We start from the raw sequence: 144179 nt of genomic DNA, 5'->3' as shown, positions 1-144179 counted from the left end.
TGAACGTATTTGTCTAGAGTTTTGCCACGTATGGAAGAGAAACATGAGCAATAAACATTTTAGTCGAAAAGAGAAAAGACTCTTTCCAAATGTGGTGCTTCAGAAGAATGCTGGAGATTAGATGGGTAGATCCCATTGCTAATGCGGAGGTACTGAATAGAACTGAGAAGAAAAGCAATTCATGGCACAATCCGACTAGAAGAAGGATCGGTTGATAGGCCGGATTCTGATACATCAAGGGATTTCCAATTTAGTGAGCAGGTTCAGAAGGACGTACGCTGCAGTAGCTATTTAGAGACGACGAAGCTTGCAGAGGATGGAGTAGTATGGAGAGCTGCATCAAACAAGTCTTCATACTGAAGACCACAACAACAACAACCACATTATGACAGCATTTAAAAATTTAAAGTTCGGTTAATAATTATATGAAGTATTGAAAATCAAATTTTTGTTTCTCTTGGAAGCCATTAAATAGACAACCTGCAACTGGAAGTGGCTGTCTGGGTCACTGTTTTAGCTGTGTAGTAATATAGATGATCGGGATCAATAATGTTTAGTGTAAGGAACTGCATTACAACTAACAAGGTGAGACAAGGCCTTCAAAAGGCACAATGTGCTCTGATGAGACTGCAAAAGAGATAGTCATATTACCGTTTTTGTACCATGCAGAGCACCATTTTTAAGTTCATTGATCATGTTCATTTTGACACAACGGCACAAATTACCACAAATGCAGTGAAACATGATAACGACATTGAAATAAACCAGACGTCTTGTTTATACATTTATTCATTCCTTTAATTTCATCTTGTATGTCTTGAATCAGCCGGCCGGGGTGGCCGAGCGGTTCTAGGCGCTACAGTCTGGAACCGCGCGACCGCTACGGTCACAGGTTCGAATCCTGCCTCGGGCATGGACGAGTGTGATGTCCTTAGGTTAGTTAGTTTTAAGTAGTTCTAAGTTCTAGGGGATTGATCACCTCAGAAGTTAAGTCCCGTAGTGCTCAGAGCCATTTGAAGCATATTGTCTTGACTCAAAAGGAACACAAAACATTTTTACTGTCTTCGTATAATAGCTGACAAAAGATGGTAACTACTTACATAGTAGAATACCAGTGTCAAACTCAAATGTAATCGAAGTTATTAATTTATTTTTACAAATTTTAAATACAATAAAATTATATGAAAACATTTTTACCGTCTTTGTATGATATATGACAAAATGTGGTAACTACGTACCCAGTAGAATAATGTCAGTGTCAAATTTAGTACAAATAACTTCAAAAATGGTACGTAGTTTATTATGGTACTCAATTATGAGGCCCGCCTCCGACTGCAAATTTTTTTAAAACTCGTTTTTCGGCGAGGTTTTTCAATTTTGTTAATGAAATAGAAATACTCATTGCCAAATAGTTATAATCTGAGAGATTAAAATGATTTCATTTTAGAGTACAAGTACTGTAGTAAATGGTATTCCATAATGCCCGAACTTCAATTGTACGCATTCCAATAATTCACTTATCTTAAAAACGCATGTATTTCCATTAGAAATACTTAGACATAGAAACAGTAATTCAGCGTGTAACGTAAATGTACAGAAACTTACAGAAGTCTTTCTTATGTTCCGATGTCATTGAGATACTAATTCTGAATCAATGCAAATTCGCGACTTGGTAGTAACGTACAGTGAAGAGTACAACAACATTCTCTCCCTTTATTACGGTTGTGAAATAGTTTTATTTGTTTCGCAGGTGCTCATAATTAGAAGAAACGTGTGTCTGCAGTTGTCTCCCGGACAGGATTGTGACTTTGAAGAGCTCTTTTTACGTGATTTGGCTTCATGTCTTTGTCAGTACCGTACCGTGTGAGGGTGTAGTCGAAATGAGTGTTACTCAAAGTAACGAGCTGGCTGGAACGCGGTGGCGGAATGTGGGACTTTTCTGCTGCTTTGTTTCAGAGCTTTGAAGAGACTGTATAGGGTCGAGGAGCGCGTAGCAAGACAAAAAGGTTCCTCTGTCCACCACATCACAACGCCGCGCGTTCCACAGGGGGGCGAGAGGCGAATATTTCGCAGTTCGCTCCTACGTAATCAAGAGGCAACTTGTTCATTAGGGAGGCGCTGGTAGTTTGAGTGTTCCAGAAATGCCAAGAATACACTTGCGATGCATCAAGGTTGAAACTTTTCTCTCAGTGTACTGCGAGGAAGTTTTAAGTGTACACAAAATGCCTCTGTGTCCTTACCGTGAATGTTTTCTATCCAAACGGGATACGGCACCAAACAAATTGACACAAATAGAAGTATGAAGCTGAAAGGTGCGTCGGGCTAATTTTATTTATATTCAAAACCTCAGAGGAACAAATTACAGTGTACAGCGACTCACTATTGTGGAGTTATGTTCGTTTAATTACAGTATGTTAATTCGTGTTTTAGATCGAACGAGCTTTTTAATTCACATAAAAACCATCTCTGTCACCAAATAAGTTTTAATAACTCAGTTATATACTAGATGCTAGAAGGTATCAGATAGATTATATAATGGTAAGACAGAGATTTAGGTTCAAATGGCTCTGAGCACTTTGGGACTTTACTTCTGAGGTCATCAGTCCCCTAGAACCTAGAACTACTTACACCTAACTAACCTAACACATACATGCCCGAGGCAGGATTCGAATCTGCGACCGTAGCGGTCGCGCGGTTCCAGACTGTTGCGCCTAGAACCACTAGGCCAGAGATTTAGGAACCAGCTTTTAAATTGTAAGACATTTCCAGGGGCAGATGTGGGCTCTGACCACAATCTATTGGTTATGAACTGTATATTAAAACTGAAGACACTGCAAAAAGGTGGGAATTTGAGGAGATGGGACCTAGACAAACTGACTAAACCAGAGGTTATTCAGAGTTTCGGGGAGAGCATAAGGGATCGGGGAATGGGGGAAAGAAATACAGTAGAAGAAGAATGGGTAGCTCTGAGGGATGAAGTAGGGAAGGCAGCAGTGGATCAAGTAGGTAAAAAGACGATGGCTAGTAGAAATCCTTGGGTAACAGAAGAAATATTGAATTTAATTGATGAAAGGAAAAAATATAAAAATTCAGTAAATGAAGGAGGCAAAAGGGAATACAAACGTCTCAAAAATGAGACCGACAGGAAGTGCAAGATGGCTAAGCACGGATGGCTGGAGGGCAAATGTAAGGATATAGAGGCTTATCTCACTAGGAGTGAGATAGATACTACCTACAGGAAAATTAAAGCGACCTTTGGAGAAAAGAGAGCCACTTGTATGAATATCAAGAGCTCAGATGGAAACCCAGTTCTAAGCAAAGAAGGGAAAGCAGAAAGGTGGAAGGAGTATATAGAGGGTCTATAAAAGGGCGATGTACTTGAGGACAATATTAAGGAAATGGAAGAGGATGTAGGTGAAGATGAAATGGGAGATACGATACTGCGTGAAGAGTTTGACAGAGCACTGAAAGACCTGAGTCTAAACAAGGCCCCAGGAGTAGACAACATTCCATTAGAACTACTGACGGCCTTGGAAGTGCCAGTCCTGACAAAACTCTATCATCTGGTGAGCAAGATGTATGAGACAGGCGAAACACCCTCAGACTTCAAGAAGAATATAATAATTCCAATCCCAAAGAAAGCAGGTGTTGACAGATGTGAAAATTACCGAACTGTCAGTTTAATAAGTCACAGCTGCAAAATACTAACGCGAATTCTTAATTCTTTACAGAGGAATGGAAAAAGTGATAGAAGCCGACCTCGGGGAAGATCATCTTGGATTCCGTAGAAATGTTGGAACACGTGAGACAATACTTACCTTACGACTTATCTTAGAAGAAAGATTAAGGTAAGGCAAACCTACTTTTCTAGCATTTGTAGACTTAGAGAAAGCTTTTGACGATGTTGACTGGAATACTCATTTTCAAATTCTAAAGCAGACAGGGGTAGGGAGCGTAAGCCTATTTACAATTAGTACAGAAACCAGATGGCCGTAATAAGAGTCGAGGGATATGAGTGAAGCAGTGGTTGGGAAGGGAGTGAGACAGGGTTTTAGCCTCCCCCCGATGTTATTCAGTCCGTATATTGAGCAAGCACTAAAGGATACATAAGAAAAATTCGGAGTAGGTATTAAAATGCATGGAGAGGAAATAAAAACTTAGACGTTCGAAGATGACATTGTAATTCTGTCAGAGACAGCAAAGGACTTAGAAGAGCAGCTGAACGGAATGGACAGTGTCTTGAAAGGAGGATATAAGATGAACGTCAACAAAAGCAAAACGAGGATAATGGAATGTAGTCGAATTAAGTCGGGTGATGCTGAGGGGAGTAGATTAGAAAATGAGACACTTAAAGTAGTAAATGAAGTTTGCTATTTGGGGAGCAAAATAACTGATGATGTTGGAAGTAGAGAGGATATAAAATGTAGACTGGCAATGACAAGGAAAGCGTTTCTGAAGAAGACAAATTTGTTAACATCGAGCATAGATTTAAGCGTCAGGAAGTCGTTTCTGAAAGTATTTGTATGGAGTGTAGCCATGTATGGAAGTGAAACATGGACGATAACCAGTTAGGACAAGAAGAGAATAGAAGCTTTCGAAATGTGGTGCTACAGAATAATGCTGAAGATTAGATGGGTAGATCATATAACTAATGAGGTGGTTGTTGTTGTTGTGGTCTTCAGTCCTGAGACTGGTTTGATGCAGCTCTCCATGCTACTCATGAGGTGGTTGTTGTTGTTGTGGTCTTCAGTCCTGAGACTGGTTTGATGCAGCTCTCCATGCTACTCAATCCTGTGCAAGCTTTTTCATCTCCCAGTACCTACTGCAACCTACATCCTTCTGAATCTGCTTAGTGTATTCATCTCTTGGTCTCCCTCTACGATTTTTACCCTCCACGCTGCCCTCCAATACTAAATTGGTGATCCCTTGATGCCTCAGAACATGTCCTACCAACCTATCCCTTCTTCTGGTCAAGTTGTGCCACAAACTTCTCTCCTCCCCAATCCTGTTCAATACTTCATCATTAGTTATGTGATCTACCCATCTAATCTTCGGCATTCTTCTGTAGCACCTCATTTCGAAAGCTTCTATTCTCTTCAACTATTTATCGTCCATGTTTCACTTCCATACATGGCTACACTCCATAGAAATACTTCCAGAAATGACTTCCTGACACTTAAATCTATACTCGATGTTAACAAATTTCTCTTCTTCAGAAACGCTTTCCTTGCCATTGCCAGTCTACATTTTATATCCTCTCTACTTCGACCATCATCAGTTATTTTGTTCCCCAAATAGCAAAACTCCCTTACTACTTTAAGTGTCTCATTTCCTAATCTAATTCCCTCAGCATCACCCGACTTAATTCGACTACATTCCATTATCCTCGTTTTGCTTTTGTTGATGTTCATCTTATATCCTCCTTTCAAGACACTGTCCATTCCATTCAACTGCTCTTCCAAGTCCTTTGCTGTTTCTGACAGAATTACAATGTCATCGGCGAACCTCAAAGTTTTTATTTCTTCTCCATGAATTTTAATACCTACTCCGAATTTTTCTTTTGTTTCCTTTACTGCTTGCTCAATATACAGATTCAGCAACATCGGGGAGAGGCTACAACCCTGTCTTACTCCCTTCCCAACCACTGCTTCCCTTTCATGTCCCTCGACTCTTATAACTGCCATCTGGTTTCTGTACAAATTGTAAATAGCCTTTCGCTCCCTGTATTTTACCCCTGCCACCTTTAGAATTTGAAAGAGAGTATTCCAGTCAACATTGTCAAAAGCTTTCTACAAGTCTACAAATGCTATAAACGTAGGTTTGCCTTTCCTTAATCTTTCTTCTAAGATATGTCGTAAGGTCTGTATTGCCTCACGTGTTCCAGTGTTTCTACGGAATCCAAACTGATCTTCCCCGAGGTTGGCTTCTACTAGTTTTTCCATTCGTCTGTAAAGAATTCGTGTTAGTATTTTGCAGCTGTGACTTATTAAACTGATAGTTCGGTAATTTTCACATCCGCCAACAACTGCTTTCTTTGGGATTGGAATTATTATATTCTTCCTGAAGTCGGAGTGTATTTCGCCTGTTTCATATATCTTGCTCACCAGATGGTAGAGTTTTGTCAGGACTGGCCTTCTCAAGGCCGTCAGTAGTTCCAATGGAATGTTGTCTACTCCGGGGCCTTGTTTCGACTCAGGTCTTTCAGTGCTCTCTCAAACTCTTCACGCAGTATCATATCTCCCATTTCAGCTTCATCTACATCCTCTTCCATTTCCATAATATTGTCCTCAAGTACATCGCCCTTGTATAGGTGGTATTGAATAGAATTGGGGAGAAGAGGAGTTTGTGGCACAAGAAGAAGGGACCGGTTGGTAGGACATGTTCTGAAACATCAAGGGATCACAAATTTAGCATTGGAGGGCAGCGTGGAGGGTAAAAATCGTAGAGGGAGACCAAAAGATGAACACACTAAGCAGATTCAGAAGGATGTAGGTTGCAGTAAGTACTGGGAGATGAAGAAGCTTGCACAGGATAGAGTAGCATGGAGAGCTGCATCAAACCAGTCTCAGGACTGAAGACCACAGCAACAACATATGACATGGAGCTATAATAAGCTGAGAAGGCGTTACACAGCTACGCTACACGTTGCTTTCAAGCAGGCGACGCCATATTGGGTGCCCCAAAACAGTAGCAGACTACTATTTACAACTGCTTCTTATTCTTGCTGTCATGTGGACGCAACATTTATTTTAAATAGTAAATGTTAAAGTGCTTTCGTTAATAATATGGTATCAGGGAGGCGTTTATGGCACTTTTCTCGTCTTAAATTCATATTTGATCGCGTAATACGGTACATTTAGCCTTGTTAAAGTAATTTTATTTATGTTATATCTGGAATAAACAAGAAAGGAAGTATGTGACGTAACTAGGCTGCTTTCGTGATCCAGCATTTTCATAATTACGAAGTGACGAATCTAAAGGTCATTCTCTTCTATAGCAACACGAAATATACGACGTTGGCAGAAAATTATCAGGGATAAATACAGTGATCAATTTCCTCAATTTGTGGTGATATCAAATAAGTGAAAAACACAAATTCGAAAGAGAATATAAAAGTCTAGGAAGTAAGCGTAAAGATAATTGTTCCCTGTAAAGTTACTTAAACTCTTCCAAAAATTTTCCTTTTATAATATTCTGTAACTATTTTCTTTGCCTTCCCAGTTCAAAAAATAAAATATATTGCGTGATAACAATTCTATTCGTCATTCTAATAAATCATTCCACTACTCTCAGATATTATAAAGGGCAGCCAAATGGAAACGAGACAGATCGAAAAAAGTAAATCAGCTGTTTATCATTTCAGAAGGTATCGCCGTAACTTGCATGGGGGCTTAATTAAATAAATGAAAATAATTTTTTAGTTTTTCGTAACTGTAAGTCCGATTACGAAGTCTCGTAAACGGATGGCCCTGACTAGTTTTAGTACGCAATCTGACTGCATAGAATAGCAACAAAGAATGAAAGAAAATTTCCGTTAACACAATTAATTAATTAAGTCCCCAGCAACTATGAAAGCTACGAAACAACAAGCCACAAGTGTCGCTGTTCTGTGTGTGGAAGTGTGATTCGATGTACACATCTGGCACGGTTCTTCTTCAATCAGACAATAAATTTTAAATACCATTTATACTGAAGTAATTAAAAAAATGGAAATACTATAATTGCGTAAGGAAACCAGAATTACACTCTAATACAAGAACACAAGCCAGATGCTTTGTTGACTGAACCTGTAATGACGCATTATTTAAGACATTGAAATAATAAAAAGAAAAGGGAATTTTTTTACCTTCATATATATTGACGAAAAGCACTCTGATCATTACAATATCTCCATTCGAACAACATATGCTGTCTAGCCCATCAAACAACTGCATAAAACATGGAACAAGAACTCCCTACTACAACATCTCAACACCGACTCACTACTACCACATCTCGATAAGCACTGACTACTGCCACATCTCGACAAGCACTCTCCACCACGACTTCTCGACAAGAACTGCCAGTGGAGGCGGCTGAATAATACTCTTTGGCGCAATCTCTGGCGCTGTGGCTCAGTGTAGCCACCTTTCATATGCCCTTCCTCCACAGGCCAGAATTTGATGGTATTTTTGCCAGCATTGGTGGTGAAAATACCACCAAATTCGTCCACAAAAATACAGACAAAAATAAAAGCGTAAATATCACATAATTAGATAAAATTTTGGCTTTGCACTGACCTTTCAAAAACCTAATATATAAAATACAGTAAGCAATACAAATTCTTTCATACATGTGACTGTGCATAATAGTTTACACAATACACAAAAAATCAGTTTATACAAATGTTCACATAAAATGCTTTCAATGATTCCAAAAAACATGTAGTTGATAGTTCCAGCAGTAGCACCCAGCAATGGTCCACAGGTGCAAACAGCAAGAAGTAACATCATTTCAGTAGAGACAGTTCCAACAGTGGCACCCAGCAATGTTGAGTAGGTGCAGACACCGACAAGTGACATCATTTCAATAGAAGCAGTTCCATCAGTGGCACCCAGTAATGTTGAGCAGGTGCAGACAGCAACAAGTGACATTATTTCAGTGGAAGCAGTCCATCAGTGGCACACAGCATTGTTGAACAGGTGCAGAGACCAACAAATGACATTTCAGTAGAAGCAGTTCCATCAGTAGCACCCAGCAATGTTGAACAGGTGCAGACACCAACAAGTGACATTATCTCAGTAGAAGCAGTACATCAGTGGCACCCAGCAATGTTGACCAGGTGCAGACAGCAACAAGTGACATCATTTCAGTATAAGCAGTTCCACTAGTGACACCCAGTAATGTTGAACAGGTGCAGACAGCAGTCCATAATATTCACTATCACTAATCACACTGTTCATCAGAGTTTATCAGCAGAAATTAAACATGTCCTAGTGGCACCAATCATGTAGAAAAAGTGCAAGTAACAGTCCATAATATTCACTATCACTAGTCACACAGTTCATCAGCAGAAATTAAACATCTCTAAGTGTCACACATCAATGTTGAACAGGTGCAGGTGTGAACAACAGTTTGAATGCACACACAATTGCTTTTACAAAATTATTATCAATGCTCTTACACTAAACATACAAATTATAAGAAACACACAGATGATATCAGATAATTGTCTTATTAACTATTACAATACACAAATATCAGTAAACCTATAATATTTATGGGTGTCAGTGCAAGCCACAACAAACAAGTAAAATAATATTTAGGAGATAGGTCGGTACCAATTATCTGGGATTAGGAAGGGAAAACACACAAAACACACTCACTCATCTTTCGTCCACATTAGTGCTACTGTGTAATTGAATAGTGTTAACTGTGTAAATGCAATTCTGTCAAAATTTGATGTTCATCATGTGTATCAAGTAGTAGTGGCAGCAATGTATAACAGTCAATAATAGTTAGTCAACGTCATAGCCATCATGTCAAGACCAATGTTTGCCAAGCCAGATCAAAATGTACGGTTGCTGAACATCTGTCAGTGTGCCAAGATATGCAATTACTTCCTCTCTCCAAAAAAAAGTATGTACTGCTTATTGATTTAACAAAGTGTGTGTAGACAATCTTCCTTCCACTTTAGTGTGCTAGTCTGCCATCTTCATCTTCCTTGTTCCATATTAACCAACAAAAAAAATATGCTCCTCACTTACTTTACCTCTTATCCACCAAAACTCCAATAATCATCAGCATCACATAATCTTAATACTTCAATAATACCTCTTACATCGATACATATAAATCTTATCATCAATATCATTTATCTTACCTCTTGTCCACCAAAACTCCAATAATCATCAACTTCACACAATCTCAATACCTCAATAATATCTCTTCAATACGCCGACACATATAAACCTTATTATCAATAGCATTTACCTTACCTCTTGTCCACAAAAACTCCAATAATCATCAACTTCTCACAATCTCAATACCTCAATAATATCTCTTCAATACATCGACACATATAAACCTTATCACCAATATCATTTCACTTCCATAACAACTCTTTCCTCTAGTCAGTCTCCTCGAACAAGTACAGATAAAATCCTAAAGCAAACTTCATCATCCCATACAATCCGAAGAAACAACGTCAACACACAACCTCTGTGTAATCCATCTGAGCCAAATCTTCTACTCATTATGAATTATAAAGTACATTTTGGTTACCTTGTCCATCATTAAATAAAAGAAATGCGTACATGACCTCTAACAGACTTTAGTTTGAATAACTTTCAGTAAGTAAGTACGAATACGTAGTGTTAATGATTGTAATATTTCACAGTGTGTACACCACTTCAAAAATTATGGCAAAACAGAAGCAAACATGTGGAGTATTTCTTGTGTCAAGTGTCACTTACTATTTCAATTGCTCACGAAGAATGCAGTGTAATAACTGTTAATGGTCTAACCCTAGTGTTGGTATGTCATGTCGTTAGCTTCCTTCCTATTAGCATAAACTTGTACAGCTTCCATAAAACCTCCAGCTCATGTGACTTCTATGAAGTTTCTTGTACCAACGTCGTTCGTAGAATTATAGCAGTTCAGTTTCTTATCTTAAAATATAAAGCACTGAGCGTAAGCAAAACATGCAACAGCGAGTAAATGTACCAGTGGAGAACAGAATGTCAACCAGTGGATGCAGCACAATTCCTACAACGAGGCTCTGCCAAGCAAACAATCTATAATTAATACCATAGTGTGACCTAAACTCTATGTTTGTACACAGTATATCAGCCTTTATATATACCAAATTAAAGAGTAGTTATGACAACAAAACAGAAATGTGTAAATATGCAATCCATACGCAAAGCAGCAAATATATATCTTACATAATAAACAGGTCATTAGCATCACATCACCATAAGCAAATAAATGTTCATATGAAATCTTAATAAGTAAACATGAAGGCGCCAGCAGATAAATCACAAAGTATAACTTACATACATAACCATATCAGCACATTTAATCAGGTGACAATTATAATTTAAATAAATAAGCACAGCAGGCACATAATTAAAAAAAATATGATATCAGTGAAAAAGCAGTGCAGCCAAGCGATGCATAATATACACAAGTAACAACCCTGTTCATTAATCAATCATTGTCAAAACCAGTTAACGTACGCAAGCACGTCGCTTCACAAGTAAATTCATAGAACATGAAATTTAGCACAAAGTATGAATCACATAATCGCGAGCAGCAAATTACGTCTAAAGTACGTACGTAAGTGGAAATCTGTAACCTGAAAAATGAACTCAATTAATAGTTACCTTTTTAGTTTATTACTTTCTTCTTCGAAATGACATTCTCCCTGAAAATTTCTCGATAGCAAGTCCTCTTAACGTCGGACACACACAGAATTTACCTGAAGTTTTTAAATATTTTACACAACCGTATCCTGAAAAATACTGAACGTTAATAACATAATTCATCAAGTCACTATAGCTTTATACTGAATTTAATTGGAGAAATTAGACTGTGTATTTGTTTACGGCTGTCAGTGCAATGCACTGATCGCTCGATCAGTTGTAGGCGCGTGACGTAGGAAGTAATTGTTTGTGGTCAACGACTGCCTTGTGCTGCGCGCAGACTTGACTGTTGCTTTGAGTATATGCCGCCGCCAGAACACGGCGCGGTATCCTTGCATTCTCCGTGTGTTTACGTATAACTGTTGATGTCTCAAAAGTATGTCATTCCACAAAAATTTTAACGTTTGATATATGATGTATTCCCTTAGAGCGTCGAGATTTAAGAGTTTCTACTTCGACAGTGTTATCACGAATAATTTTGGGAATTCTATATGGACCGTTATAAAGCAGAAAATGTTTGCGACACAAGCCTTTTCCTTTGTGAGACGAACGATGAGACTTAATTAACACCTTCTGACCAACTGACAAGATTTTTAAACGACCAGGATGTTTAGCTGATTTCTCTCTTCTAGCAGCCGCAGATGCAATATTTTGTAGAGCCAGATTCACAACTTCAGAATGCCGCAGTTTCCGTGTAGGCGGAAAAGAAACGATTTCAGAAATGCGATTTGTCGGTACTTTATTTTTTAATATCAGTATAGGCGGTAAAGAAGTTGAATTGTTAGGGAGTTCATTCAGAATGTTTTGAAAAATATGAAGATACTGATCCCACGTTCTGTGATTCTGATGACAATAAAGTCGACACAATTTATTGATTTCCTTCATCCATCTCTCTGAAGCGTTAGAATGAGGGTGGAAAAGTGAAATGAAAATTGGTTTAATCTTACGACGCCTTAGAGTACGAAGCCAAATTTCAGAGCGAAACTGTGATCCATTATCTGATATAACCTTATCAACATGACCCACTTCTTTAAGAAAATGTTTGATGAAAGCGTTAGATACTGAACGAGCTGTTGCTTTGCGTAAAGGTGTAAAACACACATATTTTGATGTCAATTCCACTGCTACGAAAATGTACGCAAAACCATTAGTAGAACGAACCACTGGACCGAACAAATCGACTGCAGCCATGTCCTTTAATTTCGCTGGAATGACAGGAAACAACGGTGCTCTGTGAGAAATAGTTGGCGGCTTAGCCTTTTGACATAATTTGCATTTGTCAAGAACAGATCGGCAATAGTTTTCTGCACTACAACGCCGTTTTCTTCTATCTCTTGAAATAAATGTGCACCTAGGCCTTTGTATGATGAGTCCGTCGCCAAACAAAAATCTTTAGATAAATACGGATGTGAAAGAAGTGGAGCAGCAACTAAACCATCACGAAGTTGTTCAAATTCTGACTGAGCTTCCTCATCCCAACACCAATTAGAATTCTTTCCAGATAGTTCACATAAACGAGGTGTGGCCAAATCGTCCAATCTAACAAAGCGTCTAAGAAAATTACAGACACCAAGGAAACTACAAACATCACGTTTTGTGGTAGGAACAGCATAATTACGAATAGCGTCTAGTTTCTCTGGATCAGGAAGAATACCTTCTGTACAAATAATGTGACCAAGAAATTTCACCTGAGAACGACCAAATTCAGATTTTTTCAAGTTCACTGTAATGCCAACTCTTGCAAAAATACGTAATAATGAATCCAAAATTTTGTTATGCTCACTCCAAGAACGTTTAGCAATAAGAATATCATCAACATATGAAGTAATATTATCATGAAGATAAACAGGTAAGATTTCGTTTAAACTATGAATGAATGCTGCTGAAGGTACAGTAAGTCCAAACGGTAATTTCCGAAATCACTTTTGGGTAAAATAGTCATATCCGGTTATTCTTTACCTACTCTCTAAATAGATTGAAAGTTGAAGAGTTGTTTTGACAGATGCAAAGAATAGTAAAATAGTAGGCAGCGGTGCAGAAAACTAAAAAGGAAATAGCACCACTACAGCTCGGGGCCCTATGCACGCTACGGCACATATCCACTTAGTGTAGTGAATCCCCTGAGGACGTTAACAGCCGCACATAATTTCCAGTTTGTGACTTAGTGGCCAGTTTCGTGGAAGTGCGTACATAAATTGATCTATCCATGAACATGGATGTATGTCATTCTTAGACTTGCAAAAGATCTTAAATTTCCGAACAGTCAAAAAGTGTTTATAGTCAAAGTTTTCGCCTAGTGGCGACAAAGACCTACCGCATCTGTCCCAGTCCGAATGTCGATTATTGTCAAGTTCGCGCGCCTGGCGCTCTCTTGTTGCATCCCGTAAATGAAATAAATTATTTTCTTCAAAGCCCTCTGCTATCTGTGATTCTAAACTGCTTCTGCTGTCTTTTCCTACGATTTCGCCTTCAATTTGTTTGACTTGCTTTCGTAATGCCTCAACTTCCCTTTTAACGCGTTCATTAAATTTTCCCTGATTGTCAACATGTTTATTTATGTTCTGATACTCTTCAGTTTCTGCAAATGGTAATGGAGCTGTATCATCCGAATCTCTGTCCCCATTTAAGCTAAGACTTGTCAATTTATCTGAAATCTCCTCAACTCTTTCCAATAAGTCACCTAATTGTTCTTTCTGTTTATTTACGTCTTCCGTAAGTGTCACGACTTGGGTTTCAGTATTAACACATTTAGTAGTTCATACTGTTGTGTTAGGTTATTTAATCTATCATTTGGTACGGATTCCTCGATTCTCTCAAATATTTCTTCCTTATCGTGTGCACGTTGTAAATTTAACTCTGAAAATTTTTGTACTATCACGCGATCTCTTTCTTCCTGTTCTCTATCCTGTTCCTTTTGTCTGATTTCTATTGAAATTAATCTATTATTGTGAGCATTCAAAATCGGTTGTACTTCTTCTCTAATTTCTTTCTTTAATTCATCTTTCATGTTTTTGAAACATGTCCCTATTCGTGAATCTAACCGTGTTTCCATTGTTTCCATCTCTGTTTTAATTATTCCTATTTGTGAGTCTAACCGTGTTGCCAAAGTGCTCATCTCTGTTTTTAATTCAGATCCTAACTGTGATCCCAGTGAGTCTAACCGTGTTTCAATTGTTCCCATATCAATTTTAATTGTTCCTATCTCTGTTTTAATTTCAGATCGTAAATGTGATCCCACTGTTTTTAATTCAGATCCCAGTGAGTCTAACCGTGATCCCAAATTTAATATTGCACCCATCAACTGCTCCATATGAACTGGTTCAAAATTCCTTTCGCCCCTAACATTTCCCACAAAACCAGCTTCCTTCGTCATAGCTGTAAAGCTATCTGTGTTCGATACTATTCCAAAATCTTCTGTCGTTAATCTCGAATTCTGAAAATTTTCTAATTGTGAAAAGTTTTGAATTGGTTCCGGACTATTTTCCCGACTTATTAAATTGTTTTCAACTTCATTATTCATCACACTGTTCTCCTGTGTTGGCGAGTTCGCCATGCTAACAAATTCGTCATTCTCACTATCCATCATTTTTGCCTTTTTCATCGATCGCGTAATCATTTACAAATCATACAAAACTCGTCACTATACAAAAATTTCACACAATGACACTTTATCACCAACAATATCATTCACACGAAATGCTTCCCTCAAACACGATTAACGAACAATTGAAATAATTGCACTAAATTGTCAAACCCGTAGACAAGACAACAAAAATTAAATTCTGCAAAAAAAATACCATTAGAAGAATGACAATTACCAAATCTACACATGCAATATAGACTGCAATTACTAAACTACGAATAACTACAACAATACTACTGTCTGCTATTTATACAATCAGAAGAATTCCAAGGGACGATCCGAAGCAGCGGTCGCCACGTGCATGGGGGCTTAATTAAATAAATGAAAATAATTTTTCAGTTTTTCGTAGCTGTAAGTCCGATTACGAAGTCTCGTAAACGGTTGGCCCTGACTAGTTTTAGTACGCAATCTGACTGCGTAGAATAGCAACAAAGAATGAAAGAAAACTTCCGTTAACACAATTAATTAATTAAGTCCCCAGCCACAAGTGTCGCTGTTCTGCGTGTGGAAGTGTGATTCAATGTACACATCTGGCACGGTTCTTCTTCAATCAGACAATAAATTTTAAATACCATTTATACTGAAGTAATTAAAAAATTGGAAATACTATAATTGCGTAAGGAAACCAGAATTACACTCTAATACAAGAACACAAGCCAGGTGCTTTGTTGACTGAACCTGTATTGACGCATTATTTAAGACATTGAAATAATAAAAAGAAAAGGGAATTTTTTTACCTTCATATATATTGACGAAAAGCACTCTGATCATTACAATATCTCCATTCGAAAAACATCTGCTGTCTAGCCCATCAAACAACTGCATAAAACATGGATCAAGCACTCCCTACTACAACATCTCAACACCGACTCACTACTACCACATCTCGATAAGCACTGACTACTGCCACATCTCGACAAGCACTCTCCACCACGACTTCTCGACAAGAACTGCCAGTGGAGGCGGCTGAATAATACTCTTTGGGGCAATCTCTGGCGCTGTGGCTCAGTGTAGCCACCTTTCAAACTGTTAACACATTTGTCCCACTACGAGACAAGACAGAAAAATGTCCATAGGAAAATGTTTCCGGTTGTCTACCTAAGGGTGCACATCTTCAAATCAGCGGCCATGAATATCTTTCTGCCGGCCGATGTGGCCGAGCGGTTCTAGGCGCTGCAGTCTGGAACCCCGCGACCGCTAAGTTTGCAGGTTCGAATCCTGCCTCGGGCATGGATGTGTGTGATGTCCTTAGGTTAGTTAGGTTTAAGTAGTTCTAAGTTCTGGGGGACTGATGACCTCGGTAGTTATGTCCCATAGTGCTCAGAGCCATTTGAACCCAATATATTTCTTCAGGACTAAAAAGTTACGGAAATCATTTGGAGAGAGATCAGGATCGAATGTGGATGTGTAAGGGCTTCCCATGGAAATTTCTGCAGCGTAAGCGAAACAACCATGGCAACATATGGTATTGTCCCCATTCGCGACCGTCGATTCTTTTTCGGACGTTCAGGTGCACGCCTAAGTACAATCATGGTTCCGTAAGCAACAGCAAACATTTCTCCACGATGGCAGTGACAGTCTTGTCTCACAATGGAATAAATGTATTGACAATTACGACGATTATCTTCAAAATAATTCCAAGACAAAAGAAAACAATGACGCGGCACGAACAAATTACCCGAATGAAACGGAAATCAGTACACGCGATGCTCGTGCACAGACAAACAAATGATCACAGTTTCAGAAAAATTGGATGGTTTATTTAGGAGAAAAATATTTACGAACTGAGCAAGTCAGTAACGCGTTGGTTCACCTCTGGTGCTTATGCAAGCAGATATTCGGCTTGGCATTGATTGACGGAATTGTTGGATGTCGTGAGGGTATCGTGCCAAATTCTGTCCAGCTGGCGCGTTAGATATCGTCAAAATCCCGAGGAGTTTGGACTGATCTGCCCGTAATGTTCCAAACATTCTCATTTGGGGAAAGATCCGGCGAACTTGCTGGCCAAGGTAGGGTTTGGCAAGCACGTAGACAACCAGTACAAAGTCTCGATGTGTGCGGGCGGGCATTATCTTGCTGAAAAGTAATCCTAGGATGGTTGCCATGAAGGAAAACTCAACGGAGCGTAGAATATCGTCGACGTACCGCAGTGACGTAAGAGTGCCTGTGAACTCGTTGACTGGAGTAAAACTGTCCTATGTGGTCACTCCCGCTTGCAACTAAGTCCCTATGACCAGGTAAGACGAGTGCAGAGATTCCCAAGACAGTGGTGGGACAGCAACCTGACCGTCGCAGTGGCCGCGCGGTTTGAGGAGTCATGTGACCGACTACGAAGCTCCTCCCGCCAGAGGTTCGAGTCCTCCCTCGGACATGGGTGTATGTGTCGCTCTTAGCATAATTTAGTTTAAGTAGTGTGTAGACTACGGACAGATGACCTCAGCAGTTTGGTCCCTTAGGAATTCACACATATTTGAACATTTTTGACCGTCGTCCGCTATACGGCCGACAACAGGGAGGGATGGTCTGTGGTTCCATTCATAGCAGGAGCCCCTTTGGTTGTCATCAGCGGCACCCTTACAGCGCAGCATGCTTCGACGTTACTCTACGCCGAACTTTGTTGCCCTTTTTGGCAAGCCGTCCTAGACTTATAGGTCAGTGTGATAAATCGCGTCCGCACACGTGATTGTCTTCGTGCTTGTCAAACCCTACCTTGGCCAGCAAGGTCGCCGAATCTCTCTCCAGCTGACAACGTTTGGAGCATTATGGGTAGGGCGCTCCAACCATCTCAGTATTTTGACGGTCTAATGCTCCAGTTCGACATAAATTGGCATGAATCTCTCAGGAGGACATGCAGCAATTATATCAATAAATCCCAAGCCGAATAACAGCTCGCACAAAGGTCAGAGGTGGTCAAAAGCGTTATCAGGTAGCTCAATTTGTGAAGCACTTTCTCTTGAATAAACCTCCAATTGTTTTGAAATTGTAGTCATTTGTTCGTCTGTACACGCACACTCTACATCACATCTACCGATTTCCGTCCATTTCTGATAATGCCTTCATGGTGCGTCGCTCTTTTTATCTTAGAGTAAAGTGCACTGTTTATTTTCGTTTTTCCATCAGCCTCCTTTTCACTTGACTGACCCTTATATTTAAGCGCACGTAAATGAGCATCTGCAACTTGTCGTTAGACTATCTTTTATTCACCTGGACGTAAATATGATCATAGCCGCAGATCATCCCAATGATACGCACACATGTAATCTCAAAACACAATAAAACTTGAATAAAACGTGTCGTATATGCATTAGGTTAGCTATTTTGAGAAATGAGTGTCCTAACGTACGAACTACCACTAAGTATGATGACAAATGCTTGCTGTAAATTATGCTGCATTCTCCTGTGTCCAAATTACTATTATGTAATCAAAACAGCTATTTCTTGTTTTTCGTAAAGCGATCCATACTTATAAACTCTACACTGTTCTATTTATTCGAATTTCAGTTACCGTATTGGGGATTATACAGGTGTCATTGGCCTACTGATCGAGATGTCCCTGTGCTAATAGTTTATAAATCTTGCATGGGGCGGAATTGAATATGCAGAAGGATGAACAACGTAAGTGCCGCACGGATTTGGGACAGTTTTATACAACTATTCGTATGTAGCATAGAAATGCTCGGAAATAAAACGTGGAAAGAAGGGAAGGAAAAATCCTAATATAACTCTACTACCGGTTTTACGTTGCTTGTACAATCAAATACCAAATTTGGTCTATTACGTACTATGCCCCAACAGAACAACTAGTCCTGTCACGGAAAAGCCACGTATAACACTGCCGTCTGCTCCTGCTGTACCATAACCTTAAAGTTGGAGGCAGGTCGTGAAATAAAACTATCTTGTTAAAGCAATTATGCTATAAAGCAACAGAGCAGTGTTACTCTCTCAGAGGAATTTGGTTATGTTGACCGTGTTGTACCTAACGGAGGTGGCTTATCGGAAGTGAAAGTCAGAATTACGTGAATATCTGAACAGTAACAAACAATATTTTACCTGTCTACACTGTTCAAAGAATAAAGAAAACGGTCGCCAGCCTAATTAGGCGTGGGAATGATTAACGTTCTTGTTCAAGAAAACAGTTATTAGTAACTTTAACGGACAAATACAACCTATACTTTGCCACACGCGAGTGCAATGAACTCTGACACCTGCATATGTTAACATTAAGTTTGGAGACAGAACAAACTATTTGCATAAATATAACAGATAACAATACACACTACTACCTTCAGGGCTTAGTCAAACTGAATGGTCTTTATAACATTACTATTAAAATTCACTGTAGAGTCATAAATTGGACATAGGTTCAATATTACTTTTCAAACATTTTCTTAGCTAACATAAAATTGTAAATGTAGTCCACTGCAAAATTATGAACTGGTCACAGCTTAAGTCTCTCTCAGCTAAATGCTTTTCTATTTAGAATGAAAGTTAAATGGACTTCACTAACAGGTTACTTCTCACTGTCTTTTGAATAAAAGAAGTTACTGTTTTCATCGGTAGTGGTCTTTCTATTAATTGTTATTGATCAAAAGGATAAACTATGGATCCTATTACACTGTTAATATGCACTTTCAATACACAAGAGAAACAAGTGCTTAGCAATCATGAGTATATAACTTTTCACAATTGCAGTTTTCAACTTTTACTGCAGTGAGACACAAAACTGACATATTTGTAAGATCCTGATTCACCTTCTGCAATTTACAACAGGCAGCAATGTGATCATTTATTAAGCAAAACTTTATAAGCCTCAGTTTTAAGAACTTTTAATTTTGAAGTTGGCAACAACATATTAATAAGCAGTTTTAATAGGAAAATTATTTTCAGCAAGCATCATTTACTTTAACTCACTCTCTTGCCACTTTAACTTTCTTTTTACTATGTTCAGAAGCATTAATTGGTAAAACGCTGGGCTTTAATGTTCTTTCAGTAAGGACACTCGATAATCACTTTAGTTCAAACAGAGAGGAACCTGAGAGGTGTTATGATAAGAAAAAAAATCGAGGTAGGTACATAAATTCAGTTATAAATTACCTTATATTTGAGCACACTAACACATCCAATAAGCTGATCCTTCACTGTACATTACTATAGTGTTCCATTACAGTGATTGCGCAATGTGGTGGCGATTGCATGTTGGTAGGTAGATTTGCAGGTAGAATTGCTAGACTGTCATATCTTGGTGGCGATGATAGACAACAAATTTCAGAACAATTCCAGCTCTTTATCCATCCATCCGAGGCATTGGAAAGCGTCAGGAAAAGCCTTTCTCGGAACCAGCACAATATACAACTTTTACATGAGCAGTTGACAGTTTGGTAGCTCGTCCCCGACTGACTCTTAATTCCACCTTTTCTACCTAGGCCAACCACAATTTGCGCGCTCTACACAGTCCCATTCCCGAGGGGAACCACAACCCCTTTTACATACAAAATAACTAAGAACCCTAAGTGGGGATCAGCAATTACGTAACAACAGCCAACCATATTAATTAAAACAGAACATTTGCTCATATTGGTATTTCTACAAAAATTATTTAAACAAAATTATTCAATCTCAAAGATAACCAAAGACATAAGAAAGACAAACATATCATTTGCTCATATCGTACATATTACATAGGTCAAACTTCCCACATTCCAGAAGACATCAAGTTTATTACAGAAAAAAGAATAAACAATCTCATGGTATGGATTCAGTCCAGCAACATTTACAGAAACTCAATGATGTAATATTAAATAAAACAAAAGGCAAAATAAATCAGTAGAGCAGTAGAGGTATGGTGTTACAAATTCCCCATGTTTCATTGAGGTTTCCTGTAAGGGCTACTTCAAGGAAATGTCTATAACACGTAACTGGTGATTGCTACAAAAAAAAATTTATACCATCCAACTTCAGTTGGGAGAAAAAAAATACACATATTACAGATATACAGTATGTATACTGAGAAATTTCGTTCATTTCTTCCAAAACATTTTCAAAATAAGACGTTTATAGTAATTTTCATTATCACACTGGTTTAAGGAAACTAATTTTCTTCATTACACAAGATATCTTTAAAAATGTTCATTTCATACACATACATTTCAAATTACAGGCAAATAGTACCCAAAATAGTCTGCATATTAGTAAATAAAATAACATAAAATAAAATAAATAATACACATATACAACATCACAGAACATTTTAACATAGCAAAACATAAATTTCTCTTTCTATATTTTCAAAGAAAGTAAATATTCAGAGACACACAAGCATACTCATGATCACAGTACATTTTACAATGTTCAGCAATTAATGAAATGTTTAAAAAAATCAGTTTTCATCCACATATGTACAAATATTTACACAAAACAGCTATGAGAACCTTTTCCAACTGAGTCTTTAAATACAAAAGTAACTTTTCAAGGTTTTTTTTTTTTTTTAGAATTATTAACTTTAAAGCTGCTCTACGTTAATAGCAGCCCAAAATGTTCGTTGTACATAAACACACTAACATATTCGAAACCTAACTTTAATTATCACTGCTGTGTTTTAAAACAAGACAGTCCAAAACTTTAGGTTGCTCCAGAAAACCTAGTCTCGAAGCATCTACAACTGTTTGAATGAGATTCCTCAGATATTTTATAACTTTCCACTGACTTCAGTAAGAACAGTCAGTTCATAACACATTGATCAAAAAACTTAACTCACTTCACTGCATGCCTCACCACTAGCGCTCCATGTTACACATTCTGCACATTATTGGTTTGGCAGTCTTTGCATGTAACCATTTAGACATATAAACACATTTTAGAGTAAAAAAACTTTTTTGGTAGATACGCTGCCCAATACTAATCTTGGCAGTTCGTGCATATCCATCAATCACTTGCCCCATAATGGCAAGTCCTTCACTGCCTGCTATGGTTGGCAGTACTTACTTCATTATCTATATACCTGGCCTATATGAGCAAGTCGTTTGGCTATTGATCACATAGCATTTTAGGTAGTTCTCTTCTTCAGAACTAATTAGTATTTTGTTGGTTTGGTTTGCTGCCCAGTAACACATTTTTGAGCAGTTTATTGCTATCCTGTCCAGGTTTTTTCATCATTTTGTCACATCTTTGGTACAAATTACATTAATGGTGTAAAACATAAAAACTGCAACTTTGAAACAGTAATTAGACGCTGGTAATAATAAACCTTTATTTACACGATGAAAACATCAGGTAACATACACGTCAATAATCAGGAAAAATGTAAATGACGTTTTAGTATAATGACAATGTTAAGGAGTTATTTGAGAGTCCCGGTTTTCTCCACCCTTTCTTACTCAGTAATATTTCTTTTGTAGTCAATATTCAATTTAATTATTTTTACACGCATTTAGTTCATCACATATGTCAAGATCAGGACAATAATTTGACATCCTATTGCAAGTGTTTTCTGCCAACCCTTTGTGGCACTAGACACATACATCCGATATCTACGTCATATTAGTCAGATTTCTCTCCTCCATTTTGAACACACATACAGTTTTTCAACATCATATTTATCCCTATTTTCAAAAAAAAATATTTTAGACACTAATCACATTAGATTATTCATTTTAAACATTACCTTTATTTATTCTTGCATCTTTCTGGATAGAACCATTTATTCATTTACTTTCACTGCATGTCCCTATTCCTTTTTACTGTACCCACTTACTTATAAAATACTTGATCATTTTCGAGTGTACCCAATTTAATTATTCGTTTACTTATCCACAAACAATAGTATTCTACGTTATTTCCACATTATTCAATTCACTGCGATAGAGAAGAAGGAAAGAAGATAGTAAACGTTCTGAATGCTAGAAGAGAAAGGTTGACAACACGAAAAGAAACAGAAGTAGTGTTGGCAACGACTGGGGTTACCTGGTGGTCGACAGACACCTGACAATGCAAAGAGTGCATGTCCCCTGAGGATTAACAAGCCTCATCTGAGGACATGTACCTTTAAATACACAACATGGTGCAAACATAAGCCCTTTCTGGTCTTTAAGTATATTAGAAATTAATTATTATCTTGTGGAGTTCTTTGCACTTCTCAAGGTTACCATAAGCATCATAATTCATAAAGTTTTCAGGTTTCTCACACTACGTGGCCCTATCTTCATAATTAGACTGGCAACAGTAAGTATTCATTTGAACATAAACAGTTACCAAGGAAAGCTAATAATAAAATAAACAACAACGTGCCCCAGGTCTCAAGATAAAAAAAACAATAATTCACTTTGAGCCAACACTCAGATTTTGGTATTCAGAATGAATCATCTTTGACTGTACGAGTTTCTCCACTATGATAATGTTACATCCGACAATACCATAAGGTGACGTTTTCTTTCAGCTGATCAACTTCTATGAATGTATCTATTTGCTTGTTGTGGAAGAGGAAGGAGTTCATTTATGATACTGGCTTCAAAATAAGAGATTTAAATAAGGTTTAAACTAGTGTTCATTTTCCTGCGTTTTCATTTCAGACTGACTGAAGAAGAGTAAGTAAATATACAAAAATATTTTTTACGATTGAGGCCAATAATACACCAAATTAGCATCCATGGCATAAAACATATAGACAAATGTGAGTTGAGTTCCTACATTTTTTTCACATGTCATATTTTTCCGCTTATGGTGTGCAAAATGTGGATAGGACAGTTTGGACATTGAAAACGCTTTAACCACTCTCATAACAAGTGATGAGAATACCCTGACAGATAACCTAGCGATACGCAAGATGAAATATGTAATGGCCATGTGAAAGCTTCTGATGCTGTTTGACTCGAATAAATGCCTCCGAAGTAGCTACACAACAGACGCTTTCACACAACTGGGTGCAACGGAAGAGAGAAGATTCTGTACATCTCGAATAAGACAAATACCTAAGTAAATCACTTCCTGAAAGTAACCTATAGTGTTAAAATGTGTGAGTGGCTTGCTCACAGCAATCGGCTGTACTGTGGGGCTATTCCCCCAAACGTATATTTATCAGTTCAGAGTGAATGCTATAGTTAACTATCTGAAAAGTCATTTAATAGTGCTCAATATCTCTCGTAGGTGAAATCATAATACATAAATGACTCAGTGTTACCAGCGACCAGCGGGCAAGTTTGGAAGGTGGGAGACGAGATACTGGCAGAAGTAAAGCTGTGAGGACCGGCCGTGAGTCGTGCTTCGGTAGCTCAGATGGTACACTTGCCCGCAAAAGGCAAATGTCCCGAGTTCGAGTCTCGGTCGGGCACACAGTTTTAATCTGCCAGGAAGTTTCATATAAGCGCACACTCTGCTGCAGAGTGAAAATCTCATTCTGGAAACATCCCCCAGGCTGTGGCTAAGCCATGTCTCCGCAGTATCCATTCTCTCAGGAGTGCTAGTTCTGCAAGGTTCGCAGGAGAGCTTCTGTAAAGTTTCGAAGGTAGGGGACTAGATACTGGCAGAAGTAAAGCTGTGAGGACCGGGCGTGAGTCGTGCTTCGGTAGCTCAGATGGTAGAGCACTTGCCCGCGAAAGGCAAATGTTCCGAGTTCGAGTCTCGGTCGGGCACACAGTTTTAATCTGCCAGGAAGTTTCATATCAGCGCACACTCCGCTGCAGAGTGAAAATCTCATTCTGGAATGTACATGTGCGAAGTTGCAACAATGAGAAGCAACTGCTCTGCGCTACTGTTCACTATTACCACTGTATTGTTGGATAATTTAATTATATTCAGAAGAGAAATTACAGCTGGGTCAAATTGACCCCTTCCGCCATTCTAGTGTTAAAAAGGAACTAAAGATGTTCAACAGTTTTCGCAAATAAGATATTAATGAATACAGAAACTGTATTCATGCATGTATTCATGAAACTGCATTTGACGCTCTGCAGCATGTTACAAACTAATATTTGAAACAGATACTTATAAATCTGCGGCGTAGTGTCAAAATGACGAGGTATATCGGCGGTTTGTTATTAGTATTTCTTTTCTCACGTTTCGTGCTTATATGTGAGACTATATTTTGACGTTGTCGACATCAGTGGTTTTAGATGCTGACCACTTACTCAGCTGAGCGAGGAAGGAAGGGAACAGGACTGTCTATATACCTCCGTACAATCCCTAATTTCTCTCGTCTACGCGGTCCTTACGCTAAATGTACGATTGCGACACTAGAAACGTTCAGCAGTCAGCTGTAAACGCTGGTTCTCTAAAATTTCTCAACAGTGTTTCGCAAATTGAACGTCGTTTTCCCTCCAGGGATTACCATTTTAGTTCACGAAGCATCTACTTATTACTGGCATATTGATCGAAGCGCTGGCAACAAATCTAGGAGCAAGTCTCTTAATTGCCGTCTTTATTGTGTCGATGTCTTCCTTTAACCCGACCGTGTGGGGATCCCACATTCAAGAAGAGATCACAATAGTCTTCTGTACTGGATCTCGTTTTTTGATGAGCTATACTTTTCTAGGATTCCTCCAATTAACCGAAGTCGACCATTGAACATTCCAGCTACCGATCTTACCTGCGTATTTCATTTCACACCGCTTTGCGACGTTACTGCTAGTTATGGAGTCAACGTAACTAAGTCAAGGAACACACAACTAATACCGTATTCGAACATATGTTCATTGTCCGTACTTATCTGCATAACTTACATTTTTCTACATTTAGAGTAATCTTTGTTTATCACACGGAATAGAAATTTTGTCTACGTCATCCTGTATCCTCCCACACTCAACGACGATATTTTCCCGTGTATTGAAGTGCTGTTAGCAAAGATTCACGGGTCGCTGCTCACATTGTCCGTCTGCTCTTTTCTGTTTCCAGAGAACAAAAGAGGTCCTGTCACTCTTCCATGGAATACTGATGACGATACCCTTGCATCTGATAAACATTCATCGTCCAAGACAACGTACTGAGTTCTATTATTTAAGAGTTCTTCGTGCCACTCACATAGCTGAGAACCATGGCATCTGCTCGGACCTTCCTTTACAGTCTTTAGCGGGACTCTGGGTCAAACGCTTTCCAGAAATCTAGGAACATGGAGTCTTCCTGTTGTTCTTCATCCATGGTTCACAGGATATCATACGAGAAAAGGACAAGATGAGTATCGCACTAGCGGTACTTTCTAAATCCGTTCTGATTTATAAACAAAAGCTTTTCTGTCTGAAGGAAAATTATTATATTGAACTCATAACATGCTCAAGAATTCTGCAACAAATTTACGTTAACGACAGACGTAGAGAAAAATGCATTCTTGTACTTCCAAAAATATAACAGCTAAAATAGTATAACTTGAGAACATTGTGTACCACATAATGCTCGATATTCTGTGCATTTTTTGTTTGAAACTGCGCATCGACATACATTTTGTAAGGATTTGAATTTTTAGTTACCATTGTTTCTATATCGTATCTTTCCTCGTAAACTAATCAAACAATAAAACTGGAATTTCACAGTTTACGTCTAAATAAGAGGGTAATACAACATGTGGAACAGATTTTTGTTGAAGGTCGTAGTTGCTTTGAAATTAATTTTTCAGTTTTGAGTTATCCAGGATTGTGCTTTTTTGTCAAATTTTAAAGAAGACCTTTTCTCAGAGAAAAGATAACGGAAAAGTCCTGCTCAGGATTATTCAGTATGTAATTCTTAAGAACTGTGGCCAATATTGGGATATTAGTTTTTATAGTTCTTGAGAAGATGTACATTATAGCTCCAAAAATCAGTTTACGGCAATTTACCCATAAAGTTTTTATTTCAGTTTCTGACAATTTTGTTATACCTCTAGTAACTAATGCTGACCATACTCATAATCTTTATTCTTTTCCTAGTCTTCTTGAAGAAAGTTTTTCTAACTGAGAAGTGAAATACCAATTTTCACTAATCCCAGCTTTAAAAGTACTTTATTAGTTCCTTAATAAAGATTTATTTTCAAAAAATCTTTCAGTCAATATTTTACACCTCCCTCCAAAAGGGTCAAATTTCAAAAAACACTGAAACACGTATTACTTTATTTCTGACGGAGAAACAAATACCGATTTTTGTAGGTCTTGTTTCAAAGCTGCCTTGAGAGCGATTTATTTTCAAAAAACCTTTCATTCCCTCTTTCACCCTCTAAGGAGAATTTCGAAAAATTTTGTCTTTAACGACGGCTACACTGTAAGGTTAACACTTCTGCACATTTCAAGTTTCTATCCTTAGGGATTTGGGCTGGGTGATAATGAGTCAGTGACTCAATCAGTCAGTCTGGATACTGCCTTTTATATGAAATTTATCGTAACTAATATATTCCCTCTCAAACCAACGCTTCAATTCATGGAACAAATACCAGGAGTAAAAATAATCTTTGCAAACGGATGAAGTCACGTACTTTGTTTCATAAAAACATTCACTACTCAGGAGTAGATATTTTCGACAGACTGACAGTAACCATAAAGAAATTAGTGAGTACTAATGTACATTTTAAGAGGCAACTACAGGGGTTTATTGGTGGCCAACTTCTACTCTATTGAAACATGTCTTAGTAGAACAATTATTATTAAATGTACTACGTGACCTCAGCCCTGGTAATATCTGACTTCAACCTGAATTCAGTGCAGTAATGTGGTCTGTGGAAGCAAGTCTTGTAAGCTGCAATAGCATAGAAATTACCTAATGGGTTTGGTATGCATTATTCTCTGTGGGTAGTTGTTTATTTATTCTGAATATGAAGAGAATATATAAAATATATTTCTGTATATTCTTAATATCTGTGGACGTAATATTATCGTAACAGTTGTTTTATAAGTATACATTATGCATTTTTGTTATTCTGACATGTCCTATATCCTCGAAGATTACCTCACTATGGGTCTGTGAGACGAGTGGTGTATGCCATCGAACCTAACAGAGAGAAAGAGAAGGTTGGAGCCGATGGTCCGCTACTTGGTTATAGCACTGATGCGGCTGGCGAATTTGAAGTCCCAAACCCAGATGGACGAATCACAGATAATGTTTCCACATGACCTCACTCCATGAGCTATTGCAGAGCTCTGTGATTGGAGATACATTGTTTGCTCCTGGTATGAGGCAGCTTTTATCACTCTCTCTGCATGTCTCTGGTAAATACCGATGATGAAAAGTTCTTCAACCCCAGGGAATTGAACTAAGTAGCATTAAGTGGAGTGCCGTTCACTACGCTTTAGCCATTACCGGCCCCAGTCGTTTTACTGCCATAAAACTTTATCGCCTGTTATAAATAAAGTTTTTGAGTGACCCATGGGGGGTAGCTAGGCCACCTAATATCGTAAAACTTTTTATTGTTCTGCACACAGTGATCATTCCATGAGGAGCAGGTAGCGTTGGTCGGAAGAGGTAATTGTTTAGTTTAGGTAAACGGAAATAGCAATTGCACAGAGCATTGTTTATGTTGTTGACGGCAGTCAGGGTACCAATATAGGTACTACTGAGCTTAACGCCCTCTTTAACGCTAGCAATAACAACGCATTTTCTATAACGCGCATTACCAAAGGGGGAAGGAGGTACTTTATGTCCATTCTAAAAGAAACTGGAAAAAAACTTAGGTTGTTGCTGTTGACTTACATGAACAACGCACTTTTTAAGAGATACTTACAAGTAGGTAGGGTACAGAAACTGAAAATGTGTTCCATCAGACTCTTTGCAGTATAAAAGTACTTTCAATAACTTGTGCTACCGACTTGGCGGGGAGGGGGTACTTTACGTCCATCGTAAAAAAAATTAAAATGGCGAAATTGGTTGACTTTTACTCACAACATACTTTTTAAAGAGATACTGATGTATATATAAAGTCCTGGACCTATAATGATTGATTACAACATTCATTGGCGAAAGTGGTATCTACTAGTAAGACCTAAATTTTACGGTTAAGTTTAACTGAAAACATGTATGCCATCTGATAAAAAATTAATTAAAAACATTTTTTTAATTTTGGGACATAAGGTAACTGGCTAGATTACAATAAATTCCTAATGGTGGGCATTGTTGTGACTCTCTTGCACACGTTGGAGTTTTGTAGTAGATACAACAGCGAGGAACAGATGCCGTTCATGAACAGAGAATTCAGATATTAATTTAGTCTACTTCTACCATCAAACAGTAAAAATAATACATCAGTTTGCTGCGGTATTTGTAGCGTCAGTTGCTAACAGTAGATTTGAACGTAGAAATATACAGGCTGTAAATTTTAAGTTGATAAACCAGAATAACTCGAAAAATAAGCTTCATACGAAAAAATATGTAGAATCCGAAGTTGATTATTTTCGAGGGGGACATCTGCTGGTGCTAACATTAGCCCGCCACCCCAACCCCTTGGGTTCAAAATGGTTCAAATGGCTCTGAGCACTATGGGACTCAACTGCTGTGGTCATAAGTCCCCTAGAACTTAGAACTACTTAATCCTAACTAACCTAAGGACAGCACACAACACCCAGCCATTACGAGGCAGAGAAAATCCCTGACCCCGCCGGGAATCGAACCCGGGAACCCGGGCGTGGGAAGCGAGAACGCTACCGCACGACCACGAGATGTGGGCCAACCCCTTGGGGGTGGGGCGGTAGGAAACTTCAAAATTTCAAGTGCGAACCCCCATTTTTTTATTGCAGAATCAGTTTCTACACAAGGAATTACGTACATTTTGTCTTAAACATTTGTTTTGATTCTTGGTTGTTGGAGCTGTAATTCAAGAAAATCCATGTTCTCATTTTTGCGTGGAAAATGGTTACGGATAAATAAAAAATACTTATTTAGTTCGTAAATTCTGATTCGCTAAAACTGAAACTCTCCCTCTCTCCCCATAGGGTGGGGTTTGAGAGAGAGGAATTAGAGTTTTACAAATGTTTACTCAAATGTTAATTTAATATATTAATTTAATATTTAATTTTGAGAGAGAGGAATTAGAGATTTAGAAGTGTTGACCCAAATATTAATTTAATATTTGGATCAACATTTGTAAAACTCTAACTCCTCTCTTTGAAAACCCACCCCATGGGGAGAGAGGGAGAGTTTTAATTTTAGTGAATCAAAATTTACAAAGTAAATAAGTATTTTTTATTTATTTTTGTTTTTTAATTATTTATCTGTAACCATTTTGAACGCAAAAATGAGAATTTTCTTAAATTACAGTGCGAACTATCAAGAATCAAAACAAATGTTCAAGTAAAAATGTACGTAGTTTTTTTTATGTAGAATCTGATTCTGCAAGTCTTTTGATTTGACGCCACTTCGGCGACTTGCGCGTCGTTGGGGATGAAAGAAGAAAGGGAAAAGGACTGTCTTTATGCCTCCATACAACCCCTAATTTCTCTCATCTTGTCTATGCGGTCCTTATGCTAAATGTACTTTGGCGACAGTAGAAACGTTCAGCAGTCAGCTGTAAACGCTGGTACTCTAAATTTTCTCAACATTGGTTCGCAAACAGAACGTCGTTTTCCCTCCAGGGTTTAGCATTTTAGTTCACGAAGCATCCGCTTATTACTGGCATATTGATCGAAGCGGTGGTAACAAATCTAGGAGCAAGTCTCTTAACTGTCGTCTTTATTGTTTATATGTCTTCCTTTAATCTGACTGTGTGGGGATCCGACACTGAATAACAGATCACAATAGTGTTTGTACGGTATCTCGTTTATTGATGAGCTATACTTTTCTAGAATTCCCCCAATAAGCCGAAGTCGACCATTGGCCATTCCAGCTACCGACCTTACCTGCGGGTTTCATTTTACACCGCCAACTACCCAGAATCAAAACAAATATTTAAGTTAAAATGTACGTAGTTTTTTATGTAGAATCTGATTCTGCAATAAAAAAATGGGGGTTCCCATTTGAAATTTTAAAGTTGCCTCCCGCCCCACCCCCAGGGGGCTGGCGTGGCGGGCTAATTTTAGCACCAGCAGATGTCCCCTTCGAAAATAATCAACTTCGGATTCTACACATTTTTTTGTGTGAAGGTTATTTTTCGAGTTATTCTGATTTGTCAACTCTGAGATTTGCACCCTGTATACAGATACAAAGTCTGTCACTCTTCAGTACAATGTCTATTCAGAAGACGTCGAGTCCTGGCCTGTATGTACATCTGTGGACCGGCAAACACACAAAATGGGGCCAATCCATGCATTACAATGAAATGAACACCCTTAGCTGCTTACAGGCGTTGACATACGCAACGGGGACAGCTGAAAACGTGTGCCCCGACCGGGACTCGAACCCGGGATCTCCTGCTTACATGGCAGACGCTCTAGCCATTTTTTTTAAATCTCATTTTGTTCTATGTTGTTCGTTGACTTTGTTCGTAGCGGACGTCCGATGACACTCGGTCAGGTAGTCCGTTGATTCGTTCACTCGGTTTTTTATTAGAGAGGGTAGCTAAACCCTTTGACCGAACACGCCGAGCTGCCGTGCCGGCGTCCATCTGAGACACCGAGGACACAGAGAATAGCGCGACTGCAGGGGTTTATCTCTAGCACGCCTCCCGTGAAACCCACATTCTCAACGTATTGTTCCGCACTACATTTGTAGTGCCCCCGCCCATTATACTCATTACTCACGGCGCGTTGCCGATTCCCGTAAGAGTTCGGGCAGTGTTTGTGCATTCGCACAGAAGAAGAAGATGGTCAAGTGGCCGGTGAGCCTTAACTATATATATACTAACAAGGGAACCTCCCCATCGCACCCCCCTCAGATTTAGTTATAAGTTGGCGCAGTGGATAGGCCTTGAAAAACTGAACACAGATCAATCGAGAAAACAGGAAGAAGTTGTGTGGAACTATGAAAAAAATAAGCAAAACATACAAACTGAGTAGTTTATGTGCAATATAAGCAACATAAAGGACATCACAACCCCAGGAGCGCTGTGGTCCCGTGATTAGCGTGATCAGCTGCGGAACGAAAGGTCCTTCGTTGAAGTGTACCCTCGAGCGAGAACTTTAGTTTTTTATTTTCAGACAATTATCCAAGTTCAGGCACTCACACATAATCAACTTCGCTCTCCAAAATTCCAGGACATGTTCAGATTTGCTTGGACATATGCAGGATCTAACGGTCTACACACGGAAAAATTTGAAAACATTAAAAACATATGTTTTGACAGAGCACAGGGAAAACTGTGCGACTGTGAAACTGTTGCATTCATTTGTTGCAGTTTATGTGACAAAATCTTATGTTTTCATCACTTTTATGGGAGTAATTATCACATCTACAAGAAAACCTAAATCGGGTGAAGTAATCTTTTTACCCATTCGCCAAGTGTGCAAGTTAGGTGGGTTGACAACATATTCCTGTCATGTGACGCACATGCCGTCACCAGTGTCGTATAGAATATATCAGACGTGTATTCCTGTGGAGGAATCGGTTGACCTATGAGCTTGCGATCAAATGTCGGTTCCCATTGGAGCGGCACGTCCTTTCGTCTACTAATCGCACGATTTTGCGGTGAGGTCGCAAAACACAGACACTAAACTTATTACAGTGAACAGAGACAGAAATCGTTTCACTCGAGGGAAGACTTGAAACAAGGACCTCTCATTCCGCAGCTGCTCACGCTAACCACGGGACCACGACGCTCCTGAGCTCACACTCTCCTTGATGTTGCCTGTCTTGCGCATGGACTACTCAGTTTGTATATTTTGCTTAGTTTTTTCATAGTTCCACATAACTTCTTCCTGTTTTCTCGATTGCTCTGTGTTCAGTTTTTCAAGGCCTATACACTGTGCCAACTTATAACTAAATCTGAGGGGGCTGTGACGGGGAGGTTCCCTTGTAAGAAGGTATCTGTTCTTTCGGACATGTCCGAAAGAACCGATACCATCTCAGTATACAGAGTGTTACAAAAAGGTACGACCAAACTTTCAAGAAACACAAAGAAAGAAAATATGTTATGTGGACATGTGTCCGGAAACGCTTACTTACCATGTTAGAGCTCATTTTATTACTTCTCTTCAAATCACAGCAACAGAACGTACCAGCGTGACTTCAAACACTTTGTTACAGGAAATGTTCAAAATATCCTCTGTTAGCGAGGATACATGCATCCACCCTCCGTCGCATGGAATCCCTGATGCGCTGATGCAGCCCTGGAGAATGGCGTATTGTATCACAGCCGTCCACAATACAAGCACGAAGAGTGTCTACATTTGGTACCGGGGTTGCGTAGACAAGAGCTTTCAAATGCCCCCATAAATGAAAGTCAAGAGGGTTGAGGTCAGGAGGGCGTGGAGGCCATGGAGTTGGTCCGCCTCTACCAATCCATCGGTCACCGAATCTGTTGTTGAGAAGCGTACGAACACTTCGACTGGAATGTGCAGGAGCTCCATCGTGCATGAACCACATGTTGAGTCGTACTTGTAAAGGCACATGATCCCGTATGAAATCATGATAACGGGCTGCATTGAGCGCAGGTGGACGAAACTGAAATGAGCTCTAACATGGAAATTGAGCGTTTCCGGACACATGTCCACATAACATCTTTTCTTTATTTGTGTGTGATGAATGTTTCCTGAAAGTTTGGCCGTACCTTTTTGTAACACCCTGTATATACAATCCATGCATGTTCGAACTTGCAGTGCACCCGCCGCAGAAGCTCCGGAGAGGGGACGCTTGCCTCTCATTGGCAGCGGCGAAATCGTTGGTGGCAGCGCTCTCGCGCCGCGGTGGCGGCTGTAGGAAACACGGCGCCTAACTGGTCGCGCGCGTATTTCAAAGTGCGGCCCACAGTGGCCGATACTGTAGGCATAAGGTACCCCCCCCCCCCCAATTCCCTCCTCTGAAATCCGAGGGTTAAATAACCGAGGGAGGTGCCTCAGTGATAAGGCACTTGAATTGCGTTCTGGGGGAAGGCAGTTCAAATGTCGAGCGAAGCAGCCATGGTAGTTTTCGTATATCGCTTAAGGGAAATGCTGTGTTGTTTTCTCCGAAAAGCACACGGCCATTTTCCTGTTTCATTCTTCCCTGCTGCTTTTGTTGTAGCCTCGTCGCCGATGGGACACAAAAGCCCTAAATTCTTTTCCCTCCATCCTTCACTTTGCCACTCTCCACTTTCAGCTCGTCAGCTCTCGGCCTGCAGAGCCGCCTGCCGTATCGCGTATGAAATCATGATAACGTGCTCCATTGAGCGTAGGTGGAAGAGCATGGGGCCCAATCGAGACATCACCAACAATGCATGCCCAAACGTTCACAGAAAATCTGTGTTGATGACGTGATTGCACAATTGCGTGCGGATTCTCGTCAGCCCACACATGTTGATTGTGAAAATTTAAAATTTGATCACGTTGGAATGAAGCCATACTGATGAAACTAAAATGAGCTCTAACATGGAAATTAAGCGTTTCCAGACACATGTCCACATATCTTTTCTTTATTTGTGTGTGACTAATGTTTCCTGAAAGTTTAGCCGTACCTTTTTGTAACACCCTGTATACACTAAGAAGGTATCTGTTCTTTCGGACATGTCCGAAAGAACAGATACGATCTTAGTATATATACAATCCATGCATGTTCGGACTTGCAGTGCACCTGCCGCAGAAGCTCCGGAGAGGGGACGCTTGCCTCTCATTGGCAGCGGCGAAATCGTTGGTGGCAGCGCTGTCGTGCCGCGGTGGCAGCTGTAGGAAACACGGCGCCTAACTGGTCGCGCGCGTATTTGAAAGTACGGCCCACAGTGGCCGATACTGTAGGCATAAGGTACACCCATCCCCCCCATTCCCACCCCTGCAATCCGAGGGTTAAATGACCGAGGGAGGTGCCTCAGTGATAAGGCACTTGAACTGCGTTCTGGGGGAAGGCAGTTCAAATGTCGAGCGAAGCAGCCATGGTAGTTATCGTATATCGCTTAAGGGAAATGCTGGGTTGTTTTCTCCGAAAAGCACACGGTCATTTTCGTGTTTCATTCTTCCCTGCTCGTCGTCGATGAATCGCTAAAGCCCTGAATTCCTTCCCCTCCATCCTTAACCTCGTCACTTTCCACTTTCAGCTGGTCAGTTCTCGGCCTGCAGCGGCCGCCCGCCGCCGCCTCGGCCAGCGGGCTGCCGCTGTGGCTGTCGGCGTCCCGGGCAGACACACTGCAGAAGGCGCTGCGCCGCGCCACGGCAGCCCTCCGCGCCACGCCGCACTAGCGCCAGCCGGCGGCGCTTATTGATCCGTCTGGCGCCAGCGCTGCAGCCTCCTGTCCCGCCACACTGCCGGCGATCGCCGGACACTGCGCCGCCCTCGCCGGAGCCGCCTCGCCCAGCCACAACTGAGATTAAGAAATAGCTTCGACAGGGGATCTCAAGTTGGTTCCGTATTTCTAGATTTCCGGAAAGCTTTTGACACCGTTACTCACAAGCGACTTCCAATCAAGCTGCGGGTATCGTCTCAGTTGTACGACTCGATTCGTGATTTCCTGTCAGGAACGTCGCAGTTCGTAGTAATAGACGGCAAATCATCGAGTAAAACTGCAGGTGTTCCCCAGGGAAGCGTCCTGGGACCTCTGCTGTTCCTGATCTATATGAATGACCTGTGTGACAATCTGAGCAGTTCTCTTAGGTTGTTAGCAGATGATGCTGTAATTTACCGTCTAGTAAGGTCATCCGAAGACCAGTATCAGTTGCAAAGCGATTTAGAAAAGATAGCTGTATGGTGTGGCAGGTGGTAGTTGACGCTAAATAACGAAAAGTGTGAGGTGCTCCACATGAGTTTCAAAAGAAATCCGTTGGAATTCGATTACTCGATAAATAGTACAATTCTCAAGGCTGTCAATTCAACTAAGTACTCGGGTGTTAAAATTACGAACAACTTCGGTTGGAAAGACCACATAGGTAATATTGTGGGGAAGGCGAGCCAAAGGTTGCGTTTCGTTGGCAGGACACTTAGAAGATGCAACAAGTCCACTAAAGAGACAGCTTACACTACACTCGTTCGTACTCTGTTAGAATATTGCTGCGCGGTGTGGGATCCTTACCAGGTGGGATTGACGGAGGACATCGAGAGGATGCAAAAAAGGGCAGCTCGTTTTGTATTACCACGTAATAGGGGAGAGAGTGTGGCAGATATGCTACCCGAGTTGGGATGGAAGTCATTAAAGCAAAGACGTTTTTCGTCGCGGCGAGATCTATTTAAGAAATTTCAGTCACCAACTTTCTCTTCCGAATGCGAAAATATTTTGTTGAGCCCAAACTACATAGGTAGGAATGATCATCAAAATAAAATAAGAGAAATCAGAGCTCCAACAGAAAGGTTTAGGTGTTCGTTTTTCCCGCGCGCTGTTCGGGAGTGGAATGGTAGAGAGATAGTATGATTGTGGTTCGATGAACCCACTGCCAAGCACTTAAATGGGAATTGCAGAGTAATCATGTAGATGTAGATGTAGATGAACAAACTATTACTCATAACATTACTAGCAGAGCACACTGTTAGTTTTGGAGTGTTGTACACGGCGTGGAACTCGTACTAGGCCGTCACGTTCCCCTCCTCCGTGACAGACCGTGGCAGAGAAGGTTAATGTGTCAGACCAGTGATTCTCAAACTGTGTGGCGTGACCCACAAGGGGCAGGTGAATGGCTCCCAAAAGAGCTTGCGGTATGTTGACATATTCAGTGTTAAAAAAAAAGTATCGAATACTTTGAGATGTGGTAGTACTCATCGAAACAAGAAAAATAATCACGATATACATGGGTTCGAAAACGCATACTTTCTGCGACAAACATGTGTTTGATACTAAAATGTAGACTTTCACGGTCGGAAATGTCATGTTCATTATACTTATCCGGGCTGTTGTAAGTAGGCTGTTTAGGTTTTTATGTTGGTAACGTCACCTAGCGCTCTGTATGAAAATCACTGGCTGTGCTGTGTGCAGTCTGTGGCTGGTTGGCATTGTTGGAATATTCGCCATTTTAGTGTTGGGCTGTTGGATGTGAACAGCGCGTAGCGTTGCGCAGTTGGAGGTGAGCCGCCAGCAGTGGTGGATGTGGGGAGAGAAATGGCAGAATTTTGAGAGCGGACGATCTGGACGTGTGTCCACCAGAAAGAGTAAATTTGTAATATTGGATATCATGAATGATATATATATTATGACTTTTGAACACTATTAAGGTAAATACATTGTTTGCTCTCTATCAAAATCTTTCATTTGCTTAGTATGCCTATCAGTAGTTAGTGCCTTCAGTAGCTACAATCTTTAATTAGCTGGCAGTATTGGCGCTCGCTGTATTGCAGTAGTTCGAGTAACGAAAATTTTTGTGAGGTAAGTGATTCATGAAAGGTATAGGTTATTGTTAGTCAGGTCCATTCTTTTGTAGGGATTTTTGAAAGTCAGATTGCGTTGCGCTAAAAATATTGTGTGTCAGTTTAGTGTTGATCAGAATAGGTAAAGAGCGAAATGTCTGAGTACGTTCAGTTCTGCTCAGCTGTTTGAAAATCAAATAATGTGAGAGGTTTATCAGCACAGTCATTCATTAATTTTTCTAAGGGGACGTTTAACTGTTATGCCGTGGCCGGTTGATGAATTCTGTGTCAATTCCCAACGTTTCGTCCCCGTCTGCGGAGGACATCTTCAGGGGGGACTGAAGCTCGATGGAAGGTCCAACACACCCACTGGCTTGCTACTGACTGCCGCTAAATTCCGTGTCCGCGCGCTCCCGCGCCGAGGCGTAACGTCACGTGTTTTGAAAACGTCAGTGCAATTGGCCGCTGTCCGCTAACGCCGATCGCCGTTGCCATCACCCAGTAGTGGACGGGTGGTACACATCTTATTCAACACCGGCATCCATATACCGTTTAATTTCACGCCCTCCTCCTTTCGATTGAAATTATTAGGGTGTTTGGCGATTTCGATTGCCTCCCTGTAGAGCCTTTCGAAACAAATATGGTGGCTACCTGGCTGGAAAGCATGCTCCGCAACAGCTGATCGTTCCGTTTCTCCTCTTCTACAACTGTCGTTGTGCTCTTCCAAACGTTTTGAAACAGTTCTTTTAGTAGTACCCACATTAACATCTCGACAGCTGCATGGGATCCTATACAATCCAGCTTTTTCCAATGGTTTGCGAGCGTCCTTGGCAGGTTTAAGGTATTCCTGCATCTTCCTGGTGGGCTTGTAAATTACGGTAATATTTCGCTTCGTCAAGATCCTCCATATTCTTTCCGTTACATTTTTAACAAACGGCAGGAAAACCTTAGATTTTGCAGTAGCCTGTACGTCATTATGGTTTCTGCGTGGCTGTCTCAACGCACGTTTTATTTCGGCGGACGAATATCCGTTCTTCATTAGTGCATTGTGGAGATGTTCCATCTCAGCGTCGAGCAACTCAGGTTCACAAATATTTCTAGCTCTGTCCGCTAACGTCTTTATAACATCCTGCTCGAAGATGTCCTCCGCAGACGGGGACGAAACGTTGGGAATTGACACAGAATTCATCAACCGACCACGGCATAACAACCCGGATAATGATAATGGACAAAACATGTGTTTACAGGAGGTGTTCAACTTGGCGTCCATTCACAACAGTGCACACCGCTACCCTCCGGCGTAAATGACGCATGCTTTGAAGGTACCTGCTGGCACGCATTGAAGATGCGACCTTATAATATACGAACGTCGTTGATTGAGGTGGAGTAGACCAATTCCTTCAAGTTGTAAGTAGGCTGTTTAGGTTTTCTTATTGGTAACGCCACCTCTGTATGAAAATCACTGGCTGTGCTGTGTGCAGTCTGTGGCTGCTTTGCATTGTTGTAATACTCGCCATTGTAGTGTTAGGCAGCTGGATGTTAACAGCGCGTAGCGTTGCGCAGTTGGAGGTGATCCGCCAGCAGTGGTGGATGTGGGGAGAGAGATGGCGGAGTTTTGTAATTTGTCATGAACTGCTGTATATATTATGACTATTAAGGTAAATACATTGTTTGTTCTCTATTAATATCTTTCATTTGCTATCTATCCCTATCAGTAGTTAGTGCCTTCCGTAGTTTGAATCTTTTATTTAGCTGGCAGTAGTGGCGCTCGCTGTTTTGCAGTAGTTCGAGTAATGAAGATTTTTGTGAGGTAAGTGATTTCTGAAACGTACAGGTTAATGTTAGTCAGGGCCATTCTTTTGTAGGAATACTGAAAGTCAGATTGCGTTGCGCTAAAAATATTGTGTGTCAGTTTAAGCACAGTCATGTATAAATTTTTCTAAGGGGACGTTTCAAAGTGTCCTCATAACCAAAAGTATAGGCGATCGAGGTCTGGGGAACGAGCAGGCAAGAGTGTGACTCCCCCTCCCCCCCCCCCCCATTTCCTCCCCGACCTATCCAGCGGAGCGGTCCTGAAATGTCTTCGTCAGATGTTCGCGCACATTGTGACGAAAGTGTGCCAGTACAAAATCATGCGTGAACCACACTTCTGCGGCACACTCCTGCAACAACCACTGACGGAACCGCCGTCTGCAATGATACTGCTGCAATGGCACATCCTCCAGCAAGACAGGCAATACATTAATGAGAAAGTCAAGATAATGCACCCCAGTTAACCTTTCTGGTAGCAAGTATGGTGCTACTGATCTACTGCCAAGTACGTTTGCCCATAGGTCGATTGATAATTGGTGTTGATGCCCCCTTTCCTGAATTTCTTGGGGATTTACATCTATCCTTACATGTTGGTTATGGAAATTCACAACCCTATCACTTGTGAACCCTTCCTCATCGATAAATAAAATCTTGGATGCGAAAAGTGGATCTGCGGCGTATTTCTGCAACAACCACTGACAGAACAGCCGTCTGCCACGATCATCCTGTGGCCTTAGGACCTGAAAGTGATGCAATCATCGCACAATGGTCCCAGGGGTTTCTTCGACCGAACGTAACAGACGCTCCTCCGTGTTCAAAAAAATGATTCAAATGGCTCTGAGCGCTATGGGACTTAACTTCTGTGGTCATCAGTCCTCTAGAACTTAGAACTACTTAAACCTAACTAACCTAAGGACATCACACACATCCATGCCCGAGGCAGGATTGGAACCTGCGACCGTAGCAGTCACGCGGTTCCAGACTGTAGCGCATAGAACCGCTCGGCCACCACGGCCAGCGCTCCTCCATGACAGGCGTGCCGACTGTGCGGGGCCTTCCATCGTTCGTCTTCAGAGGTGCAAGGGAACCTGTGTCCTTCAGACGCTGGGAATGTCTGCTGAATAGCTTATCAGAGGACGCCCTGCGCTGTGGATATTTTTCAGGTTAGACGGCACGGGCTGTCAGGCTACGTCCATTTGCTAAACCGTAAGAGAATATCACATGCACCATTTCACATGTCGACCAGTAGGCTTCGATTGCCAATAAGAGGTTGAAGAGAGAAAATGTAAATGTACTACACCATCTGTACGTACAAACAGCGCAGTAACAGTAAACATTTAAGTGAATACACATTTAGAAGAAGGTAAAACACCATGGTACGTACTCAGGGTTGACAGTACTGTACAATAAGACTTACGAACACGATGGAAACTAACCCAGCCTACAATCCAACTCGAACCATATAGCTGACTGCACAACAGGTAATGGTAGGTAGAGAACTGTGAGTAAGGCATCATAACACCCTGCCGACACACCGGATGGAGCGCCAACCTAATGACACATTTTTAAAGTTGTGGTATTCTTTTTGAATCACCCTGTATATCTTTAAGTCATTAACATTGCAAGATTGTGCGATATAAGCCACTGTAAATGTGAAATACTGGGACATAAACAACTGTGTAACCGCCATTATGTTGAATGGAAGCAAGCAAGCAAACGTTCATGCATTGTGCTGTACAGGTGCCCAATGTCAGTTTGTGGGATGGATTTCCATGTTTGTTGCATTTGGTCGGTCAACATAGCGACTGTTAATGCTGTTTGTGGATGACGCTGGAGTTGTCATCCGATGGTCCTATAGGTGTGCTCGACTGTGGACAGATGTGGTGATCGAGGAGATGTAGACACTCCGCAGAGCATCTTGGGTTACAACCGATGTATGTGGCCGAGCATTATCCTGTTGGAAAACACCCCCGTGAATGTTGTTCATGAATGGCAGCACAACAGGTCGAATCCCCTGACTGACGTAGAAATTTGCAGTCAAGGTGCGTGAGATAACCACTAGACTGCTCATTCTGTCATTCGTAATCTACGTCTACATCTGCAGAGCTATTCCGCAAGCCACCGTACAGTGCATGGCGGAGGGTACCCTGTACCACTCATAGTGAGTTCCTTCCGTCTTCAATTGGCAAATAGAGCCCTAATTCCTTGCATATTATCTTCGCTGTCCTTACGCGCAATGCACGTTGGCAGCAGTAGAATCTTTCGTCAGTCAGCTTCAAATATCAGTCCTCTAAACTCTCTCGGTAGTGTTTTTGGAAAAGAATGTCGCCTTCCCTCCAGGGATTTCCATTTCAGTTCTCAAAGCATCTCTGTAACACTTATGTGTTGTTCGAACGTATCGGTAACAAATACAGCAGCCCGGCTCTGAATTGCTTCGATATCTTCCTTCAATCCAACCAAGCATGGATCCCAAGCTCTCGAACATAACTCAGGAATACGGGGCACCAGCGTTCTAATGCGGTCCCCTTTACAGGTTGGCCGCGTGGGGCAGCCGCGCGGTCTAATTGCATCTTGCCACGGTCCGGGCGGCTGCACCCGTCGTAGGTTCGAGTCCTCCCTCGGGCTTGGATGTGTGTGTTGTCTTCAGCGAAAGTTAGTTTAAGTTAGGTTAAGTAGCGTGCAGGCTTATGGACCGATGACCTCAGCAGTCTGGTCACTTAAGAAAAAAATAATAAAAAAATTTACAGTTTGATCCACTCTTTCCTAAAATTCTCCCAAAAAATCGAAGTCGACCATTCGATTTCTGTATTACAGTTCTCTCATTTCACATCGCTTTGGAACGTTACGCGCAGTCATTTAAACGAGTTGTCTGTGTCAAGCAGGCCACTAGTAATACTGCAACCCAACGTTACAGATTTCTCTTTCCACTCATCCTCATTAATTTACATTTTTCCACATTTAGAGCTAGCTACTTTTCATCACATCATTTAGAAATTCTGTGTAAGTTGTCTTGTGTCTTTGTACTCACTCAATGTCGACACCTTACCGTACACCCCACCATCACCAGAAAACAACCGCAGATTGCTACCCAGCCTGTCCACCAAATGTTTTATGTATGTAGCAGACTCCCTGGGGACATACGACACCCCTGTCTCTGATGAACATTCACCGTCGAGGACAACACACTGGGTTCTATTATTTAAGAAGTCTTCGAGCCACTCAAATATCTGTGAACTTATTCAATATGCTCGTACCTTCGTTAACAGTAGGTAATGGGGCAGGGTGTCAAATTCTTTCCGGAAATATTCTAGAAATATGGCATCCGTCTATTGCCCTTCAGCGGTAGCTCAGTGTACCATGTGAGAAAAGGGTAAGCCGTGTTTCGGACGACCGATGCTTTCTAAAACCATACTGATTTGTGGACATAAGCCGGATGCTGTGGCCGAGCGATTCTAGGCTCTTCAGTCTACATCTATCTACATCATATTCCGCAAGCCACCCGACGGTGTGTGGCGGAGGGTACCTTGGGTACCTCTATTGGCTCTCCCCTCTATTCCAGTCTCGTATTGTTCGTGGAATGAAGGATTGTCGTTATGCCTCTGTGTGGGCTCTAATCTCTCTGATTTTATCATCATGGTCTCTTCGCGAGATATGCGTAGGAGGGAGCAATATACTGCTTGACTCCTCGGTGAAGGTATGTTCTCGAAACTTCAACAAAAGCCCGTACCGAGCTACTGAGCGTCTCTCCTGCAGAGTCTTCCACTGGAGTTTATCTATCACTCCGTAACGCTTTCGCGATTACTGAATGATCCTGTAACGAAGCGCGCTGCTCTCCGTTGGATCTTCTCTATCTCTTCTATCAACCCTATCTGGTACGGATCCCACACTGCTGAGCAGTATTCAAGCAGTGGGCGAACAAGTGTACTGTAACCTACTTCCTTTGTTTTCGGATTGCATTTCCTTAGGATTCTTCCAATGAATCTTCGTCTGGCATCTGCTTTAGCAACGATCAACTTTATATGATCATTCCATTTTAAATCACTCCTAATGCATACTCCCAGGTAATTTATGGAATTAACTGCTTCCAGTTGCTGACCGGCTATATTGTAGCTAAATGATAAGGGATCAATCTTTCTATGTATTCGCAGCACATTACACTTGTCTACATTGAGATTCAATTGCCATTCCCTGCATCATGGCGTCAATTCGCTGCAGATCCTCCTGCATTTCAGTACAATTTTCCATTGTTACAACCTCTCGATATGCCACAGCATCATACGCAAAAAGCCTCAGTGAACTTCCGATGTCATCCACAAGGTCATTTATGTATATTTTGAATAGCAACGGTCCTACGACACTCCCCTGCGGCACACCTGAAATCACTCTTACTTCGGAAGACTTCTCTCCGTTGAGGACGACATGCTGCGTTCTGTTATCTAGGAACTCTTCAATCCAATCACACAATTGGTCTGGTAGTCCATATGCTCTTACTTTGTTCTTTGAACGACTGTCGGGAACTGTATCGAACGCATTGCGGAAGTCAAGAAACACGGCATCTACCTGGGAACCCGTGTCTATGGCCCTCTGAGTATCGTGGACGAATAGCGCGAGATGGGTTTCACACGATCGTCTTTTTCGAAACCCATGCTGATTCCTACAGAGCAGATTTCTAGTCTCCAGAAAAGTCATTATACTCGAACATAATACGTGTTCCAAAATTCTACAACTGATAGACGTTAGAGATATAGGTCTATAGTTCTGCACATCTGTTCGGCGTCCCTTCTTGAAAACGGGGATGACCTGTGCCCTTTTCCAATCCTTTGGAACGCTTCGCTCTTCTAGAGACCTACGGTACACCGCTGCAAGAAGGGGGACAAGTTCCTTCGCGTACTCGCGTCTGGAACAGCACTGCTGCTACGGTCGCAGGTTCGAATCCTGCCTCGGGCACGGATGTGTGTGATGTCCTTAGGTTAGTTAGGTTTAAGTGGTTCTACGTCTAGGGGACTGATGACATCAGATGTTAAGTCCCATAATGCTTAGAGATATTGGTCTGCAATTTTGTAGGTGCGTTGTTTTATCGTTCTCATCTACTGGAGTCACCTGCGCTTTTTTCCAGCCGCTTAGGACTTTGGTCTGGGCGATAGATTCACGATAAATGCAAGATAGGTAAGGGGCCAATGGCGTGGAGTACACTTTGTAAAATCGAATTAGGGTTCCATACGGACTTCGTGATTTATTTTCTTTCAAACCTTTCAGTAGTTTCTCTACGCCCGGAATGCTTATTACTATGTTGTTAATACGGGAGTCAATCCGACTGTATGTTAGTATGATTCTCCTGTGTGAACAATTTCTTGGCCGTGAAATTTAAAACCTCGGCTTTCGTTTTGCTATCTGCCACTGTCGCACCATACTGGTTAACAAGGGACTGATGGGCGCTTTAGACCTGCTTAGCGATTTTATATAGGATCAGAATTTTCTCGGGTTCCTTGCCATATCTTTTGCTAAGATATGAAGGTGGTAGTAGTTGTATGCTTTGAGCATAGATCTTTTCACAGACGCAGGGATGTCTACTGACGTTTGTTTGTCGTCATTTGTACGTTCTCTTTTGACCCGAGAGTGCAACAGCCTCTGTTTCCTCAGCATCTTTTGAATTTCGTTATTAACCATGGTGGATCTTTTCCATCCTTTATCCACTTACTAGGCACATAACTCTCCTGTCCACGATTGCAATCTGCTTAAACGTTGCCTATAATTCCTCTACGTCCATCTTACTTACTCACAAAAAGCTGCTCATCTGCGCTATCTAACAGAAACATTCGCCTATCCTTTTTCGTTAATTTTGTTAATTTTCGTAAGCATAGTTCTTATAATGACTTCATGATCGCTAGTCCCCGTTTCTCAATTAACACTGTCGGTAAGCTCCGGCCTATTTGTAGCTACTAGATCTGTTTCCGTGACGTGTGGTCTGCCAAGCTAGCTGCTCAACACAGGTTTCAGAAAACGTGTTCAAAAGTGTTTTGCATGACTGTCTGTTTGTAAGCCCCACAATGAATTCGTAGACATCTTAGTCTATAGTCAGTGGCTTAAAGCCACCTCTAACTAATATTACGTGACCGGGGTGCTTCCGAGCTACTGACCGTAGATTTCCTTTAAATGACTCTAGAACTGTCGCAGCGGAGTGGGTGGCCGGTAAAAACATACAATAGTTAACTTGGTTTCACCTACACCTGTTATCGCGATCAGATAACTTCACACTCAACATCAGTCTCAATAGAGACAATATTTTTGTCAAATTTAATGAATACTACCCCTCCTATGGCCTCTAACCTGTCTTTCTGAAATACGTTCCGCGCTAAATATGTAAGAGTTTTCCACTTCAGGTTTCAGCCACCTCTCGGTCCCAATAATAATTTAAGCGCGAGAACTTTCTCGGAGGGCAATAAATTCAGGAACTTTAATTTGAATATTTCGAGAGTTTACAGATAAGTTTTTGACCGTCGAAGTATCTTTACTCTAAAGCCGTCTGACTTCCCTCGTTGCATGCCTCCTGGCGAGTGTTCATCACGCAAACTACTGTCTTGCCTATAAAACCCTTATGTGCACTCCAGAAGTTCTTTGGTACCCCAGTAGCTGGTTCCTCTGTGTAGTGCTCCCATGACTTACCAAGGGGAGCCCTACAAATCCCCACTTGATAACGCAGGTCCAAAAATCTGCAGCCAACACCGTCATAGAGTCAACGAATCCTTTGGCTGAGACCCTCCACTCGGCTCCAAACCAAAAGATGAACAATGCTGCAAGCTGCGAGCTATGCTTACACTCCACGTGTGAGGCCAGCAGTCTTCACTACCTCCACCGGCCACGTAATGACAACAGAGCCCATACGACAGGCTTCGTTAGTGCCGACGTGAGCCACAACTTGCAGACCACTGCATCTTGCAAGCTCGACAGCCGCAGGCAAGGCCGCCTCCAAATCTCGGATGAGGCTCCACGGCAGACATACCGAGTGCACATTGGGTTTCTTTCCAGGCTTGAACGCCATCTGCCTAAGGGGATCGATAACGCACCTAGCATGGAGCTCCCAGCAACTAGTAAACCACTCGCCCCGTGCGCCTCCTCGGACCCTGCTGAAAGAGCAGCCATCCTCTCACAGGGTGAATGGGTGAGGCCAGGGGCCAGACTCCACGTTGGTCTTCCGTCTCGAACAACATGAACGCGTTGACACCAGCCACGCACCCTGGTGTGAGGGCGGATCTACCGCATCGTGTGCACTAGGAGGTGCCTCGAAGGCAGCGCCAGTGAGCGACACAAGCAACACCTGAGGTGTCCCATGTAACACGCCATAATCTCCTCCACCGTTACACCTCAAAGCAGCAAGCTAAAGGTGATTGATCCAAAAGAGCATTCAGCTCTTCACGAACTGCGTTCAGCTTGTAAGTAGGCTGTTTAGGTTTTTATGTTGGTTACGCCACGTAGCGCTCTATATGAAAATCACTGACTGTGCTCTGTGAAGTGCGTGGCTGGTTTTCACTGTTGGAATATTTGCTATTGTAGTGTTGGGCAGTTGGATGTGAACAGCGCGTAGCGTTGCGCAGTTGGAGGTGAGCCGCCAGCAGTGGTGGATGTGAGCAGAGAGACGGCGGAGTTTTGAGAGCGGATGATCTGGACGTGTGCCCATCAGAAAGAGCAAATTTGTAATACTGGATATCATGAAGTGATATATATATATATATATATATATATATATATATATATATATATATATATATATATATGATGACTTTTGAACATTATTAAGAACATTGTTTGTTCTCTATCAAAATCTTTCATTTGCTAACTACGCCCATCAGTAGTTAGTGCCTTCAGTAATTTGAATACTTTATTTAGCTGGAAGTATTGGCGCACGCTGTATTGCAGTAGTTCGAGTAACGAAGATTTTTGTGAGGTAAGTGTTTCATGAAAGGTATAGGTTATTGTTTGTCAGGGCCATTGTTTTGTAGGGATTATTGAAAGTCAGATTGCGTTGCGCTAAAAATATTGTGTCAGTTTAGCGTTGATCAGAATAAGAAAAGAGAGAAATGTCTGAGTACGTCCAGTTCTGCTCAGCTGTCTGAAAATCAAATAACGTAAGAGGTTTATAAGCACAGGAATTCACAAAATTTTTCTAAGGGGATGTTACAAGCACCTCCTGCATCCACACTCAGCATGCACACATCCTAACCTTCCTATCAAGACTAACTGAAGAAGTAAAAGAGAACAGGAGACAGAAGGCTAGATAGACAACTTTCTACCCTCCTGATCTGTCACCAATGGACGCTGATGCGTTAATAAGCTATGTAGCTGGCTGTTCAGCGAGCAACTATTGCGCCTCAGACTGAATGAATTCACCCTTAAATAGAAGCGAGAGTGAACCTTTTAAATAGAGAAGCACGCACAAAATTTAATAAACGTACCACGAGGAAAACACAGAAAAAAATAAACACTTAATATGCGGCTCTTCGATGTACGTTAGCCCAGATCATAACTTCAGGCGTAGCTCCAGAGTGTCTAGTACGCTGACAGTTTGGCTGCAAGCCCTCAATTGGCCTTCTTCTAACCATCACAAGGTTATCACTGGCATCGAGGCAGAACGAGCTTTCTTCAGAAAACAAGGAAGATCTTCACGCAGCCCTCCTGTGACCTCTTGCTTGACACAACTGAGGTCGTAAATGGCGGTGGTTGGGATCAGTGGAAGGCGTGCAACAGGGCTTGTGGCTCTAAGCTGTCCTTGAAGTAACCGATTTGTATCAGTTCGTTGGATCACTGTGGTGCCATCTACTGCTCTCGTTGCTGCAGTAGATGCAGTACGACGTGCCAAAGCCACACGCCAAACACGATGGTCTTCCCTTTCCTCTCGGTGGGGGCCGGTCTTCTTGCGTCTGGACATTCTCGTGACCACCACTGCCAGCAGACACATACAATGGCCGCATTCCGCCAAGCCTTTCTGCAGTATCGCAGAAGGAACATCTAGCTTCTCATAGCCCTACTACCCGATTCATTCAAATGACATTCTTGACTGACATCAACTCACTACGTCCAGTCCCAAAGGTAACTAACGGTCACGACCATTACAGCGTCTATATAAAGGAAACCTGATTTTGCATTCTCACAGAGACGCGACTAGCACATCTCTTATGCGACTGGAGTGAAATCTGAATAGACATAATTTTCCAGAAACACACCTACCAACTTTCTTTTATGTTTCATTACTCCCTCTTGGTGTAATGTATCCCGAAGCCTGACGTGGCACAAACTTTGCAAAAACAGACATAATGTCAGATGTGATAGCAGCAATCAGTGATTGTATAATGTTGCTTATAATCAAGACGAATTAAAAGTAAGCGGAGATGAAACCTTCGCTGCTAAAATGTCTGAGAGAGAGTCACTTTTCTCCTTTAAGAAACAGAATACCTCATCCCTCAGTTCAGACGTGATTTGTAGTACTTTACCGCTTGAAAGGCATTGAGCATTATTTAAAAAAGAAGCAACTGAGTGTGTTCAGCACTCATCTCGTCACACAGCCCTTCAAAAAGTCTTGAGTTTATAGATGTTGCCTTAAAAACATTAACTATTTCTTTACCCGTTTCTAGCACTTCATGAGGCCAGAGACTCCAGATGTATCATGAAGTCAGTTCATACTGTATCAGGAGCAACAACTTTAACTTTCGCTTGCAATCCACTATGAACTACAGACAATAAGCGAGCTCCATCTGTGTCTACTCCAATGAACTTCATGATACTGTATATGAGATATATGCTGGGCTCAATGAAGGACAACTTGGGTCTAAGAGCACCAGGTGTCTACAGTTATTTCCTGTGAATGTGGGAAACAATATATTGGACAGACGCAGCGTTGCATAACACAACGCGTCTCTGAACATGCGAGAAGCGTCCGCCTCGGACAAAAAGAAAAATCCGCGGTAGCGGAGCACAGCCTCAGTGAATAACACACGTTTCAATTTGAAGAAACCAAGAGACTGTGTAGAGCGAAAGGTTTCTAAGGTTTCTAAGACTCTGTTATTAAAGTGGCAGTGGAGATAGGGGTCAGTGATAACCTGGTCAATCGGAATAGTGGCTTCCAACTCAGCAGCGCGTGGAACACAACATTATCAAGAATGAGACGAGAGCGCAGCGATGGAGGCAGGTCGGTGGCGGCGGATGGAATAAACAGATCGCACCGAGACGAGACGCCAGGACCCGGCGCCCGTGGCTCCCCCCACCTCGCGCGGCCGCGCCGATTCCGCTCGCGCCTGATTGGCCTGACCGGTGCCGAGGGTGCAGAGAAGCCCGCAGGCTATAAAGATCCGGACGAGAAGTGAACCCGACACTTCGCCTGAAAATGGCAAATGAGAAACTTGCTGAAACGTTGCTGGAGAACAACACATTGACTCAGCTGTCAACTCAAGAAGATTTTATCGTCCTCCATGATTGTTTTCATTAAAGAAAGGTATCGACCATGTCAAAAAGGCTTTTATCTGTAGCTGTTATCTCGACTCGGAGAAAATCAATTCCTCTCCACCGTTAAATCCATCAAAGAAATGAAGATAACCAATAAAACGAACATCATTATGAATATCAGTCTCTTCGTCCAAACGAAATGCAAAACATTGTTACGCAGTTTAGGGATTAACTGCTACACTAAATCGTCAAATGCGTCTATAATTCTTTTCTGCGCTGTGTCATTAGTGATAGGAATATTTTTCAACTGTCTGAGTCGCCAAGTATTGTTGATACTCCATCGCTGCTGGTAAAACCAGAGTTTTTGCAGCCCTTGGTGGTATTTTACGTTTAGGAATCGTATGAGAAATCTGGTTGGAGGCTAAAAGGCCCTAGAAGTCACTTTCGTCGTTTTCGTACGGGTGGGCAATAATGCATTTAGTTTCGCGACAAAAAATTGTTTTGGCTTTCCGGCTAATTCGGAATGCTTGGTTTCAACATGCCTGTTTAACATGTTAAACTTCATGCCATCTGCAGCTAAAATGCTTAAAACAGCTGAGGACGTTTTTCACCATTCATTCTTCAAACCTAACAATAAATAGTTCTCATCATACCTTCTCGTGTTCGACTTTGCAGTCTCTCCATGATCTCGAGCAGTTGATGGACAACTGGTGTCTGCCTGTCTGTCACTATCCCGGAACAGCTCCATACTGCAGTAAAGCACTCCTCGCGATATCTGAAAGACTGTAAGACGACGTCGAGATACACGAGCCGAAGCTCGCACTGCGTGTGATAGTTAAGGGCTGGCAGACACAGCGCAGCCGACACGGGCGATTCCGCCAAAGGCCGACGTCGCCCCGCTCGCCCGATCATTTCAGACAATGCTAAAAATATGACCGCGGTTTCACTATCGTCGACTGCATCTGGCATAGCACTGGCGTCGGGCGAAATTCGGCCCAGATCTTCTTTGTTGGAAGAAAAAGATAGACTTGTCTGTTTGTTACTAAGGATTATTATATGGAAACACTGATACAAAAAATTAGGACAAAGATAATGAAAGAAAAATTTAACAAAACATGCTTAGACGCAGCGATTACTCCTAATTACGTAAAAGTGAAAATCAGGAATACGTCGAACATAGCATAAATAGTAAAACGTAGTATCATTATCGTTACAGATCTGAAGATGGTTCTGGATGAACCGAAACCGATCATATGAATAAAAACATTTTGCAATCAAGACGGATTAAAAGTAACATTATACATTTAATTTACACTGATACCAGTAACAAGCCCCGGTTTATTCGAAAATACGTTTTTACTCGCATTTCTCATAATTATGTTGTACAAGTCTTGTTTCTGTTCAGGTGTAGCATTTGGCACACTGTCCACAATACTCTCTGACTCGTCTTCCAAGCTATTGTCAACATTTAGATTCCACATACTGTAGTATTCCATATTTCTCTCTAACCAAATCTCATCAGGCCAAGTAACAACGTGAAAAGGTTTGTACTGACTACTCACATCACCACGTATTCCATTAAAACTCACACTAATTTTGGTCTTATCTATCGAAATGGAACATCACTGTTTTATTGTTGCAATCAGTTATTGTCTGGTATTTCAATAACCACCCTAAGCTCACTATTATCTCGGTGCTCAAATCTGGCATGACGATAAATTCATGTTCAAATTGTTTCCCCCGAATTTCGAAACAGGAAAATACTTGATCGGATGTAGGTTTGCTTCTCTTTCCGGTAGCATCGATTATTTTAACTCCCATTACGGATATTACTACTAGTCCTGATATTTCCTTGAACAAATCGAAGATTTTAGCTCTGCCTATTAAACCGTGCATTTGTATACTGTGCATATCGACGGGCGACATTATTTGTCTACACTTATCTGTGTCTAGTTCTTGGTTTTCCCATAGCAAGTCGTCATCTACATCAAGGTCACTTCAGAAACAACCCGTCTGTCTCTGACACCAATAGCGGTTTATCTGGTGGTTTTTTAAATTTGTGTTCTCGGACATTCATAAATACTTGTCCTGCGGTTGTTAAAGCCGTTTTGCCCCAACACAAACCTTTTTATGTATTTCTTCGATTAACGAACCTTGTATTATCAACAATTCGCCAACAGCCGTCACGCCAATTTTCTTCGGAAAGATGGCTATCATCTTCCAATTTTCTTAGAGAAATGTGCTCTGTTTCCGCTTCTAATTCTTCTCCCGAGCTCACACAACCCATACCACTCTCGTCTGATTGTATGACGTCACCCTTAACCTCGTAGGTGTAGTAATCTACGTGTCTGTCAATTAGTCGTAGCCGGCCGGAGTGGCCGAGCGGCTCTAGTCGCTACAGTCTGGAACCGCGCGACCGCTACGGTCGCAGGTTCGAATCCTGCCTCGGACATGGATGTGTGTGATGTCCATAGGTTAGTTAGGTTTAAGTGGTTCTAAGTTCTAGGGGACTGATGACCTCAGAAGTTCAGTCCCATAGTGCTCAGAGCCATTTGAACCAATTAGTCGTACCCGGTCTTCATCCGCAAACTCGTCTTGACCCTCTTCAGAAATTTCTCCTCGGCTTCTTTTAGGACCAACATTATTGGGGTTGGCTACTTCAATTGCTACAACATTCTGATAGAGCTTTCCGTTTCTTCATAGACGCTAATTTCATGCGGCCTAAGAATCGTTAAATATTGTCCGTTCTCCTCTTTAGCACACCCCCATGTAATCCTCTGTAATTCTTCATTACGTCGTATATCCGACCGTTCTGCGTTGCCCTGCGCGATGACAGAGGTTTTATTCGATATCGGGATCATTAATTCCGCCGGCGAATCACACTGTACTGGAGCCTGCAGCACCATTGTTTTCGTAACAGCGGCCGCCTCTTCCTCGTTGACCGGTACTTTATTTTCATCGTTATTACAGACAATGATCGGACTGACGACTGCCTTTTCATCTTCAATTATTGTTACTGCGGGTCTTCTCGCATATTCTCCCATCGCTGATTTATCCATCTAGATCTGCCGTAGGAAAGTTGCCTAGGCCTTCTTCTGGGCCACCAAGGTCTTCCCACACCCAATGGACACCAAAGTGGCGCTGTTGATGGTTTACCTGATTAAATACGACAGGCCTGTTTCTACCTGGTTGTCGCAATTACAGATTTTGCTCCTGCCTACAATCATTCTGTTGAAAATCATGTACTATATTCACATGAATCTGGCCTCTGGCCTCTGTCATTCCTACTTCTTCGCAATTACAGATTTTGCTCCTGCCTACAATCATTCTGTTGAGAATCATGTACTATATTCACATGAATCTGGCCTCTGGCCTCTGTCATTCCTACTATTGTTATTCCCACAATGACTGTTATTATTATAATGGTGTGAGTTATTATTACCATGGTGGTGGTTACCATTGTTGCCATGGTTACTGTTATTATACTTGTTGATGTTATGATAATTGTTGCTGTTACGGTAATTGTTGCTATTACAACGACTCTTAAAATTTTCGCTGTTATTCCGCCATTTGTCTTCATCTTTGAACTTTCCTAACAATGTAGTAATTGTTCAATAACTACTGCCTATGTATCTCTTGGAATCATGTGGAAGCTTCTTACACAACTGCCAGAGAATCTCTGATTCAGTCGGTCGATCACGCCAATTGTTTTAGTTTGCGGATCGAACTTCCACAAAATTCTTTCATCGAGAAGTGAGAGTTCGCTTCGTAGTATTTTGACACTGCGAAATCGCGCCATTCACTGCCTGGTTCTGCTCTCACCAATTTCCTTTCAAGAAAGCATTCTTAGTTCTTGAAAGCTCCAGTTCGCAATATCGAGGTTTAAGTCCCATCGCTTAGCCTCGCCCGCTAGCGCGTCGATTGCAGCGTTAATTTTTCTCTTATCCTTCCACGATTCAGGCAATACTCTTCCACAAATTTTAATGAATTCGTTGGCATGCAATCTACCCAGTTTTTTGAGGGGATAGAAACACTGCTTCTTCGCAAAGGTTTCAGTGTTATGAGAATGACATGACACACAATGCAGCTTTTCGTCTAGTCTCTTTTCTAGTTTACTTTCTTTAGTAACTACATGGCAAGTGGTTGTCGCTAACGTTTTCACTGCCCTCTTTTTCACATCACACGTAGTCAACTGTTTGTTCACTCTGTTATTTATGTCTGATACTAAAGTTTGGAAATTTGTAACCTTTTCTCTGTCATCTCTTCGCACTAATTCTACTTGTTCAATTATTTTTTTTCAATAATGGGATCAACAATCTGTTCCAGTTTCTGTTCAATCCTCTCTACTTTCGTCTCAAAACGACTATTTATACTTCCTATTTTTGACTGTACCTCTGTCACGTCCTGCTTAAGATTACCGATTTCGGTATTCACTACTATTATTTTTTCTTGATTTCATCTAATTTCGTGTTAAAAACTGTAATATTATTGTTCACAATCTTGATTGCTTTGGATTGAGCATTAATTGTTACAGATTGACCTTTATTGATTCGGAATGAGCATTAATTTTAGCAGTAATTTATTGGGACTGAGCATAAATTTCACTGATCAAGACGCTCAGCAAATCTTTTATATTTCCAGCTATTATTGGTTTTGACTCTTAACTCTGATTCTTTCTTAATTCCTCGTATTCACCGTCAATGGACTGGGTTTTGATTCTTTTTCCGATTTACATAGCATCTGTCAATCCCAGGAAGTCAATTTTCTTTTATTCCTGTGTTTCAGCGGTAGTATCTGTGATGCTAGCCGCCTGTTCATCGACAAAGGGTTCCGCTGCCAGCGTTACTGTTTGTTGTACCGGTGTTCCCCGTTAAGTACAATCACATGATCAGTTTAATTTGTGTCCATCATATAGCCTGTTTTACTGATTAATGCAAATTTAGAGATTTTGTGGTCTATTTCCACAACTTACTACTGCGATGGATGAGCGACTTTATTCGCAGCGAAAGGGTTTAATTCACTACGAATCTGCACAATGCAAAATTCGTGCCAAGAACAATGCCAGATTGATGCTGTCCTGTCACTAGCGTCGCTACGTGTAACCTCCTCCTTCCTAATCGGCCTACTGGACTGCAAAATAACTGACCGTGATCGCATATGCCTAATGAAATATTATAGTATGTAAGGCTATCTTTGCCGAAGGAAAATAACACCGGTTAGTCGGAGGAAAATGTACAAAAGACCCTTCTGAAGGAAAAATCTATTCTAAACCTATTCTAGATACTGATGATCATTTTGAAATGAGTGGAATGTAGTGCAGTCTCTCACGAACCACTCAGGAGGGAAAAGGTACCACGTAATATTTACTCCACAAATTACTGATAATGCAAAGAAGACATTGATTAAATAAAAGGGGCTAATTAAAGCGGTCGCCAGCCCGCTGGGGCAATGAATCTCCAGAATCTTAAGAAAGGTAACGGCAAAGAAATTTAAACAAATAATCACTGGGGTGGCAACAGACAGTTGTCACGCTTTTCCACAGTACAACAGTTCAAGAGAAAATAAATGAATCAGAAAGCACCGAGTTTACAGTTACTTATTCCGAAATACTAAATTTTGAAAGTAAAGTTAAATGGAGTTACTGGTTAAGTAAATGTAACTAAAAAGAAAAGAAAAAAATTACTTTTAGTAACCTCAAGGCAACGTAATGTTAAATTTAGGAAAGGGCAATCAATTTACTTTTGATTATTGAAAGATTGAATTGAATCCCCTTTAAGGGAAGCTGGAAAGCCTTATCCTGACAATGTTGAATTTAGTAACTTGGTTTCCCTGTATTTTAGTAACCACTGTAGCCATTGACATGAAACTTTTACGGTACATTAAACTGTTTGTTTTGAGTCTACTGAACTACAATAACTGTATTTCAGCCACTGCTTTGCGAAATATAATTTTTTAACTACTCGGTTAAATTTTGTGTACTTTTTTGTACGTTATCCTAAATAATTTTAATTATACATAACATAATGTTCTTCTGACTGACATACCAGTAGCTTTTGATTGCACTTGGCAGAAGCGTGGCTATAGTTCTAAGAATTCTGTTGCTAAGGAGACCAGCGTGGATACTGGAAAGGTAACAGTTTTCCTGATTTTAACCAAACATCGTTAATAGTGTAAATCAGGGAATGAAGAAGGGGCAAATCTGTGACAGAAATTATGAACTAACAAGTGGTTCAGCTACTGAAATTTGTGATCGATCTGTGAACGATAGGGGAGTGTGTTACACAAAGTTCTTAGAGACTCAAAAGCATATAACAGTACACTAGTCGCTCAGCCTTACGCTGAGAAGATTATCACAAAACTGGAATGTGTTGGTCAGGTCCAGAAGAGGATGGGCACTAGCTTTAGGAAGTTGAAACAAAGTTTCAGAGGCAAGAAACTTTCTGATGGTAAACCCATAAGAGACAGGCTGACAGACAAAATTATTGATGAATTACAGCAACATTATAGCATGGCCGTTAGAAATAACACTGAGGATTTGTTGAAAATAAAGCAGGCAGTAAGAACTACCTTCTTCCACAGACTGTCAACTGATGAAAAACCAGTACACCACCTTTGCCCTCCTGGGCCTGATTCATGGTGCAATTACCGCAGTGCCCAGTACTCATACTGTTCATACAGCCATAAACTTTCCACCCCAGCAGCAGTCATGGGTATCATAAAACTTATTTACAGAGACCTGGCAAATCCTGAATTACTGACGAAGTGTCTGCATGGTCAGACTCAAAATCCCAGTGAGTAGTTCAATAATCTTATATGGATTCGCTTTCCAAAAAATGTTTTTGTTGGAATGAAGACACTAAATTAGGTGGGCGGGAGTCAGCGATGCTGTTATTGGTTTTAAAGATGGCAACATTGGTAGGGTGGAAGTGCTACAGCATATGGGAATTAATCCTGGAGCAAACTGCATCAGAGAACTTAAATGGATGAACAAGGCTCGCATTGATAAAGCGGAGTATGCAGCACAGCTGGCCACTAAGGAGTCCAGAAAGAAGAAAAGAAGAAAAAACTTGGAAAAAGATCAAGAGGATGATCTACTGTATGATGCAGGGTGCTTCTGAGTGACTAAAAATAAAAAATTAAGCATATATGAAGTGAGGTACAGTCTTTTGAATCTTAAGAAGCTGTTCAGGAAAATTTACATTTTCTATTGTATTTTTCCCTAAATCTCAGAAACCACTTCGAGTAGAGTATTCAAATTTTCAGGGAGTAACAACATACATATCCTGAGTCTACTGAACTGAAAGAAGAACATAATGTTATGTATAATTAAAATTATTTGGGATAACGTACAGAAAGGTACAAAAAATGTTTACAGTGTAATCAAAAAATTGTATTTGAGAAAGCAGTGGCTGAAATGCAACTATTGTCGTTCAGTAGACTCAGAACATACAGTTTAGTGTCCTGTAAAAGTTTCATGACAATGGCTACAGTGGTTCTTGAAATACAGGAAGCCAAGTCACTAAATTCAACATTATCGGGATAGGGCGTTCCAACTCCCTTAAGCAGATCACCAACTGATTTTGCTTTTAATATAACAACAGTATAACACATACCAAGGCAACAGAAGTCGCTAGCTGAGCTGAACACAGAATAAATGAATTTTAGACTGAAGTTAGTCATTAGCAAACATACAAAACTGTCAATAAATAATTAATCAAGTTTCGTGATTTTAAGGCACCTGGTGATTGCCTGGAAAGGGAAGGGACCCTGCCTGGTAATAATGTCTGAGGACAAAGACAACCCAGGTGCCCTACATGTTTCAAATGTTGCAAGTTATTGCTCAAGATAGTCATATTTTGTAAAAGAAACGCTTCTAGGTAATGGCTATATAAGTTTATAATTTTTCACTTAATTGTCTTACGATGCTGTAGCTGTGCGGATGACGAAGAATGTAGCCGACGACATCGCTGAGCTGTCGCTATTGCTGCTGGTTGAGGATCCCGAGTCGTCACCAGCGCCACGGATAATTATGGGACAGAATTGCAGCTTGCTCCACCTGTCCACTCCTACTGTGCTCTCATCACTTGCGGGTTAACGACTCTGGTGTGCACACCGTGGTGCGATAATAGTACACTGCTCCGCTTCCACCCTGCTCTCAACGCGACAGAGACTCGCAGTACGCAAAGATAAACAACAGCACAGCTACCCGCAGTTCAGGTTCTTCAGACACCGGTAATTAAGTAGCGCATTCTACGAAAGCCGAAATAGTTCAATATGACCAACTGTTTAACTTTCTCATTACTGAAACCAAATTGAATCTTCCTAACATCATTTTCCTTTGAATAGCAATATACAGACCCAAACTGGAGAATTCATTCACGTCCCTTTGGTGAGCTTGTAATACCACAGTTGTTGTAATACTGTGGTAATTATCGGTGTCTGAAGAACCTAAATTGTGGGTAGTCGTATTGTATTACTTCTCCTGGGCTTTACTAATTTTCCAAAGTGGAACTTTGTGTGAGACTTAGTAAACGCTGACTGTTGCATTGTATAAAAGCTCTCAACAGCCAAGATCGCATAAATTAGTCTTTATTTTTGACAACCGGTTTCCGCGGTTGTAACTGTCATCTTCAGTTTCAAATGGTTCAAATGGCTCTGAGCACTATGCACCTAGAACTTAGAACTAATTAAACCTAACTAACCTAAGGACATCACACACATCCATGCCCGAGGCAGGATTCGAAGCTGCGACCGTAGCGGTCGCTCGGCTCCAGACTGTAGCGCCTAGAACCGCACGGCCACTCCGGCCAGCCATCTTCAGGTCATCAAAAATTTTTGTTACTAGACGTGTTCATTGTGAATTAGGATGAAACATACGACTTCGTACAAAGGTTTCTCGGAAATAAAATATTTGCAGTTAAAAGGTACCATGTGCACAAGGCCATGTTTGTATACGTATCCCTACAGATGACTGTTTATTCTTAAAAATCGCAATATAAATTAAAATGCACATTTGCACATCTGTTAACATTTGCGTGACATGCTCCACACATTCCGTATCCACTTCAGACGAGACTAAGAAACGTACATTCAGTTGATAATCATCTCTCGGATGTCAAAAAAATAAGTAAATGAATTTGTATCAGAACGTGGTGCAGCTGCATCCTCGGAGTTTTCGAGGCACACTAAATTTTCTTGAACTGAATGTAACTTGCTGATAGCAAAATAATCATTCGTTCAAGGCCTTACGGTTCCTAGCATTTGGTTTCTCACGAAACTTGAACTTCATTTAACTGCATTTATGAAAAGGTATGAATCTGAAATGATGGTATAGGCTTTGGGTTAAACTTGAAACTATTGTTGTACCTCAACAATACAAAACTTTCACACGGACACATCAATCAAACTTACATGAAACAAGTGCAGTCTTCAGCACAACCATGTGCAGATCAGTTCTTCAATGTACACTACTGGCCATTACAATTACTACACCAAGAAGAAATGCAGATGATAAACGGCTATTCATTGGACAAATATATTATACTAGAACTGACACATAATTAAATTTTCACGCAATTTGGGTGCATAGATCCTGAGAAATCAGTACCCAGAACAACCACCTCTGGCTATAATAACGGCCTTGATACGCTTGGGCATTGAGTCAAACAGAGCTTCGATGGCGTCTACAGGTACAGCTGCCCATGCAGCTTCAAGACGATACCACAGTACATCAAGAGTAGTGACCGGCGTATTGTGACGAGCCAGTGGCTCGGCCACCATTGACCAGGCGTTTACACTTGGAGAGAGATCTGGAGAATGTGCTGTTCAGGACAGCAGTGGAACATTTTATATATCCAGAAAGGCCCGTACAGGAGTTGCAACATGCGATCGTGCATTATACTGCTGAAATGTAGGGTTTCGCAGGGATCGAATGAAGGGTAGAGCCACGGGTCGTAACACATCTGAAATGTAACGTCCACTGTTCAAAGTGCCGTCAATGCCAAAAAGAGGTGACCGAGACATGTAACCAATGGCACCCCATACCATCACGCCGGGTGATACGCCAGTACGTCGATGAGGAATACTCGCTTCCAATGTGCGTTCACCGTGATGTCGCCAAACACGGATGCGACCATCATGATTCGCTTCCCGCGCCCGGGTTCCCGGGTTCGATTCCCGGCGGGGTTAGGGATTTTCTCTGCCTCGTGATGACTGGGTGTTGTGTGATGTTCTTAGGTTAGTTAGGTTTAAGTAGTTCTAAGTTCTAGGGGACTGATGACCATAGATGTTAAGTCCCATAGTGCTCAGAGCCATTTGAACCATTTGACCATCATGGTGCTGCAAACAGAACCTGGATTCATCAGAAAAAATGGCGTTTTGCCATTCGTGCACCCAGGTTCGTCGTTGAGTACACCATTTCAGGCGCTCCTGTCTGTGATGCAGCGTCAAGGGTAACCGCAGCCATGGTCTCCGACCTGATACTCCATGCTGCTGCAAACGCCGTCGAACTGTTCGTGCTGATGGTTGTTGTCTTACAAACGTCCCCATCTGTTGACTCAGGGATCGAGACGTGGCTGCACGATCCGTTACAGCCACGCGAAGATGCCTGTCATCTCGACTCTAGTGATACAAGGCCGTTGGGATCCAGCACGGCGTTCCGTATTACCGTCCTGAACCACCGATTCCATTGGCTGCCAACAGTCATTGGATCTCGACCAACGCGAGCAGCATTGTCACGATACGATAAACCGCAATCGCGATAGGCTACAATCCGACCTTTATCAAAGTCGGAAACGTGATGGTACGCAATTCTTCTCCCTACACGAGGCATCACAACAACGTTTCACGAAGCAACGCCGGTGAACTGCTGTTTGTGTATGAGAAATCGGTTGGAAACTTTCCTCATGCCAGCACATTGTAGGTGTCGCCACCGGCGTCAACCTTGTGTGAATGCTCTGAAAAGCTAATCGTTTGCATATCACAGCATCTTGTTCATGTCGGTGAAATTTCGGGTCTGTAGCACGTCATCTTCGTGGTGTAGTAATTTTAGTGGCTAGTAGTGTAGATTTGAAAATCATGTAGTATACAGGACCTATCTGACGCGACAACAGTCAACGGTGGAGCCAAATAATTCTCAACTGGCCAACATGGCTTGCCGCGCATTCAGTAATGTAAAAATGTTTCCTTTTGATCCACAAAAAAAATTTGGAAATTTGTGGTTAAGTCTTATGGGACCAAACTGCTGAGGTCATCGGTCTCTAAGCTTACACACCACTTTATCTAACTTAAATTAACTTACGCTAAGGACAACACATATACCCATGCCTGAGGGAGGACTCGAACCTTTGTCGGGGGTGCCGCATGAACCGTTACAAGGTGCCAGAGACCGCTCGGCTACCCCGCGCGGCTTTGATCCACAATTGCCGTATGAGAAGATCTTTATTCCTGCTAAACCATTCACACATATACCAGGCATAGCTCTCTCTCTCTCTCTCTCTCACTCTCTCTCTCTTACACACACACACACTCACTCATTCACTGACACACACACACACACACACACACACACACACACACACACACACACACACACTGGCCAGTCTCGTTAATGTGACCGCCTGTCAAATGCCTGAATAATCATCTTATGCAGCATGGACCACTGCAAGACGTGGAGGAAGAGAGTCAATGAGATTCTGTAAGTTATCGATTTTGCCATGCACTGTACGATTTAACCACAGCGGCGCGATAACAGTTTGAAAACTAAACCATTTCGGAAACGCTTCCACCCTTTGCCCGCGCTACATGTGCCACAGACGGCCCCTGCCATGCAGACTACACTCAAGACACCCCTGTGTACCATATAACATACACAAGCACTTACAGGCGCCACCAAGAGGAACACAGTTCATCAAAATAAACAGAACTTGCTAGAGACTAATGCGAACCTTTTTCTGCAGAGGTAGCCTCACAGACACAGTGAAAGTTGGAGTACTCCGCCGACCTCCGCCGGCCTTATAAGGCCAGCGCAGCAGCAGTACAGCCAGTTCCTCACCGAGCTAGCACCAGCTCCGACGGATCTCACCGACGCTCTTGATGAATAGTCGTCTATATGTTATTTGTTTTCTTTGTGTGTATATAGTGACTGTTCGAGAAGTGTAGTTCAGTATCAATAAAGGACATTATACTGGGTGTTCTACAATACTGAGTATTCTTCAGCCCGAAAACCAATGATCATGCTCTTTTGTACGTCAGATAAATCGCTCTGTTTCTGCATCACGACAAACACTGTACTGTCTTCCGCATCCCCCCGAAATGAGCGGTTATTGCACGTTGACTTCAAACATAACGCAGTGCTCGCATTAATGTGAGCGTGTGTAAAATGAAGCCATCTCCATGAAGCAGGAGGACATTATTCCACACCATAAGTAAGTACACTTCACGTCTGACACAATCACGAACAAAATAAGCAGAAGATACTGCTTTGTTCTACTTAGAAAATTGCAAAGAATTCCCACCGTCTGCACGTCTAGGCGCCGCCATTAGCTTAGGCCACTCACAATCCCAGAAGAACTTCAGCAGGTACATTAGTGAAACAGACGCCACACCGATAATAGATGAGGGGATACAGAGCTAAGAGCAAAAGCGCTCGTGAATAATGGACATGGAATAAATTGGATGTATGGATATTGGCAAATATGCAGATATAACGCCGGCCGGGATGGCCGTGCGGTTCTAGGCGCTACAGTCTGGAGCTGAGCGATCGCTACGGTCGCAGGTTCGAATCCTGCCTCGGGCATGGATGTGTGTGATGTCCTTAAGTTAGTTAGGTTTCATTAGTTTTAAGTTCTAGGCGACTGATGACCTCAGCAGTTAAGTCGCATAGTGCACAGAGCCATTTTTTGCAGATATAACGAATTCAGCTTCTTCAGATGACACTCAGGGATGCGAGTGAGAAACATTGCGTATGTTAGGTGATAGACTTAAAGGTTTACGTTAGAACAAAGAGCTGTCCATGAAACCTGTTTTAGGAAATAGCCACTAAATCTCCAATCCCGATTCTTTAAAGAATCGAATTCCGATGTATATATCGGCTTCAAATATTTGATTACTTTACAAATGAGGTAATGTGTTAAATGGTTTAAATGACTCTGAGCACTATGGGACTTAACAGCTGAGGTCATCAGTCCCCTAGAACTTAGAACTACTTAAACCTAACTAACCTAAGTATGTCACACACATCCATGTCCGAGGCAGGATTCGAACCTGCGACCGTAGCGGTCGCGCGGTTCCAGACTGAAGCGCCTAGAACCGCTTGGCCACTCCGGCCGGCAATGTGTTAAATATTTGACGTTGAGATAGGAAACGATAAAAATGTTTAGTAAAGTTTTTCATTATGTTTAAAGATTGTGGAAAATCTCATTATCAAACACTCGGTGAATATAGTCTTAATAATGCGGCCTATGTTTTAAGAAAAAGTCAGTTTTTCAAGTATCTCGATTTTTATGACGTTTTATCTCCTGAATTACGTGTCAATACAATGACATAATTTTGCGAGTAGATTCAGTGGTAGATGTGGATATTGTCTGCAAAATTTTTTGAGAATAAAGTTAGCAGTAAAGAAGTAATAAATGAAGACGTGTCCGATGCTGATATTTTACTGCACGAACAACAAAACGTAGGAAGTAATTAATTTTGTTTATTTCAACGTCTTGTAGCTAGCGTCAGCAAGAAAAGTCTCGAAAATGATTGGACTTATGTGTCAAGTTCGTTAGAAGTCGTTAAGGGCTCTCATTCTCAAAAACTACATAAATGTAATCTGGATACATGGTCTCATTCATTTACACTGCCTCACGAAATATACACAGTTTCTACCAGTCTACTTGACTTACTGTGTTACACCTTTAACGTAACATTATTCCTGTTAACGAGAAGATTACGAAAGCGTTTTAAATTTTTAAATTCGGGCGATAATCATGTAAAACATTGGAAATCAACATTTTATTGCCCTTTGAAGCCGTTAGGCAGGCAACCAGCAGCCGGGAGTGTGCATCATGAAGTGGGTAAGCCATTTAATAATATAGATAAGTTTTTCCGAGAACACTCAGTGATGAACAGGGTCATGTTAAAGATGTTGATATCCAGTTTATGACTTTGAGTGAAGATGAGTTCCTAAATCTAGTGAACAAATATGGACAGCAACTAAAAGTAAACCGGTTCAATAAGAAAAAACAAAAGCGGGTAAAGACTTTTACTTTGGTTTTCTGAAAAGGCGTGAAAATTTCATCCTGAGGTCCCGGAATCCTTAAGTTTGCAGCGCGTTTCACGAACAACTAAGCTGACACGTTATTTGACAAAATATATGAGGTGCTGGACAAGTTCAAGCTTATAACCATTTATGATCCAATTAAATTTTTTTAGAACAAAATTCATTCTTTTACAGATTGTAGATTCCTGTCTGAAACCGCCCTCCTAAAATTTAAATAAACAAAATGAGAAGCAATGAAAAATTATTTTAAAAAATCAGTGAATCAACTGACTTGGTGTTGTATAACTCTATTAAAAAAACACGTCATTATATTGTTTAATGTGAATATTATCATTTAGACAAAGCTTACAGTCTGGTACTACCCGACCTTTTCCCAAAAGAGTGTAAATTTATAAGAACCAACTACGACACAGAAAATATAATTACAAGAACCTACAGCTGCTATTGTGGATGGTGGACATTTCAGCCAATAGCGAGTTAATCCTGGTAAGTGGTGACTGGCAGAGGCGACGAAGGAGAAATACACGCAACGGTGGTGGCTGGGGAATGGTAAGTGCGGCTGTCTGGTTGCTGAATTACACCGTATATGGTCAGCCATCGAGCAGACGCAATGTTCACCGCTACAAGGCCATGTGTTGAAGGTTAAATGAGAATTTCTGAAACAGGAGAGAGCTTTCCTGTGTTTGGATAGTCACATGAAAATGGCTGTGGACAAAACACAGTCACCTTGTCATTGTGTCTTGAAGTAATGTAGTTGAGGACGGCGAGAAACGTACTAGATGTGTTATACAGTGTTATACACTGGTATGCAACGTTAAGGACAAAAGTAACTTTTGCATAATGTGTCAGTGACAAGCTGAATGAAACTGGACCATTCATAGAACTGCTACAGTATAGTGCAGAAGGTAAATGAAAGAAATACGCAATGAGAAGAAGAGTAATGACACTTTTAGTCAGAGGCAGTAATTACACTGAAGTCACCGCGATTTATGACGGTCCCCAGGACATGGTTCTTAACAGGGCGTGCAATATCCTCTCCTTCCAAGGGCTCCCCTCCGTGCGCTGTTGGATGCGGTCGAACATTATCTTCTACACTACTGGCCATTAAAATTTCTACACCATGAAGATGACGTGCTACAGACGCGAAATTTAACCGACAGGAAGGAGATGCTGTGATATGCAAATGATTAACTTTTCAGAGCATTCACACAAGGTTGGCGCCGGTGGCGACACCTACAACGTGCTGACATGAGGAAAGTTACCAACCGATTTCTCATACACAAACAGCAGTTCACCGGCGTTGCCTGGTGAAACGTTGTTGTGATGTCTCGTGTAAGGAGGAGAAATGCATACCATCACGTTTCCGACTTTGAAAAAGGTCAGATTGTAGCCTATCGCGATTGCGGTTTATCGTATCGCGACATTGCTGCTCGCGTTGGTCGAGATCCAATGACTGTTAGCAGAATATGGAATCGGTGGTTCAGGAGGGTAATACGGAACGCCGTGCTGAATCCCAACGGCCTCTTATCACTAGCAGTCGAGATGACAGGCACCTTATCCGCATGGCTGTAACGGATCGTGCAGCTACGTCCCGATCCCTGAGTCAACAGATGGGGACGTTTGCAAGACAACAACCATCTGCACGAACAGTTCGACGACGTTTGCAGCAGCATGGAGCATCAGGTCGGAGACCATGGCTGCGGTTACCCTTGACGCTGCATCACAGACAGGAGCGCCTGCGATGGTGTACTCAACGACGAACCTGGGTGCACGAATGGTAAAACGTCATTTTTTCGGATGAATCCAGGTTCTGTTTACAGCATCATGATGGTCGCATCCGTGTTTGGCGACATCGCGGTGAACACAAATTGGAAGCGTGTATTCGTCATCGCCATAGTGGCGTATCACCCGGGGTGATGGTATGGGATGCCATTGGTTACACGTCTCGGTCATCTCTTGTTCGCATTGACGGCACTTTGAACAGTGGACGTTACATTTCAGATGTGTTACGACCCGTGGCTCTACCCTTCATTAGATCCCTGCGAAACAAATTTCAGCAGGATATACGGACCTTTCTGGATACAGAAAATGTTCGACTGCTGCGCTGGCCAGCACATTCTCCATATCTCTCACCAATTGAAAACGTCTGGTCAATGGTGGCCGAGCAACTGATTAGATTAGATTAGATTAGTTTTTCGTTCCATAGATCCATGCTGATGAGATCCTCGTGGATGTGGAGCATGTCAACTTTTTTTTTTTAAGCTGAAATAACAATACTAACAGTATGAATATATACAATACATCATTTGTTGCTATTAAAAAATTCCTCACTGGAGTAGGAGTTGGCCACTAGTAAATCTTTCAGGCTCCTTTTAAATTGATCTTTATTTGTAACTAATTCTTTTATGTTTGCTGGCAAATTATTGAAGATGAGTGTTCCTGAGTAGTGGACCCCTTTTTGAACTAAAGTAAGTGCTTTTAAGTCTTTGTGCAGATCATTTTTGTTCCTGGTATTGTGTGTATGAAATGAGCTGTTTGTTGGAAAAAGAGATATATTATTTAGGACAAATTTCATTAAGGAGTAAATATACTGAGAGGCAATGGTTGTATATTCAGTTCTGTGAAGAGGTTTCTACATTACGTCCGCGAATTTACTCCACAAATAATACGTATTACACGCTTTTGGACTCTGAAAAGTTTTGTTCGACTTGAAGAGTTATCCCAAAATATTATACCATATGACATTATGGAATGAAAGTAGACAAAGTATGCAAGCTTTTTCATTTTTATGTCGCCTATGTCTGCTAACACTCGAATTGCAAATACAGATTTGTTAAGGCGTTTCTGCAGTTCTATGTTGTGCTCCACCCAACTGAATTTATTATGAAGTTGTAATCCCAGGAATTTAAGACTGTCCACCTCTTCTATCTGCTCTTCTTCACACTTTATGCATATGCTGGGTGGGAACCTCTTACAGGTTCTGAATTGCATGTAGTGAGTCTTTTCAAAGTTTAATGTCAATGAGTTGGCTTTAAACCATTTATTAATATCCATGAAAATATCATTAGCAGATATTTCTAGAACTACACTCGACATACTATTTATTGCAATACTTGTTTCATCTGCAAACAAAACGAACTCTGCTTCTGGTAGTATAACTGATGAGAGATCATTAATGTACCCAAGAAAAAGCAATGGCCCTAAGATGGATCCTTGTGGGACACCACATGTAATTTCTTCCCATTCTTATGATGATTGATGACTTAATTCACTAGTCCCTTGTACTGACACCCTTTTGTTTCCTGTTAGCTAGGTATGACTTGAACCATTTTGCAGCACTGCCCATGACACCATAGAATTCTAATTTATTTAAAAGGATGTTGTGGTTCACACAATCAAATGCCTTTGACAAATCACGGAAAATACCTGCTGCTTGTAATTTGTTATTTAATGACTTAAGTACATTTTCACTGTAGGTGTAAATAGCCTTCTCGATATCAGAACCCTTCAGAAATCCAAACTGTGTTCTTGATAATATGTTATTTGTGGTCAGATGGTTGAGAAGCTGCCTGTACATTACCTTTTCTAAAATTTTTGAGAATGCTGGCAAAAGTGAAGTCGGTCTGTAGTTTGATGGTGTCTCTTTATCCCGTTTCTGGAATAGAGGCTTAACATCTGCATATTTTAGCCAGTCAGGAAATGTCCCAGTTATAATTGACTGGTTACACAAGTAACTTAGAATTGTACTAAACTCACAAGAACATGCCTTAATTAACTTTGTTGATATTTCATTGTAACCATTAGAATGATTTGTTTTCAAAGATTTTATTATGGATGTTATTTCTTTTGGTGAAGTGAGTGACATATTCATGTACCTGAAGCTATTTGTAAAGGCTAGTTTCAGATATTCAAGGGCATTATTTACTGATCCTGATAAACCCATTCTATCAGTAATGGATATAAAGTACTTGTTAAATAGGTTTGCCACACTATGCCCATCGGTTACTAATGTGTCATCTACCCCTAATGCTATTTGCTCCTGTTCCTTTCTGGTTCTACCAGTCTTCTCTTTCACTATATCCCATATTGTTTTTATTTTGTTCCCTGACATTGCTATCTTCTTCTCGTAGTGCATTTGTTTAGATGTCTGAATTACTTATTTTAATATTTTACAGTATTCCTTGTATTTAGCTAAATCATCAGTATTGGAGCTATTCTTGGTCGACTGATACATTTTCCTTTTTGTCTTACAGGAAATCTTTATTCCTTGTGTAATCCATGGTTTTATTATAGACTTATGTTTAACTTGAGTAGCTTTTAGAGGAAAACAGTTTTCAAACATGGTACTGACATTGTTCATGGATGTATTATATTTTTCATTCATGTCAGGGACACTATAAACATCTTTCCAGTTCATATCTTTGATCAGTATTCTAAAACACTCAATTTTTGGTTGAATGATTACTCTCCTGTACTCAGACTTAGCAGTCTTGATAATCTGCTCAGAATTTACATCTAAAACAAGGAGCTGCATGTCATGATCTGATAGTCCATTTATTACAGGTTTTATGATATGATTTTGTTCCTTTGATTTGTCTATAAAAATGTTATCAATGGCTGTCCTTGAGGATTTAGTGATCCTAGTTGGAAAGTTTACAGTGTGAGTTAGATTGAAAGACAACATTACTAACTGCAGTAAATGTTTACTGGAAGATTGCATTAGAAAATCTGTATTAAAGTCACCTGCAATCAAAATTTATTTATTTTCCCGTTAAATGACCCAAAAGAGCTTCTAGATGATTTATGAATAGATTATAATTTCCTGCAGGTGCTCAGTAAATAGTTCCTATTATATAGGATCTGTTATGGAACTCTGTACTTCTGTTGCACATGCTTCTAGATGTTGGTCTAAACAGAATTTATTAATGTCAATGTTCTTGAATTTATGGCAGTTTTTAATAAATGTAGCAACTCCTCCTCCATCCATATCTACTCTGCAGAAGTAGGAAGCTAGCTTAAATCCTGAAATGTCTAACATATCTATGCCAGTGGTCACTGGATGTTCAGAGAGGCAGATTATGTCAATTTGGTTAGATGAATTAATTTCATCAATACAAATGAGTAGTTCATCAACTTTATTTCTGAGCCCCAGAATGTTCTGGTGTAATAAAGATAACCGATACTGCATACTAATGGGATTATAACTGCTTTGGCGAAGATGAACTGGCAGTTTCTGATTACTTTCTGTTAAACATTGTTTAAATGGAATCTGTATGCTAAAATCTGACTCCTGTTCATCTGTTTTCTCAAATTGAGTGTGTCTGCCAATCTCTCTTAAAACTCATTTTATTTCCCCCTTCTCTATCCTAAAAAAGGCATTCCTATGACACCTGCGACCACTGGTATTTTACCACTTGTGACAGTGCCCCCCTCCACCCTTACGTTTTCTGCACTCAACCCAGACAGTTTTCCCGTCACAATACGCCAGTCACTACTCTTGATGAACTGTGGTATTGTGCTGAAGCTGCATGGGCAGCTGTACCTGTACATACCATCCAAGCTCTGTTTGACTCAATGCCCAGGCGTATCAAGGCCGTTATTACGGCCAGAGGTGGTTGTTCTAGGTACTGATTTCTCAGGATCTATCCACTCAAATTGCGTGAAAATGTAATCACATGTCAGTTCTAGCACAATATATCTGTCCACTGCATCTGCATTTCTTCTTGGCGTAGACATTTTAATGGCCAGTAGTGTATAAAAATGAAGTAAGGGCCGAAGGCACCCCTGAAAAGGTGGCGATGCGGAAGAGTGTCAGTATGCCGATGCAGCATTGTCCTCGCACAGAACACTTGGATTACAAAAATGATTACGTTCGGCAATGCTAGACGTATCTTCGTATGGCTAAAGGTGGGAAACCGTAGAGCACCCAAGAACAACATTGAACATTATCGTTTTGGTGGTCCGTTTGTTGCAGTGTGGGGAGGCATAATGTTGTATGGGTGTAATGACCTCAACGTATTTTAATATGGTTTAGTCAACAGTCAATTTCATTGTGATACTGTATTCCCCCTCCCCCATAATTTCACATCTTTTCAGAAGTGTACTGGTCCATGAATTGATTGTTATGGCTGGCAATGTGCGACCGCAGAGAACTGCGCATGTGTTGAAACACTTGGAGCGAGAGATAATAGACTGGGCTGCCGCTTACACCGATTTAAATGCCAACGAGCTCCTGTGGGGTAGACTGGGGGGACGTATTGCAACACGTCCACGTGCAGCCACTATCCAGCATCTGTCAACTGCTGTGGTGGTGAAATGGAACACCATGTCACTAGAACTCCTTACTAACCTAGTGATTCACACAATCAAATGCCTTTGACAAATCACGGAAAATACCTGCTGCTTGTAATTTGTTATTTAATGACTTAAGTACATTTTCACTGTAGGTGTAAATAGCCTTCTCGATATCAGAACCCTTCAGAAATCCAAACTGTGTTCTTGATAATATGTTATTTGTGGTCAGATGGTTGAGAAGCTGCCTGTACATTACCTTTTCTAAAATTTTTGAGAATGCTGGCAAAAGTGAAGTCGGTCTGTAGTTTGATGGTGTCTCTTTATCCCGTTTCTGGAATAGAGGCTTAACATCTGCATATTTTAGCCAGTCAGGAAATGTCCCAGTTATAATTGACTGGTTACACAAGTAACTTAGAATTGTACTAAACTCACAAGAACATGCCTTAATTAACTTTGTTGATATTTCATTGTAACCATTAGAATGATTTGTTTTCAAAGATTTTATTATGGATGTTATTTCTTTTGGTGAAGTGAGTGACATATTCATGTACCTGAAGCTATTTGTAAAGGCTAGTTTCAGATATTCAAGGGCATTATTTACTGATCCTGATAAACCCATTCTATCAGTAATGGATATAAAGTACTTGTTAAATAGGTTTGCCACACTATGCCCATCGGTTACTAATGTGTCATCTACCCCTAATGCTATTTGCTCCTGTTCCTTTCTGGTTCTACCAGTCTTCTCTTTCACTATATCCCATATTGTTTTTATTTTGTTCCCTGACATTGCTATCTTCTTCTCGTAGTGCATTTGTTTAGATGTCTGAATTACTTATTTTAATATTTTACAGTATTCCTTGTATTTAGCTAAATCATCAGTATTGGAGCTATTCTTGGTCGACTGATACATTTTCCTTTTTGTCTTACAGGAAATCTTTATTCCTTGTGTAATCCATGGTTTTATTATAGACTTATGTTTAACTTGAGTAGCTTTTAGAGGAAAACAGTTTTCAAACATGGTACTGACATTGTTCATGGATGTATTATATTTTTCATTCATGTCAGGGACACTATAAACATCTTTCCAGTTCATATCTTTGATCAGTATTCTAAAACACTCAATTTTTGGTTGAATGATTACTCTCCTGTACTCAGACTTAGCAGTCTTGATAATCTGCTCAGAATTTACATCTAAAACAAGGAGCTGCATGTCATGATCTGATAGTCCATTTATTACAGGTTTTATGATATGATTTTGTTCCTTTGATTTGTCTATAAAAATGTTATCAATGGCTGTCCTTGAGGATTTAGTGATCCTAGTTGGAAAGTTTACAGTGTGAGTTAGATTGAAAGACAACATTACTAACTGCAGTAAATGTTTACTGGAAGATTGCATTAGAAAATCTGTATTAAAGTCACCTGCAATCAAAATTTATTTATTTTCCCGTTAAATGACCCAAAAGAGCTTCTAGATGATTTATGAATAGATTATAATTTCCTGCAGGTGCTCAGTAAATAGTTCCTATTATATAGGATCTGTTATGGAACTCTGTACTTCTGTTGCACATGCTTCTAGATGTTGGTCTAAACAGAATTTATTAATGTCAATGTTCTTGAATTTATGGCAGTTTTTAATAAATGTAGCAACTCCTCCTCCATCCATATCTACTCTGCAGAAGTAGGAAGCTAGCTTAAATCCTGAAATGTCTAACATATCTATGCCAGTGGTCACTGGATGTTCAGAGAGGCAGATTATGTCAATTTGGTTAGATGAATTAATTTCATCAATACAAATGAGTAGTTCATCAACTTTATTTCTGAGCCCCAGAATGTTCTGGTGTAATAAAGATAACCGATACTGCATACTAATGGGATTATAACTGCTTTGGCGAAGATGAACTGGCAGTTTCTGATTACTTTCTGTTAAACATTGTTTAAATGGAATCTGTATGCTAAAATCTGACTCCTGTTCATCTGTTTTCTCAAATTGAGTGTGTCTGCCAATCTCTCTTAAAACTCATTTTATTTCCCCCTTCTCTATCCTAAAAAAGGCATTCCTATGACACCTGTGACCACTGGTATTTTACCACTTGTGAAAGTGCCCCCCTCCCCCCTTACGTTTTCTGCACTCAACCCAGACAGTTTTCCCGTCACAATACGCCAGTCACTACTCTTGATGAACTGTGGTATTGTGCTGAAGCTGCATGGGCAGCTGTACCTGTACATACCATCCAAGCTCTGTTTGACTCAATGCCCAGGCGTATCAAGGCCGTTATTACGGCCAGAGGTGGTTGTTCTAGGTACTGATTTCTCAGGATCTATCCACTCAAATTGCGTGAAAATGTAATCACATGTCAGTTCTAGCACAATATATCTGTCCACTGCATCTGCATTTCTTCTTGGCGTAGACATTTTAATGGCCAGTAGTGTATAAAAATGAAGTAAGGGCCGAAGGCACCCCTGAAAAGGTGGCGATGCGGAAGAGTGTCAGTATGCCGATGCAGCATTGTCCTCGCACAGAACACTTGGATTACAAAAATGATTACGTTCGGCAATGCTAGACGTATCTTCGTATGGCTAAAGGTGGGAAACCGTAGAGCACCCAAGAACAACATTGAACATTATCGTTTTGGTGGTCCGTTTGTTGCAGTGTGGGGAGGCATAATGTTGTATGGGTGTAATGACCTCAACGTATTTTAATATGGTTTAGTCAACAGTCAATTTCATTGTGATACTGTATTCCCCCTCCCCCATAATTTCACATCTTTTCAGAAGTGTACTGGTCCATGAATTGATTGTTATGGCTGGCAATGTGCGACCGCAGAGAACTGCGCATGTGTTGAAACACTTGGAGCGAGAGATAATAGACTGGGCTGCCGCTTACACCGATTTAAATGCCAACGAGCTCCTGTGGGGTAGACTGGGGGGACGTATTGCAACACGTCCACGTGCAGCCACTATCCAGCATCTGTCAACTGCTGTGGTGGTGAAATGGAACACCATGTCACTAGAACTCCTTACTAACCTAGTGATCAACACTGGAGCACGTTGAAGAACATGCATTACCGTCCGCGGTGATCACTCGCCCTATTAATGAAATATCCCTCCTTTTGTAATGTCTACGGGGTATCAGAAATCCTTGTGACTTCAGGGTAAATATTCTCAGGTGTAATTTCTGTCCGTCTCATTGCGTAATTCATGCAGTTTCCTTCTCTATATAGTATAGCATTTCTTTCTATGTATGATCCAAGTTCAATAGAGCTACGTCATATTGGTGTCCAACATTAAGGCAACAAACTGCTATTTCCCCGTCCTTGTCTAATTCATGATATAATCATTCAAACAGTGAACAGATGTCCATACGATCGTGTTGTGTACGAAAGATGTCCAGTCAATGGACAACCAGCCAGGGATGACGTCAGAGCACTTATCAAAGGGGTAGTGTTTACCAGGTAGTTCGACATCCACAGTTGCTGTGTACACAATCACAGACACTACAGTACAGAGAAGATGCCTGCCAGACTATCTGCAGTGGAGGGCCATAGGAAGAATGGAAGTAGGACAGTCGCAAACAAACGTGGCCCGATGGCTTAATGTGAATCATTCTGTTGTTTTTAAGTTTATTAAGACTGAAACTGTAACCCAAAGATGGGAAAAGAGCTGACCACATGTGACAGAGAGGCCCATTATTTGGCTGGAAGGGCTTGACAGCGCTGCCATAGTACCGCACGGCAACTGGCACCGACGTTGCAGCATCCACTTAAAGTGTTGTATCGAGATAAATGGTGTGCAGAGGTCTTCGGTAGAGTGACCTATATAGTCAGAGACCTGCTCTACGTGTACCTCTGACGCTTCTTCACGGAAGGAAACGTCTAGAATGGAGTCGTCAACGTGCCACCTGGACTCTAGAACTGTGGGTCAATGCTCTTTTCATAGAGTGAGTCTTGACGGATTTGCATCTGGAGGGAATGCGGAACACTGTTTCGGGACCCACGAATTGTGGAAAGAGACAGGAACACTCCATACTGAGCACGTTAACCAGTTATTCGGATTGTGTACACAAATAAATTGAGTTGGAAAAAACGAAGAACATTTGTGTCTACCGTTATGCATGTTGCAGTTGTTTACAAATGGCTCTGAGCACTATGGGACTCAACTGCTGAGGTCATTAGTCCCCTAGAACTTAGAACCAGTTAAACCTAACTAACCTAAGGACATCACACACATCCATGCCCGAGGCAGGATTCGAACCTGCGACCGTAGCGAGTTGTTTACACTGTAAGGCATATGGATTTTATGGACCTTACATAAGCTTGATCCATAATGACAGTACAAGACAGTATGAGATCCTCAGAAAAGAACAATTATATTATTTCAACAAAAGGCAACTGCAGTTAATTTCATGTGCCAAAAACTAACAAAACAATATCTACCAATATATGGACAGGGGCATGAATGAACAAGTTAAAGTGAAATTCATTTTGGAGACATACTGAGTAGGTGGTGAATGACATCGGAAATCCACATTTTACCAAAAGAATGGCGAGCTGCAGTGCAGAAAGGGATAAGGCCAGAACAATACATTATTCTTTTTAACATAAATACAGCTGGGACCGAGCGTAAGTGGCTGCACAGCATTAAGAGGGCTAAGCTGTAACCCAGCAAGAAAAAATAAAATTCACGTCTAGCAAGACGGTGATCGGCGAAAGCCATACTGGGGGACACACATGCAACACGGTGGGGAGATCCCCATTATATAAAAGCATTTTGAGACCTAAAATTGTTATTTCTCTCTCTCTCGTCTTGTGATGGACCACACAAGTGTTAGGAATATAGCGAGGGCATGAGAGCTTTGCTTTCTGCGAAGTGAGGATGATGCGATTCACGTATTGTGGCAGCAGATAGCAAAGAGGTAGTTAATTATTCCTGCGGGAATTTTTGCAGACAGAGAAATTGTGCACGTTGCTACAGCCCGTAGCGAGTGTGCAGCAGCCATTATTTCGACTAGGGAAAGATTAACGTTCTACAGTACGTACGAAAGTTGAGACAGAGTATTCAGTCAAGGCCACAATAGGGAATTAGGGTTTCAGATCCAGCACAGAGACAACGCTGTTGCAGATGCCTCTTGGTAAAGTACCATCACACATTAGGCCACAGTAAATGTTGAGTCGAGATTTTGCTCACTCCAACGTGCATACACTTTGACCATTGAATATCAAAAGCTGGGATACTAACCTACCCTCACAATTTGTACATGAGAGTTTTTTCATTGCTTCAAATACTAAATTTATTCTCCACCAACTCAGTGCATTGGCCAGCTACAACAACGTAGATGTAAATGAGCTGATGAAGATTTTTGATCATGTGGTATGTAAGGTCTGTAAACTCCATACCCACTACACCTTGAGAAGACAGTTCAGATGTTTTGTCCATTTTCGTGCTGACAGCGATCTGTTTTGTTTGCATTGGTCCTACTTAACTATCACCTGTTTATACTGTTTTGTGACAAAATAACTGCAACCTTGCAAAATTTCCGTTTGTTGCTTTAATTTTGGACACCAGTGTACTTGGCAGTGACACATGCGAAATTTTTTCTCGTTTTGGATTTGTATGTTATGCAGATTCATTATTTAAGTGTTCAAGAGCTAGTAATGTAAATCTTTGAATTTTGAAAGATATTTTAGAGTTTGAAATGCGCTAACAACTCACGAGTACGAAATTTAGTTCTTCACTACCGGTTCTCTTCTAAAAATGTTAGTTCAGGAGCTATAACTCCTATAGACCCACAGATGAGGAAAATAACGGCATTCCAGTCGCAGAGAACACTGCAGTGATAGATGTCAAAATAATTAGTACTTTCAGAACTGAGAAAGAAGATCTTTACAGTATGTTGTGCTGCAGTCGTCAGTGATACGTATATTGTACAATCATTACGCCGAATACGATTCTATTGTTAATGTTTGATAGACTTTTATCGAACAATCGCTAGAAGCCGCCATGTCCATTAAATACCTAGGAGCACGCGTACGGTGCTATTTGAAGTGGAGCGATCACACAAAAATTATCGTAGGAAAAGTAGATGCGAGACAGATTGACTGGAAGAATACTCATAAAGGAGAGGCCACGTGCGAAGGAAGTAGCTTACCAAACCCCTTTCCATTGAGTCTTGAGTATTGGCCGAAAGTGTGGGATGATACCAAGTGGGATACATAGAGGAAACAGTAAAGTTGGAGGGAAAAAGAGCCCACATCACAGCTTCGTTTCGTAAATGCTGAAGCGTCACATAGGTACTCGTTTAGTATATTAGCTAAAATATATGCATTGCGCATCAAGGTGTGGTTTACTGTTCAGATTTCCAGAGGTTCGTTCCTAGAAGACTTAACCAACATTACCCTTCCTTCTACATATGACTAACGAAAAGACGGTGAAAGTAAAACGAGAGAGACTTTAGTTCACACGGACGCTTGCAAACAGTCGTTCTATCCATGCATCATTTGCGTATAGGTCAAGAAAAACGGCCGGAGGGGGGAGGGAGGGGGGGTGGCAGATGGCTTGCGGGGTATAGGCGCACGAGCTAATGTAGATGTTGAAGCACCATCGTAGCAATATAGGCAACAATGTTAAGGTGCCAGAGCCCCATCGTTCATAATGTGTTCCAATGCTTCTAGGAACTAGGAAAGAAATGGATCATTGCTTATCGTCTCAAATTTAAAACAACCTTTAAGCGTATAAACATCCCTAACAGGAAAGCCTGGCTATAGGTACTACAAAGTACGAGGGTCACTCCAAAAGAAATGCACACTATTTTTGCAAAAGTACAGTTTTCATTCTGCATGTGTGAAAGTTTTACAGTGTATAGATACATCCTTCCCACTTGTTTTGAAACTTAGTTCAACCTGTTCCCGTGAGTGGCGCCGTCACAGCATGTCTTCAAGATGGCTGCTACACTTGACGTTCGTCAGAAGTAACGTGCTGTCACGTGCTGTGGAAACGAGACAGTGGGAATCATCCAAAAGAGGTTAGAACGGTGTATGGAGATGCTGCTGTCGATCGCAGTACACTTAGTCGGTGGGCAAGCAGGTTACGTGATGAAAGCGGGCACGGCTATATTGAGGATTGTCCTCGCAGTGGCAGGCGTCGTACTGCACACACTCCAGACAATGTGCAGAGAGTTAACGAATTGGTGACTGCTGACAGACGCATCACAGTGAACGAATTGTCACGCTGCGTTGTGATAGGGGAAGGAAGTGTTTGCAGAATACTGAAAGTGTTGGCGTTAAAAAGGTTTGTCCCAGGTGGATTCCCAGGATGTTGACAGTGGCTCACAAAGAAACAAGAAAAACGGTATGCAACGAACTTTTGGGACAGTAGGAGAATGGTGGAGACGAATTTCTTGGAAGAATTGTGACAGGTGATGAAACATGGCTCCATCATTTTTCACCAGAGACGAAGAGGCAATCAATGGAGTGGCATCATGCAGATTCACCCAAGAAAAATGTTCAAAACCACATCTTCTGCTGGAAAAGTTATGGCTACGTTGTTTTTCGACTACGAAGGACTCTTCCTTGTGGACATCATGCCAAGTGGAACCACCATAAATTCTGATGCATATGTGACGACACCGAAAAAACCTCAAGCTCGACTGAGTCGTGTTCGACCACATCGGTAAAAGCAGGATGTTTTGCTGTTTCACGACAGTGCACGGCTGCATGTCAGTCAAAAAACCATGGAAGCGCTCACAAAACTTGGATGGACAACACTGAAACACCCGCCTTACAGTCCTGACCTGGCTCCATGTGACTATCATATCTTTGGGAAACTGAAAGATTCTGTTCGTGTAACAAGGTTTGAAGATGATGACTCCCTTGTGCACGCTGCCAAACAGTGGCTCCAACAGGTTGGTCCAAAATTTTACCGTGCGGGTATAAAGGCGCTGGTTCCAAGATGGCGTAAGGCAGTTGAGAAGAATGGAAATTATGTGGAGAAATGAAAATATTGTTCCTAAAGGATGTATCTACACACTGTAAAACTTTCAAACATGTACAATAAAAGTGGATTTAAAAAAATAGTGTGCATTTCTTTTGGAGTGACCCTCGTAATTTTCGGAACTTAATATGGAACATACAATATAGCTGGACCCTTATTCGTGCTATAACGCCTTCGAACTTTAGATACATTCGACTGCTGCTGATGTTTCATTCCCTGAACCATTACAGCTCTCTACACCATTCTTCAGAAGCGTTCGCCATCCGCTTTCAATATGCATTTCTCGCTCGCCTCTTACCGCTATTTTTCTTTGTGCGCTAATCTCCCACTCATGAATTTTTAAAAGCAGAATTAGAATAAAAGAGTAGCACAAACTTCCACAAACAAACAAGTTTCCCTGTCTCCCTCACTCTCGTTCTCTCTTTCGCTTCCCAGAGGCTATTTCCACTTGCGGCACATCCGTGTGTTCCCGGAATTTACCAGCGGCTCTTCAGTTTCTTTCTGGGTCACAAGACGTAGTAAGAAATACGCAATGGAGGCCAGCCGTCCTCCTACGCGCTGTGGACGAACATTTCATATTCAGCAGGCCATCTCTGTGAGTTATGCGTCTTTGTAGAGGAGGCCACGCACTGCAGTAACGAATATTCCAGATATGTAACCTACATACTAGCCAGATCTCTTCCAGCAGAGTTTCTGTCACGTTTACTGTGTGTTGACCTTCCGTAAATATTTAACATGAGAGACGGATAAGGTAGCGGACGTAATAAACCTTCTGACAAGCTGTGTAAGTTAGCAGCGGCATCGGCGCTATGTAACCTGTGCTGAAGGAAGATCAAATCAAGTGCAGCCGACGATTACAAATGACTTCTCCTAAAAAAGAAAACAATCGTAATTCTCAGCAGAGGCGAAAGCAATTCATGGCATTTGCAAGGGAGATACATAGTACGGACGTTAGCTTATATTGCATAAAAAGTATGCAAAAGCAGAAATGCAATGATGATTCTGGACACAATTCGATCCTGAACGCGATCATAAATATTATGAAGGTCATTAAATGTATTTCACCCTCCCCTCCATCTATGACGTAATCATCATTACGTGACAAGCCACGCCTACTTTAAATGACGTCATGATGGCCGTCCCGTCCACCTCCCCTTCCTGGTTCCATCCCCCTCTTCCTACCAGTGAATAACAGCGTAATATTTCTGTGGCCTTTATGATGAAACAGTCAATAATTTAGCTCCATAGCAACCATCTTTAGTTTTATAAAAAGTATCTGAACGATCTAAATTTACTGCGTCGTGTTCAAGACTATTTGTCTAAAAAATTATATGAAAGGTATAACTTGCAGAATTTCCATATCTAAAATACGTCAGGAACATACACACACGCATACATATACACACAGCTCCACATTTCATCTGACATGGGAGTACACAAATTTCAAAAATGGTTCAAATGGCGCTGAGCACTATGGGACTTAACATCTGAGGTCATCAGTCTCCTAGAACTTAGAACTACTTAAACCTAACTAACCTAAGGACATCACACACATCCATGCCTGAGGCAGGATTCGAACCTGCGGCCGTAGCGGTCGCGCGGTTCCACACTGAAGCGCCTAGAACCGCTCGGCCGCAATGGCCGGCTACACAACATTAAAAAATGAGCTACAATGTTTCCAAAAAGGTCTCATCATCATCATAAACATCAAATTTCATCTCTCTGATTTATAGGGAAGAAACAATGTTTATGTCAGATACCGCATTAATAAACTTCCTCTCTCTCTCTCTCTCTCTCCCTCTGTCTATCTCAATAGCTCTCTAACGTTATTCTTATGAGGCATCAACATTACAATGCATTACAGAGGGAATGGGGTGAGAACGCTCCGTACAAAAATACTACGTATATATATATATATATATATATATATATATATATATATATATATATATATATATATATATATATATATATTAATTTATTTTTACATTTTCTCACAATAAATCACATTTTTTCGCATACTCAGATACCACAGCTAACTTTGACTTGCAGCAAAAATCGTTTATCATCTCATGCTGTCACATAGCCCAAAAGTATGATTTTAATTCACATTCTAATTCATCTTGAACATATTTTAGAATATCGCCTATTGTAATCCATAAGTTGTTACAATTTGAGTAAATATTAAGGACATCTCCATCAACTAAATACGTTTTAACAACCGCATCTGCTTTAATATAATCGATGTAACACTGAATTGCATTTTGTGGGCAGTCTCTATATGATATGAACAATATATCCCTAATGTAATAATCCGACCCTCCATGGAAGATGGACCTAGCAGTTGGCGGGATGGTCTGCGTGCGTCAGCGATACAAATAAACGTGTTGCATGCGGTACCACAACAGAGGGTATCTGTTGAGACGCCTGACAAACGTGTGGTTCCTTAGAGGGGCAGCAGCCTTCTCACTAGTTGCTGGGAGAACAGTTTGGATGACGGACTGCCTCGTAACATCAGCGAAAATGGCCATGCTGTGCTGGCACTGCGGGCGGCTGAAAGCAAACAGAAACTACAGCCGTAATTATTTCCGATGGCATGCAGCTGTACTGTATGGTTAGAAGATGATGGTGTCCTCTTGGATAAAATATTCCGGAGGTAAAATAGTCTCTCATTCGGATCTCCGGGCGGAGACTACTCAGGAGGATGTCGTCACAAGGAGAAACAAAACTTGCGTTTTACGGATCGGAACGAGGAATGTTGGATCCTTTAATCGGGCAGGTAGGTCAGAAAATTTAAAAAGGGAAATGGATGGGTTGAAGTTAGATGTAGTGGGGATTAGCGAAGTTCAGTGGCAAGAGGAACAGAACTTCTGGTCAAGCAAATACAGCGTTATAATTACAAAATCAAATAGGGATAATGCAGGAGTAGGTTTCATAATGAATAAGAAAACAGAACCCGGATAAGCTACTATGAACAGCATAGTAAACACATTATTGTAGTCATGATAGACAAAAAGCCAATACTCACCACAGCAGTACAAATTTGTACGCCAACTTGTCCCACACATGATAAAGAGATGAAAAAATATATGATGAGATAAAATAAATTATTCGGGTAATTAAGTGAGACACAAATTTAATTCGACAGTAGGAATAGGAAGAAAAGGAGAAATTCTAGGTGAACATGGTCTGAGAATAAGGAATGAAAGATTAAGCCGCCCGGAAAATTTTGCACAGAGCATAATTTAATCACAGCTAACTCTTGGCTCAAGAATCATGAAAGAAGGTCGTCTACACGGAATGGACCTGGAGACGCCGGAAGATCCCAGATTGATTACATAATGGTAAGGAGAGATTTCAGAACCAGATTTTAAATTGTAAGACATTCACAGGCGAAGATGTGTAGCCGGCCGCTGTGGCAGAGCGGTTCTAGGCGCTTCAGTCCGGAACCGCGCTGCTGCTGCGGTCGCTGCTTCGAATCCTGGGTGTGTGTGATGTCCTTAGGTTAGTTAGGTTTAAGTAGCTCTAAGTGTAGGGGACTGATGACCTCAGATATTAAGTCTCATCTGAACCATTTTTGAAGATGCGTTCTCTGACTAGAATATATTGGTTATGAATTGCAGATTAAAACTAAAGAAATTGCAAAATCGTAGGAAATTAAGGAGATGGGACCCGGGTAGGCTGAAAGAACCAGAGGTTGTTCAGAGTATGCGAGGGAGCATTATGGCAGCGATTGACTAGAATAGGAGCATGGAATTAGTGGAAGATGAATGGGTAGCCTTAATAAATGAAATAGTGAAGGCGGCAATGGCTCAGATAGGAAAAAGGTTAAAGCCTTATAGAAATCCTTGAATAACACAGGAGATATTAAATTTATTGATGAAAGGTGAAAGGGAATGCAAACGTTTAAAAAATGAGAATGACAGGATGTGTAAAATAGCTAAGCAAGAAAGGCTAGAGGACAAATGTAAGAATTTAGCATATTTCACTAGGGGAAAGATAGATACCGCCTATATGAAATTTAAGAAGCCTTTGGAGAAAGTGAAGCAGACGTATGAATATCAAAAGCTCAGATGGAAAACCAGTACTAAGCAAAGAAGGGAAAGCTGAAACGTAGGGGGAGAATATAGAGGTTCTATACAAGGGAGATGCTCTTGAAGGAAATATTATAGAAATGAAAGAGGACGAAGAAGATGAGATTACAGGTATGATACTGCAGGAAGAACTTGACAGAGCACTGAATTACCTAAGACGAAACAAGACCCCTGCAGTAAACGAAATTCCATCAGAACTACTGATAGCCTTGGGAGAGCCAGCCATGACAAAACCCTTCCATCTTGTGTGCATGATGTATGAGACAGGCGAAATACCCTCAAATTTCAAGAAGAATATAATGCTTAAAATTCCAAAGAACGAGTTGCTGACAGGTGTGAAAATTACCGAACTACCAGTTCAGTAGGTCATGGCAGCAAAATAATGATACGAATTCTTTGTAGAAGAACGGGAAAACTGGAGTAGCCGACCTCGGGAAAGATTAGTTTGGGCTCCGGAGAAATGTAGGAACACTCGTGGAAATACTAACCCTACGACGTATTTTACAAGAAGGAAAGACAAACCTACGCTTACAGCAGTTGTAGACTTAGACAAAGCCTTTTACAGTGCTGACTGGTATACTGTCTTTGAAATTCTGAAGGTAGCAGGGGTAAAATACAAGGAGTGAAAGGCTATTTACAATTTGTACAGAAACCAGACGCCAGTTGCAAGAGTCGAGGGGCATGAAGCGGTATCTATGGTTGAGAAGGAAATAAGACAGGGTTGTAGCCTAACCACGATGTTATTCAGTCTGTACACTGAGCAAGCAGTAAACGAAACAAAAAAAAAATTTGTAATAGTAATTGATGTTCAGGGAGAAAAAATAAAAACTTTGAGTCTTGCCGATGACACGGTAATTTTGTTAGAGACAGCAACGGGATTCTGTATCCCGGTCAGCATGGTATCGGGGTTCACAGAAAATTATTTTATTCGCCCGCCACAAACTTGCACTGGTTCACAGCAGAGAAGACACTAAATGTATTATTTCAGATAACGCAGACACAAAATCGAAAATATTCTGAGACGTTACAGAAATAAATGTGTTCGATAATGAGCAAATAACATTATGGAATTTTTAAGAAATGATCCAAGCGTGACTCTGGCGTTTAGTCATTGGGACTTAGCTGAAACTGCACCAGAAGTTAGTATATGGACACAGCAAGTTAAACTTACTACAGCGCTCGAAACTGAAAGATAGGTTATTGTCGTATTTAAAACAGGAATTCGATTGTCAGTGACTGAAGCGTATTCGACGCAACAAACATAAGACAACTGAAGGCATACATGAATTCATCTAAATATGCTGAAGATAAGTATTCAGACGATATTATCACAAAGAATTCTGCCCAAACATATGGAGTTGCTGCGGTTTTCGCTGTGTTATGGAGAGGAGTTGTGGTGTGCGTACTGTAAGACCTTCGGTACACACACCATCAGATTATTTGACTTGGCGCTCTTACGAAGTAGGCGAGTGTCAGAAATATGTCTCGTGGTCTTATCGTGGCGTGTTTATCTTCTGCCGTTGGGTCAGACGATAGAAATGCCACTTGCACGCTTAGAGTAGCTGATTGACGGTGACCAACTTTAAACAGAACTTGATCAATTTTCACACACATTTATTAAAATAATAAAAAGCATAGACATTACGTTACTTGATTCTGGATGCTATTTACAATTGACAATCTGAAGTTCCTTTGGTCTTGGTACGTTAATCTTATTCTCACATATCTCTGATACTTGACAAACTGTCTATACATTTATCTTCATGGCTATGTACAGGAATATGATAATCTTATTAGGCGCAGACTGAAACTTGACTATAGACTGGTACAGACTAACGTAGACTGGTACAGACTGGTGCAGACAAATGCAGACAAATGCAGACTGACCAATCGGAGGTCTGTACAATCGTTATAATACCTCGCGCATCCAGGTATCACTGCGCAAGTGTGACCCGCGAGGAGACAATGTTCTACGTTAGCAGCAATCTCATTGGCTCTGTTACACATTAATACGCAGATCGGCGAAAGCAGAATTTGGTCCGTTTCTAAGGCAGCGCCATCTCATAGTGCAGAGACGGACGGGCGCTGCGCCTGCGCTGTTGCGCTTAGCGAGGCGCGCTCTAGTGGGAAAGCTGTGTACGTGCTGACTATGCGGAACTATGTATTCAGCAGGAGTATTATGGAGAGGACAAAGGAAAAATCTGGTCATGAGTAGTACAGAGTTCCAGAAGAGTCCCATACATTTCATCGATTGTTCATGTCAAGGTGAAGAAATATTGAGGTCTTCTATCATTGATATGAGAATTGAAACATAAACAGAAAACTGTTCTTAAGAAATACGGTAGCGTACTGCCTGGTCATTCACGATTCATAGACATGGCTGCAGTCCCTCAACTGGGTTTCTTCTAAGCAACACATGGCCATCAATGGTACTGAGGCAGAACCAGTTTTTATCAGAAAATACAATAGACATGCAACCTGCTTCCAATGAGCTCTCGCTTGACATCACTGAAGTCGTAAACGGCAATATCACCGAATACAGCATGGCGGAGCGTCGTCGTTGTGTGGACGTCGGCCGACCTCGTGGTGCTGCAAGGCTGCGCTCGTCTATTCACTCCTAGCTATCTTGCTCAGTAGATAGCTGAACCAAAACTTTCCATCTCCAAGCTCAATCGTTCCATTTGCTAAGTCTTAAACTGCAGAGATGCTCACTCTTTCTCAGGCAAGCTGAGTAAAGAACGCCACATCCACACTCTAGGCAAGCTGGGAATGGAAGACTTCTGCCAGTCCGCTCTTCACCTCGGTTTCCCCTCCAGCAAAATAACTTACGCCAATTGCAGTGCAAGTCGCGTTAATTATGCGTCACTTCCCAGCGCCGACCAATGACTGCTCTGGGAAGTGAACAAATTCCCACAAAATTTCCCTTCCTCTCAACTTCTTCTATTTAGCTCCCCCCAGGCCACTCATCAAGGTTAGTGTCTGCACAAACACCAAGTTTTCCGGAATTCTGACTCCCAGGAGAATACTTCAAATTCCTTGGTCCTATGTTTCCATTGGAGGCCGGCATATTTCATGCTGTCGCTCTTCACCTGATTTACTTCAGACTCTGCGGACCGTGAATTCAGCGTGAAGTTGCTATAGTCACGAACACGCATATTTTGACATCTGTTGACCGCTCCACCATAGCTTTGCGCGGCTTTGTTGCAGGTTTCACAGAAAATGGGACGATGGACATTTATCAACAGGCGTAAAGTTCTCCATATGTTTTCCGGTACACCAGCATGGAGTCGGGGTCAACCACCCACTCACTGTCACTCATCTTAAGGCGGCTGGAGGCTGTGCCGTGTTATCGCTTTCTCAGAGCTTGAGCCGCCCTAAGCTGCCTATTGTCGCTTCCCTTCGCCGTTCCCCAGCCGGCCACAGTCAACTCTAAATGCTTCCCTGGGGTAAACTAGAGTCCAGTATATCGACTCGTTTCCACAAAGTTTTCATGTTGTGTGAATTACTTTAAAACCATCACCCGACATTAATTATTCTAATACGTCCATACTATACCCTCTACAAGATACATTGTGCCCTGTCAGTCATTTTTTGTTCAGCCCTACTGTTCGCTCAACGTGAGTTAGGTGATCTTTAATGACTTCATGTAAGGGGCATAGTTCTTGCCATCTTACAACTGTTAGAGTTTGACTGAAGTCAAACTCTAACAGCAAACCTGATTTGTGTTCTCATAGTGGCGCTAGCAGCGCCACTGTTTTAAGCGACTGCCCTGAAATTGGAATACACATGATCTTTCAGATGCATAAACACGCCTACCAGGTTTCACTTATCTTGCACAACTCGTAGTTTGTGTTGTGATTTTTTTCCCATCAATCTATCAACCTACAATTCCCTTAGACGAACTACTGAACCGGCAAAAGAAAAGAAAATACAAGAGAAAAAGTGAGAGAAGTAGTGTGACCCGTGCTCACTCTAAACTATGCGTTTCCTTGAACTTGGCTGTCTATCTGTGTTTGTTTTCCCGCCGTTGTTACGGTTATGTCATTGTTCTTCCTCCTTCTACATGTGGCAGCAGCGATGTGTATAGATATTTGCACCCTGTACCATCTTTGGTCTTGCGCATATAGTTTCCGTCTAGGGGCTGTGCGGGCAGTCGGTCGGTTGCTGCGGACCAGTGTGGATATCTCCGTGCGGCACAGTCGGTTGGGTCCGCTGGCGGTCCCCGCGCAGTGTCGGAGCGTGTGTGGAGCTGTCCGATCGCTACCAGCTTCGTCGCTCACCGACCCAGGATGTCAAATTTGAGTGGTGTCTTAAGCACCCAAGCCACGTCCGTTCATGTTGTGTCGTTAGTTTCGGTGGTTCGCAGTTGGGGAACTTTAGCTGTGAGCAACACAGAGTGTTTGTAGTGGCGAAATCGAGTCGCTGTGCCGTGAAATTAACTATATTGGTTCACCACAATTCAAGTGTACCAGCGGAATTTTCTGCCTTCTGGCCGTTAGTGTTCCGGTTACCTGGCCTGCCCACTAACGTAATTTCAGGCAGTGTCCTTTCCTCACCTGTTGTCAGTGTCCAACACGGTGTGTAGTTTTGACATCTTAATACATATTTCATTGTGGATAATCATGTCTGTAACAGTTTGGTCTTTGAGTTTTCATGTACTGATTGGTGGCTAGCAAGTCGTTTGGTCGGTCGGTTTGTGACTGTCTCTTGGTTGGGTTACCGACGGATAAGGTGTAATTGGTCCGACCAGCTGTCTCACCTAAGTGAACGTTAATGTTTCGAGAGTAGCCCCCCCCTCCCCCCTCTGGAGGCATCTGAGTGCCCTTGTCTGTATTGTCTTTTTCATGGGTGTTTAATGGTCTGTTGGTAATCTGTTATAGTCAATGCTTTAAAAAAATTATTGTGTTTTATGTAAATCAAGTGCCTTCATTCAGCCTGTATAAGTAAGTTTGAATTCTGGCAAGTGGACATTTTGCTGAAAGTTACTGTTGTGCTATCTTTTCACTTAGTGCACTGTCAGCCACTTAAAAGGTATTAAGGTATTAAGGTATTTTGAATTTTTCGAAAATCAATTGTGGGTCTTCAGCCGCTGAAATCTTTATTCTTAAAATTAGTTACTTTACCTTTTCATTTAGTGTGTTTTCGGCCACTTAAAACTTAAAGGTTTAAGCTACTTTTTTTTTTAATTTTTGGAAAGTCAAGTGTGGGTCTTCAGCCGCTTAAATCCTTATTCTTAAATTTTCCCTCTTAAGCGGCCTTCTGCCTTAGAAGATTATGGTAGTATATTTTAAAATTTTGAAGTTTAGTTGTGGCCTTCAGCCGTTGATATTGCGCCTTGTTTATGTTTGTTCTATCCACTTTTACCTTGAGACTTTCAGCCTAACTGTGATATATACATACATATTTTAATTACTTATCTGCAATTTTATCTGAGTGTCTTCAGTCACTCGAAATTCATCTTGTTGACGGGAAACTGACCGCCACCTTATTTTGGCTCTTTCCGCAGTCCTAATGACCTGTTGTGCCCCTGCGGGGTTCAGCGGGCGTCTCACAGTGAACCGATTAAACTCGGTACAGCTAGAGAAGTAGCGGGCGGGTGACGCGGACCCAGCAGTACCATTGTTTTAATAGAAGTTACTCCACCTGGTGTGAATAACGTTGTCCAGTCGAACTAAGAGAGTCATATTTATTGACAGGAGGGTGCTATGAGAAGCAGGAAACCTAGCGTTTGACTTTCCTATTGTATCATAACACGAAACTCTCGACACAAAGAAAATGGAGGACAGACTCGATTAACGTTCCACTAGACAGACTAAAATACCGTGGGTACACGAAATATCTTATTGATCACTGACCAGAATCTTTATATACCCACAGTAATATACATACAAGGCTCTCACATCATTCTCGGAGTTACATCAGACATAAGCAACCAAATACTTAAAAACAATGAAGAAATAAATGAGATCATTAATAGATCATCTACACTATGTAACATCGGATGTCCTAGCATGGGAAGAAAAGAACTCATTACATTAGCTCGAACAGATAAAGAATGTAACAGCACGAGAAAATAATTATTACTACACTGCATGACAAAATGTGAGCCCGCATCTCGTGGTCGTGCGGTAGCGTTCTCGCTTCCCACGCCCGGGTTCCCGGGTTCGATTCCCGGCGGGGTCAGGGATTTTCTCTGCCTCGTGATGGCTGGGTGTTGTGTGCTGTCCTTAGGTTAGTTAGGTTTAAGTAGTTCTAAGTTCTAGGGGACTGATGACCATAGATGTTAAGTCCCATAGTGCTCGGAGCCAGCCACAAAATGTGAAGCGCACAGAAGAAGAGGAAAAACGAAATGAAACTTCAAGGGTTGAAAGGGTACGTGGTATTATTTCAGAGGTTACAATTTCGAGAATTTGGCAGAATGTTTCTAATTGTCAGTATCACGTTGAACCCTGCCCCTCCTGCCTCTGGCTGGGAAGAATACATTGGTAAAGGTATGATCTCCTGAGGCAAGCTGGCCAATAGCTGTTGTAACTAGTTCTTGCTGGGCACTCTCACTGGAACTGAATTGACGTCCAAGATGGTTCCGCACACATTCTGTTGGGGACAAACCTGTGGACCTTGATGGCCACGGGGTCAAAATCACTCAGACAATTCATAGAGATATGTGTAATATATGAACGAGCTTAGAAATGGTTCCATGATATCATCATATGTGAGATAACACACAAGGATGCAGTATGTGCATGAAGTACCATTACGTCTTCAGAGTTTCTCAATCACTACTAGCCGTAACTTGAAGTCATACCCGATGGCTTCCCGCACTATGACGCCAGAAGTAACATCACTGTGGCTATCCATAACATGTGGAGGATCGGACCTGTCCACAGATTGCCACTGCCTCCAGTGACAAGTGTCATCTGGGATAATGAAGAACCACGATTAATCGTTGGACGCAAAGCAACGCCATTAAACAGCACTCCATTCCTCTAGGTCACAACAGCAGTTGAACGCAGCTGATTGTGTTGTGGTGTAAGCAGCAGGCTACAAATTTTACGGTAATTCCTTGATCCAGTTGCTATTAACTTCTGGCCAATGGTTCGGCATGAAAAAAAAAAGGCGCAGGGAGTCCATTACCTACTCTCGGATGCCAGGTGCAGATATGGGGTTACTATGAGCTTGGTGCACAGTACGGCAATCACCCCTTGGAGTAGTTAGATGTGGTCGGTCGGGCCCTTGATGATGAGCACTCCAGCCATCTCAGGCAGTCCAACATCGGGCTTCTATCATATCCGAATACCGCACAAATCTGGGTATACCATGATTCGACCAGCCGACCAAATAAAGATCCATAATTAGGCCCTTTCAAAATCGTCAACATCCTGTTCACGCTGTCTCAAACGAGTACATGGCATCTGGTTGTCGTTTACAGCGATCTCTCTTCATCTGACTGTCCACGCCCTTATACTCTCTACTAGGCCTGGTAGGAACAATAAACACAAACAGCCTATTGCACTCTGGTGATCGGTCTATCTCTCACAGAGAACTGCGACTCTTACCTTTTACATACTCGCTTGCGGTGTGTACATGCACGAAGTTAAATTGACTTCCGGCCATAGAGGTGCTTCACTGTTTTTGTCAGTCGGCGTAGTACCGGGTGATCAAAAAGTCAGTGTAAATTTGAAAACTTAATAAACCACGGAATAATGTAGATAGAGAGGTAAAAATTGACACACATGCTTGGAATGACATGGGGTTTTATTAGAACAAAAAAGTTCACAAAATGTCCGACAGATGGCGCTGGACAGCAAAATTGCTACCGTGACGGTTGTGAGGTACACCGATATGTTACAGAATCGCATGATCCCAGCCTGGTTGATAAACACCTGCTGGAACGTACGATGTTTATGCAGGATGGCGCTCCACCCCATATTGCTAGACGTGTGAAAGATCTCTTGCGCGCGTCGTTTGGTGATGATCGTGTGCTCAGCCGCCACATTCGTCATGCTTGGCCTCCGAGGTCCCCAGACCTCAGTCCGTGCGATTATTGGCTTTGGGGTTACCTGAAGTCGCAAGTGTATCGTGATCGACCGACATCTCTAGGGACGCTGAAAGACAACATCCGACGCCCATGCCTCACCATAACTCCGGACATGCTTTACAGTGCTGTTCACAACATTATTTCTCGACTACAGCTATTGTTGAGGAATGATGGTGGACATATTGAGAATTTCCTGTAAAGAACATCATCTTTGCTTTGTCTTACTTTGTTATGCTAATTATTGCTATTCTGATCAGATGAAGCGCCATCTGTCACACATTTTTTGAAATTTTGTATTTTTTTGGTTCTAATAAAACCCCATGTCATTTCAAGCATCTATGTCAATTTGTACCTCTCTCTCTACATTATTCCGTGATTTATTCAGTTTTCAAATTTATGCTGACTTTTTGATCACCCGGTATATCAGTCGGTACAGAGCAACAGAACAATGTGTCTTGACATGAAACAAACAATCGTAGCTGACATTTTTCTGTATGGTGATTTTTCACCAACCATAAGGTGAATACCGGATTTAGATAATAAGTATAAGAACGTCTGCCTCCCATCCACCCGTATTACACATTATGTTCAAATCAAAGCCAATCTAAGGCGAAAACGAAATAGTTCCACAATTGCATCAGCCCATTAATGAAACTGGCTGAAAAAGGACTCCATCTTACCGCAGGGTACCGTCTCCCTCAGAGTGAATTTACATTAAAAGAATAAAAATAAAAAACAAATAATCTGTAGGCATCGTTATGTAACTATAGAGCGAAATACAGTTTTTGAGTGCTATGGAGTGGAACTATAATCGCTACACGTGCAGCTACAATACGTAATTATCTACGTGCTCCGTAGTGACATTGTATATGTCTTGAAACTAGCAAGCCACCGTATTAAATTTTCGACAATGAAAGCAGGAGGAAAAGAGTCGGACTATCATATAAAACGGACAAATAAAAAATTCAGAATTGATGTTTTTGAAAATCAAGATCATTTTGTGATCCTGTCCCCTTGCCTTTACCATCGAAAGTTTAATATTGTGGCCTTCTAGTTTCAAGACACACGCACTGCAACCACGCACCAGGCAGATAATTACGTAGAGTAGCTGCGCATGTAGCGTGTTTAGTTTCACTCCACAACACCCACGAAAATATACTTCGCGAGACGTATCGTGACTGCATAGTGGAAGAAGCAACGATGTAAAACACAATCAACGCAAAGTCTTAGTGACAGACCACTGGGGAAAACAGGCATCATACGCCTTAAATGAGCTTTCGTTGTTCTTTGTACAAAAAAGTATTCCGTTTGTAAATATCAAAAGTGGCGTATCTCGACATTGCACGAAAAGGAACTCTATAGTTACTTGATGTAGAATACAACCTGTCTTCTTTAAAAATCAGAACCAAGCAAGAAACCGGTTGATGGACCCCTGACAACAGTAAATATTTTGGCCGCAACAGTCCATGAATTCCAAAATTAACACGGATTTCGTCAAACACATCAACATGCCATAGGCGTACAGCGTTCCTTGATTACCTTTTGTAAAGGAGGAAGGGTTCGAAACCCGCCACCCTTTACATTTTGATTAATAATCAACACTGGTGGCCGAAGACTTCCGGCAAAAGAAGTGACGTTCATTATGCCAACGGCCTTGTGAAAGAGGGCGGAGGAGCGGAAAGAGGTTCAGGGCACTCTCTTGTCCTTGGGGTGGGAAACTCCCCCTAAAGGCGGAAGAATCAGCAATGACAAACGGGTGAGGGTGCAGAATGCAATGGAAACCACTGCATTAAAGACACGTAACGTGTATCCACAGGACATGTGGCCTGTAATTGAAGAAGTGTCGTGATGACCTCTCCATTGGCAAAAATTCCAGAATAGTACCCCATTCGGATTGCGGGAGGGGACCGTTAAGGGGGACGTGACCATGAGAAAAATCATGAGTAACGAACGAAAGCATGACGTTCTACGGGCATGAAATGCCAGAAGCCTGAACGCGGCAATAAAGCTCCAAGATCTGAAAATGGAAATGCAAAGCCTCAATCTAGAAGGCCGGCCGGTGTGGCCGAGCGATTCTAGGCGCTTCAGTCTGGAACCGCGCGACTGCTACGGTCGCAGGTTCGAATCCTGCCTCGGGCATGGATGTGTGTGATGTCCTTAGGTTAGTTAGGTTGAAGTAGTTCTAAGTTCTAGGGGACTGATGACCTCAGATGTTAAGTCCCATAGTGCTCAGAGCCATTTGAACCTCATTCTAGATACAGTAGGCGTCAGTGAAATGAAATGAAAAGAAGACGAGGATTTCTTGTCAGATGAGTATAGGGTAACATCAACAGCAGCGGAAAATGGTATAGGATTCGTTATGAATAAGAAGCTAGGGCAGAGAGTGTGTTACTGTGAACAGTTCAGTGATAGAGTTATTCTCACCAGAATCGACAGAAAACCAACACCGAAAATGACAGTTCAGGTATACATGCCGACGTCGAAAGCTGAAGATGAAGAGATAGAGAAAGTATATGAGGATATCGAAAGAGTAATGCAGTACGTAGAGGGAGATGTAAATCTAACAGTCATGTTAGAATGCATTTGTAAAGGAAGGAGTAGACGAATAGGTTTCAGGAAAATAGAGGCTTGGGACAAGGAACGAGAGAGAAAAAAGACTAATTGAGTTCTGTATTATATTTCAGTTAGTAACAGCGAATATTCTGTTCAAGAATCACATGAGGGGGAGGTATACTTGGAAAAGGCGGGGTGATACGGCGAGATTCCGAAATCACGTACTGGATTGTAAGGCGTACCCATGAGCAGATATAGAGCGAGGTCACAGTCTAGTAGGAGAGCAGGCTGAAGCTTGAAAGATTAGCCAGAAAGAATGAATAGGCAAAGAAGTGGGATACGAAAGTAGTAAGGAATGAGGATATAGGCTTGAAGTCCTCTAAGGCTGTAGATACAACAATAAAGAATAGCCCACTAGGCAGTGCAGGTGAAGAGAACTGTACATCTCTGAAAAAGGATAATCACAGAAGTTGGAAAGAAAAACATAGGAATAAAGAAGGTAACTGTGAAGAAGCCATGGGTAACAGAAGAAATACTTCAGTTACTCGATGAAAGAACAAAAATGTTCAGCGAAATTCAGGAATACAGAAATACAAGTAGCTGAGGAATTAAATAAATAGGAAGCGCAGGGAAGTTAAGACGAAATGGCTGCATGAAAAATGTACAGAAATATAAAAAGAAATGATTGTCGGAAGGACTGGCTCACCATATAGGTAAGTCACAACAACCTTCGATGAAATTAAAAGCAACGGTGGTAACATTAAGAGTGCAACGGGAATTCCACTGTTAAATGCAGAGGAGACAGCAGATAGGTGGAAAGAATACATTGAAAGCCTCTATGAGGGTGAAGATTTGTCTGACATAATTAAAGAAGAAACAGGAGTTGATATAGAAGAGATAAGGGATCCAGTATTAGAAGCAGAATTTAAGAGAACTTTGGAGGACTCGATCAAATATGGCAGAAGGGAAATATAACATTCCATCAGAATTTCTAAGATCATTAAGGGAAGTGACAACAAAACGACTATTCAAGTTTGTATGTAGAATGGTGACATGCCATCTGACTTCCAGAAAAATATCACTTACACAATTCAGAAGACTGGAAGAGCCGACATGCACGAGAATTATCGCACAATCAGCTTAACAGCTCATTCATCCAAGTTTCTTACGAGAATAACATACAGAAGAATGGAAAATAAAGTTGAGTTCGATGATGATCAGTTTGGCTTTAGGAAAGGTAAAGGCACCAGAGAGGAAATTCTGACATTACGGTTGATAATGGAAGCAATACCAAAGAAAAATCAAGTCACGTTCATAGGATTTGTCGATCTGGAAAAAGCGTTCGATGGTGTAAAATTGTGCAAAATGTTCGAAATTCTGAGAAAAATAGGAATGAGCTATAGGGAGAGACGGGGAACATACTGTTTGTACAAGATCCAAGAGGGAATAATAAACGTGGACAACCAAGAACGAAGTGCTCGGATTAAAAAGTATGGAAGACAGGGATATAGTATTTCACCCCTTCTGTTCAATCTGTTCATCGAAGAAGCAATGATGGAAAATAAAAGAATGGTGTAGGAGTGGTATTAAAATTCGAAGTGAAAGGACACCAATGATGGTTACGAAGTAGATGAAGTTCAGGAATTCTACCACCTTGGTAGCAAAATAACCAGTGATGGGCGGAGCAAGGAGGACATCAAAAGCAGACTACCACTGGCGAAAAAGGCATTCTTGGCCAGGAGAAGTCTACTACTGTCAACCTATCAATTCTCTGCAGTGTTGGCAAAAGCGGATTAGGAAATGCGTACTCTACGACAAAAAAAGACGAAGGAGCTATGCAAATCGGTCACAAATTGATATTCATTCAGGTACCGACGGAAGCTGCAAAACTGTAAACTTTGGCGGCCGACGAATGAATGTGTAAGCTTGCAGAGCTATATCATAGTGCAACTGATAGGGATAGTGAACAGGGACTGTGCCTACCAGGGCAGAAAGTCTTTGCGAATTTCATTTCGTAGAGTCAGTTGGACAGTAACTATGCCGGCCAGATGGCCGAGCGGTTCTAGACGCTACAGTCTGGATCTGGAACCTAGCGACCGCTACGATCGCAGGCTCGAATCCTGCCTCGGGCATGGATGTGTGTGATGTCCTTAGGTTAGTTAGGTTTAAGTAGCTCTAAGTTCTAGGGGACTGATGACCTCAGAAGTTAAGTCCCATAGTGCTCAGAGCCATTTGAACCATTTTTGTCCTCAGGCATGAGTACCGCTTCGAACTGAGAGCTGATGCCCAGCAAAGATAGGTCTCGAGATTCCCCAGACACCGATGGGTTACCAATCTCACTGTCACCCGCCGTAAGGCCTCATGACCAGGATTAATTGATGTGCCATTTTATTTCATAGCAGGACACCTTTGGTTGTCACCCGCGACACCCTTACAACACAGCGGTACATCAACGAAATTCTCTACCCAATTTTGTTGCCATTCGTGGTAAGTCATCCTGGGATTACACTTCAACAAGGTAATGCCCGCCCGTACACGGCGAGAATTTCTAATGTCTGTCTTCGTGCCTGCCAATATCTACCTTGCCCAGCAATGCCGCCGGGTCTTTCCCGAACTGAGAAAGTTTGGGGAATTATGGGTAGGGCGTGCAACCAGCTTGGGATTTTGACGATCTAACTCTCAATTTCGGCAGAATTTGGTATGATATCCCTCAGGAGGACATCCAGTAACTCTGTCCGTCAATACCAACCCGGGTAACTGCTTGTATAAGGGCCAGAAGCGGACCAAAGCGTTATTGACCTGCACAATATGTGAAGCTGTTTCTCTTGAATAAATCATACTTTTTTTTTGAAACTGTAATGATGTTTGTCTGTACATGTACATTTACCGAATTCGGTCCTTTTCGGATGAATCTTTCGTGGTGCACCAGGTCCCTCGCCGCGAGCGGCTGGGTCACGAATAGAACCATCTTTATCTCCCCCCCCCCCCTCCCATCCTCACCATACCCCAACGCCACCCAGAAATATATTACGAACTCAGGAATCTGGCCTCAAGCTGTCACAGAACGATTTTACCGCGCAGCTCTTCAATAAACGGGTGTCGTTTGGTCTTTACCATACTTAAACCCTGGTGTTCACCAACCTTAAATCGTGAGGGTCATTACGCACATGGTTCAACTGTGCCTGAATCCTAAAAACTTGCGACGATGAGGATAAACTGCATTGCATTAACTCTATATTCTCCTGCACGCCAGATGGCGAACTACCGCACACAGTGTAGGCGTTAACCACCTCCCAACGCTGTCAGCCGTGATGCTGAGACGGTTGTCCAATGAACTGCTCACGATTGGACTTTACTTGTCTATATTGTCTTCTACGGATAAACCACGTATTGGAGCTGGTTCTTGGTGAGGTACGCTATCCGCAGCACAGCTCTCAGGCCCACCACCGATTCCACACACCTATTACAATCACCTTAAATCAACAAATCAAGCAGTACCTGCTGTCAAGACGAAACCTTCCCTGCCGGTAAAGCAGATCAGATCCTCGGCGCTCTATCAGACTGACATCTGCTACCATTGAAACGGCAGAGAACTATGGTCTGGGCCTGGCAACTGCTGAGCATTGAGAAAATAATCATAAAACATTTGCGTTCCACAGAGGTGCAATTTTACATCAACGAGTACGAGCCATATGGCTCGAAGCTTAAATTTCATTTTCTATGAAAGTACAGCGAGTTTTTAAATCAAACGAACTCTATGAACTCCATTACTTTAGAAAATCGTGACAGAGGCAATGTATCTGCATCTTTCCCCAATTGAGAACGTTTGGGGAATTATGGGTAGGGCCGTGCAACCAGGCACTTACGGGGCCTCATAACAGTTTTGGCTCCTTGGAAATGGATATTACAAATAGCACAATGTGCGTAAAATTAAATGATTAAAAAAACTTCCATGATATCAGAATATGCTAGATAACTTTTGTGGCGGTGTTCGTAGCGACAAACACTTTGGCTGTAGAAATGGCTTACGAAGTCACCGCCACACTTTTAATAGCGGGCCGACCGGTCCGCTGGAACAGTAAACAGAAAGATGAAACCCCAAACACTCTGATTAAATAAGTCGGTACTTATCTTTATTCATGAAGATACAGAAACACAGTAGTGAACTCGGTGTCTACAGAAATCTGTCTAGTTCGAGTCGGAGCGGCTAGGTCAGCGTCGGCTGACGACAAACAACAACTCTGCTGCGATGAACACACAACTGACTAGCAAGTACACAATTTGGTGGCGCGTATACAACTGAGCGGCGAATACAGAACTGTCCTAGCGCTCGCGACTCCAGCGCTTAAGAAGCCAGAAGCCAGCGGTGGCGCGCGCAGACTTGCGACGATTTGCTGTCTCGCTGGCGCTGCTTATGCGGACGGCGTCCGGACTTTGATGCTGCCAACCTTTTGGCAGCGGGCTCGGTTGGCATTACTGGCTAGGACATAACACTCCTCCCCCCAAATCGCCGCACCGTCGTTGAATAATGACGTGGCGAGCGTCGACGGCGGGGGAGGGGTCTGGCCGCAGGCGTAGCAGAAGAGACCGGGGCGGAGACTGTTGTCGGTGGCAGTCCCCGGTCCGCACCCCAGCATTGGCTGCGCGGGGCCTCGGGAAACACCGACTGAAAACCGAGGTCAGGGTGCGCGCCTGTGACCACGGGCGCAGCTTCTGGTACTGGACGCGACGGGGCGTCGGGACCCACGAAGAGAGGCAGCGTCTCCTGACGGTGCGTCGACGGCTGCTGAGTGGGCGCCGGACAAGGCGGTGTCAGACTCCTTGGGGGTGCCCAAGGAAAGCGGCTGCAGGACAGGCTGCACAGCCACCGCTTGGGAAGGCGGCCCGGCTGAGGGGTCGACGTCCATCTGCTCCGAAGGCGGTGGCGACTGAAGAGGGACCGCAGGCGCCGGAGCGACCACCTGGGGCGCTCCCGAATGAAGCTGCGCGGGAGGCATCAACTGGACGGGCTGTCGGCGTGGTAGCGGCGACGGCTGCTGCTGCTGCTGCTGCTGCCGCCCTGGGGGCGGCAGCGAAGTCGGAAGGCGCGGCTGGAACCCGCCGCGGACCAATCTGTGGACAAAGAACGAGCGGCAGAATCCGGGCGGCCAGCGCGGCGCAACTGGTTCTGATGCCTCCTGTGCACCCCAGTAGCACCTTGAACAGTATAAAAACCGCGACCCTGGACACTTATCACGGTACCACGTTCCCAACGACGGCGACCGTGATAAACTCTGAAAAAAACGGCGTCGTCGCGCTGAAAACGCGTGCGATGCTCAGAAGCGGCGGGTCGATCCGGGGGGGTGCAACAACCGTAGTAGGGTGCGATGACGACGGCCGTGGAGAAGTTCCGCAGGCGAAGGGCCGTCGCGTGGCGTGGTCCGGTACGACGACAGGAACGTGATGAGGGCCTGCTGACGAGAGTGCGTAGCACGAAGGCGGTCCATATGATCCTTGAATGTGCGTACAAAACGTTCCGCTGCACCATTCGATTGAGGGTGGAACGGCGGAGTAAGAACATGGCGAATGCCATTGGCAGAACAAAAACTTTCAAATTCAGCAGAGGTAAATTGTGGACCATTGTCAGACACTAAAACTTCTGGAAGACCCTCAATACAAAAAATTGAAGTCAACGCCTGTATAGTTTGTGCAGACGTTGTAGACTGCATGGGCACAACAAACGGAAAATTACTAAATGCATCTATCACGATGAGCCAACGAGAATGCCAATATGGACCAGCGAAATCAATATGTACTCGCTGCCAGGGACCGGCAGGGTGTGCCCACTCAAAATAGCGTTGAGGCGGAGCAGCTTGGTGTTCGGCACACGTCGAACAATCTGTAGACATCTGCGTAATCTGCTTATCAATGCCGATCCATGTACAATGACGGCGGGCAAGCTGCTTGGTGCGGACCACTCCGCAATGACCTTGATGCAACAAGTCGAGGACCTTGGATTGGAGCACTTGGGGAACCACTACACGAAGCTGGTCATTCTCGGTGCGTAACAGCAAAACTCCGTGCGAAACAGACAACAGATGACGTTGCGGATAATAGCGACGAACCACAGGATCCGATATGTCCTTTGCCTTGGACGGCCAACCACGTTGAACAAAACGTAATAGTAAACTCAGATGAGGATCCGTAGCTGTCTCACGTGCCACCTGACGATAATCAATCGGAAAATCCCGGAGGGATTGATGCTCATCGGCGTCAATCTGATGGCACGAGTCTTCAGAGGAATCGAAGACATCATCCGCAGCAATCGGCAATCGAGAAAGCGCGTCAGCGTTTGCATGCTGAGCCGTAGGGCGATACAGTATCTCATACTGGTATTGTGATAACAAAAGAGCCCAACGTTGTAGTCTCTGAGCTGTCCGCTGAGGAACTGGTTTAGACGGATGAAACAGTGACGTCAGGGGCTTGTGATCTGTCACTAAATAGAATGGTCTACCATAGAGGTAGTGATGGAATTATGTGACACCGAACACAATAGCCAACGCTTCCTTGTCCAATTGGCTATCATTACACTGAGCTTTGTTTAGCAATTTAGATGCGAACGCAATAGGACGTTCGGTGTTACCGACTCGGTGAGACAACACAGCACCGAGGCCGAAAGAAGAGGCATCACAAGCTAACACCAGAGGCTTGTGAGGGTCGTAATGGACCAGACAACGATCATTCAATAAAGCCTCTTTAAGCTGCTGAAAGGCTGATTGGCAATCAGCTGACCACACAAACGGAACATTCTTACGGCGGAGACGATGCAACGGTGCAGCAATCTGTGATGCATTAGGTATAAATCTTATATAATACGTCAATTTGCCAAGAACTGCTTGCAATTCATGCAGATTGCGAGGGGCGGGCAAATCACGAATAGCTGCTAAATGTGACTGGGAGGGATGAATGCCTTGAGCATTAATAACACGTCCCAGATACTCCATCTCCGTAAGGAAAAATGAACATTTATCGATGTTGCAACGTAGGCCGGCCTGAGACAACACTTTAAACAAACACTCCAAATTACGGAAATATTCAGCAGGCGTCCGACCGGACACAACAATATCGTCTAAATAGTTGCAACACGATGGCACATTAGCCAGAAGTTGTGACAAAAAACGCTGAAAAACAGCTGGAGCTTACGCACAACCAAAAGGCAAACGCAGAAAACGGAACAACCCCAACGACGTGTTTATGACAAAATACTGTTGTGATTGCTCGTCGAGGGGCAATTGCAAATATGCTTCACGGAGATCAATTTTGGAAAAGAAACGAGCTTCCCCTAACTTATCCATCAGCTCGTCCGGTCTAGGCAAAGGAAAAGAATCAATGACAGTCTGAGGATTAACTGTCGACTTAAAATCAGTACACAAACGTAACTTGCCAGACGGTTTCTTTATAATAACTAAGGGAGAAGCCCACTGGCTCGCTGAAACGGGTTGAATAACACCGTTGTTTTGCCAACGACGAAGTTCATCTTCGAGAGGTGCCCGGAGGGCGTGAGGCACTGGACGAGCACGACAAAATCGAGGCTGAGCATTATCTTTTAACGTAATATGAGCGGCAAAGTTCGCAGCACAACCTAGTTCGTCTTTAAATATGTCACTGTATCGTTTACACAACTCGGTTATGCTGTCTTGAGGAACAACAACAGAATTAATTTGCAACACATTGTCTTGGATAGACAGGCCAAACAAGTCAAAACAGTCTAATCCGAAAATGTTTACACTGTCTGTAGCGCGGACCACTGTGAATGAAACTGTTTTTGTATTGCCACGGAATGTGGCTGGCACGCTACATACACCTAACACAGGAATTCGTTCTCCACTATAAGTAGCCAAAGAATGTTTTGCCGCTGAAAGTTTAGGGCGGCCGATAGCCGCATACGTAGCACTATTTATGAGAGTCACAGACGCACCAGTGTCTAATTGAAAATTGAAGGTCTTATCCTGGATGCGTAGTTTCACAAATAGTTTATTACACTGTCTCTGGATCGGTGCAGTGGAGGCGGAAGACACAAAACCAGCGCGTTTAGCGCATGTCCGCTGCTTACGACAACTCGTGGGTTGGGCGGGTGGAACAACAACTCCCGCTTCACTTGCAGTCTGTACATTACTTTTTACAGCGTTGGAATTACGCTTGGGTCGCATAGCAGAGGGCTGGGTTGGTGGCTTATTGCGAACAAGTTTATTATCCACACGAACCGTGGAAGAGTCTTTAAACGCGACCTTCTGGGCGGGCTGGCTTTGAAGAACATGAATATCCATGGGCTGGGCAGCACTAGAATTGTTCTTGCGTTTACGCAAACAAACAGTCTGGATGTGTCCTTTCCTTTGACAAAAGTGACAAACCGCGTTTCTTAACGGGCAACGTTCACGAGGATGAGCAAGAACACACTTAGGGCAAGACTTAACTATCATTTTGCACACGCGGCTGACGAATGTGTTTAACATGACGCGGCCGGCTAGTGTTTACAGTCTGACTCCGCCGGTGGGGCCGCGGGCGTGACATAACTTGTGCAGCACAGGCAATTTGAGAAACACATAGCTGATCTAACTCACACTCAGCATAGTCAAAAGTATCTTGGGCTTCAATGATGTTCATCACAGTCTCTAATGACGGGTCAGGCAACTTTAAGATAGCAGCACGAATACGAGAATCTGCAATGTTTTGCGTAATAGCGTCTCGTAACATCACTGTAGGAAGCTCCACACATACAATTAAATCGGCACTGACGGGTGAGGCCCCGTAAATCTGTTAACCACTGTTTATTAGACTGATGTGGCAGTTTCTTTAATCTGAAGAACTTGAATCTGGCTGCTGCCACATGAACTCGCGACTCTAAATACTCAGCAAGCTTGTTAACAACAACGTCATAGTCTAAAGCTTCTGGCTGGGATTCCGGTAACAACTTACAAAGTAGTCGATAGACTTCCACGCCTGCAGTGGAAATTAAATAAAGCTGCCGCTCAGTACCTGTGATTTTGTAGACTGACATGTGCGCCTGCAACTGCGCGAAATATTCGCGCCATTCTTCTCTGGATTCATTAAAAGCCCGGAACGGTGGTGCTGCCTGTGCTTGTTCCTTTTGTGTTGGAGGATTAGCCGCTTGTTTGGCGATTGCTTCCACCAGACTTCGTATTTGCTGACTCTGTAACAAGATCAACTGTTGTAATTCGGCAGACATAGTGAACACAAATTAAACCAGCCCCCAAAAGTTTATCGCTATAATTAGTATAACAAGAACAAGTTGAACCAGCCCTGCACACGAGTTCGGAAGACCTCGTCGCCAGTTTTGTGGCGGTGTTCGTAGCGACAAACACTTTGGCTGTAGAAATGGCTTACGAAGTCACCGCCACACTTTTAATAGCGGGCCGACCGGTCCGCTGGAACAGTAAACAGAAAGATGAAACCCCAAACACTCTGATTAAATAAGTCGGTACTTATCTTTATTCATGAAGATACAGAAACACAGTAGTGAACTCGGTGTCTACAGAAATCTGTCTAGTTCGAGTCGGAGCGGCTAGGTCAGCGTCGGCTGACGACAAACAACAACTCTGCTGCGATGAACACACAACTGACTAGCAAGTACACAATTTGGTGGAGCGTATACAACTGAGCGGCGAATACAGAACTGTCCTAGCGCTCGCGACTCCAGCGCTTAAGAAGCCAGAAGCCAGCGGTGGCGCGCGCAGACTTGCGACGATTTGCTGTCTCGCTGGCGCTGCTTATGCGGACGGCGTCCGGACTTTGATGCTGCCAACCTTTTGGCAGCAGGCTCGGTTGGCATTACTGGCTAGGACATAACAATAACAGATGCTCCTAAACAGGCTTTAAAATAGGGAAGTGAGACTTTGGAAAATGAAGAAGCATAATAAGTTATTCACAAGATCAACGAAGGATAAATACAAAGAAAATATAGAGGCTGAAACACATGGACTAACCAACGCACAGTAACCAGCTCGAACTAGGCCCAAGCCCGTAAAATTTTTCCTTGACATACAGATTCTAAAACTTGTTGTTGTTGTTGTGGCCTTCAGTCCTGAGCCAGGTTTGATGCAGCTCTCCATGCTACTCTATCCTGTGCAAGCTTCTTCATCTCCCAGTACTTACCGCAACCTACATCCTTCTGAATCTGCTTAGTGAACTTATCTCTTGGTCTCCCTCTACGATTTTTTCCCTCCACGCTGTCCTCCAATGCTAAATTTGTGATCCCTTGATGCCCCAAAACATGTCCTGCCAACCGGTCCCTTCTTCTTGTCATGCCACAAACTCCTCTTCTCCCCAATTCTATTCAATAGCTCCTCATTAGTTATGTGATCTACCCACCTAATCTTCAACATTCTTCTGTAGCACCACATTTCGAAAGCTTCTATTCTCTTCTTGTCCAAACTATTTATCATCCATGTTTCACTTCCATACATGGCTACACTCCATACAAATACTTTCAGAAACGACTTCCTGACACTTAAATCTATACTGGATGTTAACAAGTTTCTCTTCATCAGAAACGCTTTCCTAGCCATTTCCAGTCTACATTTTATATCCTCTCTATTTCGACCATCATCAGTTATTTTGCTCCCCAAATAACAAAACTCCTCTACTACTTTAAGTGTCTCATTTCCTAATCTAAATCTAATTCCCTCAGCATCAGCCGACTACGTACCACTATCCTCGTTTTGCTTTTGTTGGTGTTCATCTTATATCCTCCTTTCAAGACACTGTCCATTCCTTTCAACTGCTCTTCCAAGTCCTTTGCTGTCTCTGACAGAATGACAATGTCATCGGCGAACCTCAAAGTTTTTATTTCTTCTCCAAGGATTTTAATACCTACTTCGAATTTTTCTTTTGTTTCCGTCACTGCTTGCTCAATATACAGATTGAATAACATTGAGGAGAGGCTACAACCCTGTCTCACTCCCTTCCCAACCACTGCTTCCCTTTCATACTGCCGTCTGGTTTCTATACAAATTGTAAATAGCCTTTCGCTCCCTTTTTTTTACACCTGCCACCTTCAGATTTTGAAAGAGAGTATTCCAGTCAACATTGTCAAAAGCTTTCTCTAAGTCTACAAATGCTAGAAATGTAGGTTTGCCTTTCCTTAATCTTTCTTCTAAAATACGTCGTAAGGTCAGTATTGCCTCACGTGTTCCAATATTTCCACGGAATCCAAACTGATCTTCTCCGAGGTCGGCTTCTACTAGTTTTTCCATTCGTCTGTAAAGAATTCGCGTTAGTATTTTGCATCCGTGACTTATTAAACTGAGTGTTCGGTAATTTTCACATCTGTCAGCACCTACTTTATTTGGGATTGGAATTATTATATTCTTTTTGAAGTCTGAGGGTATTTCACCTGTCTCATACATCTTGCTCACCAGACGGTAGAGTTTTGTAAGGACTGGCTCTCCCAAGGCTGTCAGTAGTTGTAATGGAATGTTGTCTACTCCCGGGGCCTTGTTTTGACTCAGGTCTTTCAGTGCTCTGTCAAACACTTCACGCAGTATCCTATCTCCCATTTCGTCTTCATCTACATTCTCTTCTATTTCCAGAATATTGTCCTCAAGTTCGTCGCCCTTGTATAGACCCTCTACTTACTCCTTCCACCTTTCTGCTTTCCCTTCTTTGCTTAGAACTAGGTTTCCATCTGAGCTCTTGATATTCATACAAGTGGTTCTCTTTTCTCCAAAGGTCTCTTTAATTTTCCTGTAGGCAGTATCTATCTGATCCCTAGTGAGATAAGCCTCTACATCCTTACATTTGCCCTCTAGCTCTCCCTGCTTAGCCATTTTGCACTTCCTGTGGATCTCATTTTTGAGACGTTTGTGTTCCTTTTTGCCTGCTTCATTTACTACATATTTATATTTTCTCCTTTCATCAAATAAATTCAATATTTCTTCTGTTACCCAAGGATTTCTACTAGCCTTCGGCTTTTTACCTACTTGATCCTCTGCTGCCTTCACTACTTCATCCCTCAGAGCTACCCATTCTTCTTCTACTATATTTCTTTCCCCCATTTGTGACAATTGTTCCTTTATGCTCTCCCTGAAACTCTGTACAACCTCTGGTTTAATCAGTTTGTCCAGGTCCCATCTCCTTCAATTCTAAAACTTACACGGATAAAATACATGAAATTTGCATAACGTACAAATGGCACATAGCACAGGGCCCTTTCAACCATGACAATAAAAAATGTGAAATGTACCTGAACCTGGAGAATATAGGCACGAGAGGTAAAGGCAAACCTTTCCATATCAAAGATAACTGACGGAAAATTTATTTAAAGAATGTAAGTCTAGAAAATACACACACCATTAGAGCAGGTAGATGAAAGGTAAGTGCCATTGAGAAATTTTAAACATACTTGAATCTAGAAAATACACGCGCCAGTAGTGCAATTAAAGAAAAATCTTTCAACATCGTCAAGGATATCTGCCAAAACTACTTCCAGCAATATTGGCCTTATCAGCTTACAGCAAAAACATCGAACCAAATTGAATAGAAAAAACACAGCGATTTTCGCGAAACGAGGCGGACACTTTACCCCATACAAGCAACGGTATTCTTGCGTCAGGCGTATGTGACCATGTCTGTCAAGCAAGACAGCAGAAATCAGAGTATGGCCACTAACGCCGGGCAGAGGAAAGTGGCGACTCTCTGGTAGGCGTAGGCACGCTCCTCAAAGTACACATTCGCCAGCGTAATGCGGCGAGCGGACCTCCGTACAGGTTGCTATCCAGAGAGATTTCATTCCAGTCAGTCCGCAGCAGACAGACCTCTAGTTTGCGCTGCAAAGGTATCAGCTACCGAGACGCCAGAAAAATCGTGCCTAGGTATGAAATCCAAAGATGTTTCGCAAGCAAAGGAATCGATATGAACACGCATTGGGCTCAGAATATTTTGGGCCCAAATGAAACTAATTACCATCAAGAGCTTACGTGTTTTTTTTTAATTTTCGTCTGAGATACTTTTCTCGTAAAACTAACAAATATATCGTTTATTTACTGCTATTTGATTCAGTGAATCAGATGACGGCTGAAAAGGTAATTCACTACTTCGAAATGAAGCTGAAACGCACAGGACAAAACGAAAATAAAATATAAATATTGTGGTGCCTAAGGTGATATTACTATTAAAATTGTCCCAAATTCAACAGAAGTATATTTCTATCATGATTATCACTGCACTAGGCCCTGCTAAGGTAAGCTTCGTGAACTGACTTACTACTGAGGGTGTTCACAATTATCAGAGCCCCTATGCCGGAGGGTAATTGAGAACGAAATTTCGCATGTGAATTTTAGACAGAATTGTTAGGGCGGACACCGTTTTCACTTATCTGTAAATTTATGTTTGTTAGATTATTTAACATCCTTATTTCGGTACGCCTCGTAATTGCAAAGGTGGTTCATAATGCAGTGTATCGAGTCATCTGAGAGAAACGTTTATTCAGGAAATAGAGATAAGAAAAAAAGCATTGTCTCATGTTTCACTTCCACGTAGTCGTAATGGTTGTCTAAGAATTTATTTGTTAAGGCAGACTGTTGGAACGCGCATAAAGGAAATCGGGGTCTCAATCTGGCAGCCACGTAACAGGTCACAGATACTTTTGATCCGAACTTCTAGTACTGGAGGTGGGGGAGGTTCTAGGGTGTCTCCTTGGTATCGATGCTTTCTTCGTTTCAAATGTCATACGATTCAACCACAGTGTTGATACGGTGTTGGAATGGAATGCCATCCGCAATAGCTACTGAAGAGAGAACCCCATCCGCTTGGTTTTATTCTCACGTGAGAGTTGCCGCTTTACCAACGTTTTCCAGTAGGCTGATGTGTTGTGTGCGATATACACTATAATGTCAGTGTGAGATGATGGGAGAGATGCCACCTCCGACAGCAACAACGGCTCTAACAAGGCTGACCAACGAGTCAAACTGAACGTGGATGGCAGATTCGGATACATCATTCCATGCTGCTTCAGTTTAGGAATAGTGTTCATCACTTGTATTACCTATTGAGTGATGGCGCCCCAGTCTCTCGACAAGCTATAATCACAAATTTCAATGTGTTCGAAAACTGGAGATCCTGTTGGACGGAACAACAGTTGCTCACGCTCTCTATCGAGATCAGTCGAATAAACTTACTTTGTTGAAGGATAACGACACATCTTGAACAAAAGGCCCGCTACCGGTCTTAACAAGTCAGGTTAAGTAACAGCTGTTGTGCAGCTTTGCGAACCATAGGTGATCGTGTTGGGTACCCAATGGAAGCCCATACCACCACAGCACCTGCTTCACCGTCATGCTGTATGCACATTTCGCAATCGTCTGGGGGGGGGGGGGGGGGGGGGCGGGCTCTGGCTCTGATCACTATGGGACTTAACATCTGAGGTCATCAGTCCCCTAGAACTTAGAACTACTTAAACCTAACTAACCTAAGGACATCACACACATTCATGCCCGAGGCAGGATTCGAACCTGCGACGTAGCAGTCGCGCTGTTCCAGACTGAAGCGCCTAGAACCGCTCGGCCACCGGGGCCGGCTTGGGGGGGCGGCAAGGGGAAGTTTTGTTACGTTGGTGCCCATTGTTGTTGTTGGGCGCACTACCATAGCCGCGCCTCTCTCTGCTGTTGCTTCAAGGGGTGCCGTAATGTCTTTACACTGTGGTAATCTGTTTTTCCTGACTTTAGGTGCGTTATGTGACCGTATAGTGTTGAACGGCCTAGTGAACAGTACTCTTCCTGATCTCAAGTTTCCGGACACCACTTTGTAATGCGGAACTGACCGCCAGGTGCCACGAGAAGCGAACTCGCCGGTATAAAAACAAGGGAGGAGTGTTGTGTTGTCAGTGGAGAAGTAGTAAGAGCGAATGGGAAATCAGTGACCTCGAACGTTGTTGTTTACTGCTTACAATAGAGTGACATTTCGGAATTGATGATTGTAACAGTAAGACAATGCGCACTATCATAATGCAGCATCTATGAGGCAATGATTTGTGGATAATTATTTTTTAATGCACTAACCTCCCTGATTCCCGATCTGAACGTCGATTTCGATCAAGACTCAAGCGTCCAACATTACTACCTCCTCTGGCTTCAGTTCATGGGAAGAGTAGACTGCCATTCCTTCACAGACATAACATACACCTTATTGAAACTGTCAGTTGAAGGCTTCCAACTGTCACAAAGGGGAAGGGAGGATGCACCTCATATCAATGGACATAACTAAATCTGCGTACTTTAGATAGGTTCGTAGGGATGTGAGTGGGTCGAAGACTTCTTAAGATATAGGAACCAGTATGTTGTCCTCGACGGCGAGTGTTTTTCAGAGACAGGGGCATCGTCAGGAATGCTCCAGAAAGTTGTGGCAGGACCGGTATTATTTTCTACATACGTAAATGATCTGGCGGACAAGACAAGCAATAGTGTGCGGTTGTTTACTGATGATGATATGGTGTACGGTAAGGTGTCGAAGTTGAGTGACTGGACGAGGATGCAAGATCACTTAGTCAAAATTTCTGATTGTTGTGATAAATGACAGCTAGCTCTAAATGTAGCAATATGTAAGATAATACGGTTGAGTAAGAAAAAAAACACGTAGTGTTCGAATACAGAATCAGTAGTGTCCTGCTTGACAGTCATGTTCGTTGCAAAGCGATATGAAATGAAACTAGCGTGTGAGGACTGTGGTAGGGAAGGCGAATGGTCGACTTCCGTTTATTGGGAAAATTTTAGGAAAGTGCGGTTTGTCTTCTGACCCTCCGTACCCTCTTGTTACCCAAAGTTGGCTTATTAATGCTTGGACTAAGTTTGTAACTTCTGCGGCCGGCCACATTTTCACAGCACTTTCCACGCTCAGATAGTGACAAACTGCAGCAAATGACAGGGACAGTCGAATTTAAACAACCAGTTCTAATATAATAAACATAACCATCTTTTTTGTTGCCCTTCTTTGCTATGTATTGATAGCACGTTGTGCACTTCCTTTCTGTGGTTTATTTTTCGATAATAGACATTGCGCGGCCCCTCCCTCCGGGTATGGGTGTGTATGTTGTTCTTAGCATAAGTTAGTTTAAGTGGTGTGTAAGTCTAGGGACCGATGACCTCAGCAGTTTGGTCCCTTAGGAATTCACACACATTTGAACATTTTCGATAATCGTCTAGAGGATGATGAGGCTGATGTTTCAATAATAATATCAATTCTGGTGGACTTTTTGCAGAATTACACATATATTTTCAGTCATTTCACTTCACAAATCCATAAAATCACATTACTTGTTCTCCATCCCCGTACTTCAAACACATACAGCCAACTGCACAAAAGAACAAAGATTTATCTCTAACGACATTTAGCAAAGACTTTATATCCATCTATTTATGCAAAAAAATCTTTGAAACATACATTCCGTAAATAAAATTCTATTAATTGTCTATGTTTTTTGAGAAGTTCATAACTATCGTTGTAATTACATGAAGTATGTATAAATGTTGACATTTAAACATTTGCGCATAGCCATGTAATAGTGGATTTTTGGTTTTTATGCATTTGACGTGGTATCGCTCAGTTCATACGATCTAAAATCGATTAGTACATTTATCTCGCCCACAATCTGTAAAGGAGGCCGCATATAACACGTTAGTGTTACCTATTCTTGAGTAGCGCTCGAGTGTTTGGGATCCGTACCATGTAGGATTAAAGATAGACATCGAAGTAATTCAGAGGCAGGCTGCTACATTTGTTACTGGTAGGTTGGAACAACACGTAAGTGTTATGGAAATCCTTCGGGAACTGAAATGGGCGACGTTATTTTCGAGGAACACTACGAGAAAATTTAGAGAACGGTCATTTAAAGCTGAATGCAGAACGATTCTACCACCGCCGACATATAGTTCGTGTAAGGATCACGAATATAAGATACAAGAAATTAGGGCACGTATTGTGGCATATAGAAAGTTCGTGTTAGTGGAACAGGAAAGGAAATGACTACGGGGTAGTGATACAGGCTACCCTCCGCCACGCACAGTACCGTGGTTGGCGGAATATGTATATAGATGTAGATTTAAGTCAATTATTGTATATCTGCCCTCTCTCGCGCTTGAGACAAGGTGCCACTGAAATTCTGCATGGCGGCGAGTACGGTCCTCTTAAATCCTTCAGTTACATATTCGCATGACAACCCGTAGGATCCCAGTTAGCAGGAGCAGCAATATCGCAGAACGTTCGGCATTCTAATACAGTTTCTGAATGAAGAACGCGTTTTCCTTGCACAAAGAACGTCGGTGTCGTTTTTCATACCTACTTTATGACGTTGCGCTGACAAGCCAATAATTTACATATCCAAGCGTTTAGCACACTCCATTCCAACTTGACGTTTGTCGCATGCCACCTACATGACGAAATTTCACTGGCCAACAGTGCAGTGCGCTCAGGGTGTTTGTAAAACGGTGAAATATCTTGTTACCTTACGTAATGAACCACCCTTACATTTTATCGTTGACACAGCGTACCCACTATTTGCATTATTTTCACATTACGGAACAGGTATGAGTATAGGTTACAATGGTGGTTTAGCTGCTTTTTTTTTCAGTGATAGTGTGGGCTGCGGAGACAATAGAGGAGTTTGCAGACTTGCATATTCCGGGCCATAAGGCGGCCCCTTAGCCGCAGGTATCTATAATTCACGTTCCCGCCAGCGCCTCCCCACGGCCCGACCTCGTATAACACGGCTGGCTGCTCTCTGCCGGGGCGCCGCCGTATGTCATGGGCGCAGGAACAGCTGCCACCCGATAATGTCTTCCACACGGACGAACGAAACGTTCCGCAAACACCGCCATCGCATCCCAAAGCAAACGCTGTTCCTCAGCTGGTGGTGTGCCGCCAACGGTGTCTTCTCTCTTCAACAATCTCGTGGTGTTTTAGCAATTACTAATAAACACTTAACAGACACTGTCTGGTAGCTACCGGTACAGACGAAAGGGTACTAGTAGCTGACAGTGCAAGAAGCAAATAATTACAATAAATGTACATCGGAAATCCCCGAAGCGACGTATACGAGGTGTGGCTAGAAAAAAACCGGACTAGTACTGGTGAAACAATAAAACGAATGCAATAAGGCTGAAAGTCGCGTGGCCTGTCACGTGACTCTCGCTCCGCCTATTGCTCGAGTTTCACCTGTCTCCTGCACTTAGTCTGCCTGTGGCCTCTGTTTTAAGTAGTTGACGTTTTGTCTGTGCGTCGGAAAATGTTGAGTGTAGAGAAAGAACAGCGTGTTAACATCAAATTTTGTTTCAAACTAGGAAAATCTGCAAGTGAAACGTTTGTAATGTTACAACAAGTGTACGGCGATGATTGTTTATCGCGAACACAAGTGTTTGAGTGGTTTAAACGATTTAAAGATGGCCGCGAAGACACCAGTGATGACACTCGCACTGGCAGACCATTGTCAGCAAAAACTGATGCAAACATTGAAAAAATCGGTAAACTTGTTCGACAAGGTCGCCGTTTAACAATCAGAGCAGTGTCTGAGTTAACAGGAGTTGACAAGGAAAGTGTTAGGCAGATTCTTCATGAAAGTTTCAACATGAACAAAGTGTGTTCAAAAATGGTTCCAAAGTGTCTCACAATTGAACAGAAGGAACGCCGAAGAATGATTTGTTCTGACATCCTGGAAAACATTGAAAGTGATCCCACCTTCTTACAAAATGTTATTACTTGCGATGAATCGTGGTTTTTTACTTACGATCCCGAAACTAAACGCCAATCGATGCATTGGAAAACTCCTGGTTCTCCACGACAAAAAAAAAGCACGAATGTCAAAATCGAAATTCAAGGCAATGATGATTGTTTTTTTTGACATCAAAGGGATTGTGCACATTGATTGGGTACCAGAGGGACAAACAGTGAATCAGCATTACTACATTAGCGTCCTGGCTACCCTACGTGAGCGAGTACGGAGAAAACGGAACGATTTGTGGAGAAAAAAGTCATGGATCCTTCATCAAGACAATGCCCCAGCTCACAGTGCGTTGTCAGTGAAGACGTTTTTGGCAAAACACAACATTCCCATCTTAGATCATCCACCCTACTCACCTGATTTGGCCCCCTGTGACTTTTTTCTTTTCCCTAAAGTCAAGTCAGCTTTGAAAGGAACTAGATTTGAGACTGTTGAAGCAGTAAAAGAAAAAGCGACGGAAGTAATGTATGGACTTACCGAAAATGATCTGCAGCATTGCTATGAACAGTGGAAAATTCGTATGGAGCGGTGTAGAGACCGAGGAGGAGAGTACATTGAAGGAGATAATATGAAATTGTAAATAATTGTAAATAAATGTTTTTTCCAGCATTAGTCCGGTTTTTTTCTAGCCGCACCTCGTACATAAACGCAGTAATGGTCAAGCTGATCGACTATAATATTCTCGATATGGTGAAAGGATGCAAATGTGGTACACGTACTATAGTGCACCGGTACAGTTCCATGCGGCTATTCGTCAAAACATAGCAACAATTTTTTACTACATATCAATCACGGTGCATCAATAAATCCGTCTCGCAGTCCCCCCAACTTCAACCCCTTCAATTTCAAGCGATTGCAGTCTTTTTCGGCGTATTTTTTGCGTGGATTTATTTTCTTGACTGCAGAAGGACAAAAACTGGTAGAAATCCATCGGAGAGTTAGCGATACTTATGGGGCAGCAGGTTTGTCGGATATCACCACTGTAGAATAGTTCGCCAAGTTCGATGCAGGACGCCGGTCGATATTGGAGGGCACCCTCATCTATTAGGAACAGCAAGCGAGCGGTCGGTAATGCAGTTAGGCTAGACTAGCACATTACCATTCACGCAATAGCAATGGATCCTGACATTATCTTCGGTAACGTGCAGCACTTTATTCGGCAGTGATCAGGATAGCTGTAGCTCGTGAGTACCACAAGACTTGAATTTAAAGGAAAAAGCAAACCAAATGGCTGTTCACCTGATCTCTTCCCATGTGTTGGTTAAAACCACAGTGGAGATCGCAATAACATTTGTTTCAGCATATGTTAAAGCCATCCTCAGATTTTTGGGCCCCCTATTATTAATGTACGTGCACAGTGTATGATAGTGGTATCACGTGAAAAACCGAGGAGCCGCCAGCACCAGCATTAGGGGGCCAAAAAATCTGTGGATGGCTTTAACATAAGCCGAAATCGGTCGTAATAAACAAATGTTATTGCGATGTCCACTGTTGTTTTAACGAAAGTATGATACGATATAGTTGCGCTCCACGGAGAATATTGTCTAATCTTCTCATGCGGTTAACACGTCTTCCGTCAGTTAAGAAAGGGTCTTAAGGGTCGACGATTCCTGCAGGATGATAATGTGTCGGAGTCAATTACGGACTTCTTCACACAGCAGAACACCGTCTTTTACCAAACGGGTGTCTTCAATCTAGTGAGGCGGTGCAATAATTGCATCTATGCTCACGGCGATTTTGCCTGATTGACCACACCGACTGCGGCCTGTAAGGCCTTTGAACGGACTCTTTATGATAGCCCCTTATGTTTAAAAGCTTTGATGTATTCCAGCCGTGTTGATATCGTTGATGAACTGCAGGAACACGTCGTGGATGGTTCTCAGTTCATTTGGGGCATGCCAACACTTCTGAACATTTACGGGCATCATTGAAGAGGTATGCCGATGACAGTCTTCCTATGAACAGTTGACTTGTGGAACACTTGTTGTAATGTTAGTGCATATCCGCAGTTTGAATCCTTGGGGACCCTGCTATAAGGTGTTTACGTACTCAGTTTCAATATGGATTTGGGACATTGGTTTCCAGACCTGTATTTATTTGGATTATTTGCTTGTCCTCTGCAAGCCCCTTTCGTTTGTACTTATAATAGTGAAATACCCTGTACATGGTATGTGAAAATCAAATAAAAATAAATAAAAATATATGGTTCCAGAGACCTTTCCAAATCCCAAACATCTATCATACACTACTGGTCATTAAAATTGCTACACCACGAAGATGACATGCTACAGACGCGAAATTTAACCGACAGGAAGAAGCTGATGTGAAATGCAAATGATTAGCTTTTCAGAGCATTCACACAAGGTTGGCGCCGGTGGCGACACCTGCAACATTCTGACATGACGAAAGTTTCCAAACACCAGTTGACCGGCGTTGCCTGGTGAAACGTTGTTGTGATGCCTCGTGTAAGGAGGAAAAATGCGTACCATGACGTTTCCGACTTTGGTTAAGGTCGCCGTGCTCGATCCCAACGGCCTCGTATCACTAGCAGTCGAGATGACAGGCATCTTATTCGCATGGCTGTAACGGATCGTGCAGCCACGTCTCGATCCCTGAGTCAACAAATGGCGACGTTTGCAAGACAACAACCATCTGCACGAACAGTTCGACGACGTTTGCAGCAGCATGGACTATCAGCTCGGAGACCATGGCTGCGGTTACCCTCGACGCTGCATCACAGACAGGAGCGCTTGCGATGGTGCACTCGACGACGAACCTGGGTGCACGAATGGTAAAACGTCATTTTTTCGGATGAATCCAGGTTCTGTTTACAGCATCATGATGGTCGCATCCGTGTTTGGCGAAATCGCGGTGAACGCACATTGGAAGCGTGTATTTGTCATCGCCATGCTGGCGTATCACACGGTGTGATGGTATGGGGTGCCATTGGTTACACGTCTCTGTCACCTCTTGTTCGCATTGACGGCACTTTGAACAGTGGACGTTACATTTCAGATGTGTTACGACCTGTGGCTCTACCCTTCATTCGATCCCTGCGAAACCCTACATTTCAGCTGGATAATGCACGACCGCATGTTGCAGGTCCTGTACGGGCCTTTCTGGATACAGAAAATGTTCGACTGCTGCCCTGGCCAGCACATTCTCCAGATCTCTCATCAATTGAAAACGTCTGGTCAATGGTGGCCGAGCAACTGGCTCGTCACAATACGCCAGTCACTACTCTTGATGAACTGTGGTATCGTGTTGAAGCTGCATGGGCAGCTGTACCAGTACACGCCATCCAAACTCTGTTTGACTCAATATCCAGGCGTATCAACGCTGTTATTACGGCCAAAGGTGGTTGTTCTGGGTGCTGATTTCTCAGGATCTATGCACCCAAAATGCGTGAAAATGTAATCACATGTCAGTTCTAGTATAATATATTTGTCCAATGAATACCCGTTTATCATCTGCATTTCTTCTTGGTATACCAACTTTAATGGCCAGTAGTGTATGTATATGCAGACTGAAGCGACGATTGAAAATTTGTACAACGGCCAGAGTTCAAACTCGGGTCTCCTGCTCACGAGGCAGATGAGCAAACCATGATGCGGCCCTGGAACAGGGGCTTAGCCCAACTGCCCGGACTACCCTAGCATACCTCCCTCCTCAGTCCAAATTCCTATTCACGCCTCAGCCCTCTTTGTATTCACCCTAAACTCGAACAACATTGCAGAGGCTCTCCAACTGTATCGGAATGGCACCTCGAACATACATACATACATCAAAACAAGTTTTGCATCACCCTAGTTCCCATAACTTCTGAAGATAGCCGTTGATTGTATATATTGTTTCACAGAAATAGTCCCTTTGACTGTTCAGAGATGTCACTAGCATGAGCAGCGCCTATTAGACGGAGGGGGTCCGACAGCTGATTTCCAGTCTTTCCACCAGGAAGGAGGTACACGCCTCGAGTTATCTGTAGTCCAACCATGCCTAGACGGCCAATACCGCGGTTCGATCGCGTACGCATTGTTACTTTGTGCCAGGAAGGGCTCTCACCAAGGGAAGTATCCAGGCGTCTCGGAGTGAACCAAAGCGATGTTTTTCGGACATGGAGGAGATACAGACAGACAGGAACTGTCGATAACATGCCTCGCTCAGGCCGCCCAAGTGTATGACCGATACCTACGAATTATGGCTGACAGCAACGCCACCATGTTGAATAATGCTTTTCGTGCAGACACAGGACGTCGTGTTACGACTCAAACTGTGCGCAGTAGGCTGCACGATGCGAAACTTCTCTCCCGACGTCCATGGCAAGGTCAATCTTCGCAACCACGACACCATGCAGCGCGGTACAGATGGGCCCATAACATGCCGAATGGACCGCTCAGCAATGGAATCACGTTCTCTTCACCGATGAGTGTCGCATATATCTTCAACCAGACAATCGTCGGAGACGTGTTTGGAGGCAACCCAGTCAGGCTGAACGCCTTAGCCACACTGTCGAGCGAGTGCAGTGAGGTGGAGGTTCCGTACTGTTTTGGAGTGGCATTATGTGGGGCCGACTTTGGTCGCTGGTGATCATGGAAGGCGCCGTAACGGGCGTACGATACGTGAATGCCATCCTCCGACCGATAATGTAACCATATCGGCAGCATACTGGCGAGGCATTCGTCTTCATGGACGACAACTCGCACCCCATCGTGCACGTCTTGTGAATGACTTTCTTCAGGATAATGACGTCGCTCGACTAGAGTGGCCAGCATGTTCTCCTGACATGAACCCTATCGAACATGCATGGGACAGATTGAAAAGGGCTGTTTATGGAAGACTGACGCACGAACCACTCTGAGGTATCTACGCCGAATCGCTGTTGAGGAGTGGGAGAATCTCGACCAACTGTGTCGTGATGAACTTAGGTTTAGTATGCCACGACGAATACAGGCATGCATCAATGCAAGAGGACGTGCTACAGGGTATTAGAGGTACCGCTGTGTACGGCAATCTGTACCATCACCTCTGAAAGTCTCGCTGTATGGTAGCACAACATGCAATGTGTGGTTTTCATGAGCAATGAAAAGTGCTGTCCCGGAATTTCACTAGTAAATCTCTCCGTGGTGCACAACGCCTCTCTTGTAACGTCTGCAGTGGAGATTGTACGAGGGCAGTTCAATAAGTAATGCAACACATTTTTTTTCTGAAACAGGGGTTGTTTTATTCAGCATTGAAATACACCAGGTTATTCCCCAATCTTTTAACTACACAACACTATTTTTCAACGTAATCTCCATTCAATGCTACGGCCTTACGCCACCTTGAAATGAGGGCCTGTATGCCTGCACGGTACCATTCCACTGGTCGATGTCGGAGCCAACGTCGTACTGCATCAATAACTTCTTCATCATCCGCGTAGTGCCTCCCACGGATTGCGTCCTTCATTGGGCCAAACATATGGAAATCCGACGGTGCGAGATCGGGGCTGTAGGGTGCATGAGGAAGAACAGTCCACTGAAGTTTTGTGAGCTCCTCTCGGGTGCGAAGACTTGTGTGAGGTCTTGCGTTGTCATGAAGAAGGAGAAGTTCGTTCAGATTTTTGTGCCTACGAGCACGCTGAAGTCGTTTCTTCAATTTCTGAAGAGTAGCACAATACACTTCGGAGTTGATCGTTTGACCATGGGGAAGGACATCGAACAGAATAACCCCTTCAGCGTCCCAGAAGACTGTAACCATGACTTTACTGGCTGAGGGTATGGCTTTAAACTTTTTCTTGGTAGGGGAATGTGTGTGACGCCACTCCATTGATTGCCGTTTTGTTTCAGGTTCGAAGTGATGAACCCATGTTTCATCGCCTGTAACAATCTTTGAAAAGAAATTGTCACCCTCAGCCACATGACGAGCAAGCAATTCCGCACAGATGGTTCTCCTTTGCTCTTTATGGTGTTCGGTTAGACAACAAGGGACCCAGCGGGAACAAACCTTTGAATATCCCAACTGGTGAACAATTGTGACAGCACTACTAACAGAGATGTCAAGTTGAGCACTGAGTTGTTTGATGGTGATCCGTCGATCATCTTGAACGAGTGTGTTCGCACGCTCCGCCATTGCAGGAGTCACAGCTGTGCACGGCCGGCCCGCACGCGGGAGATCAGACAGTCTTGCTTGACCTTGCGGCAATGATGACACACGCTTTGCCCATCGACTCACCGTGCTTTTGTCCACTGCCAGATCACCGTAGACATCCTGCAAGCGCCTATGAATATCTGAGATGCCCTGGTTTTCCGCCAAAAGAAACTCGATCACTGCCCGTTGTTTGCAACGCACATCCGTTACAGACGCCATTTTAACAGCTCCGTACAGCGCTGCCACCTGTGGGAAGTCAATGAAACTATACGAGACGAAGCGGGAATGTTTGAAAATATTCCACAAGAAATTTCCGGTTTTTTCAACCAAAATTGGCCGAGAAAAAAAATGTGTTGCATTACTTATTGAACTGCCCTCGTATAGCACCTCCGTAACGCTATCTCCAGCTAAACGATCCCGTGACGAAATGTGCCGCTCTTCGTTGCTACCTGATAACGATCCCTGTTAGATGAACAATACTCAAGAATCGGGCGAACAAGCGCCTTATAAGCTTCTTCTTTCGTAGATGAGTTTCATTTTCTACAGATTCTTCCATGAATCTGAGTCTGGTATATGCTTTTCCCACTATCTACGTGGTCATTCCACTTACGGTCGCTCTGGATAGTTACGCCTAGATGTTTTTGGTCAGACGCTGTCTCCAGCTGTTTCAGTAGTGGATCTCTTTTCCTGTGTATGCGCAGTATGTTACATCTGTTTACGTTCGGAGTGAACTACCAGAGCCTGCACCATTCATCAATTCTCTGCAGGTCGTTCTGCAAATTCTTGCTATCTTCTGGCGTTGCTACTTCCGTATAGACAGCTGCATCATCTGCGAATACTCTTAAAGAGCATCCTACACTTTCTACTCGATTATATATATGTTGTAAACAGCAACGGTCGTATCGCACTTCCCTGTGGTACTCCGGATATTACATCAGTCGATTTTGTTCCGTTCTATCTGCAATGAAGTCTTGAATCCAATCGGAAGTCTGCTCCGATACTCCGTAAGCTCGTATTTTTTTTCATTCAACAGCAATGCGGGACGGTGTCACACGCCTCACTGAAATCAAGGAACACGGCGTCAACCTGAGCGCCGTTGTCCACGGCGCTGTGAATGTCATGGAGGAACAGAGCCACCTGAGTTTCGCAGGATCTCTGTTTGCGGAATCCATGTTGAGTGTTATAGGGGATCTGTTCATTTCCCAAGAACGTCATAATTCTTGAGCGTAAAACGTGTTGCTTAATTCTACAACAGATTGACGTCAACGATATAGGTCTATGATTGTGTGGATCTGTCTTACGGTCTTTCTTAAAAACGGAAATGACCTGTGCTTTTTACCATTTGCTAGGTGCCTTTCGTTGCTTAAATGATCTACGGTAATTACTGCCAGAAGGGGAGCAAGTTCTTTCACATAATCTTTATAGAATCTTATAGGTATCATACCTGGTCCTGACGCCTTTCCACTACTAACCGATTTTCAATTCCGCGATCGGTTATCTCAATATCTGCCATATCGACGTTCGTACAACGCTTGAAAAGAGGGACAGTGTTACTATCTTCAGTGGTGAAACAACTTCTGAAGACCGATTTCAGTATTTAGGCCTTCTCTGTTATCTCCGTTTCGGTGCCGGTGCGGTCACTGAGATGAAGAAATGGTTCAAATGGCTCTGAGCACTATGGGACTTAACATCTGTGGTCAGCAGTCCCCTAGAACTTGGAACTACTTAAACCTAACTAACCTAAGGACATCACACACATCCATGCCCGAGGCAGGATTCGAATCTGCGACCGTAGCAGTCGCGCGGTTCCGGACTGAGCGCCTAGAACCGCGAGACCACCGCGGCCGGTCACTGAGGTGATTTTGACCCACTTACTGACATTGGGTGAGATTGCCCACTGCTATGTTATCTTTTTTTCAGATATATGGAACCTGCAAGCTGTACATAAACTGCGAATCACTTCGCAGTTGTGTGCACATTGCTGGAGACGGACGTCATATTCTCGCAGATATCTTCCACAAGGTAAGGGGGAACACTGCTGACACGTTTATGGTTATACTTTTGATACTAAGAGTTGTTTTCCGCAATGTTTTTGTTTTGTTTTCAGAACAATGTACGACGTCTACTTTGACCACCAAGGGTTCAGCACCACAAACATTCGATTTGTTCCGATGGAACTTGCATCTCGATTGGTGGGTGGTGTTGGAAGCAACATGGTTGCTTCTGGTGGTTTCATTCTGGAACTGACAGCGCTGAACTTTAAGTTGAATATAACTTCAGTACAACAGTTAATGGAAAATTACCACCATCACAGTATTGACTTAGCTGGTGTGTCACTGGAGACAACTCTGAATGGTGTATATTCAGTTATTCGACCTCAGCTGCGGGTCCTCGTGAAAGGTTTGTATAAAGTGAAGTATATCAACAGTTTGCTGCCAGAATGTTATGTGCACAGTATTAAGGACAAATGCAGACCCTCGCTTCCTACGTTGACAAATATGAACCAGTGGCTGCGGCGTTAAATTTGAAGTTGGCAGAACAGTGGTCGCATGACCGTCAATTGCGAGATTGCCCATATGATGCCAATAGCGGAACTGACGTAGTTGTTGAACAATGAAGAATTGTAATTTTTTAACGCCGATGAATGGATATTGTTATTGTGAAAAAATGAATAAAACATAACTTTTTTTTGTAATAAAATTTATAGATGGAATATTTTTTCTTTCTACGCGCGTAATATATAGTAAAATGAAATACTTCATTATTTATACCTATTTACGACTAGATCTTGCAGATGTTACTGACCTCATTGTAATCAGCGTCAAACTGCTACGGCTGAAAAACGGCATTGCACAGCACACGAAGTTTACCCAATGAGAGTGGTTATCACAAAAGACATTTATGACCTTCACCAAGGAGGTGTGGTTGACCAGACTGCAGGTTCCAGATACGTTTCAGGTTGTAAATAATTATTAACAGTAGTTGACATGTACTCCAAATATGCTTGGATCGCTGTTCTAAACACTAAAGTTATTGCTGAGTTTCCAGATGCATTTACAAAAATCTACAGAAGAAGTAATAGGATTCCAAATCATGTATAAACAGACTTTGGGAAGAAATTTTACGATACTCATTTCAAGAAGCGAATGCAAAAACATAACAACTACTACGTACGATTTTCGCCCTAAAAGCTTCCGCTGCGGAGCGATTTGGTAGAACTCGTAAAGAAAAGATGTTTAAACATTCCACTGCTCAGGGGTCTTTCAAATGGACTAGTATTATGCAAGATCTAGTAACTCGTTAGTGGAGAGTGTTCTACCTTGAATACTTTTCAGACTTTTAACACTAATCGGGCCCGTTACAGAAGTTTATTAAATTTCGTTATTCCATTTTTAAATGATAGCATTAATCTTTTATTTCGTACAGTCTTTTTCTTAAATTACAAGAATTGCTCTGGAAAAATGTTTCTACAAACGTGAAAAATTTTTCAAAGTATAACATGGTAACGTACCTAGGAACAAATATTATGTTGAAACTTAATTGCCTTTTGATAGGCAAAATCTTGTCAATACTGTACTTAGTCGTCTACCAGTTACATTATTACTCTTCTATACATCAATAATCGGTAAGTTAAATCAAATTAAGTAGAGATATTATCAAAAACCAGTTACAAGTTAAATACATTTTGAAACTGAAACTATTGGAAAAACAAAATTTCATTAATTAGTTAATATCAAGGCAAAAGATGGAGTAAGGCCGATCAAGTATGGCTTAACCACCGTTGTATAACTAGTTTTAAAAACACATAGAATTTTATTTGCATAAAATTCTGTAACTGAAGAATTAACAGTCTATTGCAAATAGCTTAAATATATTATACAATGCTTAAATGTGTAGAGCTCGAAAATTTTACAAGTGTTGCACAAAACACAGCCTCACGTCTAGCAACAGAAAAATATAGAAAGTGGTTAAAACTGCTTATGGCAGTCTGTAGTGCTCATCCCTTCAACTGATTGTAAAATCAGTCACCAAACTGAAATACAGATCTAAAAACATCATGTTTTCCTGGGTACATTATCCCCCAGATACAACACTCTCCATTACATATGTAGCGGCAACTCCCACGTGAACTGTGATACTCTGGCGACCAGTCCACTTCGATACATCTCATGAAGCAATTTCGAGTGGAAATGTTGCCAGATGAAGAAGGAAAAAAGTTCAGCTGGAACACATACATGTCATGAAAACTAGCCTGTCCATTGTGAAGAGCTAACTCCTTCTTGGAAAGTGCGTGCGTCATAAAACCAGATGAATTCGTTGTGAAAACGAAGTTAACCTTTCTCTCTTTGATCTAATTGCAATCACTTGTGATAGCTATTTATATATCGATGAATTTATTATCCTACTCAGCTTCAGAAGCTACAAATTATAATATCTTCGGTTGAATGCAGTATGTGCAAGCAGTATGAAATAAGAAGACTATTTGCCACAGCTGTAGCAATTTAATAAAAATATAAATGTTTTTATTTTCATAAAATTTGTCTTATTCGGGACTACAGCTGAAGAAATTATGCTACACTTTACAAAACTTATTCTGAAACTGTTCACATCTTCCCATCAGGCTTAAAGGAGTAAGAGGAACGCCTGCTGTATCAATAATTATCTCCGAGCCGCCTTCGTCAATGTTAGTCAATACTTTGATATAATTGGGCCAATAGCAGGCGAACAAATACTCAGACACGTCAGTCCATGTCATTACCAGACAGAGTATGTGCTGGGCACTCAGACAGCACATGACAGACTACGACTTTTCTGAAAAAAGGTGACTTGTGCGGAGGTGTCGTCCAGATTAAAAACATGGTTTTCCAGCGCTGAATGGTGGATGCCACCACTTACACGAGGGACCAATGTGTCGACTTATGGCAGCAAAAGACTAGAAGAAAATGTCTGATTAAAAGTCAGACTTTACCTCCTCTTTGCCCGTGGATTCTACAAATTTCATCGTGAGCGTTCCTTACATGCGATTGGTCAGCTCAGATTCTTCGTCTCGCCAGTCTAATTACTTGTTAGCAACATTCGTTACTCGTCCGTCAGATTCTCTATTGCATGCTAAAAGTAACACACTCTTCTCAAAAGGTTTGCGGTATTTTATTTATTTATTTATTTGTACCTCAAGTCCCGTAGGACCAAATTAAGGAGCAAATCTCCCAGGTCATGGGACGTGTATGTACATGAAATTACAACATAAAAGTAATAACAGATAAAAATAAAATGTTCATGAAACTAGAAGTCAAGCCATAAGTTTAACTAAACGCAGTCAACAACATAAGAATCAGCTTAAATTTTGAAAGGACTCCTCAACAGAAGGAATGACCTATGAGGAAACTCTTCACTTTCGATTTGAAAGTGCGTGGATTACTGATAAGATTTTTGAATTTTTGTGGTAGCTTACTGAAAATGGATACAGCAGTATACTGCACACCATTCTGCACAAGAGTTAAGAGGTCCGATCCAAATGCCGGTTGTATTTCTGCCGAGTATTAAATGAGTGAAAATTGCTTATTCTTGGGAATAAGCTGATATTGTTAACAAGAAACTATGGTAAAGAATGTATATATTCAGAGGAAAATGTCGAAATATCCGGACAAGTGAACAGGGGTCAACGAGAGGTTCGCGAACTCACACCACTTACTGCCAGAACCACCCGTTTCTGAGCCAAAAATATATTTTTAGAATGCGAAGAGTTACCCCAAAATATAATACTACACGACATAAGGGAATGAAAATAAACAAAGTAGAGTAATTTTCGTGTCGAACGGTCACTTACTTCAGATACTGCTCGAATAGTAGAAATGGCAGTCTTTGAACAAGATCCTGAACGTAGGCTATTCGCTACAGTTTACTATCTATCTGAACACCTAGAAATTTGAACTGATCAGGTTTCACTAATTACGTGCGCATTCTGTGAAATTAAAACGTCGGGTTTTGTTGAATTGTGTGATATAAACTGTAGAAACAGAGTCTTACTGTGATTTAGTGTTAGTCTATTTCCTACAACCCATGAACTTACGTCATGAACTGCACTGTTTCAAACAATGTTTCACACAAAATCCTTTACTACAAAGCTACTGTCATCAGCAAATAGACATATTTGCGAGTTACCCATAATACTAGAGAGCATATCATGTATATAAATAAGGAACAGGAGTGGCCCCAACACTGATCCCTGGAGCACCCCTTATTTGATCGTACCCCACTCAGACCCCACATCAAACCCATTCTCAACACTGTGCTGCCTGTTGGTAAAGTAAGAGGTGAACCAATTGTGAGCTACTCCCTGTATCTCGTAATGGTCCAATTTCTGGAGTAATATTTTGTGATCAACACAATCAACCGCCTTCGTTAAATCAAAAAATATGCCTCGCGTTCGAAACTTTTTGCTTGACCCATCCAGTATCTCACAGAAAAAAGAGAAAATAGCATTTTCCGGTGTTAAACGACTTCTAAGGCCGAACTATACATTTTGTAGCAAATTATGTGGTATAGCCGGCCGCGGTGGTCTAGCGGTTCTAGGCGCTCAGTCCGGAACCGCGCGACTGCTACGGTCGCAGGTTCGAATCCTGCCTCGGGCATGGATGTGTGTGATGTCCTTAGGTTAGTTAGGTTTAAGTAGTTCTAAGTTCTAGGGGACTGATGACCACAGATGTTAAGTCCCATAGTGCTCAGAGCCATTTGAACCATTTTTATGTGGTATAAAATGATCGATTATCCTTACGTACATAGTCTTTTCAATAACTTTAGCAAACACTGATAGCATAGAAATAGATCTAAAATAGTCTACATTATCCATTTCTCCCTTTTTATAAAGCGGCTTTACTACTGAGTACTTTAATCCTTCAGGAAACTGACCATTCCTAAAGGAAGAATTGCAAATTTGGCTAAGTACAGGGCTAACACATGCAGCACAGTACTTTATTATTCTGCAAGGCACTTCATCATATCCACGAGCGTCCTTAGTCTTCAGTGATTTAATTATTGACTCAATCTCCCCCTTGTCTGCATCACAAGGGAGTATTTCAGACATCAGTCTTGGAAGGGCATTTGTCAAGAGAGTTATATGTTTCCCTGTATAAACTAAACTTTTATTTAATTCACCAGCAATGCTCAGAAAATGATTGTTAAATACTGTACATATATGTGATTTATCAGTCACAGAAATATTTTATTACTTACTGACTTTATATCGTCGACCTTGTGCTGCTGGTCAGACACTTCTTTCACAACTGATCAGGTGGTTTTAATCTTATCCTGTGAATTAACTATTCTGTTTGCGCACCACGTACCATGGACCTTGCAATACTGTTTGTAACGGGCAACTGTAACCATGGACCTTGCCGTTGGTGGGGAGGCTTGTTGACTGGAATACTTTCTTTCAAATTCTAAAGGTAGCAGGGGTAAAATACAGGGAGCGAAAGGCTATTTACAATTTGTACAGAAACCAGATGGCAGTTATATGAGTTGAGGAGCATGAAAGGGAAGCAGTGGTTGGGAAAGGAGTGAGACAGGGTTGTAGCCTCTCCCCGATGTTATTCAATCTGTATATTGAGCAAGCAGTAAAGGAAACAAAAGAAAAATTCTGGGTAGGTATTAGAATTCATGGAGAAGAAGTAAAAACTTTGAGGTTCGCCGATGACATTGTAATTTTGTCAGAGACAGCAAAGTACTTGGAAGAGCAATTGAACGGAATGGACAGTGTCGTGAAAGGAGGATATAAGATGAACATCAACAAAAGCAATACGAGGAAATGGAATGTAGTCAAATTAAATCGGGTGATGCTGAGGGGATTAGATTAGGAAATGAGACACTTAAAGTAGTAAAGGAGTTTTGCTATTTAGGGAGTAAAATAACTGATGATGGTCGAAGTAGTGAGGATATAAAATGTGGCAATGGCAATGGCAATGGCAATGGCAAGGAAAGCGTTTCTGAAGAAGAGAAATTTGTTAACATCGAGTATAGATTTAAATGTCAGGAAGTCGTTTCCGAAAGTATTTGTATGGAGTGTAGCCATGTATGGAAGTGAAACATGGACGATAACCAGTTTGGACTAGAAGAGATTAGAAGCTTTCGAAATTTGGTGCTACAGAAGAATGCTGAAGATAAGGTGGGTAGATCACGTAACTAATGAGGAGGTATTGAATAGGATTGGGGAGAAGAGAAGTTTGTGGCACAACTTGACTAGAAGAAGGGATCGGTTGGTAGGACATGTTTTGAGGCATCAAGGGATCACAAATTTAGCATTTGAGGGCAGCGTGGAGGGTAAAAATCGTAGAGGGAGACCAAGAGATGAATACACTAAGCAGATTCAGAAGGATGTAGGTTGCAGTAGGTACTGGGAGATGAAGAAGCTTGCACAGGATAGATTAGCATGGAGAGCTGCATCAAACCAGTCTCAGGACTGAAGACCACAACAACAACAACAACAATGTTATTGGCACTATAAACATCCCGCCAATCTTGTTCCTTGACGAGTTTTAAAACTCTCTATTGTCGTTGGATTGAATTTGCTACAGAGTTTGTAATTATATGTGACAGTTGTTTGAGTACAAAAGCCTTTTAGTGTCAAAATTTGTGCAGCATCTTCTGAAAGTCTATTCACCTTTTTACTAACAGAATGCCCATCTAGTAGTGAAGAATGAATAAAAATATTGTCTACGACTATGCTATTGTTCGCCTGTACCATAGTTGGAAAAAACGCAGTCTGGATCAGATCATATGAATTTAGGAGAGCTATCAACGTGCCGTTTCTCGTACAATCATATACAAAATTAATATTGAAGTCACCACATATAACTAATTTCTGGTACTTCCTATAAAGTGAATCAAGAACCCTCTCTAACTTGAGCAGAAATGCTCTGAAGTCAGAGTTAGAAGACCTATAAACAATAAAAATTTGAAGTTTAGTTTCATTAAATTCAACTGCTACTGCACAACATTCAAATATCAGTTCAATGCAGTCCCGTGATACGTTTATTGACGGTGTTCTCGTCGACAAAACTAGGCGGGTCGCGAGCCGCTTTCATCTCCACAGAAGAAACATTTAAATCGGCTGCCGCGAGCTGCTGTTAAAGAGAGCCCTCCATACGCTGCCAGGGGACGCTACTCAAGCCACTAGAGGACGCCGAATTCACATCAACTCACTGCCAGCAATTGTGATGGGTCAGCGCATCTTTTTATGCTGCCAGAATCAGAGCTCCACATCAAGTTTTCCCCAGATTTATTTATCTATTTTACTTTACGTTTCAAGGACTTTGATACGCCAGATAATTAAAGCGCAACATGATAAATAAAAGTACAATACAGTAATACAGGATACTGAAAGTAATAACATAATACAGCAAGACACATATGGTTTTCTATTAAGTGGAACGCAAGTTCCAGAATTCCGCGGTTTGACTGGCCGTATCATGTGCTGCAAAAAGATCTTCTGTGGTGCCAGAATCGGGGGGGTTTCTGCAGACCAAGGGCTATTGTATGTCCTGTAGGTCGCCACACTCACATAAACCTTCCTCAGTGGTGTAACTTCTCATCCAGAGCTTCACTTTACATCTCGACACTCCTGTTCTCAGCCGGTTTCCAGGTGTCGAATTTGGTCGCGATAATTATACGGTTGTTGCTTGAAACTGATAAATAATATTTTATTCAGAATAATCTCCACCTCTCCGACAGGCTATGAAAGCCACGCCAAAAAACAGTTCTTCTTTTGAAGCGAACTATTCAGCGAGCCATTTTCGTCCATTTTCAAATGAATTGAAGCACTGTTCAGCGAGACCGTGTCCCAGTGATCCAAACAATGATGATAATCGGACAGAGTCAAGTCTGGAGAATAAGCCGTATGCCCTAGTATCTCCCAACTGAATGCCTCAATCGTTTCCCTCACCCGTTTTGCTGTGAGCAATATGACCTTGCGTTGCCTTTTTCCATATTGCGGTCGCTTTCACCTAATGCTCGATTTAAATCGATCATATATTGGTGGTAGCGATCAGTGTTAACTGTTTCACCAGGCTTCAGCAGCTCATAATAGACGACACCCTTCTGAGCCCACCAAACACAGAGCATTGTCTTCTTTCAAATGGTTCAAATGGCGCTGAGCACTAAGGGACTTAACATCTGAGGTCACCAGTCCCCTAGAACGTAGAACTACTTAAACCTAACTAACCTAAGGACATCATACACATCCACCCCCGAGGCAGGATTCGAACCTGTGACCGTAGCGGTCGCGCGTTCCATACTGAAGCGCCTAGAACCGCTCGGCGACAAAGGCCGGCTGTCTTCTTTCCAAAGCGATTTTGTCTTCCATTGGATGTCGATGATTTGCCTGGATTCACCCATGATTAATGACGCTTAGGATTCTCAAAATACATCCATTTTCATCATCTGTAACTCTTCGATGGAGAAACGACTTTCTTTTGCATCTGGCGTCCAGTATTTCACAAGTGGTCCTTCGATGTGCTTGCAGTCTTTCATTCAGTTCATGCGGAAACTATTTCCCACTTTCTGCACCTTTCCCATAGCTTTCAACCGAAGAGAAACGCCTTTCTGTGTCACATTGAACTGGTCCACGAGTTCCTGTTGAATTTGAGTATCATCTTCATCCAACAAAGCGCGCAATTCGTTCACTTGAAACTTTCTCGGTGGTTTCTCACACTCGGAACACTGTGTTTTCCCAAGAGAATGTTCGCTGAAAGATTCGATTAGCATTCCATGCGAGTCTGCAGCAGTTTTCTTCAGATTATAATTGAAAACCAATACTGTCCGTAAATCTTAGTTCGTAGGCACTGAAGTTGACAAGTTTACGGGTTTTAAACAGATACCGATGTACGGGACTTGGATTCATGTGTGTTGACATTCGTCGTCAGCCGTTACAGGAAGCAGATGGCGCTGCAGACGCGGTCTCATGGGAACTGCGCTGATGCCTAGCGCCATATGTAGGGAATTTCCAGTTTCATACTTCTACACCTGGTAAAGCCTTCCAAGTCGTATATGGCAGGTGAAAGCCCGCGGCTGGTTCCTCTTTAATGTTCTTCCTATCCGTTAATGAATATTGCCATAGCTCTGTTCAGTGGATTTCAGGTGCTGGCGGAATTGCTGATGTGTGCATGAAGCTGCTTCTTCACCTCAGCCTAGGCCTTTGTGGGATGAACACGGGATGCCTGGGGTCGGTTTTCTGCTAACTTTTCTCAATTTCTGCGGCTGTTCTTCTGCGGATGTCACGTGGCGCTGTACGCATAATTTGATAGATTTTGCTAACAGGAGTTGGTTATAAGGCAGCCAGTCACAATGCGTCCAGTCTTATTCAATGCCGTATCCATCTGTTTTGCTCGTGTGGAGTTGTGCCAGACCGGTGCTGCATATTCTGCTGCAGAGAAGCATACTGTCAAGGTGGATGTCCGGAACACGTCAGGCCATGATCCTCAGGTGGTGCCTGTAAGTTTACGTATGATATTGTTTTTCCCAGATCATCTTGACATTATCATCTGACTACTCCATCATCACACCGAGCGCACACGGACGACAGTGTAGATAGAGCCTACTAACGTAGCGTGAAGCCGGTGAGAACTTTATGAACTTAGTACGACGCTATTGCTACTTCAACGGCTAATGAATATTAGTAACCAGCACTGGCGAAACAAGAAAGAGAGAGAGACTGAAGAGCGAGTACAAGTACAAGTTAAATGTGCTTTATTTCAAACATACTGTAAATGTTTATGTTTTTGTCCTTGTACGGTGTTTGATGTGTTCTAGAGTGTTTACCCGTGTCGTTACGTCGATGGACACAACAGACATTTCTGGAGACATAGATGGGATGACCTCGTAATCATTTATCAATTTCGGACGTAGTAGTACGCAAACACTATGTGAAACACAACAGCCTTTCCCTTCAGAATGGTGCAAGTATTTTATATACTTCTAATGAACAAACACAACTCATGATTCCACACTATTGCAGCAAAGAGATTTGCTCATAAATTAAGGATAATGCTGATATATGGTGAAACAACGCTCTGATGGGCAGTTTGCGGTTTTAAATCACCTCGGGGTATGACCATGTGGTGCATTTGACCTGCGGTTGTCGCTCGGTGGCGCTGGCAGAAGTCCAAATACGCAGAGGTGCGTTGGTGCATGCCATAGTACGGTGCAGCGAGTAAGTGTGCAGACAGACGTGCTAATGGTGAGTATGTTGAAAATGGCTCAAAGAACACATATTTATGACGTTATGAGGGGTAGAATACTAGGGTGACTGGAGGCTGGTCACACAGCAGGTCGTGGCACGGGCCCTCCATGTGCCACAAACTGTGATCTCAAGATTATGGCAACGGTTGCAGCAGACAGGAAACATGTCCAGGCGCTACAGTACGGGACGTCCACAGTGTACAATACCACAAAGATACCGATATTTCACCATCAGTGCCCGCAGACGGCCACGGAGTGCTGCAGGTAGCCTTGCTCGGGACCTTGCCGCAGTCACTGGAACAGTTGTCTCCACACACACAGTCTACAAACGCCTGAACAGACATGGTTTATTCGCCCGGAGACCTGCAAGGTGCATTCCACTGACCCCTGGTCACAGGAGATCCCGTAAAGCCTGGTGTCTAGAACATAGTACATGGTCCTTTGGAACAGCGGTCTGTTCACGGACGAGTCCAGGTATAGTCTGAACAGTGATTCTCGCATGCGTTTCATCTGGCATGAAACAGGAACCAGATACCAACCAATTAATGCCCTTGAAAGGGACCTGTATGGAGGTCATGGTTTGATGGTGTAGGGTGTGATTATGATTGGTGCACGTACACCCCTGTATGTCTTTCACAGAGGAACTGTAACAGGTCAGGTATATCGGGATGTCATTTTGCACCAGTATGTCCGCCTTTTCAGGGGTGCAGTGGGTCCATATTCCTCCTGATGGATGATAACGCACGGCTCCACCGAGCTGCGATCGAGTAGGAGTACCTTGAATCAGGAGATATCATGCGAATGGAGTGGCCTGCCTGTTCTCCAAACCTAAATCCTATCGACGTCTGGGATGCTCTCGGTGGAAGTATCGTTGCACGTCTTCAAACCCCTACGACACTTCAGGAGCTCCGACAGGTACTGGTGCAAAAATGGGAGGCTGTACCCCAGCAGCTGCTCGACCACCTGATCCAGAGTATGCCAATCCGTTGTGCGGCCTGTGTACGTGTGCATGGTGATCATATCCCATACTGATGTCGGGGTACATGCGCAGGAAACAGTGGCGTTTTGTAGTACATGTGTTTCGGGACGGTTTTCTCAATTTATTGCCAATACTGTGGTCTTACAGATCTGTGTTGTGTGTATTCCCTATGTGCCTATGCTATTAGCGCATAGTTTGTGTAGAGCCACATTGTGTGGCGGCACCACATTCTGCAGTTATCCTTAATTTATGAGCATGAGTGTATTACATTCAGGACATAGCTCAGACGACTGGCGGTCTCATTATACTGTTTGCGGCAGAACAGGCACTCGCCGACGGCACCCAAATCAGTTACGTTTTAGTGATTGCTGTGACCCTGCCGCAGATTTTCTTGTTTCGGAAACGCTGCCTGCGTACCAGACTGCTGCCCCCCGAGCAGCTCTTGTCGGTACCTGACGTTCGGGCGTACAGCTCGTCAGGTGAGTGCTCCCACGGGGACCGCCTCTGCCCGCATGCGCAGCCGCTGGCGCTTCTGCAGCCACTGCAGTGGCACCTGCCGGCGGTCACAGCTACGTTAGTCACGGACATCGAGCCTGCATTAGCAGAACAGCCTTCGGCACCCACAGCAGCGTAGATACTGCCCTACGTGTGCCGTTGGATAAACGTCATCTGCTGGCGTGTGGATAGAACCACCTCGCGGTGTCTATATCTACACCCGTGTATCTACATACAGGGTGTTTCAAAAATGACCGGTATATTTGAAACGGCAATAAAAACTAAACGAGCAGCGATAGAAATACACCGTTTGTTGCAATATGCTTGGGACAACAATACATTTTCAGGCGGACAAACTTTCGAAATCACAGTAGTTACAGTTTTCAACAACAGATGGCGCTGCAAGTGATGTGAAAGATATAGAAGACAACGCAGTCTGTGGGTGCGCCGTTCTGTACGTCGTCTTTCTGCTGTAAGCGTGTGCTGTTCACAGCGTGCAAGTGTGCTGTAGACAACATGGTTTATTCCTTAGAACAGAGGATTTTTCTGGTGTTGGAATTTCACCGCCTAGAACACAGTGTTGTTGCAACAAGACGAAGTTTTCAACGGAGGTTTAATGTAACCAAAGGACCGAAAAGCGATACAATAAAGGATCTGTTTGAAAAATTTCAACGGACTGGGAACGTGACGGATGAACGTGCTGGAAAGGTAGGGCGACCGCGTACGGCAACCACAGAGGGCAACGCGCAGCTAGTGCAGCAGGTGATCCAACAGCGGCCTCGGGTTTCCGTTCGCCGTGTTGCAGCTGCGGTCCAAATGACGCCGACGTCCACGTATCGTCTCATGCGCCAGAGTTTACACCTCTATCCATACAAAATTCAAACGCGGCAACCCCTCAGCGCCGCTACCATTGCTGCACGAGAGACATTCGCTAACGATATAGTGCACAGGATTGATGACGGCGATATGCATGTGGGCAGCATTTGGTTTACTGACGAAGCTTATTTTTACCTGGACGGCTTCGTCAATAAACAGAACTGGCTCATATGGGGAACCGAAAAGCCCCATGTTGCAGTCCCATCGTCCCTGCATCCTCAAAAAGTACTGGTCTGGGCCGCCATTTCTTCCAAAGGAATCATTGGTCCATTTGTCAGATCCGAAACGATTACTGCATCACGCTATCTGGACATTCTTCGTGAATTTGTGGCGGTACAAACTGCCTTAGACGACATTGCGAACACCTCGTGGTTTATGCAAGATGGTGCCCGGCCACATCGCACGGCCGACGTCTTTAATTTCCTGAATGAATATTTCGATGATCGTGTGATTGCTTTGGGCTATCCGAAACATACAGGAGGCGGCGTGGATTGGCCTCCCTATTCGCCAGACATGAACCCCTGTGACTTCTTTCTGTGGGGCACTTGAAAGACCAGGTGTACCGCCAGAATCCAGAAACAATTGAGCAGCTGAAGCAGTACATCTCATCTGCATGTGAAGCCATTCCGCCAGACACGTTGTCAAAGGTTTCGGGTAATTTCATTCAGAGACTACGCCATATTATTGCTACGCATGGTGGCTATGTGGAAAATATCGTACTATAGAGTTTCCCAGACCGCAGCGCCATCTGTTGTTGAAAATTGTAACTACTGTAATTTCGAAAGTTTGTCTGCCTGAAAATGTACTGTTGTCCAAAGCATATTGCAACAAACAGTGTATTTCTATCGCTGCTCGTTTAGTTTTTATTGCCGTTTCAAATATACCGGTCATTTTTGAAACACCCTGTATATACTCCGCTAGCCACCGCACGGTAAGTGGCGGAGGGTACCAATACTACCTTGTACCACACTGTTCCACTCGCAAATAAACCCAGGAAAAATCGGCTCTATATGTCACCGTATGGGTCCTAATATCTTGTATACTATCTTCGTGGTCCTTACGTCCAATATACGTTGGTGGCAGAAAATCGTTCAGCAGTCAGCTTCAAATGTCGATTCTCTAGATTTTCTCAATAGTGTTCCTCGGAAAGCACGTCGCCACCCGTCCAGGGATTCCCATTTGAGTTCCCGAAACATCCCCGTAGCCCATACGTGCTGTTCCAACCTACTGGTAACAAATCTAGTGGCCCAACTTTGAACTGCTTCGATGTCTTTCTTTGACCCATCTAGTACGGATCCCGGGCACTCGAATAGTATTCAAGAATGCGTCTCACTACCATCGTTTACAAGGTCTCCTTTACAGTTGTTGTTGTTGTTGTGGTCTTCAGTCCTGAGATGGGTTTGATGCAGCTCTCCATGCTAATCTATCCTGTGCAAGCTCCTTCATCTCCCAGTACTTACTGCAACCTACATCCTTCTGAATCTGGTTAGTGTATTCATCTCTTGGTCTCCCTCTACGATTTTTACCCTCCACACTGCCCTCCAATGCTAAATTTGTGATCCCTTGATGCCTCAGGACATGTCCTAGCAAACGATCCCTTCTTCTAGTCAAGTTGTGCCACAAACTTCTCTTCTCCCCAATCCTGTTCAATACCTCCTCATTAGTTACGTGATCTACCCACCTAATCTTCAACATTCTTCTGTAGCACCACATTTCGAAAGCTTCTATTCTCTTCTTGTCCAAACTATTTATTGTCCATGTTTCACTTCCATACATGGCTACACTCCATACAAATACATTCAGAAACGACTTCCTGACACTTAAATTTATACTGGATGTTAACAAATTTCTCTTCTTCAGAAACGCTTTCCTTGTCATTGGTGGTCGCGCGGTAGCGTTCTCGCTTCCCGAGCCCGGGTTCCCGCGTTCGATTCCCGGCGGGGTCAGGGATTTTCTCTGCCTCGTGATGGCTGGGTGTTGTGTGATGTCTCTAGGTTAGTTAGGTTTAAGTAGTTCTACGTTCTAGGGGACTGCTGACCGTGGATGTTAAGTCCCATAGTGCTCAGAGCCATTGTACCTTGTCATTGCCAGTCTCCATTTTATATCCTCTCTACTTCGACCATCATCAGTTATTTTGCTCCCCGAATAGCAAAACTCCTCTAATACTTTGTCTCATTTCCTAATCTAATTCCCTCAGCATCACCCAACTTAATTCGATTACATTCCATTATCCTTGTTTTGCTTTTGTTGATGTTCATCTTATACCCTCCTCTCAAGACACTGTCCATCCCGTTCAACTGCTCTTCCAAGTCCTTTGCTGTCTCTGACAGAATTACAATGTCATCGGCGAACCTCAAAGTTTTTATTTCTTCTCCCTGGATTTTAATACCTACTCCAAATTTTTCTTTTGTTTCCTTTACTGCTTGCTCAATATACAAATTGAATAACATCGGGGAGAGGCTACAACACTGTCTCACTCCCTTCCCAACCACTGCTTCCCTTTCATGCTCCTCAACTCTTATAACTGCCATCTGGTTTCTGTACAAATTGTAAATAGCCTTTCGCTCCCTGTATTTTACCCCTGCTACCTTTAGAATTTGAAAGAGAGTATTCCAGTCAACATTGTCAAAAGCTTTCTCTAAGTCTACAAATGCTAGAAACGTAGATTTGCCTTTCCTTAATCTTCCTTTTAAGATAAGTCGTAAGGTCAGTATTGCCTCACGTGTTCCAACATTTCTACGGAATCCAAACTGATCTTCCCCGAGGTCGGCTTCTACCAGTTTTTCCATTCGTCTGTAAATTATTCGCATTAGTATTTTGCAGCTGTGACTTATTAAACTGATAGTTCGGTAATTTTCACATCTGCCAACACCTGCTTTCTTTGGGATTGGAATTATTATATTCTTCTTGGAGTCTGAGGGTATTCCGCCTGTCTCATACATCTTGCTCACCAGATGGTAGAGTTTTGTCAGGGCTGGCTCTCCCAAGGCTGTCAGTAGTTCTAATGGAATGTTGTCTACTCCCGGGGTCTTGTTTCGACTCAGGTCTTTCAGTGCTCTGTCAAAGTCTTCACGCAGTATCGTATCTCCCATTTCATCTTCATCTACATCCTCTCCCATTTCCATAATATTGGCCTCAAGTACATCGCCCTTGTATAGACCCTCTATATACTCCTTCCACCTTTCTGCTTTCCCCTCTTTGCTTAGAACTGGGTTTCCATCTGAGCTCTTGATATTCATACAAGTGGCTCTCTTTTCTCCAAAGGTCTCTTTAATTTTCCTGTAGGCTGTATCTATCTTATCCCTAGTGAGATAAGCCTCTACATCCTTACATTTGTCCTCTAGCCATGCCTGCTTAGCCATTTTGCACTTCCTGTCGATCTCGTTTTTGAGACGTTTGTATTCCTTTTTGCCTGCTTCATTTACTGCATTTTTTTATTTTCGTCTTTCATCAATTAAATTCAATATTTCTTCTGTTACCCAAGGATTTCTACTAGACCTCGTCTTTTTACCTACTTGATCCTCTGCTGCCTTCACTACTTCATCCCTCAGAGCTACCCATTCGTTTTCTATTGTATTTCTTTCCCTCATTCCTGTCAATCGTTTCCTTATGCTCTCCCTGAAACTCTGTACAACCTCTGGTTTAGTCTGTTTATCCAGGTCCCATCTCCTTAAATTCCCACCTTTTTGCAATTTCTTCAGTTTTAATCTACAGTTCATAGCCAATAGATTGTGGTCAGAGTCCAGATCTGCCCCTGGAAATGTCCTATAATTTAAAACCTGGTTCCTAAATCTCTGTCTTACCATTATATAATATATCTGAAACCTTCTAGTATCTCCACGGTTCTTCCATGTATACAACCTGATTTCATGATTCTTGAACCAAGTGTTAGCTGTGATTAAGTTATGCTCTGTGCAAAATTCTACCAGGCGGCTTCCTCTTTCATTTCTTAGCGCCAATCCATATTAACCTACTAAGTTTCCGTCTCTCCACTTTCCTGCTGTCGAATTCCAGTCACCCATGACTATTAAATTTTCGTCTCTCTTCTCTACCTGAATAATTTCTTTTGTCTCATCATACATTTCTTCAATTTCTTCGTCACCTGCAGAGGTAGTTGGCATATAAACTCGTACTACTGTAGTAGACATGGGCTTCGTGTCTATCTTGGCCACTATAATACGTTCACTATGCTGTTTGTAGTAGCTTACCCGCACTCCTACTTTTTTATTCATTATTAAACCTTCTCCTGCATTACCCATATTTGATTTTGTATTTATAATCCTGTATTCACCTGGCCAGAAGTCTTGTTCCTCGTGCCACCGAACTTCACTAATTCCCACTATATCTAACTTTAACCTATCCATTTCCCTTTTTAAATTTTCTAACGTACCTGCCCGATTAAGGGATCTGACATTCCACGCTCCGATCCGTATTATGCCAGTTTTCTTTCTCCTGATAACGACGTCCTTCTGAGTAGGCCCCGCCCGGAGATCCGAATGGGGGACTAATTTACCTCCAGAATATTTTACCCAAGAGGACGCCGTCATCATTTAACCATACAGTAAAGGTGCATGCCCTCGGGAAAAATTACGGCTGTAGTTTCCCCTTGCTTTCAGCCGTTCGCAGTACCACAACAGCAAGACCGTCTTGGTTAGTGTTACAAGGCCAGATCAGTCAATCATCCAGACTGTTGCCCCTGCAACTACTGAAAAGGCTGCTGCCCCTCTTCAGGAACCACACGTTTGTCTGGCCTCTCATCAGATACCCCTCCGTTGTGGTTGCACCTACGGTACGCCTATCTGTATCGTTGAGGCACGCAAGCCTCCCCACCAACGGCAAGGTCCATGATTCATGCGGGGAAGAAACTTACTTGTTTCCAGCTCTTTCAGCTGCTTACGTAAGCCAAGGAAGCTTATTACCGTGACTTCAACATATGGTATGTTTGTACGATTCTCCTACGTGAACGATTCCTTAAACGCGTAATTTAAAATTTCGGGTTTCGTTTTGCTGTCTTCACCTGCCACAACAGACTGGTCAATGAGTGACTGCATGGGAGCCTTAGGCGCAGTTAGCGATTTTACTTGGGGTCAGAATTTTCTCGGGTTCTCGACCAGATCTTTTGCTAAGGTTCGACGGTGGTAGCTGTTACATGGTTTTGGCACAGATCTTTTCACATAAGCGCGAATACCTCCTAGCCTTTGCCTGTTGTCATTTGCACGCCGGCCGCGGTGGTCTAGCGGTTCAGGCGCTCAGTCCGGAACCGCGGGACTGCTACGGTCGCAGGTTCGAATCCTGCCTCGGGCATGGATGTGTGTGGTGTCCTTAGGTTAGTTAGGTTTAAGTAGTTCTAAGTTCTAGGGGACTGATGACCACAGATGTTAAGTCCCATAGTGCTCAGAGCCATTTTTTTCATTTGCACGTTCTCTTTTGAACCGATAGCGCAGTTGTCTTTACCTTCTCAGTATTTTCCGAATTTGTCCTTAATCCGCTAATTATGTAGATCTCCCGACTGCGATTCCCAGCTCGTTTAAACTTTTGCCACAATTTCCCTACATCCAAGTTACTGGAACTACGCAATGTCGTCGGCTGGAGTGGCCGAGCGGTTGTAGGCTCTATAGTCTGGAAGCGCGCGACCGCTACGGTCGTAGGTGTGTGATGTCCTTAGGTTAGTTAGGTTTGAGTAGTTCTAAGGACCTCAGAAGTTAAGTCCCATAGTGCTCAGAGCCATTTGAAATTTGAATTTTGAATAAGCTTCGGTTTTCTTTCCTTTTTCTCTTCCAGTGGGGGGGGGGGGGGGGGGGGGGGGGGGGCTGGCAGCAGCACAATATGCCGCTCTGCAGGCTACAGCAAAGTTAAAAAACAAAATTAGGAGATATGAAAAGCAAAATAAAAGCAGGCGATAAAACAATGACTGTTAAAACTTGAAGCATGGAGAAAAAGATAAGAGGAATAATATAAAAACAATACGGTCCGAGATATTAAAACACATTGTAAACAGACGGGCACAAGGGCACAATCAAAAAACACCGGCAGTCTGGTTTCTGTTCGCAGGAGATAAAAAAAAAAACACTATTAGCGATTGTATGGTGACTGTTCGGAACACTGACAGGAGACGCAGTACACTGAACACTCACTTAAAACAGAACTATACACGCGACGCAGTGGCAGATGGGGTGGGGGGGTAGGTGGGTGGGGGGACCTGGACCAAAGAGTGGGAAAAGGAAAAAAGGGGGAGAGGAAAGGAAAACAATTGGGAGCCGATGGAGGGAGGGGATATAGAAAATTGGGGGGCTGGGTGGACACAATAAGGAGTGGGAAAAGGACAGGGGGAGGGAGGGGCAGATGAGGATCAGAGTTGATAGAAGGGATAAATGGAGCGAGAAAGGGCATCATATGGGAGAGGGAGTCGACGGAAGTCACCTTGAAGGGTGTAGAGGTGGAGGATAGGGGGGGACACAAATATTAAGGCATGGCAGAGGGAGGGGGTTGGAGAAGAGAGGAACAACCAGGGGATGAGGAGGATCAAGGCGGCGGGAGGTGTAGAGGATCCGGATATGTTCGAAGATCTAGCTTCGGCTCGATTTAAATGTTTCTTTTTGCGGAGATGAGCGCGGCGCGCTACGCGCGGACTGATGTCGACGAAGACACCGTGTTTTTGCACATACTCCCGATAGTTCGCAAAACGAGTTTCGGAACGCGGGCTTGTTGGCGCCATCTGGCGTCGCCCCATCAGACCCTTCCAGCATCGTCGACGGCGGTTCAGGGGGAGGAGGGGAATGCAGTATCAACAGTGTCTTCGTCTTGCGCACTCGCCGTGTAGCTCGCCACTCTCGTCTTCGCAGAAGGTGCCAGATGGCGCTACGGACACCAGAGGGAGCCGCATTACATCTTCTCACTGCCTGCAAATCCTATTGATCGGCGCTCCTTTCTAAGCCATCGCAGTCGGAAGTCTGCCACAGATTATCCTCAGACTACTCTCCGATCACGCCGATCGTACTGGCTATAGCGCAGTGAGACTTTACGAACGTAACATGACGCCAGTGAGTAGAACCTAGAACGATGCTATTGCTACTCCGACGGCTAGTGAATAATGATAACCAGTACTGTAGTTCAATTCTTTTATCTTGGCGGTTCGCGCATGATCGCCCATACGCGGGAGATGGCTGCGTTGTCAGTTGTACGCGCCAAGAGAAGCAGTGCCATAGTATAGTTTGCAAATTTACGTTTAGGGGGGAGCGCGCAGTTTATGAAGTAAAGTCACCACGGCCGCATTAACCCTTTCGCTGCTACAGAGATGTGCTCCCCGCATTCCGCGATGTGCGCGATTTTCTCATCATTGCACTGCTCGCCTGTGCAGACACATGGTTTTTCGACTGCTTTGACACACTTTATCATTCGATATCACAAAAACTATTCGGCCCAAAAATTTGATTTTGACACATGTTCTTGACTGATACCTTCCCCCCATAAATGACTTAATTTTGTTTCGATGTTCAACGCAGTTATTGTGCAGCATTAGATGTAGTAAACCATTGCACGAAATTTTGAAGAGTTTACAGAGGTAAAAGTCCATAGCGTATACTTTCCGTGTGGTCGATTTTAGTTGCCAATAGAAATTTCAAAAAATTACATTCAAGCGAATAAAATTCATGAAGTAAGACGCTTCGATATAGTTTTTAAATAAAGAAATATAAAGCTCCGATCAAGGTTTGAACTCAGAACCTTTCGATTAGCAGCCACACACTTTAACCATTATGGTAACGCAGCTCGCCGTTTTATGTATCTCCGGGAGGACTTTAAAATATCACGCAAAATACCGACAAACAGTGTTGGTATGATTATGAATTACTCACGTTTCGTCGAAGTACAGTAGGAAATAAACAATTACCGCTGTTCTTTAGTGCGAAAAAGCGGTTAGTGAGAATGATGCAAACACCTTTCCTTGCTATCGCCTGAATTAGTAGGCTTATTGCTTGTTTGGTTTCATTAATTAATAGAATATGAAGTAATTGGTATAAAGAAGCTTTTTCCAAACTTTCTATAAAAGAAAGTCTGCTATCAAGAAAATGCTTTTGTTCAATTACTTTATTTATGACTGAACGTCTCTAAAACTGAAGACACTCGTCCGCGCTCTGCACTGCAGCCGAGCTCTGGCAACGTCGTTCTCTGTTCATTGGCTGACTGTGTTTTGTGACGTCAGATGCGCAGAACGAACCTAAACTCGGCCGCCGTCATAAATGACGCGCACTTTAGTGGAAGAGGGAGAGAGACAGAGAGAGAGAGAGAGAGAGAGAGAGAGATAAAGAGAGAAAGATACTACAGGATACGATGTTATGTATGCTTTATATCGAATATATTGTAAATAAATACACTTCTCTTGTAATTCTTCTGTAGTGTTCTGTTCTACATATTCATCCTCTTCTTTACACGGACAGGTATGTTAAGCACTGATCTCCCTTCCTTCCCTTTGCTCCAAGATTAGAAGACTGCTGTTTCGAGAGGAAAATAGCTAACGAAGGCAGAAGTAAAGAGGATAAGCTGTGAACTGTATGTTTCTCACCCGGTTCCTCATCCTCATTAATGCTAGAATTAATTTTTTTTATTAAAGCTTGTGTTAAGATTTTTCGGTGAGTTACTGGGTAAGACGAAAAGGAGGCGCAACAGGCTGTAACATGTACACTAATCAAAAAAAGCTTCCTGGCAGTACACAGTCTGAGACATCAAGACATAGCTAATTTGATAGTGGAGAAACGACTCGGGCAGAAGGAGCAGAAATTGCAAAGCACGATTAGGGCTTGAAGACAGCACAAAAAATCTGTTGGATTAGGGTATAAGAGTAGTTACACTGATATGAAGAGACTTCCATTTGATAGACTAACGTGAAGAATGCTGTGTCCGACTTCTTGGTCTCTGAAGTGGCTTGTGATAAAACAGTTCATTAGAGCACTCTGAATAAGTAATTAATAATTAGAACAAAACTTATCTTTGCTCACCAGGATCAGCTGCAGCTACGAATCTCCACATGTGGACAGAACATGCTAAATGAGCCACGATTACCGAGTGGCGAACTGATACAGGTTCAGAATGGCGTTACTGTGGCTTCACTACAGTGAATATAATCAGGAGTTTGTAGATACTTGTTGGTACGGTTCTGACAGAATTGGTGTGCAGACACAGTTCACAGGAAACGGAAGTCTCTTCACTACCGGAAGGGTGACACGGCCTGTATCACGTCTAGTAGACAGTAGAACGTCGGTACTCTGACAGGAACTTCCCGGAAGTGGGCAGGATCCGACATGGAACAGAACTGCCCTCCTGGCCTCTGGCGACGCTGTTTCAGGGCAGAGGCGCGGCCGTGGCGCCTCGGAGTCACGGGGGGCACAGCTTTTTCCTAGCATACCATTGGTGAAACTTCCTGGCAGATTAAAACTGTGTGCCGGACCGAGACTCGAACTCGGGACCTTTACCTTTCGCGAGCAAGTGCTCTACCAACTGAGCTACCCAAGCACGACTCACACCCCGTCCTCACAACTTTACTTTGGCCAGTATCTCGTCTCCTACCTTCCAAACTTTACACACTCCGCTGCAGAGTGAAAATCTCATTCTGATCTCATTTATGCCTCGTGATACCGCTTTGATGTGAATTATGTAATGGTGGTCGATAGTTCTTGCTCCACTCTCGATACTCGACGACGACAAAGACAGCAGCATCAAACCGGACTTCGAAATGAAGTACCCAATGATAATAGAGTCTCATGGATATTCATTTCTGTCAATAATTCACTGCTGACAGAAAGTCTGTGTAAGGAATTCCTACTTACATCGTATCGTTCTAAGTGAACAGCACTGTTTACGAGCGATAGAAGTTTCCCGATAAATGATCCAGGGTACAACGAAATGTCATTGGGCTCTGCTAGTGAGTTGTGTGAAGGCGCTGGAACGTTCTGCGTATTTGTTAACGTAGAAAAGAGAGGTGGTAATTATCATTCCCCAATGCGACTGAGGGACAATTAAAAGTTACAATCGAGGACGTATGCATTAGTACCAGATCGAAGTTGCTGTAGATTATAATCGGTAATTATGGCAGTTGGGTAACGGCCTTGCCTCCGTGGATACACCGCTTCCCCTGAGATCACCAAAGTTAAGCGCTGTTGGGCGTGACCGGCACTTGGATGGGTGACCATCCAGCAACCGTGCGCTATTGCCTTTTTTTCGGGGTGCACTCAGCCTCGTGATGCCAACTGAGGAGCTACTCGACCGAATAGTAGCGGCTTTGGTCAAGAATACCATCGTAACGATCGGGAGAGTGGTGTGCTGACCCCATGCCCCTCCTATCCGCATCCTACCTGAGGATGACACGGCGGTCGGATGGCCTGACGACGGGGTGCTTAAAATTATGGCGCCAACCGAATTAATATGAGAAAAAAGCTGTCAAACCCACGCTTAAGTGGCTGTACTTTCAGATACTACTCTATTCCATCCGTTAAACATCGCTGAACTGCAACAAATTATTCGCCTCGATGGCCGAGAATCTGTGTAGATTCATGTTAGACGGACCGATGTAGTCCTCCCATGAGATACAGTTCTTTATCAGTAATAAGAGTTACACAAGTTATAAATACCTACATTTATTCAGTTGTTTTAGTGAATCTGATTTATTGGCATAGCTGTTTAGTTGTTACACCCCGTATCCAACGATCTGATACTAAAACGCTGCAGCATTAAATGAACCGCCGTGTCATCCACAGAGTAGGATGCGGATGGGAGGGGCACGGGGTCAGCACACCGCTCGCCCGGTCGTTACGATGGTATTCTTGACCGAAGCCGCTAACTATTCGGTCGAGGGGCTCCTCAATTGGCATCACGAGGCTGAGTGCACCCCGAAAAATTAAGCGCCGTACTTCACTTCTAAGTGGCTGTAAGAATTGCTTCGCAGCCACGATTGAAGTAGGTATTTTTCCGTTAACAATCAACATTTCTCAGCACTACCGAAACTATTAAACCATAAAGTACAATACCCACCATTAATTGATAAAACTGGCATTAATAGCGCTTTCCTGAGTCTGCAGTGAGCTGCATGTTTAAATATAGTTTCTTATATTTTCGTAACTCCAAAGCTTTCGCCCAGCCGCTTCTGGATTATATACTTCCTTGTCACGCCTTCGTGACTTTGTTTACCTTTTCATCAGATAAATACGCCGCATCAGCTTTATTATTCATCAGCAGGGTAAATGGGCTAAACACGAAATCCGTGACGTCTGCGGTGAAACTTTACCAGAGTGCGCTATCAGACGAAACAGTCGGGAGCGTCAGAATGCAGTCCCCCTTGCTTCCTGCCCTGGGCGAGATGCTGCCGTGGATAAAACACTGGACGCGCATCCGAGGGCAACGGCGTTAAAGCGACCTACCGAACCTCCAGATTTACGTTTATCCATGGTTCCTCACCATTTGACCTAACCAGATTTTTGGAAATCCCGGAGAACCTCTTAACACTGAGCTACCTCACTAGCTTGTAAGCTATTTTTAAAAAAAATGGAAACTGTAATAATTACCGCCTCGAGCTGCTGATAAAATTCTGTTTTTAACGACCAGTTTCGTTCGACAGAACACCATCAAATTCTTCGAAACATTTACAGCATCATATTGGGCGAATAAAAACTCATTGCCGACAGATACTGGTTATCAAAAAAAATTTCTCAGCAGGTCGAGTTGGTAAATACGAAGTTTTTCAAATATGCACGAGCTTCTGGGCACCACCCATATAGGAGGGTTGGATCAAGGTTGGAACTTAATTAGAGGCAACTATTTATTCACAACCGATACAAAAGAGTTACATGTATGGATCTGTTATTGTCCTTCAAAGTAGTCACCAGCGTTGTATAAAACCTCTTGCCAGCGATGTGGAAAGCATAGTATACCGT

The 144179-nt window shown here is 42.5% G+C and overlaps 1 protein-coding gene across 1 annotated transcript; it reads right to left on the bottom strand.

The window, feature by feature from the left end:
- Positions 1–35084: 35084 nt before the first annotated feature.
- LOC124622829 (translation initiation factor IF-2-like) lies at positions 35085–110580 on the bottom strand. Its single transcript, XM_047148621.1, has 3 exons — positions 110501–110580; positions 97509–97900; positions 35085–35344 (listed from the first exon to the last, which is right to left on the bottom strand). The coding sequence occupies exons 1-3, from the start codon at positions 110578–110580 to the stop codon at positions 35085–35087; spliced, it is 732 nt and encodes a 243-aa protein (XP_047004577.1).
- Between the last annotated feature and the right edge of the window lie 33599 nt (positions 110581–144179).

The sequence above is a fragment of the Schistocerca americana genome, chromosome 7 (genome assembly GCF_021461395.2).
Source record: "Schistocerca americana isolate TAMUIC-IGC-003095 chromosome 7, iqSchAmer2.1, whole genome shotgun sequence".
Taxonomy (NCBI): Eukaryota; Metazoa; Arthropoda; class Insecta; order Orthoptera; family Acrididae; genus Schistocerca; species Schistocerca americana.
Note: the sequence above shows the minus strand (reverse complement) of the source record. Positions and strands in the feature narration are given on the sequence as shown.

Excerpts from the sequence above, each read along its gene's own strand:
- LOC124622829 (XM_047148621.1), bottom strand. The coding sequence starts at position 110,580 with ATGACATACGGCGGCGCCCCGGCAGAGAGCAGCCAGCCGTGTTATACG. Across the intron at positions 97,901-110,500 it reads GGGGAGGCGCTGGCGGGAAC|ATTGGTCCGCGGCGGGTTCC; the intron begins GTGAATTATAGA and ends CTTTGTCCACAG. Across the intron at positions 35,345-97,508 it reads CCGACGCCCCGTCGCGTCCA|TTGTGGCTGGGCGAGGCGGC; the intron begins GTACCAGAAGCT and ends TCTTAATCTCAG.